A 141686-nucleotide genomic window follows, 5' to 3' on the forward strand; every position below is an offset into this window, starting at 1 on the left:
GTTAAGACCTTAGTTATTAGGCCAGAGTAAGAGTTAAGACCTTAACCAATAGGTCAGAGTAAGAGTTAAGACCTTAACCATTAGGCCAGAGTACGATTCTAAGGCCTTAGCTATTAGGCCAGAGTAAGAGTTAAGACCTTAACCATTAGGCCAGAGTACGAGTCTAAGACCTTCGCTATTAGGCCAGAGTAAGAGTTAAGACCTTAACCAGTAGGCCAGAGTACGAGTCTAAGACCTTCGCTATTAGGCCAGAGTAAGAGTTAAGACCTTAACCAGTAGGCCAGAGTAAGAGTTAAGACCTTAACCATTAGGCCAGAGTACGAGTCTAAAACCTTAGCTATTAGGCCAGAGTAAGAGTTAAGACCTTAACCAGTAGGCCAGAGTAAGAGTTAAGACCTTAACCATTAGGCCAGAGTACGAGTCTAAGACCTTAGCTATTAGGCCAGAGTAAGAGTTAAGACCTTAGCTATTAGGCAAGAGTAAGAGTTAAGACCTTAGCTATTAGGCCAGAGTAAGAGTTAAGACCTTAGCCTTTAGGCCAAAGAACAAGTATAAGACCTTAGCTATTAGGCCAGAGTAAGAGTTAAGACCTTAGCTATTAGGCCAGAGTAAGAGTTAAGACCTTAACCATTAGGCCAGAGTACGAGTCTAAGACCTTAGCTATTAGTCCAGAGTAAGAGTTAAGACCTTAACCATTAGGCCAGAGTACAAGTCTAAGACCTTAGCTATTAGGCCAGAGTAAGAGTTAATAACTTAACCATTAGGCCAGAGTACGAGTCTAAGACCTTAGCTATTAGGCCAGAGTAAGAGTTAAGACCTTAACCAATAGGCCAGAGTATGAGTATAAGACCTTAGCTATGAGGCCAGAGTAAGAGTTAAGACCTTAATCAGTATGCCGGAGTAAGAGCTAAAACCTTAACCTGTAGGCCAGAATACGAGTCTAAGACCTTAGCTATTAGGCCAGAGTAAGAATTAAGACCTTAACCATTAGGCCAGAGTACGAGTCTAAGGCCTTAGCTATTAGGCCAGAGTCAGAGTTAAGACCTTAACCAGTAGGCCAGTGTAAGAGTTAAGACCTTAACAATTAGGACAGAGTATGAGTCTAAGACCTTAGCTATTAGGCCAGAGTAAGAGTTAAGACCTTAGCTATTAGGCCAGAGTAAGAGGTAAGACCTTAACCAGTAGGCCAGAGTACGAGTCTAAGACCTTAGCTATTAGGCCAGAGTAAGAGTTAAGACCTTAACCTGTAGGCCATAGTACGAGTCTAAGACCTTAGCTATTAGGCCAGAGTAAGAGTTAAGACCTTAACCTGTAGGCCATAGTACGAGTCTAAGACCTTAGCTATTAGGCCAGAGTAATATTTAAGACCTTAGCTATTAGGCCAGAGTAAGAGTTAAGACCTTAACCAGTAGGCCAGAGTAAGAGTTAAGACCTTAACCATTAGGCCAGAGTACGAGTCTAAGACCTTAGCTATTAGGCCAGAGTAAGAGTTAAGACCTTAACCAGTAGGCCAGAGTAAGAGTTAAGACCTTAACCATTAGGCCAGAGTACGAGTCTAAGACCTTAGCTATTAGGCCAGAGTAAGAGTTAAGACCTTAGCTATTAGTCAAGAGTAAGAGTTAAGATCTTAACCAGTAGGCCAGAGTAAGAGTTAAGACCTTAACCATTAGGCCAGAGTACGAGTCTAAGACCTTAACTATTAGGCCAGGGTAAGAGTTAAGACCTTAACCATTAGGCCAGAGTACAAGTCTAAGACCTTAGCTATTAGTCCAGAGCAAGAGTTAAGACCTCAACCATTAGGCCAGAGTACAAGTCTAAGACCTTAGCTATTAGGCCAGAGTAAGAGTTAAGACCTTAGCTATTAGGCCAGAGTAAGAGTTAAGACCTTAACCTGTAGGCCATAGTACGAGTCTAAGACCTTAGCTATTAGTCCAGAGTAAGAGTTAAGACCTTAACCATTAGGCCAGAGTATGAGTCTAAGACCTTAGCTATTAGGCCAGAGTAAGATTTAAGACCTTAGCTATTAGGCCAGAGTAAGAGTTAAGACCTTAACCAGTAGGCCAGAGTAAGAGTTAAGACCTTAACCATTAGGCCAGAGTACGAGTCTAAGACCTTAGCTATTAGGCCAGAGTAAGAGTTAAGACCTTAACCAGTAGGCCAGAGTAAGAGTTAAGACCTTAACCATTAGGCCAGAGTACTAGTCTAAGACCTTAGCTATTAGGCCAGAGTAAGAGTTAAGACCTTAGCTATTAGGCCAGAGTAAAAGTTAAGACCTTAACCAGTAGGCCAGAGTAAGAGTTAAGACCTTAGCTATTAAGCCAGGGTAGGAGTTAAGACCTTAGCTATTAGGCCAGAGTGAGAGTTAAGACCTTAGTTATTAGGCCAGAGTAAGAGTTAAGACCTTAACCAATAGGTCAGAGTAAGAGTTAAGACCTTAACCATTAGGCCAGAGTACGAGTCTAAGGCCTTAGCTATTAGGCCAGAGTAAGAGTTAAGACCTTAACCATTAGGCCAGAGTACGAGTCTAAGACCTTCGCTATTAGGCCAGAGTAAGAGTTAAGACCTTAACCAGTAGGCCAGAGTACAAGTCTAAGACCTTCGCTATTAGGCCAGAGTAAGAGTTAAGACCTTAACCAGTAGGCCAGAGTAAGAGTTAAGACCTTAACCATTAGGCCAGAGTACGAGTCTAAAACCTTAGCTATTAGGCCAGAGTAAGAGTTAAGACCTTAACCAGTAGGCCAGAGTAAGAGTTAAGACCTCAACCATTAGGCCAGAGTACGAGTCTAAGACCTTAGCTATTAGGCCAGAGTAAGAGTTAAGACCTTAGCTATTAGGCAAGAGTAAGAGTTAAGACCTTAGCTATTAGGCCAGAGTAAGAGTTAAGACCTTAGCCTTTAGGCCAAAGAACAAGTATAAGACCTTAGCTATTAGGCCAGAGTAAGAGTTAAGACCTTAGCTATTAGGCCAGAGTAAGAGTTAAGACCTTAACCATTAGGCCAGAGTACGAGTCTAAGACCTTAGCTATTAGTCCAGAGTAAGAGTTAAGACCTCAACCATTAGGCCAGAGTACAAGTCTAAGACCTTAGCTATTAGGCCAGAGTAAGAGTTAATAACTTAACCATTAGGCCAGAGTACGAGTCTAAGACCTTAGCTATTAGGCCAGAGTAAGAGTTAAGACCTTAACCAATAGGCCAGAGTATGAGTATAAGACCTTAGCTATGAGGCCAGAGTAAGAGTTAAGACCTTAATCAGTATGCCGGAGTAAGAGCTAAAACCTTAACCTGTAGGCCAGAATACGAGTCTAAGACCTTAGCTATTAGGCCAGAGTAAGAATTAAGACCTTAACCATTAGGCCAGAGTACGAGTCTAAGACCTTAGCTATTAGGCCAGAGTAAGAGTTAAGACCTTAACCTGTAGGCCAGAGTAAGAGTTAATACCTTAACCTGTATGCCATAGTACGGGTCTAAGACCTTAGCTATTAGGCCAGAGTAAGAGTTAAGACCTTAGCTATTAGGCCAGAGTAAGAGTTAGGACCCTAACCATTAGGCCAGATTACGAGTCTAAGACCTTAGCTATGAGGCCAGAGTAAGAGTTAAGACCTTAATCAGTATGCCGGAGTAAGAGTTAAGACCTTAACCTGTAGGCCAGAGTATGAGTCTAAGACCTTAGCTATTAGGCCAGAGTAAGAGTTAAGACCTTAGCTATTAGGCCAGAGTACGAGTCTAAGACCTTTGCTATTACGCCAGAGTAAGAGTTAAGACCTTAGCTATTAGGCCAGAGTAAGAGGTAGGACCTTAACCAGTAGGCCAGAGTACGAGTCTAAGACCTTAGCTATTAGGCCAGAGTAAGTGTTAAGACCTTAACCAGTAGGCCAGAGTAAAAGTTAAGGCCTTAACCTGTAGGCCATAGTACGAGTCTAAGACCTTAGCTATTAGGCCAGAGTAAGAGTTAAGACCTTAACCATTAGGCCAGAGTACGAGTCTAAGACCTTCGCTATTAGGCCAGAGTAAGAGTTAAGACCTTAACCAGTAGGCCAGAGTAAGAGTTAAGACCTTAACCATTAGGCCAGAGTACGAGTCTAAGACCTTAGCTATTAGGCCAGAGTAAGAGTTAAGACCTTCACCAGTAGGCCAGAGTAAGAGTTAAGACCTTAACCATTAGGCCAGAGTACGAGTCTAAGACCTTAGCTATTGGGCCAGAGTAAGAGTTAAGACTTTAACCATTAGGCAAGAGTAAGAGTTAAGACCTTAGCTATTAGGCCAGAGTAAGAGTTAAGACCTTAGCCTTTAGGCCAAAGAACAAGTATAAGACCTTAGCTATTAGGCCAGAGTAAGAGTTAAGACCTTAGCTATTAGGCCAGAGTAAGAGTTAAGACCTTAACCATTAGGCCAGAGTACGAGTCTAAGACCTTAGCTATTAGTCCAGAGTAAGAGTTAAGACCTTAACCATTAGGCCAGAGTACGAGTCTAAGACCTTAGCTATTAGGCCAGAGTAAGAGTTAAGACCTTAACCATTAGGCCAGAGTACGAGTCTAAGACCTTAGCTATTAGGCCAGAGTAAGAGTTAAGACCTTAACCAATAGGCCAGAGTATGAGTATAAGACCTTAGCTATGAGGCCAGAGTAAGAGTTAAGACCTTAATCAGTATGCCGGAGTAAGAGTTAAGACCTTAACCTGTAGGCCAGAATACGAGTCTAAGACCTTAGCTATTAGGCCAGAGTAAGAATTAAGACCTTAACCATTAGGCCAGAGTACGAGTCTAAGACCTTAGCTATTAGGCCAGAGTAAGAGTTAAGACCTTAACCTGTAGGCCAGAGTAAGAGTTAATACCTTAACCTGTATGCCATAGTACGGGTCTAAGACCTTAGCTATTAGGCCAGAGTAAGAGTTAAGACCTTAGCTATTAGGCCAGAGTAAGAGTTAGGACCCTAACCATTAGGCCAGATTACGAGTCTAAGACCTTAGCTATTATGCCAGAGTCAGAGTTAAGACCTTAACCAGTAGGCCAGTGTAAGAGTTAAGACCTTAACAATTAGGACAAAGTATGAGTCTAAGACCTTAGCTATTAGGCCAGAGTAAGAGTTAAGACCCTAGCTATTAGGCCAGAGTAAGAGGTAAGACCTTAACCAGTAGGCCAGAGTACGAGTCTAAGACCTTAGCTATTAGGCCAGAGTAAGAGTTAAGACCTTAACCTGTAGGCCATAGTACGAGTCTAAGACCTTAGCTATTAGGCCAGAGTAAGAGTTAAGACCTTAACCTGTAGGCCATAGTACGAGTCTAAGACCTTAGCTATTAGGCCAGAGTAATATTTAAGACCTTAGCTATTAGGCCAGAGTAAGAGTTAAGACCTTAACCAGTAGGCCAGAGTAAGAGTTAAGACCTTAACCATTAGGCCAGAGTACGAGTCTAAGACCTTAGCTATTAGGCCAGAGTAAGAGTTAAGACCTTAACCAGTAGGCCAGAGTAAGAGTTAAGACCTTAACCATTAGGCCAGAGTACGAGTCTAAGACCTTAGCTATTAGGCCAGAGTAAGAGTTAAGACCTTAGCTATTAGTCAAGAGTAAGAGTTAAGATCTTAACCAGTAGGCCAGAGTAAGAGTTAAGACCTTAACCATTAGGCCAGAGTACGAGTCTAAGACCTTAACTATTAGACCAGGGTAAGAGTTAAGACCTTAACCATTAGGCCAGAGTACAAGTCTAAGACCTTAGCTATTAGTCCAGAGCAAGAGTTAAGACCTCAACCATTAGGCCAGAGTACAAGTCTAAGACCTTAGCTATTAGGCCAGAGTAAGAGTTAAGACCTTAACCATTAGGCCAGAGTATGAGTCTAAGACCTTAGCTATTAGGCCAGAGTAAGATTTAAGACCTTAGCTATTAGGCCAGAGTAAGAGTTAAGACCTTAACCAGTAGGCCAGAGTAAGAGTTAAGACCTTAACCATTAGGCCAGAGTACGAGTCTAAGACCTTAGCTATTAGGCCAGAGTAAGAGTTAAGACCTTAACCAGTAGGCCAGAGTAAGAGTTAAGACCTTAACCATTAGGCCAGAGTACGAGTCTAAGACCTTAGCTATTAGGCCAGAGTAAGAGTTAAGACCTTAGCTATTAGGCCAGAGTAAAAGTTAAGACCTTAACCAGTAGGCCAGAGTAAGAGTTAAGACCTTAGCTATTAAGCCAGGGTAGGAGTTAAGACCTTAGCTATTAGGCCAGAGTGAGAGTTAAGACCTTAGTTATTAGGCCAGAGTAAGAGTTAAGACCTTAACCAATAGGTCAGAGTAAGAGTTAAGACCTTAACCATTAGGCCAGAGTACGAGTCTAAGGCCTTAGCTATTAGGCCAGAGTAAGAGTTAAGACCTTAACCATTAGGCCAGAGTACGAGTCTAAGACCTTCGCTATTAGGCCAGAGTAAGAGTTAAGACCTTAACCAGTAGGCCAGAGTACGAGTCTAAGACCTTCGCTATTAGGCCAGAGTAAGAGTTAAGACCTTAACCAGTAGGCCAGAGTAAGAGTTAAGACCTTAACCATTAGGCCAGAGTACGAGTCTAAGACCTTAGCTATTAGGCCAGAGTAAGAGTTAAGACCTTAACCAGTAGGCCAGAGTAAGAGTTAAGACCTTAACCATTAGGCCAGAGTACGAGTCTAAGACCTTAGCTATTAGGCCAGAGTAAGAGTTAAGACCTTAGCTATTAGTCAAGAGTAAGAGTTAAGATCTTAACCAGTAGGCCAGAGTAAGAGTTAAGACCTTAACCATTAGGCCAGAGTACGAGTCTAAGACCTTAACTATTCGGCCAGGGTAAGAGTTAAGACCTTAACCATTAGGCCAGAGTACAAGTCTAAGACCTTAGCTATTAGTCCAGAGCAAGAGTTAAGACCTCAACCATTAGGCCAGAGTACAAGTCTAAGACCTTAGCTATTAGGCCAGAGTAAGAGTTAAGACCTTAGCTATTAGGCCAGAGTAAGAGTTAAGACCTTAACCTGTAGGCCATAGTACGAGTCTAAGACCTTAGCTATTAGTCCAGAGTAAGAGTTAAGACCTTAACCATTAGGCCAGAGTATGAGTCTAAGACCTTAGCTATTAGGCCAGAGTAAGATTTAAGACCTTAGCTATTAGGCCAGAGTAAGAGTTAAGACCTTAACCAGTAGGCCAGAGTAAGAGTTAAGACCTTAACCATTAGGCCAGAGTACGAGTCTAAGACCTTAGCTATTAGGCCAGAGTAAGAGTTAAGACCTTAACCAGTAGGCCAGAGTAAGAGTTAAGACCTTAACCATTAGGCCAGAGTACGAGTCTAAGACCTTAGCTATTAGGCCAGAGTAAGAGTTAAGACCTTAGCTATTAGGCCAGAGTAAAAGTTAAGACCTTAACCAGTAGGCCAGAGTAAGAGTTAAGACCTTAGCTATTAAGCCAGGGTAGGAGTTAAGACCTTAGCTATTAGGCCAGAGTGAGAGTTAAGACCTTAGTTATTAGGCCAGAGTAAGAGTTAAGACCTTAACCAATAGGTCAGAGTAAGAGTTAAGACCTTAACCATTAGGCCAGAGTACGATTCTAAGGCCTTAGCTATTAGGCCAGAGTAAGAGTTAAGACCTTAACCATTAGGCCAGAGTACGAGTCTAAGACCTTCGCTATTAGGCCAGAGTAAGAGTTAAGACCTTAACCAGTAGGCCAGAGTACGAGTCTAAGACCTTCGCTATTAGGCCAGAGTAAGAGTTAAGACCTTAACCAGTAGGCCAGAGTAAGAGTTAAGACCTTAACCATTAGGCCAGAGTACGAGTCTAAAACCTTAGCTATTAGGCCAGAGTAAGAGTTAAGACCTTAACCAGTAGGCCAGAGTAAGAGTTAAGACCTTAACCATTAGGCCAGAGTACGAGTCTAAGACCTTAGCTATTAGGCCAGAGTAAGAGTTAAGACCTTAGCTATTAGGCAAGAGTAAGAGTTAAGACCTTAGCTATTAGGCCAGAGTAAGAGTTAAGACCTTAGCCTTTAGGCCAAAGAACAAGTATAAGACCTTAGCTATTAGGCCAGAGTAAGAGTTAAGACCTTAGCTATTAGGCCAGAGTAAGAGTTAAGACCTTAACCATTAGGCCAGAGTACGAGTCTAAGACCTTAGCTATTAGTCCAGAGTAAGAGTTAAGACCTTAACCATTAGGCCAGAGTACAAGTCTAAGACCTTAGCTATTAGGCCAGAGTAAGAGTTAATAACTTAACCATTAGGCCAGAGTACGAGTCTAAGACCTTAGCTATTAGGCCAGAGTAAGAGTTAAGACCTTAACCAATAGGCCAGAGTATGAGTATAAGACCTTAGCTATGAGGCCAGAGTAAGAGTTAAGACCTTAATCAGTATGCCGGAGTAAGAGCTAAAACCTTAACCTGTAGGCCAGAATACGAGTCTAAGACCTTAGCTATTAGGCCAGAGTAAGAATTAAGACCTTAACCATTAGGCCAGAGTACGAGTCTAAGGCCTTAGCTATTAGGCCAGAGTCAGAGTTAAGACCTTAACCAGTAGGCCAGTGTAAGAGTTAAGACCTTAACAATTAGGACAGAGTATGAGTCTAAGACCTTAGCTATTAGGCCAGAGTAAGAGTTAAGACCTTAGCTATTAGGCCAGAGTAAGAGGTAAGACCTTAACCAGTAGGCCAGAGTACGAGTCTAAGACCTTAGCTATTAGGCCAGAGTAAGAGTTAAGACCTTAACCTGTAGGCCATAGTACGAGTCTAAGACCTTAGCTATTAGGCCAGAGTAAGAGTTAAGACCTTAACCTGTAGGCCATAGTACGAGTCTAAGACCTTAGCTATTAGGCCAGAGTAATATTTAAGACCTTAGCTATTAGGCCAGAGTAAGAGTTAAGACCTTAACCAGTAGGCCAGAGTAAGAGTTAAGACCTTAACCATTAGGCCAGAGTACGAGTCTAAGACCTTAGCTATTAGGCCAGAGTAAGAGTTAAGACCTTAACCAGTAGGCCAGAGTAAGAGTTAAGACCTTAACCATTAGGCCAGAGTACGAGTCTAAGACCTTAGCTATTAGGCCAGAGTAAGAGTTAAGACCTTAGCTATTAGTCAAGAGTAAGAGTTAAGATCTTAACCAGTAGGCCAGAGTAAGAGTTAAGACCTTAACCATTAGGCCAGAGTACGAGTCTAAGACCTTAACTATTAGGCCAGGGTAAGAGTTAAGACCTTAACCATTAGGCCAGAGTACAAGTCTAAGACCTTAGCTATTAGTCCAGAGCAAGAGTTAAGACCTCAACCATTAGGCCAGAGTACAAGTCTAAGACCTTAGCTATTAGGCCAGAGTAAGAGTTAAGACCTTAGCTATTAGGCCAGAGTAAGAGTTAAGACCTTAACCTGTAGGCCATAGTACGAGTCTAAGACCTTAGCTATTAGTCCAGAGTAAAAGTTAAGACCTTAACCATTAGGCCAGAGTATGAGTCTAAGACCTTAGCTATTAGGCCAGAGTAAGATTTAAGACCTTAGCTATTAGGCCAGAGTAAGAGTTAAGACCTTAACCAGTAGGCCAGAGTAAGAGTTAAGACCTTAACCATTAGGCCAGAGTACGAGTCTAAGACCTTAGCTATTAGGCCAGAGTAAGAGTTAAGACCTTAACCAGTAGGCCAGAGTAAGAGTTAAGACCTTAACCATTAGGCCAGAGTACGAGTCTAAGACCTTAGCTATTAGGCCAGAGTAAGAGTTAAGACCTTAGCTATTAGGCCAGAGTAAAAGTTAAGACCTTAACCAGTAGGCCAGAGTAAGAGTTAAGACCTTAGCTATTAAGCCAGGGTAGGAGTTAAGACCTTAGCTATTAGGCCAGAGTGAGAGTTAAGACCTTAGTTATTAGGCCAGAGTAAGAGTTAAGACCTTAACCAATAGGTCAGAGTAAGAGTTAAGACCTTAACCATTAGGCCAGAGTACGAGTCTAAGGCCTTAGCTATTAGGCCAGAGTAAGAGTTAAGACCTTAACCATTAGGCCAGAGTACGAGTCTAAGACCTTCGCTATTAGGCCAGAGTAAGAGTTAAGACCTTAACCAGTAGGCCAGAGTACGAGTCTAAGACCTTCGCTATTAGGCCAGAGTAAGAGTTAAGACCTTAACCAGTAGGCCAGAGTAAGAGTTAAGACCTTAACCATTAGGCCAGAGTACGAGTCTAAAACCTTAGCTATTAGGCCAGAGTAAGAGTTAAGACCTTAACCAGTAGGCCAGAGTAAGAGTTAAGACCTCAACCATTAGGCCAGAGTACGAGTCTAAGACCTTAGCTATTAGGCCAGAGTAAGAGTTAAGACCTTAGCTATTAGGCAAGAGTAAGAGTTAAGACCTTAGCTATTAGGCCAGAGTAAGAGTTAAGACCTTAGCCTTTAGGCCAAAGAACAAGTATAAGACCTTAGCTATTAGGCCAGAGTAAGAGTTAAGACCTTAGCTATTAGGCCAGAGTAAGAGTTAAGACCTTAACCATTAGGCCAGAGTACGAGTCTAAGACCTTAGCTATTAGTCCAGAGTAAGAGTTAAGACCTTAACCATTAGGCCAGAGTACAAGTCTAAGACCTTAGCTATTAGGCCAGAGTAAGAGTTAATAACTTAACCATTAGGCCAGAGTACGAGTCTAAGACCTTAGCTATTAGGCCAGAGTAAGAGTTAAGACCTTAACCAATAGGCCAGAGTATGAGTATAAGACCTTAGCTATGAGGCCAGAGTAAGAGTTAAGACCTTAATCAGTATGCCGGAGTAAGAGCTAAAACCTTAACCTGTAGGCCAGAATACGAGTCTAAGACCTTAGCTATTAGGCCAGAGTAAGAATTAAGACCTTAACCATTAGGCCAGAGTACGAGTCTAAGACCTTAGCTATTAGGCCAGAGTAAGAGTTAAGACCTTAACCTGTAGGCCAGAGTAAGAGTTAATACCTTAACCTGTATGCCATAGTACGGGTCTAAGACCTTAGCTATTAGGCCAGAGTAAGAGTTAAGACCTTAGCTATTAGGCCAGAGTAAGAGTTAGGACCCTAACCATTAGGCCAGATTACGAGTCTAAGACCTTAGCTATGAGGCCAGAGTAAGAGTTAAGACCTTAATCAGTATGCCGGAGTAAGAGTTAAGACCTTAACCTGTAGGCCAGAGTATGAGTCTAAGACCTTAGCTATTAGGCCAGAGTAAGAGTTAAGACCTTAGCTATTAGGCCAGAGTACGAGTCTAAGACCTTTGCTATTACGCCAGAGTAAGAGTTAAGACCTTAGCTATTAGGCCAGAGTAAGAGTTAAGACCTTAGCTATTAGGCCAGAGTAAGAGGTAGGACCTTAACCAGTAGGCCAGAGTACGAGTCTAAGACCTTAGCTATTAGGCCAGAGTAAGTGTTAAGACCTTAACCAGTAGGCCAGAGTAAAAGTTAAGGCCTTAACCTGTAGGCCATAGTACGAGTCTAAGACCTTAGCTATTAGGCCAGAGTAAGAGTTAAGACCTTAACCATTAGGCCAGAGTACGAGTCTAAGACCTTCGCTATTAGGCCAGAGTAAGAGTTAAGACCTTAACCAGTAGGCCAGAGTAAGAGTTAAGACCTTAACCATTAGGCCAGAGTACGAGTCTAAGACCTTAGCTATTAGGCCAGAGTAAGAGTTAAGACCTTCACCAGTAGGCCAGAGTAAGAGTTAAGACCTTAACCATTAGGCCAGAGTACGAGTCTAAGACCTTAGCTATTGGGCCAGAGTAAGAGTTAAGACTTTAACCATTAGGCAAGAGTAAGAGTTAAGACCTTAGCTATTAGGCCAGAGTAAGAGTTAAGACCTTAGCCTTTAGGCCAAAGAACAAGTATAAGACCTTAGCTATTAGGCCAGAGTAAGAGTTAAGACCTTAGCTATTAGGCCAGAGTAAGAGTTAAGACCTTAACCATTAGGCCAGAGTACGAGTCTAAGACCTTAGCTATTAGTCCAGAGTAAGAGTTAAGACCTTAACCATTAGGCCAGAGTACGAGTCTAAGACCTTAGCTATTAGGCCAGAGTAAGAGTTAAGACCTTAACCATTAGGCCAGAGTACGAGTCTAAGACCTTAGCTATTAGGCCAGAGTAAGAGTTAAGACCTTAACCAATAGGCCAGAGTATGAGTATAAGACCTTAGCTATGAGGCCAGAGTAAGAGTTAAGACCTTAATCAGTATGCCGGAGTAAGAGTTAAGACCTTAACCTGTAGGCCAGAATACGAGTCTAAGACCTTAGCTATTAGGCCAGAGTAAGAATTAAGACCTTAACCATTAGGCCAGAGTACGAGTCTAAGACCTTAGCTATTAGGCCAGAGTAAGAGTTAAGACCTTAACCTGTAGGCCAGAGTAAGAGTTAATACCTTAACCTGTATGCCATAGTACGGGTCTAAGACCTTAGCTATTAGGCCAGAGTAAGAGTTAAGACCTTAGCTATTAGGCCAGAGTAAGAGTTAGGACCCTAACCATTAGGCCAGATTACGAGTCTAAGACCTTAGCTATTATGCCAGAGTCAGAGTTAAGACCTTAACCAGTAGGCCAGTGTAAGAGTTAAGACCTTAACAATTAGGACAAAGTATGAGTCTAAGACCTTAGCTATTAGGCCAGAGTAAGAGTTAAGACCCTAGCTATTAGGCCAGAGTAAGAGGTAAGACCTTAACCAGTAGGCCAGAGTACGAGTCTAAGACCTTAGCTATTAGGCCAGAGTAAGAGTTAAGACCTTAACCTGTAGGCCATAGTACGAGTCTAAGACCTTAGCTATTAGGCCAGAGTAAGAGTTAAGACCTTAACCTGTAGGCCATAGTACGAGTCTAAGACCTTAGCTATTAGGCCAGAGTAATATTTAAGACCTTAGCTATTAGGCCAGAGTAAGAGTTAAGACCTTAACCAGTAGGCCAGAGTAAGAGTTAAGACCTTAACCATTAGGCCAGAGTACGAGTCTAAGACCTTAGCTATTAGGCCAGAGTAAGAGTTAAGACCTTAACCAGTAGGCCAGAGTAAGAGTTAAGACCTTAACCATTAGGCCAGAGTACGAGTCTAAGACCTTAGCTATTAGGCCAGAGTAAGAGTTAAGACCTTAGCTATTAGTCAAGAGTAAGAGTTAAGATCTTAACCAGTAGGCCAGAGTAAGAGTTAAGACCTTAACCATTAGGCCAGAGTACGAGTCTAAGACCTTAACTATTAGGCCAGGGTAAGAGTTAAGACCTTAACCATTAGGCCAGAGTACAAGTCTAAGACCTTAGCTATTAGTCCAGAGCAAGAGTTAAGACCTCAACCATTAGGCCAGAGTACAAGTCTAAGACCTTAGCTATTAGGCCAGAGTAAGAGTTAAGACCTTAGCTATTAGGCCAGAGTAAGAGTTAAGACCTTAACCTGTAGGCCATAGTACGAGTCTAAGACCTTAGCTATTAGTCCAGAGTAAGAGTTAAGACCTTAACCATTAGGCCAGAGTATGAGTCTAAGACCTTAGCTATTAGGCCAGAGTAAGATTTAAGACCTTAGCTATTAGGCCAGAGTAAGAGTTAAGACCTTAACCAGTAGGCCAGAGTAAGAGTTAAGACCTTAACCATTAGGCCAGAGTACGAGTCTAAGACCTTAGCTATTAGGCCAGAGTAAGAGTTAAGACCTTAACCAGTAGGCCAGAGTAAGAGTTAAGACCTTAACCATTAGGCCAGAGTACGAGTCTAAGACCTTAGCTATTAGGCCAGAGTAAGAGTTAAGACCTTAGCTATTAGGCCAGAGTAAAAGTTAAGACCTTAACCAGTAGGCCAGAGTAAGAGTTAAGACCTTAGCTATTAAGCCAGGGTAGGAGTTAAGACCTTAGCTATTAGGCCAGAGTGAGAGTTAAGACCTTAGTTATTAGGCCAGAGTAAGAGTTAAGACCTTAACCAATAGGTCAGAGTAAGAGTTAAGACCTTAACCATTAGGCCAGAGTACGAGTCTAAGGCCTTAGCTATTAGGCCAGAGTAAGAGTTAAGACCTTAACCATTAGGCCAGAGTACGAGTCTAAGACCTTCGCTATTAGGCCAGAGTAAGAGTTAAGACCTTAACCAGTAGGCCAGAGTACGAGTCTAAGACCTTCGCTATTAGGCCAGAGTAAGAGTTAAGACCTTAACCAGTAGGCCAGAGTAAGAGTTAAGACCTTAACCATTAGGCCAGAGTACGAGTCTAAAACCTTAGCTATTAGGCCAGAGTAAGAGTTAAGACCTTAACCAGTAGGCCAGAGTAAGAGTTAAGACCTTAACCATTAGGCCAGAGTACGAGTCTAAGACCTTAGCTATTAGGCCAGAGTAAGAGTTAAGACCTTAGCTATTAGGCCAGAGTAAAAGTTAAGACATTAACCAGTAGGCCAGAGTAAGAGTTAAGACCTTAGCTATTAAGCCAGGGTAAGAGTTAAGACCTTAGCTATTAGGCCAGAGTGAGAGTTAAGACCTTAGTTATTAGGCCAGAGTAAGAGTTAAGACCTTAACCAATAGGTCAGAGTAAGAGTTAAGACCTTAACCATTAGGCCAGAGTACGAGTCTAAGGCCTTAGCTATTAGGCCAGAGTAAGAGTTAAGACCTTAACCTGTAGGCCATAGTACGAGTCTAAGACCTTAGCTATTAGGCCAGAGTAATATTTAAGACCTTAGCTATTAGGCCAGAGTAAGAGTTAAGACCTTAACCAGTAGGCCAGAGTAAGAGTTAAGACCTTAACCATTAGGCCAGAGTACGAGTCTAAGACCTTAGCTATTAGGCCAGACTAAGAGTTAAGACCTTAACCAGTAGGCCAGAGTATAAGTTAAGACCTTAACCATTAGGCCAGAGTACGAGTCTAAGACCTTAGCTATTAGGCCAGAGTAAGAGTTAAGACCTTAGCTATTAGTCAAGAGTAAGAGTTAAGATCTTAACCAGTAGGCCAGAGTAAGAGTTAAGACCTTAACCATTAGGCCAGAGTACGAGTCTAAGACCTTAACTATTAGGCCAGGGTAAGAGTTAAGACCTTAACCATTAGGCCAGAGTACGAGTCTAAGACCTTAGCTATTAGGCCAGAGTAAGAGTTAAGACCTTAGCTATTAGGCCAGAGTAAAAGTTAAGACCTTAACCAGTAGGCCAGAGTAAGAGTTAAGACCTTAGCTATTAAGCCAGGGTAGGAGTTAAGACCTTAGCTATTAGGCCAGAGTGAGAGTTAAGACCTTAGTTATTAGGCCAGAGTAAGAGTTAAGACCTTAACCAATAGGTCAGAGTAAGAGTTAAGACCTTAACCATTAGGCCAGAGTACGAGTCTAAGGCCTTAGCTATTAGGCCAGAGTAAGAGTTAAGACCTTAACCATTAGGCCAGAGTACGAGTCTAAGACCTTCGCTATTAGGCCAGAGTAAGAGTTAAGACCTTAACCAGTAGGCCAGAGTACGAGTCTAAGACCTTCGCTATTAGGCCAGAGTAAGAGTTAAGACCTTAACCAGTAGGCCAGAGTAAGAGTTAAGACCTTAACCATTAGGCCAGAGTACGAGTCTAAAACCTTAGCTATTAGGCCAGAGTAAGAGTTAAGACCTTAACCAGTAGGCCAGAGTAAGAGTTAAGACCTTAACCATTAGGCCAGAGTACGAGTCTAAGACCTTAGCTATTAGGCCAGAGTAAGAGTTAAGACCTTAGCTATTAGGCCAGAGTAAAAGTTAAGACATTAACCAGTAGGCCAGAGTAAGAGTTAAGACCTTAGCTATTAAGCCAGGGTAAGAGTTAAGACCTTAGCTATTAGGCCAGAGTGAGAGTTAAGACCTTAGTTATTAGGCCAGAGTAAGAGTTAAGACCTTAACCAATAGGTCAGAGTAAGAGTTAAGACCTTAACCATTAGGCCAGAGTACGAGTCTAAGGCCTTAGCTATTAGGCCAGAGTAAGAGTTAAGACCTTAACCTGTAGGCCATAGTACGAGTCTAAGACCTTAGCTATTAGGCCAGAGTAATATTTAAGACCTTAGCTATTAGGCCAGAGTAAGAGTTAAGACCTTAACCAGTAGGCCAGAGTAAGAGTTAAGACCTTAACCATTAGGCCAGAGTACGAGTCTAAGACCTTAGCTATTAGGCCAGAGTAAGAGTTAAGACCTTAACCAGTAGGCCAGAGTATAAGTTAAGACCTTAACCATTAGGCCAGAGTACGAGTCTAAGACCTTAGCTATTAGGCCAGAGTAAGAGTTAAGACCTTAGCTATTAGTCAAGAGTAAGAGTTAAGATCTTAACCAGTAGGCCAGAGTAAGAGTTAAGACCTTAACCATTAGGCCAGAGTACGAGTCTAAGACCTTAACTATTAGGCCAGGGTAAGAGTTAAGACCTTAACCATTAGGCCAGAGTACAAGTCTAAGACCTTAGCTATTAGTCCAGAGCAAGAGTTAAGACCTCAACCATTAGGCCAGAGTACAAGTCTAAGACCTTAGCTATTAGGCCAGAGTAAGAGTTAAGACCTTAGCTATTAGGCCAGAGTAAGAGTTAAGACCTTAACCTGTAGGCCATAGTACGAGTCTAAGACCTTAGCTATTAGTCTAGAGTAAGAGTTAAGACCTTAACCATTAGGCCAGAGTATGAGTCTAAGACCTTAGCTATTAGGCCAGAGTAAGATTTAAGACCTTAGCTATTAGGCCAGAGTAAGAGTTAAGACCTTAACCAGTAGGCCAGAGTAAGAGTTAAGACCTTAACCATTAGGCCAGAGTACGAGTCTAAGACCTTAGCTATTAGGCCAGAGTAAGAGTTAAGACCTTAACCAGTAGGCCAGAGTAAGAGTTAAGACCTTAACCATTAGGCCAGAGTACGAGTCTAAGACCTTAGCTATTAGGCCAGAGTAAGAGTTAAGACCTTAGCTATTAGGCCAGAGTAAAAGTTAAGACCTTAACCAGTAGGCCAGAGTAAGAGTTAAGACCTTAGCTATTAAGCCAGGGTAGGAGTTAAGACCTTAGCTATTAGGCCAGAGTGAGAGTTAAGACCTTAGTTATTAGGCCAGAGTAAGAGTTATGACTTTAACCAATAGGTCAGAGTAAGAGTTAAGACCTTAACCATTAGGCCAGAGTACGAGTCTAAGGCCTTAGCTATTAGGCCAGAGTAAGAGTTAAGACCTTAACCATTAGGCCAGAGTACGAGTCTAAGACCTTCGCTATTAGGCCAGAGTAAGAGTTAAGACCTTAACCAGTAGGCCAGAGTACGAGTCTAAGACCTTCGCTATTAGGCCAGAGTAAGAGTTAAGACCTTAACCAGTAGGCCAGAGTAAGAGTTAAGACCTTAACCATTAGGCCAGAGTACGAGTCTAAGACCTTAGCTATTAGGCCAGAGTAAGAGTTAAGACCTTAACCAGTAGGCCAGAGTAAGAGTTAAGACCTTAACCATTAGGCCAGAGTACGAGTCTAAGACCTTAGCTATTAGGCCAGAGTAAGAGTTAAGACCTTAGCTATTAGGCCAGAGTAAAAGTTAAGACCTTAACCAGTAGGCCAGAGTAAGAGTTAAGACCTTAGCTATTAAGCCAGGGTAAGAGTTAAGACCTTAGCTATTAGGCCAGAGTGAGAGTTAAGACCTTAGTTATTAGGCCAGAGTAAGAGTTAAGACCTTAACCAATAGGTCAGAGTAAGAGTTAAGACCTTAACCATTAGGCCAGAGTACGAGTCTAAGGCCTTAGCTATTAGGCCAGAGTAAGAGTTAAGACCTTAACCATTAGGCCAGAGTACGAGTCTAAGACCTTCGCTATTAGGCCAGAGTAAGAGTTAAGACCTTAACCAGTAGGCCAGAGTACGAGTCTAAGACCTTCGCTATTAGGCCAGAGTAAGAGTTAAGACCTTAACCAGTAGGCCAGAGTAAGAGTTAAGACCTTAACCATTAGGCCAGAGTACGAGTCTAAGACCTTAGCTATTAGGCCAGAGTAAGAGTTAAGACCTTCACCAGTAGGCCAGAGTAAGAGTTAAGACCTTAACCAGTAGGCCAGAGTACGAGTCTAAGACCTTCGCTATTAGGCCAGAGTAAGAGTTAAGACCTTAACCAGTAGGCCAGAGTAAGAGTTAAGACCTTAACCATTAGGCCAGAGTTCGAGTCTAAGACCTTAGCTATTAGGCCAGAGTAAGAGTTAAGACCTTCACCAGTAGGCCAGAGTAAGAGTTAAGACCTTAACCATTAGGCCAGAGTACGAGTCTAAGACCTTAGCTATTAGGCCAGAGTAAGAGTTAAGACTTTAACCATTAGACAAGAGTAAGAGTTAAGACCTTAGCTATTAGGCCAGAGTAAGAGTTAAGACCTTAGCCTTTAGGACAAAGACCAAGTATAAGACCTTAGCTATTAGGCCAGAGTAAGAGTTAAGACCTTAGCTATTAGGCCAGAGTAAGAGTTAAGACCTTAACCATTAGGCCAGAGTACGAGTCTAAGACCTTAGCTATTAGTCCAGAGTAAGAGTTAAGACCTTAACCTTTAGGCCAGAGTACGAGTCTAAGACCTTAGCTATTAGGCCAGAGTAAGAGTTAAGACCTTAACCATTAGGCCAGAGTACGAGTCTAAGACCTTAGCTATTAGGCCAGAGTAAGAGTTAAGACCTTAACCTGTAGGCCAGAGTAAGAGTTAATACCTTAACCTGTATGCCATAGTACGGGTCTAGGACCTTAGCTATTAGGCCAGAGTAAGAGTTAAGACCTTAGCTATTAGGCCAGAGTAAGAGTTAAGACCTTAACCAGTAGGCCAGAGTAAGAGTTAAGACCTTAATCATTAGGCCAGAGTACGAGTCTAAGACCTTAGCTATTAGGCCAGAGTAAGAGTTAAGACCTTAACCAGTAGGCCAGAGTAAGAGTTAAGACCTTAACCATTAGGCCAGAGTACAAGACTAAGACCTTAGCTATTAGACCAGAGTAAGAGTTTAGACCTCAGCTATTAGGCTAGAGTAAGAGTTAAGACCTCAGTTATTAGGCCAGAGTAAGAGTTAAGACCTTAACCAATAGGCCAGAGTACGAGTTAAGACCTTAACCATTAGGCCAGAGTACGAGTCTAATACCTTAGCTATTAGGCCAGAGTAAGAGTTAAGACCTTAGCTATTATGCCAGAGTCAGAGTTAAGACCTTAACCAGTAGGCCAGTGTAAGAGTTAAGACCTTAACAATTAGGACAGAGTATGAGTCTAAGACCTTAGCTATTAGGCCAGAGTAAGAGTTAAGACCTTAGCTATTAGGCCAGAGTAAGAGGTAAGACCTTAACCAGTAGGCCAGAGTAAGAGTTAAGACCTTAAACATTAGGCCAGAGTACGAGTCTAAGACCTTAGCTATCAGGCCAGAGTAAGAGTTAAGACCTTAACCAGTAGGCCAGAGTAAGAGTTAAGACCTTAACCATTAGGCCAGAGTACGAGTCTAAGACCTTAGCTATTAGGCCAGAGTATGAGTCTAAGACCTTAGCTATTAGGCCAGAGTAAGAGTTAAGACCTTAACCAGTAGGCCAGAGTAAGAGTTAAGACCTTAACCAGTAGGCCAGAGTAAGAGTTAAGACCTTGACCAGTAGGCCAGAGTACGAGTCTAAGACCTTAGCTATTATGCCAGAGTATGAGTCTAAGACCTTAGCTATTAGGCCAGAGTAAGAGTTAAGACCTTAACCATTAGGCCGGAGTAAGAGTTAAGACCTTAACCATTAGGCCAGAGTACGAGTCTAAGACCTTAGCTATTAGGCCAGAGTAAGAGTTAAGACCTTAGCTATTAGGCCAGAGTAAGAGTTAAGACCTTAACCTGTAGGCCATAGTACTAGTCTAAGACCTTAGCTATTAGGCCAGAGTAAGAGTTAAGACCGTAGCTATTAGGCCAGAGTAAGAGCTAAGACGTTAACCATTAGGCCAGATTACGAGTCTAAGACCTTTGCTATTAGGCCAGAGTAAGAGTTAAGACCTTAACCAGTAGGCCAGAGTAAGATTTAAGACCTTAACCATTAGGCCAGAGTACGAGTCTAAGACTTTAGCTATTAGTCCAGAGTAAGAGTTAAGACCTTAACCAGTAGGCCAGAGTAAGAGTTAAGACCTTAACCATTAGGCCAGAGTACGAGTCTAAGACCTTAGCAATTAGGCCAGAGTAAGAGTTAAGACCTTAGCTATTAGGCCAGAGTACGAGTTAAGACCTTAGCTATTAGGCAAGAGTAAGAGTTAAGACCTTAGTTATTAGGCCAGAGTAAGAGTTAAGACCTTAACCAATAGGCCAGAGTAAGAGTTAAGACCTTAATCATTAGGCCAGAGTACGAGTCTAAGACCTTAGCTATTAGGCCAGAGTAAGAGTTAAGACCTTAACCTGTAGGCCAGAGTAAGAGTTAAGACCTTAACCTGTATGCCATAGTACGGGTCAAAGACCTTAGCTATTAGGCCAGAGTAAGAGTTAAGACCTTAGCTATTAGGCCAGAGTAAGAGTTAAGACCTTAACCATTAGGCCAGATTACGAGTCTAAGACCTTTGCTATTAGGCCAGAGTAAAAGTTAAGACCTTAGCTTTTAGGCCAGAGTAAGAGTTAAGACCTTAACCAGTAGGCCAGAGTAAGAGTTAAGACCTTAACCATTAGGCCAGAGTACGAGTCTAAGACCTTAGCTATTAGGCCAGAGTAAGAGTTAAGACCTTAACCAGTAGGCCAGAGTAAGAGTTAAGACCTTAACCAGTAGGCCAGAGTAAGAGTTAAGACCTTAACCATTAGGCCAGAGTACGAGTCTAAGACCTTAACTATTAGGCCAGGGTAAGAGTTAAGACCTTAACCATTAGGCCAGAGTACAAGTCTAAGACCTTAGCTATTAGTCCAGAGCAAGAGTTAAGACCTCAACCATTAGGCCAGAGTACAAGTCTAAGACCTTAGCTATTAGGCCAGAGTAAGAGTTAAGACCTTAGCTATTAGGCCAGAGTAAGAGTTAAGACCTTAACCTGTAGGCCATAGTACGAGTCTAAGACCTTAGCTATTAGTCCAGAGTAAGAGTTAAGACCTTAACCATTAGGCCAGAGTATGAGTCTAAGACCTTAGCTATTAGGCCAGAGTAAGATTTAAGACCTTAGCTATTAGGCCAGAGTAAGAGTTAAGACCTTAACCAGTAGGCCAGAGTAAGAGTTAAGACCTTAACCATTAGGCCAGAGTACGAGTCTAAGACCTTAGCTATTAGGCCAGAGTAAGAGTTAAGACCTTAACCAGTAGGCCAGAGTAAGAGTTAAGACCTTAACCATTAGGCCAGAGTACGAGTCTAAGACCTTAGCTATTAGGCCAGAGTAAGAGTTAAGACCTTAGCTATTAGGCCAGAGTAAAAGTTAAGACCTTAACCAGTAGGCCAGAGTAAGAGTTAAGACCTTAGCTATTAAGCCAGGGTAGGAGTTAAGACCTTAGCTATTAGGCCAGAGTGAGAGTTAAGACCTTAGTTATTAGGCCAGAGTAAGAGTTAAGACCTTAACCAATAGGTCAGAGTAAGAGTTAAGACCTTAACCATTAGGCCAGAGTACGAGTCTAAGGCCTTAGCTATTAGGCCAGAGTAAGAGTTAAGACCTTAACCATTAGGCCAGAGTACGAGTCTAAGACCTTCGCTATTAGGCCAGAGTAAGAGTTAAGACCTTAACCAGTAGGCCAGAGTACGAGTCTAAGACCTTAGCTATTAGGCCAGAGTAAGAGTTAAGACCTTAACCAGTAGGCCAGAGTAAGAGTTAAGACCTTAACCATTAGGCCAGAGTACGAGTCTAAAACCTTAGCTATTAGGCCAGAGTAAGAGTTAAGACCTTAACCAGTAGGCCAGAGTAAGAGTTAAGACCTTAACCATTAGGCCAGAGTACGAGTCTAAGACCTTAGCTATTAGGCCAGAGTAAGAGTTAAGACCTTAGCTATTAGGCCAGAGTAAAAGTTAAGACATTAACCAGTAGGCCAGAGTAAGAGTTAAGACCTTAGCTATTAAGCCAGGGTAAGAGTTAAGACCTTAGCTATTAGGCCAGAGTGAGAGTTAAGACCTTAGTTATTAGGCCAGAGTAAGAGTTAAGACCTTAACCAATAGGTCAGAGTAAGAGTTAAGACCTTAACCATTAGGCCAGAGTACGAGTCTAAGGCCTTAGCTATTAGGCCAGAGTAAGAGTTAAGACCTTAACCTGTAGGCCATAGTACGAGTCTAAGACCTTAGCTATTAGGCCAGAGTAATATTTAAGACCTTAGCTATTAGGCCAGAGTAAGAGTTAAGACCTTAACCAGTAGGCCAGAGTAAGAGTTAAGACCTTAACCATTAGGCCAGAGTACGAGTCTAAGACCTTAGCTATTAGGCCAGAGTAAGAGTTAAGACCTTAACCAGTAGGCCAGAGTATAAGTTAAGACCTTAACCATTAGGCCAGAGTACGAGTCTAAGACCTTAGCTATTAGGCCAGAGTAAGAGTTAAGACCTTAGCTATTAGTCAAGAGTAAGAGTTAAGATCTTAACCAGTAGGCCAGAGTAAGAGTTAAGACCTTAACCATTAGGCCAGAGTACGAGTCTAAGACCTTAGCTATTAGGCCAGAGTAAGAGTTAAGACCTTAACCAGTAGGCCAGAGTAAGAGTTAAGACCTTAACCATTAGGCCAGAGTACGAGTCTAAGACCTTAGCTATTAGGCCAGAGTAAGAGTTAAGACCTTAGCTATTAGGCCAGAGTAAAAGTTAAGACCTTAACCAGTAGGCCAGAGTAAGAGTTAAGACCTTAGCTATTAAGCCAGGGTAGGAGTTAAGACCTTAGCTATTAGGCCAGAGTGAGAGTTAAGACCTTAGTTATTAGGCCAGAGTAAGAGTTAAGACCTTAACCAATAGGTCAGAGTAAGAGTTAAGACCTTAACCATTAGGCCAGAGTACGAGTCTAAGGCCTTAGCTATTAGGCCAGAGTAAGAGTTAAGACCTTAACCATTAGGCCAGAGTACGAGTCTAAGACCTTCGCTATTAGGCCAGAGTAAGAGTTAAGACCTTAACCAGTAGGCCAGAGTACGAGTCTAAGACCTTAGCTATTAGGCCAGAGTAAGAGTTAAGACCTTAACCAGTAGGCCAGAGTAAGAGTTAAGACCTTAACCATTAGGCCAGAGTACGAGTCTAAAACCTTAGCTATTAGGCCAGAGTAAGAGTTAAGACCTTAACCAGTAGGCCAGAGTAAGAGTTAAGACCTTAACCATTAGGCCAGAGTACGAGTCTAAGACCTTAGCTATTAGGCCAGAGTAAGAGTTAAGACCTTAGCTATTAGGCCAGAGTAAAAGTTAAGACATTAACCAGTAGGCCAGAGTAAGAGTTAAGACCTTAGCTATTAAGCCAGGGTAAGAGTTAAGACCTTAGCTATTAGGCCAGAGTGAGAGTTAAGACCTTAGTTATTAGGCCAGAGTAAGAGTTAAGACCTTAACCAATAGGTCAGAGTAAGAGTTAAGACCTTAACCATTAGGCCAGAGTACGAGTCTAAGGCCTTAGCTATTAGGCCAGAGTAAGAGTTAAGACCTTAACCTGTAGGCCATAGTACGAGTCTAAGACCTTAGCTATTAGGCCAGAGTAATATTTAAGACCTTAGCTATTAGGCCAGAGTAAGAGTTAAGACCTTAACCAGTAGGCCAGAGTAAGAGTTAAGACCTTAACCATTAGGCCAGAGTACGAGTCTAAGACCTTAGCTATTAGGCCAGAGTAAGAGTTAAGACCTTAACCAGTAGGCCAGAGTATAAGTTAAGACCTTAACCATTAGGCCAGAGTACGAGTCTAAGACCTTAGCTATTAGGCCAGAGTAAGAGTTAAGACCTTAGCTATTAGTCAAGAGTAAGAGTTAAGATCTTAACCAGTAGGCCAGAGTAAGAGTTAAGACCTTAACCATTAGGCCAGAGTACGAGTCTAAGACCTTAACTATTAGGCCAGGGTAAGAGTTAAGACCTTAACCATTAGGCCAGAGTACAAGTCTAAGACCTTAGCTATTAGTCCAGAGCAAGAGTTAAGACCTCAACCATTAGGCCAGAGTACAAGTCTAAGACCTTAGCTATTAGGCCAGAGTAAGAGTTAAGACCTTAGCTATTAGGCCAGAGTAAGAGTTAAGACCTTAACCTGTAGGCCATAGTACGAGTCTAAGACCTTAGCTATTAGTCTAGAGTAAGAGTTAAGACCTTAACCATTAGGCCAGAGTATGAGTCTAAGACCTTAGCTATTAGGCCAGAGTAAGATTTAAGACCTTAGCTATTAGGCCAGAGTAAGAGTTAAGACCTTAACCAGTAGGCCAGAGTAAGAGTTAAGACCTTAACCATTAGGCCAGAGTACGAGTCTAAGACCTTAGCTATTAGGCCAGAGTAAGAGTTAAGACCTTAACCAGTAGGCCAGAGTAAGAGTTAAGACCTTAACCATTAGGCCAGAGTACGAGTCTAAGACCTTAGCTATTAGGCCAGAGTAAGAGTTAAGACCTTAGCTATTAGGCCAGAGTAAAAGTTAAGACCTTAACCAGTAGGCCAGAGTAAGAGTTAAGACCTTAGCTATTAAGCCAGGGTAGGAGTTAAGACCTTAGCTATTAGGCCAGAGTGAGAGTTAAGACCTTAGTTATTAGGCCAGAGTAAGAGTTATGACTTTAACCAATAGGTCAGAGTAAGAGTTAAGACCTTAACCATTAGGCCAGAGTACGAGTCTAAGGCCTTAGCTATTAGGCCAGAGTAAGAGTTAAGACCTTAACCATTAGGCCAGAGTACGAGTCTAAGACCTTCGCTATTAGGCCAGAGTAAGAGTTAAGACCTTAACCAGTAGGCCAGAGTACGAGTCTAAGACCTTCGCTATTAGGCCAGAGTAAGAGTTAAGACCTTAACCAGTAGGCCAGAGTAAGAGTTAAGACCTTAACCATTAGGCCAGAGTACGAGTCTAAGACCTTAGCTATTAGGCCAGAGTAAGAGTTAAGACCTTAACCAGTAGGCCAGAGTAAGAGTTAAGACCTTAACCATTAGGCCAGAGTACGAGTCTAAGACCTTAGCTATTAGGCCAGAGTAAGAGTTAAGACCTTAGCTATTAGGCCAGAGTAAAAGTTAAGACCTTAACCAGTAGGCCAGAGTAAGAGTTAAGACCTTAGCTATTAAGCCAGGGTAAGAGTTAAGACCTTAGCTATTAGGCCAGAGTGAGAGTTAAGACCTTAGTTATTAGGCCAGAGTAAGAGTTAAGACCTTAACTGTGAGAAGTTGGCCTGGCATATGCTGTTCCTAGTTATAGGGACACCTTGCACCAGTCCAATTCGACTCCTATTGATGATAGGTTTAAGACAACCTTTAAAGAAAGCTATCCTAGTGGTAGCTGTGGAGAGCAGCCTTCAGGCTAAGTCTTGAAGGAGTGTTAAGCTTATTGTTTTACCATAATAACCTCTTGAATAACCAAATGAAAGAGTAGCCCACACAGGTATATATATAAAATATATGTATTTATTCTAGACAGAATCCCACAGACACTTTATGTGGCTAGTGGCAAAGTTACAATTCAAACAAGCATTTCTAAACACAATAAATAGCACAGAAATCAATGGGCCCCAGGGGGGGACCAAACCATATACTAAAATAGTGGTATAAGAACCACGACAATTCTACAGGCAATGCCTAGGGCATTCAGGATCGCTGGCCCCTTAAGAATCCACCCACAGTTAAGAGGAAGGGGACCCACGGGAGGCGTGTGCAGTGCGAGAAGTTGCTGTCGGGATCGCAATGTTAGCCTATGGAGAATGTCGCGGTTGAATAATTAAGGTTTAAGGACACTTCTAACAACAGTACAAAGTTAAGGCTTGAGACTTAAGGCTTTGGAGAGCCCACCACCACGGAAGTACCGAAGTACCACTGTTACCTGCCCCAGGGAAGCCGGGTGCATAGGTCGATTCTGATGTCGGGTCGCGGGCTGATTTTCTATGGAAAAGGAGTCCAAACTGCTGCTAGCTGGAAGTGTCGCTGAAGTCGTGAAGATTAAAGTTGAAGAAAAGACAAAGATGAACCTGAAAGCAGAGGGGACAGAGTCTGGGTCACAGCACAGTGACCAGGGAGCTCACAGGAAGGAGCTCGTGGATGTCGGGTGCTTCAGGTGTGGAAGATACAGCTGGGCTCTGCAGTCACGGGCTCCGGGAGGCTTCAAGGAAGGCCAGCTTCTGGAGGGCGACTGTCCCACGTCGGCTGAGGGTCGCTGCGGTGTTAGTGTCCCGATTGGATCCACTAAGCATTGGCAACCGCAACCCACGCAAGATGAACAAAGCAGCTGCTGGTGCAGACCCACGTGGTCTGAGGGTGCTCTCTTTTGCAGGGAGCGTAGAGCAGGCCTGGAGCAACCAGGGGAACTCTTAGAAAAGAAGATTGTCCTCCGTCAGGGCCCACAAGTCGAGAGACAAGGGACCGCGGAAGGCAGCAAAATGGAGTGCGTAAAAGGGCTCCCACGGGCCACCGGAGCGGGCCAGGGAGCTGAGGGTCGGCACAAATGCTGCTTGAAGGTTGGCTCAAGAATGGGCCAAAGCACAACTTCCCCACTGGTCGGGGTCGTGTGCTGGACAAGAGGTGGCCGGTGTCTCGGGGTATGCGGGGATCTCGACACCCACGTGGTCCAGGGTGCTCAGACTTGCTGGGCACGCTCACAGGACGCTGGGATGCACTGGAGACCCACCTCGAGGTCGCTGGAAGGCGTCGAAGGTCGTGAGAGCAACGAAGTTCCAACCGGGTATCTTGTAGTCTTTTAGGTGCCTGCCAAGCAGGGGGATAACTCCTTTATCCCAAGGGAGATTTCTTCAGTCAGCTGGGCAGCAGCTCGTCGAAGGTCAGTTCTGTGAAGTCCTGTACGAATCTAAGGCTCTAGGGCAAAGTTATTCCCATATATCCCCAAGATTAGGGGATGGTCCAAAATAGAGCCTACCAATCAGAGTAGAGGCGGGAAAGGGTGGCTACACCCACTCCCCTTTGTGTGTTTCCCGCCTGGGCGAGGGGCAGGATGCCCCTGAACCGGTTCCAGGCGGTGTATGCAGAATTGGGGCTCTGCAGCTGCCTACGTGCAACTCTGAATGGACTTTTGGTGCACCCACCCTGTTCCAATCCACATATCCTGTCTGGGGAGGTGCTGGCACCTCCCTGCCACAGGAGCCCTATTGTCCAGATGGCGAGGCTGGGGTTTTCCCCAGCAACAGCCAGCCAGAGTCGTGTAGGTGGCGAACAGTAGCCATTTTGTGGTACATGTGCACTTTTAAATTGGTTTCCAAATTCTACCGCTTTTCCCATATCACCCTCCTAGCAAGGGGGAATCGTGCCCCCATGCCCATGGCTGGACTGGGGGTATGATTCCTTCATGTTTGACACCAAACACGATATGGTTCGGTGTAGCCATTCCAAAGTTACAGCGATGACGCAATAACTTATAATGCGGTTAAGAGTATATGGTATGGCTACACTACAAACAACCCAGTAACGTTTTTACGAAGGTTGCAGGGAGGCCCTACTCACGTAGGGGTCCCCCCTCACACATACCTCAGCACCCAGCCCTGTAGGATTACCAGGGCCTGCCATAGGGGTGACCTATGAGAGTATATGTGTTGTATGGTATGGGACATAGGGTACCTACGTCCCTGTAAGGGGTGCTAGCACCACCTTACCCAGGCTACAGTAGTGGCCTGGTGGTGTCAGTTTGGGTGGCTGTCCCAGGGTGGCACAATAAGTGCTGCAGCCCTGGTAGGCCTACTGGGGGACCCGTGCCCTGGGTACCTAGGGTACCATCTACAAGGGACTGGTAGGGCATGCGCAGCATCCAATTGGTCGGTACCTAGGGTACCCACATAGTTTGTCAGAGGAAGCAGATAGGCTGGGGTCCTGGATAGCAGGGCCACAGCCTGGCTAAAGTCATAAAAACAGTCAAAACATCAGCAAAAAGTTGGGGGCAACTATGCAGTCGATGCCACTCTCCTACACAACCCCCCCCAAACGCAGGGACATTAAACTAACCTTGACCAGTTGAGTCTTCATGTTCTAAGTGGAAATATCTGGAGAGGCCATCTGCATTGGCATGGTTGCTCCCAGGTCTATGTTCCACTGTATAGTCCATCCCCTGTAGGGAAATGGACCACCTGAGTAGTTTGGGGTTTTCACCCTTCATCTGTTTTAGCCATAGGAGGGGCTTATGGTCTGTCTGAACAATGAAGTGAGTACCAAACAAGTATGGCCTCAGCTTCTTCAGGGCCCAGACCACAGCAAAGGCCTCCCTCTCTATGGCTGACCAACGTTTCTCTCTGGGGGTCAACCTTCTGCTAATGAAAGCTACTGGTTGATCCTGGCCCTCCTCATTCAGTTGTGATAACACAGCACCTACCCCCACCTCTGAAGCATCAGTTTGAACTATGAATTCTTTGGAGTAGTTGGGGCTTTGGAGCACTGGAGCAGAGCACATTGCCTGTTTAAGGTCATCAAAAGCTTTCTGACAGCTGACAGTCCACTGAACCTTTTTGGGCATTCTCTTGGAGGTGAGATCATTCAAGGGGGTCACTATGGATCCATATCCTTTCACAAATCTCCTATAATAACCAGTCAGGCCCAAGAAAGCTCGAACCTGAGTCTGGGTGGTTGGAGCAACCCAGTCCATGATGGTCTGGATTTTGCTCTGTAAAGGTTGAACCTGGCCTCCTCCTACAAGGTGTCCCAGGTATACAACCTGACTCTGCCCTATCTGGCACTTAGTAGCCTTGATAGTGAGCCCAGCCTTCTGCAGGGCTTCTAAAACTTCCCTCAGGTGGATCAGGTGATCTTCCCAGGTGGAGCTAAAGACAGCAATATCATCTAGATATGCTGCACTAAAGTCTTCCAGGCCTGAGAGGACTTGGTTCACCAACCTTTGAAAAGTGGCAGGTGCATTTTTCAAACCAAAGGGCATCACAATAAATTGATAATGCCCACTAGGGGTAGAAAATGCAGTTTTGGCTTTTGCAGACTCAGCTAGCCTTATCTGCCAGTAGCCAGCTGTCAGATCAAATGTGCTCAGATATTTGGCTGAGGCCAACCTATCTATGAGCTCATCTGCTCTGGGAATTGGATGAGCATCAGTCTTAGTGACTGCATTGAGACCCCTGTAGTCTACACAAAACCTCATCTCTCTCTTACCACCCTGGGTGTGAGGTTTTGGTACTAGGACTACTGGGCTAGCCCAAGGGCTATCTGAGGGCTCAATTACTCCCAACTCCAACATCTTTTGGACTTCAGTCCGTATGCAGTCCCTGACATGGTCAGGTTGCCTGTAGATCTTATTCTTGACAGGCAGACTGTCCCCAGTGTCCACTTCGTGAGTGCACCAGGTGGTCTGACTAGGAGTCAGAGAAAACATATGTCTGTATCTTTGTAGAACCTGTCTACAATCTGCTTGCTGCTGGGCAGTGAGGCTGCCTGCCAAGGCTACTCCATCAACTGACCCATCGTCAGGGTTCTGAGAGAGCAGGTCTGGGAGAGGGTCACTCTCTTCCTCCTGTCCCTCATCTGTTGCCATGAGCAAGCCCATGTCAGCCCTGTCCACATATGCTTTCAATCTATTCACATGAAGTACCCTGTGGGGACTTCTGGGAGTGCCAAGGTCGACCAGGTAGGTAACCTCTCCCTTTTTCTCCAAAATGGTATGGGGTCCACTCCACTTATCTTGGAGAGCTGCTGGGGCCACTGGCTCCAACACCCATACCTTCTGTCCTGGCTGGTACACCACCAGGACAGCCTTTTGGTCATGCCAGGCTTTCTGTAATTCCTGACTTGCCTCCAGGTTTTTAGTTGCCTTCTTCATATACTCAGCCATCCGGGAGCGGAGACCAAGTACGTAGTCCACTATGTCCTGTTTAGGGGGTTTGAGAGGTTGCTCCCATCCCTCCTTCACTAGACAAAGTGGCCCTCTAACAGGATGGCCAAACAGAAGTTCAAAGGGGCTGTAGCCAACCCCCTTCTGTGGCACCTCTCTGTATGCAAAGAGAAGGCAGGGCAGAAGAACATCCCATTTTCGCCTAAGCTTTTCTGGTAGTCCTTTAATCATACCCTTTAGGGTCTTGTTGAACCTTTCAACAAGACCATTGCATTGAGGATGGTAAGGGGTGGTGAACTTGTAGTTAACCCCACACTCCTTCCACATTGCCTTCAGGTAACTACTCATAAAGTTTGTACCTCTGTCAGACAATACCTCCTTAGGGAACCCCACCCTGGAGAAGACTCCAAGGAGGGCCCTTGCCACCACAGGAGCTGTGATGGTCCTAAGGGGAATAGCTTCTGGGTATCTAGTGGCATGATCCACTACCACTAAAATGAACCTGTGCCCAGATGCTGTTGGGGGGTCTAAGGGACCAACGATGTCAATCCCCACCCGCTCAAAGGGCACCCCCACCACAGGTAATGGTATCAGGGGGGCCTTGGTGGATTTACCTGCCTTGCCACTTGCTTGGCAGGTAATGCAAGAGCTGCAAAAGCTCTTACAGTCTTCACTCATGTGGGGCCAATGAAAGTGTGGGACAATTCTGTCCCAAGTCTTATTTTGGCCCAGGTGTCCTGCTAAGGGGATATCATGGGCCAGTGTGAGCAGGAAGCTCCTAAACTTCTGAGGTATGACCAACCTCCTGGCTGCACCAGGCTTGGGGTCTCGACCCTCAGAGTAAAGGAGCCCTTCATCCCAATAAATCTTATGGGTCCCACTGGCATCCCCTGCAGCCTCAGCAGCAGCTTGCTGTCTGAGGGGTTCAAGAGTGGGGCAGCTCTGCTGCTCCAGGCTCAAGTCTGCCCTAGAAGGTCCCCCTGCCCCCAAGAACTCAACCTGATCAGGTTCCAGTTCCTCTGGGGCAGTTCCTTCTTCAGGAGCTAGATCCTCTTCTGCTAAAAGAGTTTCTACAGACTGATCCTGGGGGGAAGGCTCGGCCTTACCCCTGCTACTCCTCCTCTTGGAAGGCCCTTGGTCCTTTTTTCCAGGATCCAAGGCCTGTTCAGTTCCTGTCAGCTTTGCTTTTGACCTTGTCAGGGCAAATACTTCTGCTGATATACCCAACATTGCTGCATGGGTACTTAGCTCCACCTCAGCCCATGCTGAGGTCTCCAAATCATTCCCTAGTAAACATTCAACAGGTAGGTCTGCACTCACCACAACTTTCTTGAGGCCAGTTACCCCTCCCCAGGAGAAGTTCACAACAGCTAGAGCATGGTCTGTACTAACGTTGCTAGCATTGGTCACTTGGTATGTCTCTCCAAGTATGATCTGGTTAGGGTCCACAAGGTCCTTAGTCACCATAGTGACACTGGCCCCTGTATCCCTGTAAGCTAGTGACTCCCTTCCATTTATGGTTGGCTGTTGTCTGTATTTGCCCAGACCACTGGGGCTCACAAACAGGGACAAGTCCCCATCACAAACTAGCACAGCCTGAGTAGGAGTTCTGACTAGGCCAGAGTCCTCTCCAGATCCCAGGGTCAACCCTACTATGCCCTTGTTCTGTGCACCCACACCTGTAACTGTACTAGGGGGAACAGGAGCCTTAGGGGCTGGTGTGGTGCTTGTGGAGTCTTTGGCCTTATTACAGTCTGAAGTCCAATGGGTAGTCTGTTTACAGTACTTACACCAAGGCTTCCTTGGTTGTTTGGATTTGTTTTTCTTGGTAGTCTCAGAAGCTGCTTTTTGGGGGCCTGTTGAAGACTGCTGGTCTTTTCCCTTTTCCCCACCCTTGTCAGAGTTTTTGGCATCTTCTTTTTTAGTTGCACCTCCCAAGGGCTGGACCTTTTGCTTAATCCTGGTTCTGACCCATTTGTCTGCCTTCTTTCCCAATTCTTGGGGAGAGGTCAGATCAGAGTCCACCAGGTGCTGATGTAAGAGCTGGTTCTGACAATTGTTAAGGATCTGCTCCCTCATTATGAGATTGTATAATCCTGTATAATCATCTACTTTGCTGCCAGTTAACCAACCTTCCAGTGCCTTGGTTGCACAATCCACAAAGTCTACCCAATCCTGATTTTGTGCTTTCTGGGTGTCTCTGAACTTAAGTCTGTACTGATCAGTGGTTAAGCCAAACCCATCTATTAAAGCATCTTTCAGGATATAATAATCATCAGCATCCTCTTCTCTTACAGAGAGGAGCTTGTCTCTCCCTTTATCTGAAAAGGAGAGCCACAGGATTGCTGCCCACTGCTCTACTGGGACCCTCTGTACTCTACAGGCCCTTTCAAGAGCAGATATCCATTTGTGGATATCATCCCCATTCTGATAGGGGGGCACAATCTTGTGGAGGTTCCTATTGTCAGGGACTTTCTCTCTAACTCTAGGGGTTTCCTTACTGCCACCAGGGATCTCTAGACCCCACTTTCTTGAAGCTTTCTGAAGCTCCAGGGTTTCCCTGTCCAATGCTAACTGTTCTCTTTTAAGCTCAAGCTTAGCCTGCTCAAATTTGATCAGTCTGCATTTCCTCTCATGAGAGGTTTCTCTTCTCTGAGAAGAGGCAGAGGACCCTTTGGATCCCCTAGAATGGTTGGATCCCACTGAGGGGGATCTGTTCCTTCTGGGGTCCACCACTCTCCTTTTAAGGGTGGAGGGAGTGCCTCTTGGGCCATCACCTCCATGCTGTGAGTGGTTTGTGTCTTCCAGGTCAGGATTTTCATCCTCTTCCTGTTCCTCTTCAGATTCCACTCTGGGAGTGTCCTCTTCTGAGGGGTGCCCACCCACGTTGTCCGTCCCTCTGGATCCTATGGACTCCATAAAGTCTGCTATGAGCAGGATCTCTTTGAGACGTTTTGTGTTGGCACCTCTTTCTGTCTTCAGTCTCCTAAGGGTGCACATTTCCCTGAGCTCAGCAAAGGTGAAATTATCATACTTATCTACTGGGACCCTCTGGGGTCCTTCCATAGCCTTAGTGCCACTTGAAGACATGTTTAGTGTAGTGATGTATCTACCTACACTAAGTGTGGCCTACTGAACCCTCTCTTGAGTTGTAGTCAAGGTGTGCTAGACCCTCTACACACAACTCCAAGTTCAGTAGAACTTATTGTATTCTAGCTTGAATTTATATGTACCTTTGGTACCTTGTGGCTTTCACTTTAGAAATTCAATGTGTTATCTGGTAAAACAATGGCAAGCTTGAATCCAACCGCTGCACACCAATGTGAGAAGTTGGCCTGGCATATGCTGTTCCTAGTTATAGGGACACCTTGCACCAGTCCAATTCGACTCCTATTGATGATAGGTTTAAGACAACCTTTAAAGAAAGCTATCCTAGTGGTAGCTGTGGAGAGCAGCCTTCAGGCTAAGTCTTGAAGGAGTGTTAAGCTTATTGTTTTACCATAATAACCTCTTGAATAACCAAATGAAAGAGTAGCCCACACAGGTATATATATAAAATATATGTATTTATTCTAGATAGAATCCCACAGACACTTTATGTGGCTAGTGGCAAAGTTACAATTCAAACAAGCATTTCTAAACACAATAAATAGCACAGAAATCAATGGGCCCCAGGGGGGGACCAAACCATATACTAAAATAGTGGTATAAGAACCACGACAATTCTACAGGCAATGCCTAGGGCATTCAGGATCGCTGGCCCCTTAAGAATCCACCCACAGTTAAGAGGAAGGGGACCCACGGGAGGCGTGTGCAGTGCGAGAAGTTGCTGTCGGGATCGCAATGTTAGCCTATGGAGAATGTCGCGGTTGAATAATTAAGGTTTAAGGACACTTCTAACAACAGTACAAAGTTAAGGCTTGAGACTTAAGGCTTTGGAGAGCCCACCACCACGGAAGTACCGAAGTACCACTGTTACCTGCCCCAGGGAAGCCGGGTGCATAGGTCGATTCTGATGTCGGGTCGCGGGCTGATTTTCTATGGAAAAGGAGTCCAAACTGCTGCTAGCTGGAAGTGTCGCTGAAGTCGTGAAGATTAAAGTTGAAGAAAAGACAAAGATGAACCTGAAAGCAGAGGGGACAGAGTCTGGGTCACAGCACAGTGACCAGGGAGCTCACAGGAAGGAGCTCGTGGATGTCGGGTGCTTCAGGTGTGGAAGATACAGCTGGGCTCTGCAGTCACGGGCTCCGGGAGGCTTCAAGGAAGGCCAGCTTCTGGAGGGCGACTGTCCCACGTCGGCTGAGGGTCGCTGCGGTTTTAGTGTCCCGATTGGATCCACTAAGCATTGGCAACCGCAACCCATGCAAGATGAACAAAGCAGCTGCTGGTGCAGACCCACGTGGTCTGAGGGTGCTCTCTTTTGCAGGGAGCGTAGAGCAGGCCTGGAGCAACCAGGGGAACTCTTAGAAAAGAAGATTGTCCTCCGTCAGGGCCCACAAGTCGAGAGACAAGGGACCGCGGAAGGCAGCAAAATGGAGTGCGTAAAAGGGCTCCCACGGGCCACCGGAGCGGGCCAGGGAGCTGAGGGTCGGCACAAATGCTGCTTGAAGGTTGGCTCAAGAATGGGCCAAAGCACAACTTCCCCACTGGTCGGGGTCGTGTGCTGGACAAGAGGTGGCCGGTGTCTCGGGGTATGCGGGGATCTCGACACCCACGTGGTCCAGGGTGCTCAGACTTGCTGGGCACGCTCACAGGACGCTGGGATGCACTGGAGACCCACCTCGAGGTCGCTGGAAGGCGTCGAAGGTCGTGAGAGCAACGAAGTTCCAACCGGGTATCTTGTAGTCTTTTAGGTGCCTGCCAAGCAGGGGGATAACTCCTTTATCCCAAGGGAGATTTCTTCAGTCAGCTGGGCAGCAGCTCGTTGAAGGTCAGTTCTGTGAAGTCCTGTACGAATCTAAGGCTCTAGGGCAAAGTTATTCCCATATATCCCCAAGATTAGGGGATGGTCCAAAATAGAGCCTACCAATCAGAGTAGAGGCGGGAAAGGGTGGCTACACCCACTCCCCTTTGTGTGTTTCCCGCCTGGGCGAGGGGCAGGATGCCCCTGAACCGGTTCCAGGCGGTGTATGCAGAATTGGGGCTCTGCAGCTGCCTACGTGCAACTCTGAATGGACTTTTGGTGCACCCACCCTGTTCCAATCCACATATCCTGTCTGGGGAGGTGCTGGCACCTCCCTGCCACAGGAGCCCTATTGTCCAGATGGCGAGGCTGGGGTTTTCCCCAGCAACAGCCAGCCAGAGTCGTGTAGGTGGCGAACAGTAGCCATTTTGTGGTACATGTGCACTTTTAAATTGGTTTCCAAATTCTACCGCTTTTCCCATATCACCCTCCTAGCAAGGGGGAATCGTGCCCCCATGCCCATGGCTGGACTGGGGGTATGATTCCTTCATGTTTGACACCAAACACGATATGGTTCGGTGTAGCCATTCCAAAGTTACAGCGATGACGCAATAACTTATAATGCGGTTAAGAGTATATGGTATGGCTACACTACAAACAACCCAGTAACGTTTTTACGAAGGTTGCAGGGAGGCCCTACTCACGTAGGGGTCCCCCCTCACACATACCTCAGCACCCAGCCCTGTAGGATTACCAGGGCCTGCCATAGGGGTGACCTATGAGAGTATATGTGTTGTATGGTATGGGACATAGGGTACCTACGTCCCTGTAAGGGGTGCTAGCACCACCTTACCCAGGCTACAGTAGTGGCCTGGTGGTGTCAGTTTGGGTGGCTGTCCCAGGGTGGCACAATAAGTGCTGCAGCCCTGGTAGGCCTACTGGGGGACCCGTGCCCTGGGTACCTAGGGTACCATCTACAAGGGACTGGTAGGGCATGCCCAGCATCCAATTGGTCGGTACCTAGGGTACCCACATAGTTTGTCAGAGGAAGCAGATAGGCTGGGGTCCTGGATAGCAGGGCCACAGCCTGGCTAAAGTCATAAAAACAGTCAAAACATCAGCAAAAAGTTGGGGGCAACTATGCAGTCGATGCCACTCTCCTACATTAACCAATAGGTCAGAGTAAGAGTTAAGACCTTAACCATTAGGCCAGAGTACGAGTCTAAGGCCTTAGCTATTAGGCCAGAGTAAGAGTTAAGACCTTAACCATTAGGCCAGAGTACGAGTCTAAGACCTTCGCTATTAGGCCAGAGTAAGAGTTAAGACCTTAACCAGTAGGCCAGAGTACGAGTCTAAGACCTTCGCTATTAGGCCAGAGTAAGAGTTAAGACCTTAACCAGTAGGCCAGAGTAAGAGTTAAGACCTTAACCATTAGGCCAGAGTACGAGTCTAAGACCTTAGCTATTAGGCCAGAGTAAGAGTTAAGACCTTCACCAGTAGGCCAGAGTAAGAGTTAAGACCTTAACCAGTAGGCCAGAGTACGAGTCTAAGACCTTCGCTATTAGGCCAGAGTAAGAGTTAAGACCTTAACCAGTAGGCCAGAGTAAGAGTTAAGACCTTAACCATTAGGCCAGAGTACGAGTCTAAGACCTTAGCTATTAGGCCAGAGTAAGAGTTAAGACCTTCACCAGTAGGCCAGAGTAAGAGTTAAGACCTTAACCATTAGGCCAGAGTACGAGTCTAAGACCTTAGCTATTAGGCCAGAGTAAGAGTTAAGACTTTAACCATTAGACAAGAGTAAGAGTTAAGACCTTAGCTATTAGGCCAGAGTAAGAGTTAAGACCTTAGCCTTTAGGACAAAGACCAAGTATAAGACCTTAGCTATTAGGCCAGAGTAAGAGTTAAGACCTTAGCTATTAGGCCAGAGTAAGAGTTAAGACCTTAACCATTAGGCCAGAGTACGAGTCTAAGACCTTAGCTATTAGTCCAGAGTAAGAGTTAAGACCTTAACCTTTAGGCCAGAGTACGAGTCTAAGACCTTAGCTATTAGGCCAGAGTAAGAGTTAAGACCTTAACCATTAGGCCAGAGTACGAGTCTAAGACCTTAGCTATTAGGCCAGAGTAAGAGTTAAGACCTTAACCTGTAGGCCAGAGTAAGAGTTAATACCTTAACCTGTATGCCATAGTACGGGTCTAGGACCTTAGCTATTAGGCCAGAGTAAGAGTTAAGACCTTAGCTATTAGGCCAGAGTAAGAGTTAAGACCTTAACCAGTAGGCCAGAGTAAGAGTTAAGACCTTAATCATTAGGCCAGAGTACGAGTCTAAGACCTTAGCTATTAGGCCAGAGTAAGAGTTAAGACCTTAACCAGTAGGCCAGAGTAAGAGTTAAGACCTTAACCATTAGGCCAGAGTACAAGACTAAGACCTTAGCTATTAGACCAGAGTAAGAGTTTAGACCTCAGCTATTAGGCTAGAGTAAGAGTTAAGACCTCAGTTATTAGGCCAGAGTAAGAGTTAAGACCTTAACCAATAGGCCAGAGTAAGAGTTAAGACCTTAACCATTAGGCCAGAGTACGAGTCTAATACCTTAGCTATTAGGCCAGAGTAAGAGTTAAGACCTTAGCTATTATGCCAGAGTCAGAGTTAAGACCTTAACCAGTAGGCCAGTGTAAGAGTTAAGACCTTAACAATTAGGACAGAGTATGAGTCTAAGACCTTAGCTATTAGGCCAGAGTAAGAGTTAAGACCTTAGCTATTAGGCCAGAGTAAGAGGTAAGACCTTAACCAGTAGGCCAGAGTAAGAGTTAAGACCTTAAACATTAGGCCAGAGTACGAGTCTAAGACCTTAGCTATCAGGCCAGAGTAAGAGTTAAGACCTTAACCAGTAGGCCAGAGTAAGAGTTAAGACCTTAACCATTAGGCCAGAGTACGAGTCTAAGACCTTAGCTATTAGGCCAGAGTATGAGTCTAAGACCTTAGCTATTAGGCCAGAGTAAGAGTTAAGACCTTAACCAGTAGGCCAGAGTAAGAGTTAAGACCTTAACCAGTAGGCCAGAGTAAGAGTTAAGACCTTGACCAGTAGGCCAGAGTACGAGTCTAAGACCTTAGCTATTATGCCAGAGTATGAGTCTAAGACCTTAGCTATTAGGCCAGAGTAAGAGTTAAGACCTTAACCATTAGGCCGGAGTAAGAGTTAAGACCTTAACCATTAGGCCAGAGTAGGAGTCTAAGACCTTAGCTATTAGGCCAGAGTAAGAGTTAAGACCTTAGCTATTAGGCCAGAGTAAGAGTTAAGACCTTAACCTGTAGGCCATAGTACTAGTCTAAGACCTTAGCTATTAGGCCAGAGTAAGAGTTAAGACCTTAGCTATTAGGCCAGAGTAAGAGTTAAGACGTTAACCATTAGGCCAGATTACGAGTCTAAGACCTTTGCTATTAGGCCAGAGTAAGAGTTAAGACCTTAACCAGTAGGCCAGAGTAAGATTTAAGACCTTAACCATTAGGCCAGAGTACGAGTCTAAGACTTTAGCTATTAGTCCAGAGTAAGAGTTAAGACCTTAACCAGTAGGCCAGAGTAAGAGTTAAGACCTTAACCATTAGGCCAGAGTACGAGTCTAAGACCTTAGCAATTAGGCCAGAGTAAGAGTTAAGACCTTAGCTATTAGGCCAGAGTACGAGTTAAGACCTTAGCTATTAGGCAAGAGTAAGAGTTAAGACCTTAGTTATTAGGCCAGAGTAAGAGTTAAGACCTTAACCAATAGGCCAGAGTAAGAGTTAAGACCTTAATCATTAGGCCAGAGTACGAGTCTAAGACCTTAGCTATTAGGCCAGAGTAAGAGTTAAGACCTTAACCTGTAGGCCAGAGTAAGAGTTAAGACCTTAACCTGTATGCCATAGTACGGGTCAAAGACCTTAGCTATTAGGCCAGAGTAAGAGTTAAGACCTTAGCTATTAGGCCAGAGTAAGAGTTAAGACCTTAACCATTAGGCCAGATTACGAGTCTAAGACCTTTGCTATTAGGCCAGAGTAAAAGTTAAGACCTTAGCTTTTAGGCCAGAGTAAGAGTTAAGACCTTAACCAGTAGGCCAGAGTAAGAGTTAAGACCTTAACCATTAGGCCAGAGTACGAGTCTAAGACCTTAGCTATTAGTCCAGAGTAAGAGTTAAGACCTTAAGCAGTAGGCCAGAGTAAGAGTTAAGACCCTAACCATTAGGCCAGAGTACGAGTCTAAGACCTTAGCTATTAGGCCAGAGTGAGAGTTAAGACCTTAGCTATTAGGCCAGAGTAAGAGTTAAGACCTTAGCTGTTAGGCCAGAGTAAGAGTTAAGACCTTAGCTATTAGGCCAGAGTAAGAGTAAAGACCTTAGTTATTAGGCCAGAATAAGAGTTAAGACCTTAACCAATAGGCCAGAGTAAGAGTTAAGACCTTAACCATTAGGCCAGAGTACGAGTCTAAGACCTTAGCTATTAAGCCAGAGTAAGAGTTAAGACCTTAACCAGTAGGCCAGAGTAAGAGTTAAGACCTTAACCATTAGGCCAGAGTATGAGTCTAAGACCTTAGCTATTAGGCTAGAGTAAGAGTTAAGACCTTAGCTATTAGTCAAGAGTAAGAGTTAAGATCTTAACCAGTAGGCCAGAGTAAGAGTTAAGACCTTAACCATTAGGCCAGAGTACGAGTCTTAGACCTTAGCTATTAGGCCAGAGTAAGAGTTAAGACCTTAACCATTAGGCAAGAGTAAGAGTTAAGACCTTAACTATTAGGCCAGGGTAAGAGTTAAGACCTTAACCATTAGGCCAGAGTACAAGTCTAAGACCTTAGCTATTAGTCCAGAGCAAGAGTTAAGACCTCAACCATTAGGCCAGAGTACAAGTCTAAGACCTTAGCTATTAGGCCAGAGTAAGAGTTAAGACCTTAGCTATTAGGCCAGAGTAAGAGTTAAGACCTTAACCTGTAGGCCATAGTACGAGTCTAAGACCTTAGCTATTAGTCCAGAGTAAGAGTTAAGACCTTAACCATTAGGCCAGAGTATGAGTCTAAGACCTTAGCTATTAGGCCAGAGTAAGATTTAAGACCTTAGCTATTAGGCCAGAGTAAGAGTTAAGATCTTAACCAGTAGGCCAGAGTAAGAGTTAAGACCTTAACCATTAGGCCAGAGTACGAGTCTAAGACCTTAGCTATTAGGCCAGAGTAAGAGTTAAGACCTTAACCAGTAGGCCAGAGTAAGAGTTAAGACCTTAACCATTAGGCCAGAGTACGAGTCTAAGACCTTAGCTATTAGGCCAGAGTAAGAGTTAAGACCTTAGCTATTAGGCCAGAGTAAAAGTTAAGACCTTAACCAGTAGGCCAGAGTAAGAGTTAAGACCTTAGCTATTAAGCCAGGGTAGGAGTTAAGACCTTAGCTATTAGGCCAGAGTGAGAGTTAAGACCTTAGTTATTAGGCCAGAGTAAGAGTTAAGACCTTAACCAATAGGTCAGAGTAAGAGTTAAGACCTTAACCATTAGGCCAGAGTACGAGTCTAAGGCCTTAGCTATTAGGCCTGAGTAAGAGTTAAGACCTTAACCATTAGGCCAGAGTACGAGTCTAAGACCTTCGCTATTAGGCCAGAGTAAGAGTTAAGACCTTAACCAGTAGGCCAGAGTACGAGTCTAAGACCTTCGCTATTAGGCCAGAGTAAGAGTTAAGACCTTAACCAGTAGGCCAGAGTAAGAGTTAAGACCTTAACCATTAGGCCAGAGTACGAGTCTAAGACCTTAGCTATTAGGCCAGAGTATGAGTTAAGACCTTAACCAGTAGGCCAGAGTAAGAGTTAAGACCTTAACCATTAGGCCAGAGTACGAGTCTAAGACCTTAGCTATTAGGCCAGAGTAAGAGTTAAGACCTTAGCTATTAGGCCAGAGTAAAAGTTAAGACCTTAACCAGTAGGCCAGAGTAAGAGTTAAGACCTTAGCTATTAAGCCAGGGTAAGAGTTAAGACCTTAGCTATTAGGCCAGAGTGAGAGTTAAGACCTTAGTTATTAGGCCAGAGTAAGAGTTAAGACCTTAACCAATAGGTCAGAGTAAGAGTTAAGACCATAACCATTAGGCCAGAGTACGAGTCTAAGGCCTTAGCTATTAGGCCAGAGTAAGAGTTAAGACCTTAACCATTAGGTCAGAGTACGAGTCTAAGACCTTCGCTATTAGGCCAGAGTAAGAGTTAAGACCTTAACCAGTAGGCCAGAGTACGAGTCTAAGACCTTCGCTATTAGGCCAGAGTAAGAGTTAAGACCTTAACCAGTAGGCCAGAGTAAGAGTTAAGACCTTAACCATTAGGCCAGAGTACGAGTATAAGACCTTAGCTATTAGGCCAGAGTAAGAGTTAAGACTTTAACCATTAGGCAAGAGTAAGAGTTAAGACCTTAGCTATTAGGCCAGAGTAAGAGTTAAGACCTTAGCCTTTAGGCCAAAGAACAAGTATAAGACCTTAGCTATTAGGCCAGAGTAGGAGTTAAGACCTTAGCTATTAGGCCAGAGTAAGAGTTAAGACCTTAACCATTAGGCCAGAGTACGAGTCTAAGACCTTAGCTATTAGTCCAGAGTAAGAGTTAAGACCTTAACCATTAGGCCAGAGTACGAGTCTAAGACCTTAGCTATTAGGCCAGAGTAAGAGTTAAGACCTTAACCATTAGGCCAGAGTACGAGTCTAAGACCTTAGCTATTAGGCCAGAGTAAGAGTTAAGACCTTAACCAGTAGGCCAGAGTATGAGTATAAGACCTTAGCTATTAGGCCAGAGTAAGAGTTAAGACCTTAATCAGTATGCCGGAGTAAGAGTTAAGACCTTAACCTGTAGGCCAGAATACGAGTCTAAGACCTTAGCTATTAGGCCAGAGTAAGAATTAAGACCTTAACTATTAGGCCAGAGTACGAGTCTAAGACCTTAGCTATTAGGCCAGAGTAAGAGTTAAGACCTTAACCTGTAGGCCAGAGTAAGAGTTAATACCTTAACCTGTATGCCATAGTACGGGTCTAAGACCTTAGCTATTAGGCCAGAGTAAGAGTTAAGACCTTAGCTATTAGGCCAGAGTAAGAGTTAGGACCCTAACCATTAGGCCAGATTACGAGTCTAAGACCTTTGCTATTAGGCCAGAGTAAGAGTTAAGACCTTAGCTATTAGGCCAGAGTAAGAGTTAAGACCTTAACCAGTAGGCCAGAGTAAGAGTTAAGACCTTAATCATTAGGCCAGAGTACGAGTCTAAGACCTTAGCTATTAGGCCAGAGTAAGAGTTAAGACCTTAACCAGTAGGCCAGAGTAAGAGTTAAGACCTTAACCATTAGGCCAGAGTACAAGACTAAGACCTTAGCTATTAGACCAGAGTAAGAGTTTAGACCTCAGCTATTAGGCTAGAGTAAGAGTTAAGACCTCAGTTATTAGGCCAGAGTAAGAGTTAAGACCTTAACCAATAGGCCAGAGTAAGAGTTAAGACCTTAACCATTAGGCCAGAGTACGAGTCTAATACCTTAGCTATTAGGCCAGAGTAAGAGTTAAGACCTTAGCTATTATGCCAGAGTCAGAGTTAAGACCTTAACCAGTAGGCCAGTGTAAGAGTTAAGACCTTAACAATTAGGACAGAGTATGAGTCTAAGACCTTAGCTATTAGGCCAGAGTAAGAGTTAAGACCTTAGCTATTAGGCCAGAGTAAGAGTTAAGACCTTAACCAGTAGGCCAGAGTAAGAGTTAAGACCTTAACCATTAGGCCAGAGTACGAGTCTAAGACCTTAGCTATTAGGCCAGAGTAAGAGTTAAGACCTTAGCTATTAGGCCAGAGTAAAAGTTAAGACCTTAACCAGTAGGCCAGAGTAAGAGTTAAGACCTTAGCTATTAAGCCAGGGTAGGAGTTAAGACCTTAGCTATTAGGCCAGAGTGAGAGTTAAGACCTTAGTTATTAGGCCAGAGTAAGAGTTATGACTTTAACCAATAGGTCAGAGTAAGAGTTAAGACCTTAACCATTAGGCCAGAGTACGAGTCTAAGGCCTTAGCTATTAGGCCAGAGTAAGAGTTAAGACCTTAACCATTAGGCCAGAGTACGAGTCTAAGACCTTCGCTATTAGGCCAGAGTAAGAGTTAAGACCTTAACCAGTAGGCCAGAGTACGAGTCTAAGACCTTCGCTATTAGGCCAGAGTAAGAGTTAAGACCTTAACCAGTAGGCCAGAGTAAGAGTTAAGACCTTAACCATTAGGCCAGAGTACGAGTCTAAGACCTTAGCTATTAGGCCAGAGTAAGAGTTAAGACCTTAACCAGTAGGCCAGAGTAAGAGTTAAGACCTTAACCATTAGGCCAGAGTACGAGTCTAAGACCTTAGCTATTAGGCCAGAGTAAGAGTTAAGACCTTAGCTATTAGGCCAGAGTAAAAGTTAAGACCTTAACCAGTAGGCCAGAGTAAGAGTTAAGACCTTAGCTATTAAGCCAGGGTAAGAGTTAAGACCTTAGCTATTAGGCCAGAGTGAGAGTTAAGACCTTAGTTATTAGGCCAGAGTAAGAGTTAAGACCTTAACCAATAGGTCAGAGTAAGAGTTAAGACCTTAACCATTAGGCCAGAGTACGAGTCTAAGGCCTTAGCTATTAGGCCAGAGTAAGAGTTAAGACCTTAACCATTAGGCCAGAGTACGAGTCTAAGACCTTCGCTATTAGGCCAGAGTAAGAGTTAAGACCTTAACCAGTAGGCCAGAGTACGAGTCTAAGACCTTCGCTATTAGGCCAGAGTAAGAGTTAAGACCTTAACCAGTAGGCCAGAGTAAGAGTTAAGACCTTAACCATTAGGCCAGAGTACGAGTCTAAGACCTTAGCTATTAGGCCAGAGTAAGAGTTAAGACCTTCACCAGTAGGCCAGAGTAAGAGTTAAGACCTTAACCAGTAGGCCAGAGTAAGAGTTAAGACCTTAACCATTAGGCCAGAGTACGAGTCTAAGACCTTAGCTATCAGGCCAGAGTAAGAGTTAAGACCTTAACCAGTAGGCCAGAGTAAGAGTTAAGACCTTAACCATTAGGCCAGAGTACGAGTCTAAGACCTTAGCTATTAGGCCAGAGTATGAGTCTAAGACCTTAGCTATTAGGCCAGAGTAAGAGTTAAGACCTTAACCAGTAGGCCAGAGTAAGAGTTAAGACCTTAACCAGTAGGCCAGAGTAAGAGTTAAGACCTTGACCAGTAGGCCAGAGTACGAGTCTAAGACCTTAGCTATTATGCCAGAGTATGAGTCTAAGACCTTAGCTATTAGGCCAGAGTAAGAGTTAAGACCTTAACCATTAGGCCGGAGTAAGAGTTAAGACCTTAACCATTAGGCCAGAGTAGGAGTCTAAGACCTTAGCTATTAGGCCAGAGTAAGAGTTAAGACCTTAGCTATTAGGCCAGAGTAAGAGTTAAGACCTTAACCTGTAGGCCATAGTACTAGTCTAAGACCTTAGCTATTAGGCCAGAGTAAGAGTTAAGACCTTAGCTATTAGGCCAGAGTAAGAGTTAAGACGTTAACCATTAGGCCAGATTACGAGTCTAAGACCTTTGCTATTAGGCCAGAGTAAGAGTTAAGACCTTAACCAGTAGGCCAGAGTAAGATTTAAGACCTTAACCATTAGGCCAGAGTACGAGTCTAAGACTTTAGCTATTAGTCCAGAGTAAGAGTTAAGACCTTAACCAGTAGGCCAGAGTAAGAGTTAAGACCTTAACCATTAGGCCAGAGTACGAGTCTAAGACCTTAGCAATTAGGCCAGAGTAAGAGTTAAGACCTTAGCTATTAGGCCAGAGTACGAGTTAAGACCTTAGCTATTAGGCAAGAGTAAGAGTTAAGACCTTAGTTATTAGGCCAGAGTAAGAGTTAAGACCTTAACCAATAGGCCAGAGTAAGAGTTAAGACCTTAATCATTAGGCCAGAGTACGAGTCTAAGACCTTAGCTATTAGGCCAGAGTAAGAGTTAAGACCTTAACCTGTAGGCCAGAGTAAGAGTTAAGACCTTAACCTGTATGCCATAGTACGGGTCAAAGACCTTAGCTATTAGGCCAGAGTAAGAGTTAAGACCTTAGCTATTAGGCCAGAGTAAGAGTTAAGACCTTAACCATTAGGCCAGATTACGAGTCTAAGACCTTTGCTATTAGGCCAGAGTAAAAGTTAAGACCTTAGCTTTTAGGCCAGAGTAAGAGTTAAGACCTTAACCAGTAGGCCAGAGTAAGAGTTAAGACCTTAACCATTAGGCCAGAGTACGAGTCTAAGACCTTAGCTATTAGTCCAGAGTAAGAGTTAAGACCTTAAGCAGTAGGCCAGAGTAAGAGTTAAGACCCTAACCATTAGGCCAGAGTACGAGTCTAAGACCTTAGCTATTAGGCCAGAGTGAGAGTTAAGACCTTAGCTATTAGGCCAGAGTAAGAGTTAAGACCTTAGCTGTTAGGCCAGAGTAAGAGTTAAGACCTTAGCTATTAGGCCAGAGTAAGAGTAAAGACCTTAGTTATTAGGCCAGAATAAGAGTTAAGACCTTAACCAATAGGCCAGAGTAAGAGTTAAGACCTTAACCATTAGGCCAGAGTACGAGTCTAAGACCTTAGCTATTAAGCCAGAGTAAGAGTTAAGACCTTAACCAGTAGGCCAGAGTAAGAGTTAAGACCTTAACCATTAGGCCAGAGTATGAGTCTAAGACCTTAGCTATTAGGCTAGAGTAAGAGTTAAGACCTTAGCTATTAGTCAAGAGTAAGAGTTAAGATCTTAACCAGTAGGCCAGAGTAAGAGTTAAGACCTTAACCATTAGGCCAGAGTACGAGTCTTAGACCTTAGCTATTAGGCCAGAGTAAGAGTTAAGACCTTAACCATTAGGCAAGAGTAAGAGTTAAGACCTTAACTATTAGGCCAGGGTAAGAGTTAAGACCTTAACCATTAGGCCAGAGTACAAGTCTAAGACCTTAGCTATTAGTCCAGAGCAAGAGTTAAGACCTCAACCATTAGGCCAGAGTACAAGTCTAAGACCTTAGCTATTAGGCCAGAGTAAGAGTTAAGACCTTAGCTATTAGGCCAGAGTAAGAGTTAAGACCTTAACCTGTAGGCCATAGTACGAGTCTAAGACCTTAGCTATTAGTCCAGAGTAAGAGTTAAGACCTTAACCATTAGGCCAGAGTATGAGTCTAAGACCTTAGCTATTAGGCCAGAGTAAGATTTAAGACCTTAGCTATTAGGCCAGAGTAAGAGTTAAGATCTTAACCAGTAGGCCAGAGTAAGAGTTAAGACCTTAACCATTAGGCCAGAGTACGAGTCTAAGACCTTAGCTATTAGGCCAGAGTAAGAGTTAAGACCTTAACCAGTAGGCCAGAGTAAGAGTTAAGACCTTAACCATTAGGCCAGAGTACGAGTCTAAGACCTTAGCTATTAGGCCAGAGTAAGAGTTAAGACCTTAGCTATTAGGCCAGAGTAAAAGTTAAGACCTTAACCAGTAGGCCAGAGTAAGAGTTAAGACCTTAGCTATTAAGCCAGGGTAGGAGTTAAGACCTTAGCTATTAGGCCAGAGTGAGAGTTAAGACCTTAGTTATTAGGCCAGAGTAAGAGTTAAGACCTTAACCAATAGGTCAGAGTAAGAGTTAAGACCTTAACCATTAGGCCAGAGTACGAGTCTAAGGCCTTAGCTATTAGGCCTGAGTAAGAGTTAAGACCTTAACCATTAGGCCAGAGTACGAGTCTAAGACCTTCGCTATTAGGCCAGAGTAAGAGTTAAGACCTTAACCAGTAGGCCAGAGTACGAGTCTAAGACCTTCGCTATTAGGCCAGAGTAAGAGTTAAGACCTTAACCAGTAGGCCAGAGTAAGAGTTAAGACCTTAACCATTAGGCCAGAGTACGAGTCTAAGACCTTAGCTATTAGGCCAGAGTATGAGTTAAGACCTTAACCAGTAGGCCAGAGTAAGAGTTAAGACCTTAACCATTAGGCCAGAGTACGAGTCTAAGACCTTAGCTATTAGGCCAGAGTAAGAGTTAAGACCTTAGCTATTAGGCCAGAGTAAAAGTTAAGACCTTAACCAGTAGGCCAGAGTAAGAGTTAAGACCTTAGCTATTAAGCCAGGGTAAGAGTTAAGACCTTAGCTATTAGGCCAGAGTGAGAGTTAAGACCTTAGTTATTAGGCCAGAGTAAGAGTTAAGACCTTAACCAATAGGTCAGAGTAAGAGTTAAGACCATAACCATTAGGCCAGAGTACGAGTCTAAGGCCTTAGCTATTAGGCCAGAGTAAGAGTTAAGACCTTAACCATTAGGTCAGAGTACGAGTCTAAGACCTTCGCTATTAGGCCAGAGTAAGAGTTAAGACCTTAACCAGTAGGCCAGAGTACGAGTCTAAGACCTTCGCTATTAGGCCAGAGTAAGAGTTAAGACCTTAACCAGTAGGCCAGAGTAAGAGTTAAGACCTTAACCATTAGGCCAGAGTACGAGTATAAGACCTTAGCTATTAGGCCAGAGTAAGAGTTAAGACTTTAACCATTAGGCAAGAGTAAGAGTTAAGACCTTAGCTATTAGGCCAGAGTAAGAGTTAAGACCTTAGCCTTTAGGCCAAAGAACAAGTATAAGACCTTAGCTATTAGGCCAGAGTAGGAGTTAAGACCTTAGCTATTAGGCCAGAGTAAGAGTTAAGACCTTAACCATTAGGCCAGAGTACGAGTCTAAGACCTTAGCTATTAGTCCAGAGTAAGAGTTAAGACCTTAACCATTAGGCCAGAGTACGAGTCTAAGACCTTAGCTATTAGGCCAGAGTAAGAGTTAAGACCTTAACCATTAGGCCAGAGTACGAGTCTAAGACCTTAGCTATTAGGCCAGAGTAAGAGTTAAGACCTTAACCAGTAGGCCAGAGTATGAGTATAAGACCTTAGCTATTAGGCCAGAGTAAGAGTTAAGACCTTAATCAGTATGCCGGAGTAAGAGTTAAGACCTTAACCTGTAGGCCAGAATACGAGTCTAAGACCTTAGCTATTAGGCCAGAGTAAGAATTAAGACCTTAACTATTAGGCCAGAGTACGAGTCTAAGACCTTAGCTATTAGGCCAGAGTAAGAGTTAAGACCTTAACCTGTAGGCCAGAGTAAGAGTTAATACCTTAACCTGTATGCCATAGTACGGGTCTAAGACCTTAGCTATTAGGCCAGAGTAAGAGTTAAGACCTTAGCTATTAGGCCAGAGTAAGAGTTAGGACCCTAACCATTAGGCCAGATTACGAGTCTAAGACCTTTGCTATTAGGCCAGAGTAAGAGTTAAGACCTTAGCTATTAGGCCAGAGTAAGAGTTAAGACCTTAACCAGTAGGCCAGAGTAAGAGTTAAGACCTTAATCATTAGGCCAGAGTACGAGTCTAAGACCTTAGCTATTAGGCCAGAGTAAGAGTTAAGACCTTAACCAGTAGGCCAGAGTAAGAGTTAAGACCTTAACCATTAGGCCAGAGTACAAGACTAAGACCTTAGCTATTAGACCAGAGTAAGAGTTTAGACCTCAGCTATTAGGCTAGAGTAAGAGTTAAGACCTCAGTTATTAGGCCAGAGTAAGAGTTAAGACCTTAACCAATAGGCCAGAGTAAGAGTTAAGACCTTAACCATTAGGCCAGAGTACGAGTCTAATACCTTAGCTATTAGGCCAGAGTAAGAGTTAAGACCTTAGCTATTATGCCAGAGTCAGAGTTAAGACCTTAACCAGTAGGCCAGTGTAAGAGTTAAGACCTTAACAATTAGGACAGAGTATGAGTCTAAGACCTTAGCTATTAGGCCAGAGTAAGAGTTAAGACCTTAGCTATTAGGCCAGAGTAAGAGTTAAGACCTTAACCAGTAGGCCAGAGTAAGAGTTAAGACCTTAACCATTAGGCCAGAGTACGAGTCTAAGACCTTAGCTATTAGGCCAGAGTAAGAGTTAAGACCTTAGCTATTAGGCCAGAGTAAAAGTTAAGACCTTAACCAGTAGGCCAGAGTAAGAGTTAAGACCTTAGCTATTAAGCCAGGGTAGGAGTTAAGACCTTAGCTATTAGGCCAGAGTGAGAGTTAAGACCTTAGTTATTAGGCCAGAGTAAGAGTTATGACTTTAACCAATAGGTCAGAGTAAGAGTTAAGACCTTAACCATTAGGCCAGAGTACGAGTCTAAGGCCTTAGCTATTAGGCCAGAGTAAGAGTTAAGACCTTAACCATTAGGCCAGAGTACGAGTCTAAGACCTTCGCTATTAGGCCAGAGTAAGAGTTAAGACCTTAACCAGTAGGCCAGAGTACGAGTCTAAGACCTTCGCTATTAGGCCAGAGTAAGAGTTAAGACCTTAACCAGTAGGCCAGAGTAAGAGTTAAGACCTTAACCATTAGGCCAGAGTACGAGTCTAAGACCTTAGCTATTAGGCCAGAGTAAGAGTTAAGACCTTAACCAGTAGGCCAGAGTAAGAGTTAAGACCTTAACCATTAGGCCAGAGTACGAGTCTAAGACCTTAGCTATTAGGCCAGAGTAAGAGTTAAGACCTTAGCTATTAGGCCAGAGTAAAAGTTAAGACCTTAACCAGTAGGCCAGAGTAAGAGTTAAGACCTTAGCTATTAAGCCAGGGTAAGAGTTAAGACCTTAGCTATTAGGCCAGAGTGAGAGTTAAGACCTTAGTTATTAGGCCAGAGTAAGAGTTAAGACCTTAACCAATAGGTCAGAGTAAGAGTTAAGACCTTAACCATTAGGCCAGAGTACGAGTCTAAGGCCTTAGCTATTAGGCCAGAGTAAGAGTTAAGACCTTAACCATTAGGCCAGAGTACGAGTCTAAGACCTTCGCTATTAGGCCAGAGTAAGAGTTAAGACCTTAACCAGTAGGCCAGAGTACGAGTCTAAGACCTTCGCTATTAGGCCAGAGTAAGAGTTAAGACCTTAACCAGTAGGCCAGAGTAAGAGTTAAGACCTTAACCATTAGGCCAGAGTACGAGTCTAAGACCTTAGCTATTAGGCCAGAGTAAGAGTTAAGACCTTCACCAGTAGGCCAGAGTAAGAGTTAAGACCTTAACCAGTAGGCCAGAGTACGAGTCTAAGACCTTCGCTATTAGGCCAGAGTAAGAGTTAAGACCTTAACCAGTAGGCCAGAGTAAGAGTTAAGACCTTAACCATTAGGCCAGAGTACGAGTCTAAGACCTTAGCTATTAGGCCAGAGTAAGAGTTAAGACCTTCACCAGTAGGCCAGAGTAAGAGTTAAGACCTTAACCATTAGGCCAGAGTACGAGTCTAAGACCTTAGCTATTAGGCCAGAGTAAGAGTTAAGACTTTAACCATTAGACAAGAGTAAGAGTTAAGACCTTATCTATTAGGCCAGAGTAAGAGTTAAGACCTTAGCCTTTAGGACAAAGACCAAGTATAAGACCTTAGCTATTAGGCCAGAGTAAGAGTTAAGACCTTAGCTATTAGGCCAGAGTAAGAGTTAAGACCTTAACCATTAGGCCAGAGTACGAGTCTAAGACCTTAGCTATTAGTCCAGAGTAAGAGTTAAGACCTTAACCTTTAGGCCAGAGTACGAGTCTAAGACCTTAGCTATTAGGCCAGAGTAAGAGTTAAGACCTTAACCATTAGGCCAGAGTACGAGTCTAAGACCTTAGCTATTAGGCCAGAGTAAGAGTTAAGACCTTAACCTGTAGGCCAGAGTAAGAGTTAATACCTTAACCTGTATGCCATAGTACGGGTCTAGGACCTTAGCTATTAGGCCAGAGTAAGAGTTAAGACCTTAGCTATTAGGCCAGAGTAAGAGTTAAGACCTTAACCAGTAGGCCAGAGTAAGAGTTAAGACCTTAATCATTAGGCCAGAGTACGAGTCTAAGACCTTAGCTATTAGGCCAGAGTAAGAGTTAAGACCTTAACCAGTAGGCCAGAGTAAGAGTTAAGACCTTAACCATTAGGCCAGAGTACAAGACTAAGACCTTAGCTATTAGACCAGAGTAAGAGTTTAGACCTCAGCTATTAGGCTAGAGTAAGAGTTAAGACCTCAGTTATTAGGCCAGAGTAAGAGTTAAGACCTTAACCAATAGGCCAGAGTAAGAGTTAAGACCTTAACCATTAGGCCAGAGTACGAGTCTAATACCTTAGCTATTAGGCCAGAGTAAGAGTTAAGACCTTAGCTATTATGCCAGAGTCAGAGTTAAGACCTTAACCAGTAGGCCAGTGTAAGAGTTAAGACCTTAACAATTAGGACAGAGTATGAGTCTAAGACCTTAGCTATTAGGCCAGAGTAAGAGTTAAGACCTTAGCTATTAGGCCAGAGTAAGAGGTAAGACCTTAACCAGTAGGCCAGAGTAAGAGTTAAGACCTTAAACATTAGGCCAGAGTACGAGTCTAAGACCTTAGCTATCAGGCCAGAGTAAGAGTTAAGACCTTAACCAGTAGGCCAGAGTAAGAGTTAAGACCTTAACCATTAGGCCAGAGTACGAGTCTAAGACCTTAGCTATTAGGCCAGAGTATGAGTCTAAGACCTTAGCTATTAGGCCAGAGTAAGAGTTAAGACCTTAACCAGTAGGCCAGAGTAAGAGTTAAGACCTTAACCAGTAGGCCAGAGTAAGAGTTAAGACCTTGACCAGTAGGCCAGAGTACGAGTCTAAGACCTTAGCTATTATGCCAGAGTATGAGTCTAAGACCTTAGCTATTAGGCCAGAGTAAGAGTTAAGACCTTAACCATTAGGCCGGAGTAAGAGTTAAGACCTTAACCATTAGGCCAGAGTACGAGTCTAAGACCTTAGCTATTAGGCCAGAGTAAGAGTTAAGACCTTAGCTATTAGGCTAGAGTAAGAGTTAAGACCTCAGTTATTAGGCCAGAGTAAGAGTTAAGACCTTAACCAATAGGCCAGAGTAAGAGTTAAGACCTTAACCATTAGGCCAGAGTACGAGTCTAATACCTTAGCTATTAGGCCAGAGTAAGAGTTAAGACCTTAGCTATTATGCCAGAGTCAGAGTTAAGACCTTAACCAGTAGGCCAGTTTAAGAGTTAAGACCTTAACAATTAGGACAGAGTATGAGTCTAAGACCTTAGCTATTAGGCCAGAGTAAGAGTTAAGACCTTAGCTATTAGGCCAGAGTAAGAGGTAAGACCTTAACCAGTAGGCCAGAGTAAGAGTTAAGACCTTAAACATTAGGCCAGAGTACGAGTCTAAGACCTTAGCTATCAGGCCAGAGTAAGAGTTAAGACCTTAACCAGTAGGCCAGAGTAAGAGTTAAGACCTTAACCATTAGGCCAGAGTACGAGTCTAAGACCTTAGCTATTAGGCCAGAGTATGAGTCTAAGACCTTAGCTATTAGGCCAGAGTAAGAGTTAAGACCTTAACCAGTAGGCCAGAGTAAGAGTTAAGACCTTAACCAGTAGGCCAGAGTAAGAGTTAAGACCTTGACCAGTAGGCCAGAGTACGAGTCTAAGACCTTAGCTATTATGCCAGAGTATGAGTCTAAGACCTTAGCTATTAGGCCAGAGTAAGAGTTAAGACCTTAACCATTAGGCCGGAGTAAGAGTTAAGACCTTAACCATTAGGCCAGAGTACGAGTCTAAGACCTTAGCTATTAGGCCAGAGTAAGAGTTAAGACCTTAGCTATTAGGCCAGAGTAAGAGTTAAGACCTTAACCTGTAGGCCATAGTACTAGTCTAAGACCTTAGCTATTAGGCCAGAGTAAGAGTTAAGACCTTAGCTATTAGGCCAGAGTAAGAGTTAAGACGTTAACCATTAGGCCAGATTACGAGTCTAAGACCTTTGCTATTAGGCCAGAGTAAGAGTTAAGACCTTAACCAGTAGGCCAGAGTAAGATTTAAGACCTTAACCATTAGGCCAGAGTACGAGTCTAAGACTTTAGCTATTAGTCCAGAGTAAGAGTTAAGACCTTAACCAGTAGGCCAGAGTAAGAGTTAAGACCTTAACCATTAGGCCAGAGTACGAGTCTAAGACCTTAGCAATTAGGCCAGAGTAAGAGTTAAGACCTTAGCTATTAGGCCAGAGTACGAGTTAAGACCTTAGCTATTAGGCAAGAGTAAGAGTTAAGACCTTAGTTATTAGGCCAGAGTAAGAGTTAAGACCTTAACCAATAGGCCAGAGTAAGAGTTAAGACCTTAATCATTAGGCCAGAGTACGAGTCTAAGACCTTAGCTATTAGGCCAGAGTAAGAGTTAAGACCTTAACCTGTAGGCCAGAGTAAGAGTTAAGACCTTAACCTGTATGCCATAGTACGGGTCAAAGACCTTAGCTATTAGGCCAGAGTAAGAGTTAAGACCTTAGCTATTAGGCCAGAGTAAGAGTTAAGACCTTAACCATTAGGCCAGATTACGAGTCTAAGACCTTTGCTATTAGGCCAGAGTAAAAGTTAAGACCTTAGCTTTTAGGCCAGAGTAAGAGTTAAGACCTTAACCAGTAGGCCAGAGTAAGAGTTAAGACCTTAACCATTAGGCCAGAGTACGAGTCTAAGACCTTAGCTATTAGTCCAGAGTAAGAGTTAAGACCTTAAGCAGTAGGCCAGAGTAAGAGTTAAGACCCTAACCATTAGGCCAGAGTACGAGTCTAAGACCTTAGCTATTAGGCCAGAGTGAGAGTTAAGACCTTAGCTATTAGGCCAGAGTAAGAGTTAAGACCTTAGCTGTTAGGCCAGAGTAAGAGTTAAGACCTTAGCTATTAGGCCAGAGTAAGAGTAAAGACCTTAGTTATTAGGCCAGAATAAGAGTTAAGACCTTAACCAATAGGCCAGAGTAAGAGTTAAGACCTTAACCATTAGGCCAGAGTACGAGTCTAAGACCTTAGCTATTAAGCCAGAGTAAGAGTTAAGACCTTAACCAGTAGGCCAGAGTAAGAGTTAAGACCTTAACCATTAGGCCAGAGTATGAGTCTAAGACCTTAGCTATTAGGCTAGAGTAAGAGTTAAGACCTTAGCTATTAGTCAAGAGTAAGAGTTAAGATCTTAACCAGTAGGCCAGAGTAAGAGTTAAGACCTTAACCATTAGGCCAGAGTACGAGTCTTAGACCTTAGCTATTAGGCCAGAGTAAGAGTTAAGACCTTAACCATTAGGCAAGAGTAAGAGTTAAGACCTTAACTATTAGGCCAGGGTAAGAGTTAAGACCTTAACCATTAGGCCAGAGTACAAGTCTAAGACCTTAGCTATTAGTCCAGAGCAAGAGTTAAGACCTCAACCATTAGGCCAGAGTACAAGTCTAAGACCTTAGCTATTAGGCCAGAGTAAGAGTTAAGACCTTAGCTATTAGGCCAGAGTAAGAGTTAAGACCTTAACCTGTAGGCCATAGTACGAGTCTAAGACCTTAGCTATTAGTCCAGAGTAAGAGTTAAGACCTTAACCATTAGGCCAGAGTATGAGTCTAAGACCTTAGCTATTAGGCCAGAGTAAGATTTAAGACCTTAGCTATTAGGCCAGAGTAAGAGTTAAGATCTTAACCAGTAGGCCAGAGTAAGAGTTAAGACCTTAACCATTAGGCCAGAGTACGAGTCTAAGACCTTAGCTATTAGGCCAGAGTAAGAGTTAAGACCTTAACCAGTAGGCCAGAGTAAGAGTTAAGACCTTAACCATTAGGCCAGAGTACGAGTCTAAGACCTTAGCTATTAGGCCAGAGTAAGAGTTAAGACCTTAGCTATTAGGCCAGAGTAAAAGTTAAGACCTTAACCAGTAGGCCAGAGTAAGAGTTAAGACCTTAGCTATTAAGCCAGGGTAGGAGTTAAGACCTTAGCTATTAGGCCAGAGTGAGAGTTAAGACCTTAGTTATTAGGCCAGAGTAAGAGTTAAGACCTTAACCAATAGGTCAGAGTAAGAGTTAAGACCTTAACCATTAGGCCAGAGTACGAGTCTAAGGCCTTAGCTATTAGGCCTGAGTAAGAGTTAAGACCTTAACCATTAGGCCAGAGTACGAGTCTAAGACCTTCGCTATTAGGCCAGAGTAAGAGTTAAGACCTTAACCAGTAGGCCAGAGTACGAGTCTAAGACCTTCGCTATTAGGCCAGAGTAAGAGTTAAGACCTTAACCAGTAGGCCAGAGTAAGAGTTAAGACCTTAACCATTAGGCCAGAGTACGAGTCTAAGACCTTAGCTATTAGGCCAGAGTATGAGTTAAGACCTTAACCAGTAGGCCAGAGTAAGAGTTAAGACCTTAACCATTAGGCCAGAGTACGAGTCTAAGACCTTAGCTATTAGGCCAGAGTAAGAGTTAAGACCTTAGCTATTAGGCCAGAGTAAAAGTTAAGACCTTAACCAGTAGGCCAGAGTAAGAGTTAAGACCTTAGCTATTAAGCCAGGGTAAGAGTTAAGACCTTAGCTATTAGGCCAGAGTGAGAGTTAAGACCTTAGTTATTAGGCCAGAGTAAGAGTTAAGACCTTAACCAATAGGTCAGAGTAAGAGTTAAGACCATAACCATTAGGCCAGAGTACGAGTCTAAGACCTTAGCTATTAGGCCAGAGTAAGAGTTAAGACCTTAACCATTAGGTCAGAGTACGAGTCTAAGACCTTCGCTATTAGGCCAGAGTAAGAGTTAAGACCTTAACCAGTAGGCCAGAGTACGAGTCTAAGACCTTCGCTATTAGGCCAGAGTAAGAGTTAAGACCTTAACCAGTAGGCCAGAGTAAGAGTTAAGACCTTAACCATTAGGCCAGAGTACGAGTATAAGACCTTAGCTATTAGGCCAGAGTAAGAGTTAAGACCTTCACCAGTAGGCCAGAGTAAGAGTTAAGACCTTAACCATTAGGCCAGAGTACGAGTCTAAGACCTTAGCTATTAGGCCAGAGTAAGAGTTAAGACTTTAACCATTAGGCAAGAGTAAGAGTTAAGACCTTAGCTATTAGGCCAGAGTAAGAGTTAAGACCTTAACCAGTAGGCCAGAGTAAGAGTTAAGACCTTAACCATTAGGCCAGAGTACGAGTCTAAGACCTTAGCTATTAGGCCAGAGTAAGAGTTAAGACCTTAGCTATTAGGCCAGAGTAAAAGTTAAGACCTTAACCAGTAGGCCAGAGTAAGAGTTAAGACCTTAGCTATTAAGCCAGGGTAGGAGTTAAGACCTTAGCTATTAGGCCAGAGTGAGAGTTAAGACCTTAGTTATTAGGCCAGAGTAAGAGTTAAGACCTTAACCAATAGGTCAGAGTAAGAGTTAAGACCTTAACCATTAGGCCAGAGTACGAGTCTAAGGCCTTAGCTATTAGGCCTGAGTAAGAGTTAAGACCTTAACCATTAGGCCAGAGTACGAGTCTAAGACCTTCGCTATTAGGCCAGAGTAAGAGTTAAGACCTTAACCAGTAGGCCAGAGTACGAGTCTAAGACCTTCGCTATTAGGCCAGAGTAAGAGTTAAGACCTTAACCAGTAGGCCAGAGTAAGAGTTAAGACCTTAACCATTAGGCCAGAGTACGAGTCTAAGACCTTAGCTATTAGGCCAGAGTATGAGTTAAGACCTTAACCAGTAGGCCAGAGTAAGAGTTAAGACCTTAACCATTAGGCCAGAGTACGAGTCTAAGACCTTAGCTATTAGGCCAGAGTAAGAGTTAAGACCTTAGCTATTAGGCCAGAGTAAAAGTTAAGACCTTAACCAGTAGGCCAGAGTAAGAGTTAAGACCTTAGCTATTAAGCCAGGGTAAGAGTTAAGACCTTAGCTATTAGGCCAGAGTGAGAGTTAAGACCTTAGTTATTAGGCCAGAGTAAGAGTTAAGACCTTAACCAATAGGTCAGAGTAAGAGTTAAGACCATAACCATTAGGCCAGAGTACGAGTCTAAGGCCTTAGCTATTAGGCCAGAGTAAGAGTTAAGACCTTAACCATTAGGTCAGAGTACGAGTCTAAGACCTTCGCTATTAGGCCAGAGTAAGAGTTAAGACCTTAACCAGTAGGCCAGAGTACGAGTCTAAGACCTTCGCTATTAGGCCAGAGTAAGAGTTAAGACCTTAACCAGTAGGCCAGAGTAAGAGTTAAGACCTTAACCATTAGGCCAGAGTACGAGTATAAGACCTTAGCTATTAGGCCAGAGTAAGAGTTAAGACCTTCACCAGTAGGCCAGAGTAAGAGTTAAGACCTTAACCATTAGGCCAGAGTACGAGTCTAAGACCTTAGCTATTAGGCCAGAGTAAGAGTTAAGACTTTAACCATTAGGCAAGAGTAAGAGTTAAGACCTTAGCTATTAGGCCAGAGTAAGAGTTAAGACCTTAGCCTTTAGGCCAAAGAACAAGTATAAGACCTTAGCTATTAGGCCAGAGTAGGAGTTAAGACCTTAGCTATTAGGCCAGAGTAAGAGTTAAGACCTTAACCATTAGGCCAGAGTACGAGTCTAAGACCTTAGCTATTAGTCCAGAGTAAGAGTTAAGACCTTAACCATTAGGCCAGAGTACGAGTCTAAGACCTTAGCTATTAGGCCAGAGTAAGAGTTAAGACCTTAACCATTAGGCCAGAGTACGAGTCTAAGACCTTAGCTATTAGGCCAGAGTAAGAGTTAAGACCTTAACCAGTAGGCCAGAGTATGAGTATAAGACCTTAGCTATTAGGCCAGAGTAAGAGTTAAGACCTTAATCAGTATGCCGGAGTAAGAGTTAAGACCTTAACCTGTAGGCCAGAATACGAGTCTAAGACCTTAGCTATTAGGCCAGAGTAAGAATTAAGACCTTAACTATTAGGCCAGAGTACGAGTCTAAGACCTTAGCTATTAGGCCAGAGTAAGAGTTAAGACCTTAACCTGTAGGCCAGAGTAAGAGTTAATACCTTAACCTGTATGCCATAGTACGGGTCTAAGACCTTAGCTATTAGGCCAGAGTAAGAGTTAAGACCTTAGCTATTAGGCCAGAGTAAGAGTTAGGACCCTAACCATTAGGCCAGATTACGAGTCTAAGACCTTTGCTATTAGGCCAGAGTAAGAGTTAAGACCTTAGCTATTAGGCCAGAGTAAGAGTTAAGACCTTAACCAGTAGGCCAGAGTAAGAGTTAAGACCTTAATCATTAGGCCAGAGTACGAGTCTAAGACCTTAGCTATTAGGCCAGAGTAAGAGTTAAGACCTTAACCAGTAGGCCAGAGTAAGAGTTAAGACCTTAACCATTAGGCCAGAGTACAAGACTAAGACCTTAGCTATTAGACCAGAGTAAGAGTTTAGACCTCAGCTATTAGGCTAGAGTAAGAGTTAAGACCTCAGTTATTAGGCCAGAGTAAGAGTTAAGACCTTAACCAATAGGCCAGAGTAAGAGTTAAGACCTTAACCATTAGGCCAGAGTACGAGTCTAATACCTTAGCTATTAGGCCAGAGTAAGAGTTAAGACCTTAGCTATTATGCCAGAGTCAGAGTTAAGACCTTAACCAGTAGGCCAGTGTAAGAGTTAAGACCTTAACAATTAGGACAGAGTATGAGTCTAAGACCTTAGCTATTAGGCCAGAGTAAGAGTTAAGACCTTAGCTATTAGGCCAGAGTAAGAGTTAAGACCTTAACCAGTAGGCCAGAGTAAGAGTTAAGACCTTAACCATTAGGCCAGAGTACGAGTCTAAGACCTTAGCTATTAGGCCAGAGTAAGAGTTAAGACCTTAGCTATTAGGCCAGAGTAAAAGTTAAGACCTTAACCAGTAGGCCAGAGTAAGAGTTAAGACCTTAGCTATTAAGCCAGGGTAGGAGTTAAGACCTTAGCTATTAGGCCAGAGTGAGAGTTAAGACCTTAGTTATTAGGCCAGAGTAAGAGTTATGACTTTAACCAATAGGTCAGAGTAAGAGTTAAGACCTTAACCATTAGGCCAGAGTACGAGTCTAAGGCCTTAGCTATTAGGCCAGAGTAAGAGTTAAGACCTTAACCATTAGGCCAGAGTACGAGTCTAAGACCTTCGCTATTAGGCCAGAGTAAGAGTTAAGACCTTAACCAGTAGGCCAGAGTACGAGTCTAAGACCTTCGCTATTAGGCCAGAGTAAGAGTTAAGACCTTAACCAGTAGGCCAGAGTAAGAGTTAAGACCTTAACCATTAGGCCAGAGTACGAGTCTAAGACCTTAGCTATTAGGCCAGAGTAAGAGTTAAGACCTTAACCAGTAGGCCAGAGTAAGAGTTAAGACCTTAACCATTAGGCCAGAGTACGAGTCTAAGACCTTAGCTATTAGGCCAGAGTAAGAGTTAAGACCTTAGCTATTAGGCCAGAGTAAAAGTTAAGACCTTAACCAGTAGGCCAGAGTAAGAGTTAAGACCTTAGCTATTAAGCCAGGGTAAGAGTTAAGACCTTAGCTATTAGGCCAGAGTGAGAGTTAAGACCTTAGTTATTAGGCCAGAGTAAGAGTTAAGACCTTAACCAATAGGTCAGAGTAAGAGTTAAGACCTTAACCATTAGGCCAGAGTACGAGTCTAAGGCCTTAGCTATTAGGCCAGAGTAAGAGTTAAGACCTTAACCATTAGGCCAGAGTACGAGTCTAAGACCTTCGCTATTAGGCCAGAGTAAGAGTTAAGACCTTAACCAGTAGGCCAGAGTACGAGTCTAAGACCTTCGCTATTAGGCCAGAGTAAGAGTTAAGACCTTAACCAGTAGGCCAGAGTAAGAGTTAAGACCTTAACCATTAGGCCAGAGTACGAGTCTAAGACCTTAGCTATTAGGCCAGAGTAAGAGTTAAGACCTTCACCAGTAGGCCAGAGTAAGAGTTAAGACCTTAACCAGTAGGCCAGAGTACAAGTCTAAGACCTTCGCTATTAGGCCAGAGTAAGAGTTAAGACCTTAACCAGTAGGCCAGAGTAAGAGTTAAGACCTTAACCATTAGGCCAGAGTACGAGTCTAAGACCTTAGCTATTAGGCCAGAGTAAGAGTTAAGACTTTAACCATTAGACAAGAGTAAGAGTTAAGACCTTATCTATTAGGCCAGAGTAAGAGTTAAGACCTTAGCCTTTAGGACAAAGACCAAGTATAAGACCTTAGCTATTAGGCCAGAGTAAGAGTTAAGACCTTAGCTATTAGGCCAGAGTAAGAGTTAAGACCTTAACCATTAGGCCAGAGTACGAGTCTAAGACCTTAGCTATTAGTCCAGAGTAAGAGTTAAGACCTTAACCTTTAGGCCAGAGTACGAGTCTAAGACCTTAGCTATTAGGCCAGAGTAAGAGTTAAGACCTTAACCATTAGGCCAGAGTACGAGTCTAAGACCTTAGCTATTAGGCCAGAGTAAGAGTTAAGACCTTAACCTGTAGGCCAGAGTAAGAGTTAATACCTTAACCTGTATGCCATAGTACGGGTCTAGGACCTTAGCTATTAGGCCAGAGTAAGAGTTAAGACCTTAGCTATTAGGCCAGAGTAAGAGTTAAGACCTTAACCAGTAGGCCAGAGTAAGAGTTAAGACCTTAATCATTAGGCCAGAGTACGAGTCTAAGACCTTAGCTATTAGGCCAGAGTAAGAGTTAAGACCTTAACCAGTAGGCCAGAGTAAGAGTTAAGACCTTAACCATTAGGCCAGAGTACAAGACTAAGACCTTAGCTATTAGACCAGAGTAAGAGTTTAGACCTCAGCTATTAGGCTAGAGTAAGAGTTAAGACCTCAGTTATTAGGCCAGAGTAAGAGTTAAGACCTTAACCAATAGGCCAGAGTAAGAGTTAAGACCTTAACCATTAGGCCAGAGTACGAGTCTAATACCTTAGCTATTAGGCCAGAGTAAGAGTTAAGACCTTAGCTATTATGCCAGAGTCAGAGTTAAGACCTTAACCAGTAGGCCAGTGTAAGAGTTAAGACCTTAACAATTAGGACAGAGTATGAGTCTAAGACCTTAGCTATTAGGCCAGAGTAAGAGTTAAGACCTTAGCTATTAGGCCAGAGTAAGAGGTAAGACCTTAACCAGTAGGCCAGAGTAAGAGTTAAGACCTTAAACATTAGGCCAGAGTACGAGTCTAAGACCTTAGCTATCAGGCCAGAGTAAGAGTTAAGACCTTAACCAGTAGGCCAGAGTAAGAGTTAAGACCTTAACCATTAGGCCAGAGTACGAGTCTAAGACCTTAGCTATTAGGCCAGAGTATGAGTCTAAGACCTTAGCTATTAGGCCAGAGTAAGAGTTAAGACCTTAACCAGTAGGCCAGAGTAAGAGTTAAGACCTTAACCAGTAGGCCAGAGTAAGAGTTAAGACCTTGACCAGTAGGCCAGAGTACGAGTCTAAGACCTTAGCTATTATGCCAGAGTATGAGTCTAAGACCTTAGCTATTAGGCCAGAGTAAGAGTTAAGACCTTAACCATTAGGCCGGAGTAAGAGTTAAGACCTTAACCATTAGGCCAGAGTACGAGTCTAAGACCTTAGCTATTAGGCCAGAGTAAGAGTTAAGACCTTAGCTATTAGGCCAGAGTAAGAGTTAAGACCTTAACCTGTAGGCCATAGTACTAGTCTAAGACCTTAGCTATTAGGCCAGAGTAAGAGTTAAGACCTTAGCTATTAGGCCAGAGTAAGAGTTAAGACGTTAACCATTAGGCCAGATTACGAGTCTAAGACCTTTGCTATTAGGCCAGAGTAAGAGTTAAGACCTTAACCAGTAGGCCAGAGTAAGATTTAAGACCTTAACCATTAGGCCAGAGTACGAGTCTAAGACTTTAGCTATTAGTCCAGAGTAAGAGTTAAGACCTTAACCAGTAGGCCAGAGTAAGAGTTAAGACCTTAACCATTAGGCCAGAGTACGAGTCTAAGACCTTAGCAATTAGGCCAGAGTAAGAGTTAAGACCTTAGCTATTAGGCCAGAGTACGAGTTAAGACCTTAGCTATTAGGCAAGAGTAAGAGTTAAGACCTTAGTTATTAGGCCAGAGTAAGAGTTAAGACCTTAACCAATAGGCCAGAGTAAGAGTTAAGACCTTAATCATTAGGCCAGAGTACGAGTCTAAGACCTTAGCTATTAGGCCAGAGTAAGAGTTAAGACCTTAACCTGTAGGCCAGAGTAAGAGTTAAGACCTTAACCTGTATGCCATAGTACGGGTCAAAGACCTTAGCTATTAGGCCAGAGTAAGAGTTAAGACCTTAGCTATTAGGCCAGAGTAAGAGTTAAGACCTTAACCATTAGGCCAGATTACGAGTCTAAGACCTTTGCTATTAGGCCAGAGTAAAAGTTAAGACCTTAGCTTTTAGGCCAGAGTAAGAGTTAAGACCTTAACCAGTAGGCCAGAGTAAGAGTTAAGACCTTAACCATTAGGCCAGAGTACGAGTCTAAGACCTTAGCTATTAGTCCAGAGTAAGAGTTAAGACCTTAAGCAGTAGGCCAGAGTAAGAGTTAAGACCCTAACCATTAGGCCAGAGTACGAGTCTAAGACCTTAGCTATTAGGCCAGAGTGAGAGTTAAGACCTTAGCTATTAGGCCAGAGTAAGAGTTAAGACCTTAGCTGTTAGGCCAGAGTAAGAGTTAAGACCTTAGCTATTAGGCCAGAGTAAGAGTAAAGACCTTAGTTATTAGGCCAGAATAAGAGTTAAGACCTTAACCAATAGGCCAGAGTAAGAGTTAAGACCTTAACCATTAGGCCAGAGTACGAGTCTAAGACCTTAGCTATTAAGCCAGAGTAAGAGTTAAGACCTTAACCAGTAGGCCAGAGTAAGAGTTAAGACCTTAACCATTAGGCCAGAGTATGAGTCTAAGACCTTAGCTATTAGGCTAGAGTAAGAGTTAAGACCTTAGCTATTAGTCAAGAGTAAGAGTTAAGATCTTAACCAGTAGGCCAGAGTAAGAGTTAAGACCTTAACCATTAGGCCAGAGTACGAGTCTTAGACCTTAGCTATTAGGCCAGAGTAAGAGTTAAGACCTTAACCATTAGGCAAGAGTAAGAGTTAAGACCTTAACTATTAGGCCAGGGTAAGAGTTAAGACCTTAACCATTAGGCCAGAGTACAAGTCTAAGACCTTAGCTATTAGTCCAGAGCAAGAGTTAAGACCTCAACCATTAGGCCAGAGTACAAGTCTAAGACCTTAGCTATTAGGCCAGAGTAAGAGTTAAGACCTTAGCTATTAGGCCAGAGTAAGAGTTAAGACCTTAACCTGTAGGCCATAGTACGAGTCTAAGACCTTAGCTATTAGTCCAGAGTAAGAGTTAAGACCTTAACCATTAGGCCAGAGTATGAGTCTAAGACCTTAGCTATTAGGCCAGAGTAAGATTTAAGACCTTAGCTATTAGGCCAGAGTAAGAGTTAAGATCTTAACCAGTAGGCCAGAGTAAGAGTTAAGACCTTAACCATTAGGCCAGAGTACGAGTCTAAGACCTTAGCTATTAGGCCAGAGTAAGAGTTAAGACCTTAACCAGTAGGCCAGAGTAAGAGTTAAGACCTTAACCATTAGGCCAGAGTACGAGTCTAAGACCTTAGCTATTAGGCCAGAGTAAGAGTTAAGACCTTAGCTATTAGGCCAGAGTAAAAGTTAAGACCTTAACCAGTAGGCCAGAGTAAGAGTTAAGACATTAGCTATTAAGCCAGGGTAGGAGTTAAGACCTTAGCTATTAGGCCAGAGTGAGAGTTAAGACCTTAGTTATTAGGCCAGAGTAAGAGTTAAGACCTTAACCAATAGGTCAGAGTAAGAGTTAAGACCTTAACCATTAGGCCAGAGTACGAGTCTAAGGCCTTAGCTATTAGGCCTGAGTAAGAGTTAAGACCTTAACCATTAGGCCAGAGTACGAGTCTAAGACCTTCGCTATTAGGCCAGAGTAAGAGTTAAGACCTTAACCAGTAGGCCAGAGTACGAGTCTAAGACCTTCGCTATTAGGCCAGAGTAAGAGTTAAGACCTTAACCAGTAGGCCAGAGTAAGAGTTAAGACCTTAACCATTAGGCCAGAGTACGAGTCTAAGACCTTAGCTATTAGGCCAGAGTATGAGTTAAGACCTTAACCAGTAGGCCAGAGTGAGAGTTAAGACCTTAACCATTAGGCCAGAGTACGAGTCTAAGACCTTAGCTATTAGGCCAGAGTAAGAGTTAAGACCTTAGCTATTAGGCCAGAGTAAAAGTTAAGACCTTAACCAGTAGGCCAGAGTAAGAGTTAAGACCTTAGCTATTAAGCCAGGGTAAGAGTTAAGACCTTAGCTATTAGGCCAGAGTGAGAGTTAAGACCTTAGTTATTAGGCCAGAGTAAGAGTTAAGACCTTAACCAATAGGTCAGAGTAAGAGTTAAGACCATAACCATTAGGCCAGAGTACGAGTCTAAGGCCTTAGCTATTAGGCCAGAGTAAGAGTTAAGACCTTAACCATTAGGTCAGAGTACGAGTCTAAGACCTTCGCTATTAGGCCAGAGTAAGAGTTAAGACCTTAACCAGTAGGCCAGAGTACGAGTCTAAGACCTTCGCTATTAGGCCAGAGTAAGAGTTAAGACCTTAACCAGTAGGCCAGAGTAAGAGTTAAGACCTTAACCATTAGGCCAGAGTACGAGTATAAGACCTTAGCTATTAGGCCAGAGTAAGAGTTAAGACCTTCACCAGTAGGCCAGAGTAAGAGTTAAGACCTTAACCATTAGGCCAGAGTACGAGTCTAAGACCTTAGCTATTAGGCCAGAGTAAGAGTTAAGACTTTAACCATTAGGCAAGAGTAAGAGTTAAGACCTTAGCTATTAGGCCAGAGTAAGAGTTAAGACCTTAGCCTTTAGGCCAAAGAACAAGTATAAGACCTTAGCTATTAGGCCAGAGTAGGAGTTAAGACCTTAGCTATTAGGCCAGAGTAAGAGTTAAGACCTTAACCATTAGGCCAGAGTACGAGTCTAAGACCTTAGCTATTAGTCCAGAGTAAGAGTTAAGACCTTAACCATTAGGCCAGAGTACGAGTCTAAGACCTTAGCTATTAGGCCAGAGTAAGAGTTAAGACCTTAACCATTAGGCCAGAGTACGAGTCTAAGACCTTAGCTATTAGGCCAGAGTAAGAGTTAAGACCTTAACCAGTAGGCCAGAGTATGAGTATAAGACCTTAGCTATTAGGCCAGAGTAAGAGTTAAGACCTTAATCAGTATGCCGGAGTAAGAGTTAAGACCTTAACCTGTAGGCCAGAATACGAGTCTAAGACCTTAGCTATTAGGCCAGAGTAAGAATTAAGACCTTAACTATTAGGCCAGAGTACGAGTCTAAGACCTTAGCTATTAGGCCAGAGTAAGAGTTAAGACCTTAACCTGTAGGCCAGAGTAAGAGTTAATACCTTAACCTGTATGCCATAGTACTGGTTTAAGACCTTAGCTATTAGGCCAGAGTAAGAGTTAAGACCTTAGCTATTAGGCCAGAGTAAGAGTTAGGACCCTAACCATTAGGCCAGATTACGAGTCTAAGACCTTTGCTATTAGGCCAGAGTAAGAGTTAAGACCTTAGCTATTAGGCCAGAGTAAGAGTTAAGACCTTAACCAGTAGGCCAGAGTAAGAGTTAAGACCTTAATCATTAGGCCAGAGTACGAGTCTAAGACCTTAGCTATTAGGCCAGAGTAAGAGTTAAGACCTTAACCAGTAGGCCAGAGTAAGAGTTAAGACCTTAACCATTAGGCCAGAGTACAAGACTAAGACCTTAGCTATTAGACCAGAGTAAGAGTTTAGACCTCAGCTATTAGGCTAGAGTAAGAGTTAAGACCTCAGTTATTAGGCCAGAGTAAGAGTTAAGACCTTAACCAATAGGCCAGAGTAAGAGTTAAGACCTTAACCATTAGGCCAGAGTACGAGTCTAATACCTTAGCTATTAGGCCAGAGTAAGAGTTAAGACCTTAGCTATTATGCCAGAGTCAGAGTTAAGACCTTAACCAGTAGGCCAGTGTAAGAGTTAAGACCTTAACAATTAGGACAGAGTATGAGTCTAAGACCTTAGCTATTAGGCCAGAGTAAGAGTTAAGACCTTAGCTATTAGGCCAGAGTAAGAGGTAAGACCTTAACCAGTAGGCCAGAGTAAGAGTTAAGACCTTAAACATTAGGCCAGAGTACGAGTCTAAGACCTTAGCTATCAGGCCAGAGTAAGAGTTAAGACCTTAACCAGTAGGCCAGAGTAAGAGTTAAGACCTTAACCATTAGGCCAGAGTACGAGTCTAAGACCTTAGCTATTAGGCCAGAGTATGAGTCTAAGACCTTAGCTATTAGGCCAGAGTAAGAGTTAAGACCTTAACTAGTAGGCCAGAGTAAGAGTTAAGACCTTAACCAGTAGGCCAGAGTAAGAGTTAAGACCTTGACCAGTAGGCCAGAGTACGAGTCTAAGACCTTAGCTATTAGGCCAGAGTATGAGTCTAAGACCTTAGCTATTAGGCCAGAGTAAGAGTTAAGACCTTAACCATTAGGCCGGAGTAAGAGTTAAGACCTTAACCATTAGGCCAGAGTACGAGTCTAAGACCTTAGCTATTAGGCCAGAGTAAGAGTTAAGACCTTAGCTATTAGGCCAGAGTAAGAGTTAAGACCTTAACCTTTTGGCCATAGTACGAGTCTAAGACCTTAGCTATTAGGCCAGAGTAAGAGTTAAGACCTTAGCTATTAGGCCAGAGTAAGAGTTAAGACGTTAACCATTAGGCCAGATTACGAGTCTAAGACCTTTGCTATTAGGCCAGAGTAAGAGTTAAGACCTTAACCAGTAGGCCAGAGTTAGAGTTAAGACCTTAACCATTAGGCCAGAGTACGAGTCTAAGACCTTAGCTATTAGGCCAGAGTAAGAGTTAAGACCTTAGCTATTAGGCCAGAGTAAGAGTTAAGACCTTAGTTATTAGGCCAGAGTAAGAGTTAAGACCTTAACCAATAGGCCAGAGTAAGAGTTAAGACCTTAATCATTAGGCCAGAGTACGAGTCTAAGACCTTAGCTATTAGGCCAGAGTAAGAGTTAAGACCTTAACCTGTAGGCCAGAGTAAGAGTTAAGACCTTAACCTGTATGCCATAGTACGGGTCAAAGACCTTAGCTATTAGGCCAGAGTAAGAGTTAAGACCTTAGCTATTAGGCCAGAGTAAGAGTTAAGACCTTAACCATTAGGCCAGATTACGAGTCTAAGACCTTTGCTATTAGGCCAGAGTAAAAGTTAAGACCTTAGCTTTTAGGCCAGAGTAAGAGTTAAGACCTTAACCAGTAGGCCAGAGTAAGAGTTAAGACCTTAACCATTAGGCCAGAGTACGAGTCTAAGACCTTAGCTATTAGTCCAGAGTAAGATTTAAGACCTTAACCAGTAGGCCAGAGTAAGAGTTAAGACCCTAACCATTAGGCCAGAATACGAGTCTAAGACCTTAGCTATTAGGCCAGAGTAAGAGTTAAGACCTTAGCTATTAGGACAGAGTAAGAGTTAAGACCTTAGCTGTTAGGCCAGAGTAAGAGTTAAGACCTTAGCTATTAGGCCAGAGTAAGAGTTAAGACCTTAGTTATTAGGCCAGAATAAGAGTTAAGACCTTAACCAATAGGCCAGAGTAAGATTTAAGACCTTAACCATTAGGCCAGAGTACGAGTCTAAGACCTTAGCTATTAAGCCAGAGTAAGAGTTAAGACCTTAACCAGTAGGCCAGAGTAAGAGTTAAGACCTTAACCATTAGGCCAGAGTATGAGTCTAAGACCTTAGCTATTAGGCCAGAGTAAGAGTTAAGACCTTAGCTATTAGGCCAGAGTACGAGTCTAAGACCTTAGCTATTAGGCCAGAGTAAGAGTTAAGACCATAACCATTAGGCAAGAGTACGAGTCTAAGACCTTAGCTATTAGGCCAGAGTACGAGTCTAATACCTTAGCTATTAGGCCAGAGTAAGAGTTAAGACCTTAACCAGTAGGCCAGAGTAAGAGTTAAGACCTTTACTATTAGGCCAGAGTACGAGTCTAAGACCTTAGCTATTAGGCCAGAGTAAGGTTTAAGACCTTAACCAGTAGGCCAGAGTAAGACTCAAGACCTTAACCTGTAGGCCATAGTAAGAGTTAAGACCTTAACTAGTAGGCCAGAGTAAGAGTTAAGACCTTAACCTTTAGGCCATAGTATGAGTTTAAGACCTTAGCTATTAGGCCAGAGTAAGAGTTAAGACCTTAACCAGTAGGCCAGAGTAAGAGTTAAGACCTTAACCATTAGGCCAGAGTACAAGTCTAAGACCTTAGCTATTAGGCCAGAGTAAGAGTTAAGACCTTAGCTATTAGGCCAGAGTAAGAGTTAAGACCTTAACCATTAGGCCAGATTACGAGTCTAAGACCTTTGCTATTAGGCCAGAGTAAAAGTTAAGACCTTAGCTTTTAGGCCAGAGTAAGAGTTAAGACCTTAACCAGTAGGCCAGTGTAAGAGTTAAGACCTTAACCATTAGGCCAGAGTACGAGTCTAAGACCTTAGCTATTAGTCCAGAGTAAGAGTTAAGACCTTAACCAGTAGGCCAGAGTAAGAGTTAAGACCTTAACCATTAGGCCAGAGTACGAGTCTAAGACCTTAGCTATTAGGCCAGAGTAAGAGTTAAGACCTTAGCTATTAGGCCAGAGTAAGTGTTAAGACCTTAGCTATTAGGCCAGAGTACGAGTTAAGACCTTAGTTATTAGGCCAGAGTAAGAGTTAAGACCTTAACCAATAGGCCAGAGTAAGAGTTAAGACCTTAACCATTAGGCCAGAGTACGAGTCTAAGACCTTAGCTATTAGGCCAGAGTAAGAGTTAAGACCTTAGCTATTAGGCCAGAGTACGAGTCTAAGACCTTAGCTATTAGGCCAGAGTAAGAGTTAAGACCTTAACCAGTAGGCCAGAGTAAGAGTTAAGACCTTAGCTATTAGGCCAGAGTAAGAGTTAAGACCTTAACCATTAGGCAAGAGTACGAGTCTAAGACCTTAGCTATTAGGCCAGAGTACGAGTCTAAGACCTTAGCTATTAGGCCAGAGTAAGAGTTAAGACCTTAACCAGTAGGCCAGAGTAAGAGTTAAGACCTTTACTATTAGGCCAGAGTACGAGTCTAAGACCTTAGCTATTAGGCCAGAGTAAGGGTTAAGACCTTAACCATTAGGCCAGAGTATGAGTCTAAGACCTTAGCTATTAGGCCAGAGTAAGAGTTAAGACCTTAGCTATTAGGCCAGAGTACGAGTCTAAGACCTTTGCTATTACGCCAGAGTAAGAGTTAAGACCTTAGCTATTAGGCCAGAGTAAGAGTTAAGACCTTAGCTATTAGGCCAGAGTAAGAGGTAGGACCTTAACCAGTAGGCCAGAGTACGAGTCTAAGACCTTAGCTATTAGGCCAGAGTAAGAGTTAAGACCTTAACCAGTAGGCCAGAGTAAAAGTTAAGGCCTTAACCTGTAGGCCATAGTACGAGTCTAAGACCTTAGCTATTAGGCCAGAGTAAGAGTTAAGACCTTAACCATTAGGCCAGAGTACGAGTCTAAGACCTTCGCTATTAGGCCAGAGTAAGAGTTAAGACCTTAACCAGTAGGCCAGAGTAAGAGTTAAGACCTTAACCATTAGGCCAGAGTATGAGTCTAAGACCTTAGCTATTAGGCCAGAGTAAGAGTTAAGACCTTCACCAGTAGGCCAGAGTAAGAGTTAAGACCTTAACCATTAGGCCAGAGTACGAGTCTAAGACCTTAGCTATTAGGCCAGAGTAAGAGTTAAGACTTTAACCATTAGGCAAGAGTAAGAGTTAAGACCTTAGCTATTAGGCCAGAGTAAGAGTTAAGACCTTAGCCTTTAGGCCAAAGAACAAGTATAAGACCTTAGCTATTAGGCCAGAGTAAGAGTTAAGACCTTAGCTATTAGGCCAGAGTAAGAGTTAAGACCTTAACCATTAGGCCAGAGTACGAGTCTAAGACCTTAGCTATTAGTCCAGAGTAAGAGTTAAGACCTTAACCATTAGGCCAGAGTACGAGTCTAAGACCTTAGCTATTAGGCCAGAGTAAGAGTTAAGACCTTAACCATTAGGCCAGAGTACGAGTCTAAGACCTTAGCTATTAGGCCAGAGTAAGAGTTAAGACCTTAACCAGTAGGCCAGAGTATGAGTATAAGACCTTAGCTATTAGGCCAGAGTAAGAGTTAAGACCTTAATCAGTATGCCGGAGTAAGAGTTAAGACCTTAACCTGTAGGCCAGAATACGAGTCTAAGACCTTAGCTATTAGGCCAGGGTAAGAATTAAGACCTTAACCATTAGGCCAGAGTACGAGTCTAAGACCTTAGCTATTAGGCCAGAGTAAGAGTTAAGACCTTAACCTGTAGGCCAGAGTAAGAGTTAATACCTTAACCTGTATGCCATAGTACGGTTCTAAGACCTTAGATATTAGGCCAGAGTAAGAGTTAAGACCTTAGCTATTAGGCCAGAGTAAGAGTTAGGACCCTAATTATTAGGCCAGATTACGAGTCTAAGACCTTTGCTATTAGGCCAGAGTAAGAGTTAAGACCTTAGCTATTAGGCCAGAGTAAGAGTTAAGACCTTAACCAGTAGGCAAGAGTAAGAGTTAAGACCTTAACCATTAGGCCAGAGTACGAGTCTAAGACCTTAGCTATTAGGCCAGAGTAAGAGTTAAGACCTTAGCTATTAGTCAAGAGTAAGAGTTAAGATCTTAACCAGTAGGCCAGAGTAAGAGTTAAGACCTTAACCATTAGGCCAGAGTACGAGTCTTAGACCTTAGCTATTAGGCCAGAGTAAGAGTTAAGACCTTAACCATTAGGCAAGAGTAAGAGTTAAGACCTTAACTATTAGGCCAGGGTAAGAGTTAAGACCTTAACCATTAGGCCAGAGTACAAGTCTAAGACCTTAGCTATTAGTCCAGAGCAAGAGTTAAGACCTCAACCATTAGGCCAGAGTACAAGTCTAAGACCTTAGCTATTAGGCCAGAGTAAGGGTTAAGACCTTAGCTATTAGGCCAGAGTAAGAGTTAAGACCTTAACCTGTAAGCCATAGTACGAGTCTAAGACCTTACCTATTAGTCCAGAGTAAGAGTTAAGACCTTAACCATTAGGCCAGAGTATGAGTCTAAGACCTTAGCTATTAGGCCAGAGTAAGATTTAAGACCTTAGCTATTAGGCCAGAGTAAGAGTTAAGACCTTAATTAGTATGCCGGAGTAAGAGTTAAGACCTTAACCTGTAGGCCAGAATACGAGTCTAAGACCTTAGCTATTAGGCCAGGGTAAGAATTAAGACCTTAACCATTAGGCCAGAGTACGAGTCTAAGACCTTAGCTATTAGGCCAGAGTAAGAGTTAAGACCTTAACCTGTAGGCCAGAGTAAGAGTTAATACCTTAACCTGTATGCCATAGTACGGTTCTAAGACCTTAGATATTAGGCCAGAGTAAGAGTTAAGACCTTAGCTATTAGGCCAGAGTAAGAGTTAGGACCCTAATTATTAGGCCAGATTACGAGTCTAAGACCTTTGCTATTAGGCCAGAGTAAGAGTTAAGACCTTAGCTATTAGGCCAGAGTAAGAGTTAAGACCTTAACCAGTAGGCAAGAGTAAGAGTTAAGACCTTAACCATTAGGCCAGAGTACGAGTCTAAGACCTTAGCTATTAGGCCAGAGTAAGAGTTAAGACCTTAGCTATTAGTCAAGAGTAAGAGTTAAGATCTTAACCAGTAGGCCAGAGTAAGAGTTAAGACCTTAACCATTAGGCCAGAGTACGAGTCTTAGACCTTAGCTATTAGGCCAGAGTAAGAGTTAAGACCTTAACCATTAGGCAAGAGTAAGAGTTAAGACCTTAACTATTAGGCCAGGGTAAGAGTTAAGACCTTAACCATTAGGCCAGAGTACAAGTCTAAGACCTTAGCTATTAGTCCAGAGCAAGAGTTAAGACCTCAACCATTAGGCCAGAGTACAAGTCTAAGACCTTAGCTATTAGGCCAGAGTAAGGGTTAAGACCTTAGCTATTAGGCCAGAGTAAGAGTTAAGACCTTAACCTGTAGGCCATAGTACGAGTCTAAGACCTTACCTATTAGTCCAGAGTAAGAGTTAAGACCTTAACCATTAGGCCAGAGTATGAGTCTAAGACCTTAGCTATTAGGCCAGAGTAAGATTTAAGACCTTAGCTATTAGGCCAGAGTAAGAGTTAAGACCTTAACCAGTAGGCCAGAGTAAGAGTTAAGACCTTAACCATTAGGCCAGAGTACGAGTCTAAGACCTTAGCTATTAGGCCAGAGTAAGAGTTAAGACCTTAACCAGTAGGCCAGAGTAAGAGTTAAGACCTTAACCATTAGGCCAGAGCACGAGTCTAAGACCTTAGCTATTAGGCCAGAGTAAGAGTTAAGACCTTAGCTTTTAGGCCAGAGTAAAAGTTATGACCTTAACCAGTAGGCCAGAGTAAGAGTTAAGACCTTAGCTATTAAGCCAGGGTAAGAGTTAACACCTTAGCTATTAGGCCAGAGTGAGAGTTAAGACCTTAGTTATTAGGCCAGAGTAAGAGTTAAGACCTTAACCAATAGGTCAGAGTAAGAGTTAAGACCTTAACCATTAGGCCAGAGTACGAGTCTAAGGCCTTAGCTATTAGGCCAGAGTAAGAGTTAAGACCTTAACCATTAGGCCAGAGTACGAGTCTAAGACCTTCGCTATTAGGCCAGAGTAAGAGTTAAGACCTTAACCAGTAGGCCAGAGTACGAGTCTAAGACCTTCGCTATTAGGCCAGAGTAAGAGTTAAGACCTTAACCAGTAGGCCAGAGTAAGAGTTAAGACCTTAACCATTAGGCCAGAGTAAGAGTTAAGACCTTAACCTGTAGGCCATAGTACGAGTCTAAGACCTTAGCTATTAGTCCAGAGTAAGAGTTAAGACCTTAACCATTAGGCCAGAGTATGAGTCTAAGACTTTAGCTATTAGGCCAGAGTAAGATTTAAGACCTTAGCTATTAGGCTAGAGTAAGAGTTAAGACCTTAACCAGTAGGCCAGAGTAAGAGTTAAGACCTTAACCATTAGGCCAGAGTACGAGTCTAAGACCTTAGCTATTAGGCCAGAGTAAGAGTTAAGACCTTAACCAGTAGGCCAGAGTAAGAGTTAAGACCTTAACCATTAGGCCAGAGCACGAGTCTAAGACCTTAGCTATTAGGCCAGAGTAAGAGTTAAGACCTTAGCTATTAGGCCAGAGTAAAAGTTAAGACCTTAACCAGTAGGCCAGAGTAAGAGTTAAGACCTTAGCTATTAAGCCAGGGTAAGAGTTAACACCTTAGCTATTAGGCCAGAGTGAGAGTTAAGACCTTAGTTATTAGGCCAGAGTAAGAGTTAAGACCTTAACCAATAGGTCAGAGTAAGAGTTAAGACCTTAACCATTAGGCCAGAGTACGAGTCTAAGGCCTTAGCTATTAGGCCAGAGTAAGAGTTAAGACCTTAACCATTAGGCCAGAGTACGAGTCTAAGACATTCGCTATTAGGCCAGAGTAAGAGTTAAGACCTTAACCAGTAGGCCAGAGTACGAGTCTAAGACCTTCGCTATTAGGCCAGAGTTAGAGTTAAGACCTTAACCAGTAGGCCAGAGTAAGAGTTAAGACCTTAACCATTAGGCCAGAGTTCGAGTCTAAGACCTTAGCTATTAGGCCAGAGTAAGAGTTAAGACCTTCACCAGTAGGCCAGAGTAAGAGTTAAGACCTTAACCATTAGGCCAGAGTACGAGTCTAAGACCTTAGCTATTAGGCCAGAGTAAGAGTTAAGACTTTAACCATTAGGCAAGAGTAAGAGTTAAGACCTTAGCTATTAGGCCAGAGTAAGAGTTAAGACCTTAGCCTTTAGGCCAAAGAACAAGTATAAGACCTTAGCTATTAGGCCAGAGTAAGAGTTAAGACCTTAGCTATTAGGCCAGAGTAAGAGTTAAGACCTTAACCATTAGGCCAGAGTACGAGTCTAAGACCTTAGCTATTAGTCCAGAGTAAGAGTTAAGACCTTAACCATTAGGCCAGAGTACGAGTCTAAGACCTTAGCTATTAGGCCAGAGTAAGAGTTAAGACCTTAACCATTAGGCCAGAGTACGAGTCTAAGACCTTAGCTATTAGGCCAGAGTAAGAGTTAAGACCTTAACCAGTAGGCCAGAGTATGAGTATAAGACCTTAGCTATTAGGCCAGAGTAAGAGTTAAGACCTTAATCAGTATGCCGGAGTAAGAGTTAAGACCTTAACCTGTAGGCCAGAGTACGAGTTAATACCTTAACCTGTATGCCATAGTACGGGTCTAAGACCTTAGCTATTAGGCCAGAGTAAGAGTTAAGACCTTAACCTTTAGGCCAGAGTAAGAGTTAATACCTTAACCTGTATGCCATAGTACGGGTCTAAGACCTTAGCTATTAGGCCAGAGTAAGAGTTAAGACCTTAGCTATTAGGCCAGAGTAAGAGTTAGGACCCTAACCATTAGGCCAGATTACGAGTCTAAGACCTTTGCTATTAGGCCAGAGTAAGAGTTAAGACCTTAGCTATTAGGCCAGAGTAAGAGTTAAGACCTTAACCAGTAGGCCAGAGTAAGAGTTAAGACCTTAATCATTAGGCCAGAGTACGAGTCTAAGACCTTAGCTATTAGGCCAGAGTAAGAGTTAAGACCTTAACCAGTAGGCCAGAGTAAGAGTTAAGACCTTAACCATTAGGCCAGAGTACAAGACTAAGACCTTAGCTATTAGACCAGAGTAAGAGTTTAGACCTCAGGTATTAGGCTAGAGTAAGAGTTAAGACCTCAGTTATTAGGCCAGAGTAAGAGTTAAGACCTTAACCAATAGGCCAGAGTAAGAGTTAAGACCTTAACCATTAGGCCAGAGTACGAGTCTAATACCTTAGCTATTAGGCCAGAGTAAGAGTTAAGACCTTAGCTATTATGCCAGAGTCAGAGTTAAGACCTTAACCAGTAGGCCAGTGTAAGAGTTAAGACCTTAGCTATTAGGCCAGAGTAAGAGGTAAGACCTTAACCAGTAGGCCAGAGTAAGAGTTAAGACCTTAAACATTAGGCAAGAGTACGAGTCTAAGACCTTAGCTATCAGGCCATAGTAAGAGTTAAGACCTTAACCAGTAGGCCAGAGTAAGAGTTAGGACCTTAACCATTAGGCCAGAGTACGAGTCTAAGACCTTAGCTATTAGGCCAGAGTATGAGTCTAAGACCTTAGCTATTAGGCCAGAGTAAGAGTTAAGACCTTAACCAGTAGGCCAGAGTAAGAGTTAAGACCTTAACCAGTAGGCCAGAGTAAGAGTTAAGACCTTGACCAGTAGGCCAGAGTACGAGTCTAAGACCTTAGCTATTAGGCCAGAGTATGAGTCTAAGACCTTAGCTATTAGGCCAGAGTAAGAGTTAAGACCTTAACCATTAGGCCGGAGTAAGAGTTAAGACCTTAACCATTAGGCCAGAGTACGAGTCTAAGACCTTAGCTATTAGGCCAGAGTATGAGTCTAAGACCTTAGCTATTAGGCCAGAGTAAGAGTTAAGACCTTAACTAGTAGGCCAGAGTAAGAGTTAGGACCTTAACCATTAGGCCAGAGTACGAGTCTAAGACCTTAGCTATTAGGCCAGAGTAAGAGTTAAGACCTTAACCTGTAGGCCATAGTACGAGTCTAAGACCTTAGCTATTAGGCCAGAGTAAGAGATAAGACCTTAACCATTAGGCCAGAGTACGAGTCTAAGACCTTAGCTATTAGGCCAGAGTAATATTTAAGACCTTAGCTATTAGGCCAGAGTAATATTTAAGACCTTAACCAGTAGGCCAGAGTAAGAGTTAAGACCTTAACCATTAGGCCAGAGTACGAGTCTAAGACCTTAGCTATTAGGCCAGAGTAAGAGTTAAGACCTTAACCAGTAGGCCAGAGTAAGAGTTAAGACCTTAACCATTAGGCCAGAGTACGAGTCTAAGACCTTAGCTATTAGGCCAGAGTAAGAGTTAAGACCTTAGCTATTAGTCAAGAGTAAGAGTTAAGATCTTAACCAGTAGGCCAGAGTAAGAGTTAAGACCTTAACCATTAGGCCAGAGTACGAGTCTTAGACCTTAGCTATTAGGCCAGAGTAAGAGTTAAGACCTTAACCATTAGGCAAGAGTAAGAGTTAAGACCTTAACTATTAGGCCAGGGTAAGAGTTAAGACCTTAACCATTAGGCCAGAGTACAAGTCTAAGACCTTAGCTATTAGTCCAGAGCAAGAGTTAAGACCTCAACCATTAGGCCAGAGTACAAGTCTAAGACCTTAGCTATTAGGCCAGAGTAAGGGTTAAGACCTTAGCTATTAGGCCAGAGTAAGAGTTAAGACCTTAACCTGTAGGCCATAGTACGAGTCTAAGACCTTAGCTATTAGTCCAGAGTAAGAGTTAAGACCTTAACCATTAGGCCAGAGTATGAGTCTAAGACCTTAGCTATTAGGCCACCGTAAGATTTAAGACCTTAGCTATTAGGCCAGAATAAGAGTTAAGACCTTAACCAGTAGGCCAGAGTAAGAGTTAAGACCTTAACCATTAGGCCAGAGTACGAGTCTAAGACCTTAGCTATTAGGCCAGAGTAAGAGTTAAGACCTTAACCAGTAGGCCAGAGTAAGAGTTAAGACCTTAACCATTAGGCCAGAGCACGAGTCTAAGACCTTAGCTATTAGGCCAGAGTAAGAGTTAAGACCTTAGCTATTAGGCCAGAGTAAAAGTTAAGACCTTAACCAGTAGGCCAGAGTAAGAGTTAAGACCTTAGCTATTAAGCCAGGGTAAGAGTTAACACCTTAGCTATTAGGCCAGAGTGAGAGTTAAGACCTTAGTTATTAGGCCAGTGTAAGAGTTAAGACCTTAACCAATAGGTCAGAGTAAGAGTTAAGACCTTAACCATTAGGCCAGAGTACGAGTCTAAGGCCTTAGCTATTAGGCCAGAGTAAGAGTTAAGACCTTAACCATTAGGCCAGAGTACGAGTCTAAGACCTTCGCTATTAGGCCAGAGTAAGAGTTAAGACCTTAACCAGTAGGCCAGAGTACGAGTCTAAGACCTTTGCTATTAGGCCAGAGTAAGAGTTAAGACCTTAACCAGTAGGCCAGAGTAAGAGTTAAGACCTTAACCATTAGGCCAGAGTTCGAGTCTAAGACCTTAGCTATTAGGCCAGAGTAAGGGTTAAGACCTTAGCTATTAGGCCAGAGTAAGAGTTAAGACCTTAACCTGTAGGCCATAGTACGAGTCTAAGACCTTAGCTATTAGTCCAGAGTAAGAGTTAAGACCTTAACCATTAGGCCAGAGTATGAGTCTAAGACCTTAGCTATTAGGCCAGAGTAAGATTTAAGACCTTAGCTATTAGGCCAGAGTAAGAGTTAAGACCTTAACCAGTAGGCCAGAGTAAGAGTTAAGACCTTAACCATTAGGCCAGAGTACGAGTCTAAGACCTTAGCTATTAGGCCAGAGTAAGAGTTAAGACCTTAACCAGTAGGCCAGAGTAAGAGTTAAGACCTTAACCATTAGGCCAGAGCACGAGTCTAAGACCTTAGCTATTAGGCCAGAGTAAGAGTTAAGACCTTAGCTATTAGGCCAGAGTAAAAGTTAAGACCTTAACCAGTAGGCCAGAGTAAGAGTTAAGACCTTAGCTATTAAGCCAGGGTAAGAGTTAACACCTTAGCTATTAGGCCAGAGTGAGAGTTAAGACCTTAGTTATTAGGCCAGAGTAAGAGTTAAGACCTTAACCAATAGGTCAGAGTAAGAGTTAAGACCTTAACCATTAGGCCAGAGTACGAGTCTAAGGCCTTAGCTATTAGGCCAGAGTAAGAGTTAAGACCTTAACCATCAGGCCAGAGTACGAGTCTAAGACCTTCGCTATTAGGCCAGAGTAAGAGTTAAGACCTTAACCAGTAGGCCAGAGTACGAGTCTAAGACCTTCGCTATTAGGCCAGAGTAAGAGTTAAGACCTTAACCAGTAGGCCAGAGTAAGAGTTAAGACCTTAACCATTAGGCCAGAGTTCGAGTCTAAGACCTTAGCTATTAGGCCAGAGTAAGAGTTAAGACCTTCACCAGTAGGCCAGAGTAAGAGTTAAGACCTTAACCATTAGGCCAGAGTACGAGTCTAAGACCTTAGCTATTAGGCCAGAGTAAGAGTTAAGACTTTAACCATTAGGCAAGAGTAAGAGTTAAGACCTTAGCTATTAGGCCAGAGTAAGAGTTAAGACCTTAGCCTTTAGGCCAAAGAACAAGTATAAGACCTTAGCTATTAGGCCAGAGTAAGAGTTAAGACCTTAGCTATTAGGCCAGAGTAAGAGTTAAGACCTTAACCATTAGGCCAGAGTACGAGTCTAAGACCTTAGCTATTAGTCCAGAGTAAGAGTTAAGACCTTAACCATTAGGCCAGAGTACGAGTCTAAGACCTTAGCTATTAGGCCAGAGTAAGAGTTAAGACCTTAACCATTAGGCCAGAGTACGAGTCTAAGACCTTAGCTATTAGGCCAGAGTAAGAGTTAAGACCTTAACCAGTAGGCCAGAGTATGAGTATAAGACCTTAGCTATTAGGCCAGAGTAAGAGTTAAGACCTTAATCAGTATGCCGGAGTAAGAGTTAAGACCTTAACCTGTAGGCCAGAATACGAGTCTAAGACCTTAGCTATTAGGCCAGAGTAAGAATTAAGACCTTAACCATTAGGCCAGAGTACGAGTCTAAGACCTTAGCTATTAGGCCAGAGTAAGAGTTAAGACCTTAACCTGTAGGCCAGAGTAAGAGTTAATACCTTAACCTGTATGCCATAGTACGGATCTAAGACCTTAGCTATTAGGCCAGAGTAAGAGTTAAGACCTTAGCTATTAGGCCAGAGTAAGAGTTAGGACCCTAACCATTAGGCCAGATTACGAGTCTAAGACCTTTGCTATTAGGCCAGAGTAAGAGTTAAGACCTTAGCTATTAGGCCAGAGTAAGAGTTAAGACCTTAACCAGTAGGCCAGAGTAAGAGTTAAGACCTTAATCATTAGGCCAGAGTACGAGTCTAAGACCTTAGCTATTAGGCCAGAGTAAGAGTTAAGACCTTAACCAGTAGGCCAGAGTAAGAGTTAAGACCTTAACCATTAGGCCAGAGTACAAGACTAAGACCTTAGCTATTAGACCAGAGTAAGAGTTTAGACCTCAGGTATTAGGCTAGAGTAAGAGTTAAGACCTCAGTTATTAGGCCAGAGTAAGAGTTAAGACCTTAACCAATAGGCCAGAGTAAGAGTTAAGACCTTAACCATTAGGCCAGAGTACGAGTCTAATACCTTAGCTATTAGGCCAGAGTAAGAGTTAAGACCTTAGCTATTATGCCAGAGTCAGAGTTAAGACCTTAACCAGTAGGCCAGTGTAAGAGTTAAGACCTTAACAATTAGGACAGAGTATGAGTCTAAGACCTTAGCTATTAGGCCAGAGTAAGAGTTAAGACCTTAGCTATTAGGCCAGAGTAAGAGGTAAGACCTTAACCAGTAGGCCAGAGTAAGAGTTAAGACCTTAGCTATTAGGCCAGAGTAAGAGGTAAGACCTTAACCAGTAGGCCAGAGTAAGAGTTAAGACCTTAAACATTAGGCCAGAGTACGAGTCTAAGACCTTAGCTATCAGGCCAGAGTAAGAGTTAAGACCTTAACCAGTAGGCCAGAGTAAGAGTTAGGACCTTAACCATTAGGCCAGAGTACGAGTCTAAGACCTTAGCTATTAGGCCAGAGTATGAGTCTAAGACCTTAGCTATTAGGCCAGAGTAAGAGTTAAGACCTTAACCATTAGGCCGGAGTAAGAGTTAAGACCTTAACCATTAGGCCAGAGCACGAGTCTAAGACCTTAGCTATTAGGCCAGAGTAAGAGTTAAGACCTTAGCTATTAGGCCAGAGTAAAAGTTAAGACCTTAACCAGTAGGCCAGAGTAAGAGTTAAGACCTTAGCTATTAAGCCACGGTAAGAGTTAACACCTTAGCTATTAGGCCAGAGTGAGAGTTAAGACCTTAGTTATTAGGCCAGAGTAAGAGTTAAGACCTTAACCAATAGGTCAGAGTAAGAGTTAAGACCTTAACCATTAGGCCAGAGTACGAGTCTAAGTTCTTAGCTATTAGGCCAGAGTAAGAGTTAAGACCTTAACCATTAGGCCAGAGTACGAGTCTAAGACCTTCGCTATTAGGCCAGAGTAAGAGTTAAGACCTTAACCAGTAGGCCAGAGTACGAGTCTAAGACCTTCGCTATTAGGCCAGAGTAAGAGTTAAGACCTTAACCAGTAGGCCAGAGTAAGAGTTAAGACCTTAACCATTAGGCCAGAGTTCGAGTCTAAGACCTTAGCTATTAGGCCAGAGTAAGGGTTAAGACCTTAGCTATTAGGCCAGAGTAAGAGTTAAGACCTTAACCTGTAGGCCATAGTACGAGTCTAAGACCTTAGCTATTAGTACAGAGTAAGAGTTAAGACCTTAACCATTAGGCCAGAGTATGAGTCTAAGACCTTAGCTATTAGGCCAGAGTAAGATTTAAGACCTTAGCTATTAGGCCAGAGTAAGAGTTAAGACCTTAACCAGTAGGCCAGAGTAAGAGTTAAGACCTTAACCATTAGGCCAGAGTACGAGTCTAAGACCTTAGCTATTAGGCCAGAGTAAGAGTTAAGACCTTAACCAGTAGGCCAGAGTAAGAGTTAAGACCTTAACCATTAGGCCAGAGCACGAGTCTAATACCTTAGCTATTAGGCCAGAGTAAGAGTTAAGACCTTAGCTATTAGGCCAGAGTAAAAGTTAAGACCTTAACCAGTAGGCCAGAGTAAGAGTTAAGACCTTAGCTATTAAGCCAGGGTAAGAGTTAACACCTTAGCTATTAGGCCAGAGTGAGAGTTAAGACCTTAGTTATTAGGCCAGAGTAAGAGTTAAGACCTTAACCAATAGGTCAGAGTAAGAGTTAAGACCTTAACCATTAGGCCAGAGTACGAGTCTAAGGCCTTAGCTATTAGGCCAGAGTAAGAGTTAAGACCTTAACCATTAGGCCAGAGTACGAGTCTAAGACATTCGCTATTAGGCCAGAGTAAGAGTTAAGACCTTAACCAGTAGGCCAGAGTACGAGTCTAAGACCTTCGCTATTAGGCCAGAGTTAGAGTTAAGACCTTAACCAGTAGGCCAGAGTAAGAGTTAAGACCTTAACCATTAGGCCAGAGTTCGAGTCTAAGACCTTAGCTATTAGGCCAGAGTAAGAGTTAAGACCTTCACCAGTAGGCCAGAGTAAGAGTTAAGACCTTAACCATTAGGCCAGAGTACGAGTCTAAGACCTTAGCTATTAGGCCAGAGTAAGAGTTAAGACTTTAACCATTAGGCAAGAGTAAGAGTTAAGACCTTAGCTATTAGGCCAGAGTAAGAGTTAAGACCTTAGCCTTTAGGCCAAAGAACAAGTATAAGACCTTAGCTATTAGGCCAGAGTAAGAGTTAAGACCTTAGCTATTAGGCCAGAGTAAGAGTTAAGACCTTAACCATTAGGCCAGAGTACGAGTCTAAGACCTTAGCTATTAGTCCAGAGTAAGAGTTAAGACCTTAACCATTAGGCCAGAGTACGAGTCTAAGACCTTAGCTACTAGGCCAGAGTAAGAGTTAAGACCTTAACCATTAGGCCAGAGTACGAGTCTAAGACCTTAGCTATTAGGCCAGAGTAAGAGTTAAGACCTTAACCAGTAGGCCAGAGTATGAGTATAAGACCTTAGCTATTAGGCCAGAGTAAGAGTTAAGACCTTAATCAGTATGCCGGAGTAAGAGTTAAGACCTTAACCTGTAGGCCAGAGTACGAGTCTAAGACCTTAGCTATTAGGCCAGAGTAAGAGTTAAGACCTTAACCTTTAGGCCAGAGTAAGAGTTAATACCTTAACCTGTATGCCATAGTACGGGTCTAAGACCTTAGATATTAGGCCAGAGTAAGAGTTAAGACCTTAGCTATTAGGCCAGAGTAAGAGTTAGGACCCTAACCATTAGGCCAGATTACGAGTCTAAGACCTTTGCTATTAGGCCAGAGTAAGAGTTAAGACCTTAGCTATTAGGCCAGAGTAAGAGTTAAGACCTTAACCAGTAGGCCAGAGTAAGAGTTAAGACCTTAATCATTAGGCCAGAGTACGAGTCTAAGACCTTAGCTATTAGGCCAGAGTAAGAGTTAAGACCTTAACCAGTAGGCCAGAGTAAGAGTTAAGACCTTAACCATTAGGCCAGAGTACAAGACTAAGACCTTAGCTATTAGACCAGAGTAAGAGTTTAGACCTCAGGTATTAGGCTAGAGTAAGAGTTAAGACCTCAGTTATTAGGCCAGAGTAAGAGTTAAGACCTTAACCAATAGGCCAGAGTAAGAGTTAAGACCTTAACCATTAGGCCAGAGTACGAGTCTAATACCTTAGCTATTAGGCCAGAGTAAGAGTTAAGACCTTAGCTATTATGCCAGAGTCAGAGTTAAGACCTTAACCAGTAGGCCAGTGTTAGAGTTAAGACCTTAACAATTAGGACAGAGTATGAGTCTAAGACCTTAGCTATTAGGCCAGAGTAAGAGTTAAGACCTTAGCTATTAGGCCAGAGTAAGAGGTAAGACCTTAACCAGTAGGCCAGAGTAAGAGTTAAGACCTTAGCTATTAGGCCAGAGTAAGAGGTAAGACCTTAACCAGTAGGCCAGAGTAAGAGTTAAGACCTTAAACATTAGGCCAGAGTACGAGTCTAAGACCTTAGCTATCAGGCCATAGTAAGAGTTAAGACCTTAACCTGTAGGCCAGAGTAAGAGTTAGGACCTTAACCATTAGGCCAGAGTACGAGTCTAAGACCTTAGCTATTAGGCCAGAGTATGAGTCTAAGACCTTAGCTATTAGGCCAGAGTAAGAGTTAAGACCTTAACCAGTAGGCCAGAGTAAGAGTTAAGACCTTAACCAGTAGGCCAGAGTAAGAGTTAAGACCTTAACCAGTAGGCCAGAGTAAGAGTTAAGACCTTGACCAGTAGGCCAGAGTACGAGTTAGGACCTTAACCATTAGGCCAGAGTACGAGTCTAAGACCTTAGCTATTAGGCCAGAGTATGAGTCTAAGACCTTAGCTATTAGGCCAGAGTAAGAGTTAAGACCTTAACCAGTAGGCCAGAGTAAGAGTTAAGACCTTAACCATTAGGCCAGAGCACGAGTCTAAGACCTTAGCTATTAGGCCAGAGTATGAGTCTAAGACCTTATCTATTAGGCCAGAGTAAGAGTTAAGACCTTAACCAGTAGGCCAGAGTAAGAGTTAAGACCTTAACCATTAGGCCAGAGCACGAGTCTAAGACCTTAGCTATTAGGCCAGAGTAAGAGTTAAGACCTTAGCTATTAGGCCAGAGTAAAAGTTAAGACCTTAACCAGTAGGCCAGAGTAAGAGTTAAGACCTTAGCTATTAAGCCAGGGTAAGAGTTAACACCTTAGCTATTAGGCCAGAGTGAGAGTTAAGACCTTAGTTATTAGGCCAGAGTAAGAGTTAAGACCTTAACCAATAGGTCAGAGTAAGAGTTAAGACCTTAACCATTAGGCCAGAGTACGAGTCTAAGGCCTTAGCTATTAGGCCAGAGTAAGAGTTAAGACCTTAACCATCAGGCCAGAGTACGAGTCTAAGACCTTCGCTATTAGGCCAGAGTAAGAGTTAAGACCTTAACCAGTAGGCCAGAGTACGAGTCTAAGACCTTCGCTATTAGGCCAGAGTAAGAGTTAAGACCTTAACCAGTAGGCCAGAGTAAGAGTTAAGACCTTAACCATTAGGCCAGAGTTCGAGTCTAAGACCTTAGCTATTAGGCCAGAGTAAGAGTTAAGACCTTCACCAGTAGGCCAGAGTAAGAGTTAAGACCTTAACCATTAGGCCAGAGTACGAGTCTAAGACCTTAGCTATTAGGCCAGAGTAAGAGTTAAGACTTTAACCATTAGGCAAGAGTAAGAGTTAAGACCTTAGCTATTAGGCCAGAGTAAGAGTTAAGACCTTAGCCTTTAGGCCAAAGAACAAGTATAAGACCTTAGCTATTAGGCCAGAGTAAGAGTTAAGACCTTAGCTATTAGGCCAGAGTAAGAGTTAAGACCTTAACCATTAGGCCAGAGTACGAGTCTAAGACCTTAGCTATTAGTCCAGAGTAAGAGTTAAGACCTTAACCATTAGGCCAGAGTACGAGTCTAAGACCTTAGCTATTAGGCCAGAGTAAGAGTTAAGACCTTAACCATTAGGCCAGAGTACGAGTCTAAGACCTTAGCTATTAGGCCAGAGTAAGAGTTAAGACCTTAACCAGTAGGCCAGAGTATGAGTATAAGACCTTAGCTATTAGGCCAGAGTAAGAGTTAAGACCTTAATCAGTATGCCGGAGTAAGAGTTAAGACCTTAACCTGTAGGCCAGAATACGAGTCTAAGACCTTAGCTATTAGGCCAGAGTAAGAATTAAGACCTTAACCATTAGGCCAGAGTACGAGTCTAAGACCTTAGCTATTAGGCCAGAGTAAGAGTTAAGACCTTAACCTGTAGGCCAGAGTAAGAGTTAATACCTTAACCTGTATGCCATAGTACGGATCTAAGACCTTAGCTATTAGGCCAGAGTAAGAGTTAAGACCTTAGCTATTAGGCCAGAGTAAGAGTTAGGACCCTAACCATTAGGCCAGATTACGAGTCTAAGACCTTTGCTATTAGGCCAGAGTAAGAGTTAAGACCTTAGCTATTAGGCCAGAGTAAGAGTTAAGACCTTAACCAGTAGGCCAGAGTAAGAGTTAAGACCTTAATCATTAGGCCAGAGTACGAGTCTAAGACCTTAGCTATTAGGCCAGAGTAAGAGTTAAGACCTTAACCAGTAGGCCAGAGTAAGAGTTAAGACCTTAACCATTAGGCCAGAGTACAAGACTAAGACCTTAGCTATTAGACCAGAGTAAGAGTTTAGACCTCAGGTATTAGGCTAGAGTAAGAGTTAAGACCTCAGTTATTAGGCCAGAGTAAGAGTTAAGACCTTAACCAATAGGCCAGAGTAAGAGTTAAGACCTTAACCATTAGGCCAGAGTACGAGTCTAATACCTTAGCTATTAGGCCAGAGTAAGAGTTAAGACCTTAGCTATTATGCCAGAGTCAGAGTTAAGACCTTAACCAGTAGGCCAGTGTAAGAGTTAAGACCTTAACAATTAGGACAGAGTATGAGTCTAAGACCTTAGCTATTAGGCCAGAGTAAGAGTTAAGACCTTAGCTATTAGGCCAGAGTAAGAGGTAAGACCTTAACCAGTAGGCCAGAGTAAGAGTTAAGACCTTAGCTATTAGGCCAGAGTAAGAGGTAAGACCTTAACCAGTAGGCCAGAGTAAGAGTTAAGACCTTAAACATTAGGCCAGAGTACGAGTCTAAGACCTTAGCTATCAGGCCAGAGTAAGAGTTAAGACCTTAACCAGTAGGCCAGAGTAAGAGTTAGGACCTTAACCATTAGGCCAGAGTACGAGTCTAAGACCTTAGCTATTAGGCCAGAGTATGAGTCTAAGACCTTAGCTATTAGGCCAGAGTAAGAGTTAAGACCTTAACCATTAGGCCGGAGTAAGAGTTAAGACCTTAACCATTAGGCCAGAGCACGAGTCTAAGACCTTAGCTATTAGGCCAGAGTAAGAGTTAAGACCTTAGCTATTAGGCCAGAGTAAAAGTTAAGACCTTAACCAGTAGGCCCGAGTAAGAGTTAAGACCTTAGCTATTAAGCCACGGTAAGAGTTAACACCTTAGCTATTAGGCCAGAGTGAGAGTTAAGACCTTAGTTATTAGGCCAGAGTAAGAGTTAAGACCTTAACCAATAGGTCAGAGTAAGAGTTAAGACCTTAACCATTAGGCCAGAGTACGAGTCTAAGGCCTTAGCTATTAGGCCAGAGTAAGAGTTAAGACCTTAACCATTAGGCCAGAGTACGAGTCTAAGACCTTCGCTATTAGGCCAGAGTAAGAGTTAAGACCTTAACCAGTAGGCCAGAGTACGAGTCTAAGACCTTCGCTATTAGGCCAGAGTAAGAGTTAAGACCTTAACCAGTAGGCCAGAGTAAGAGTTAAGACCTTAACCATTAGGCCAGAGTTCGAGTCTAAGACCTTAGCTATTAGGCCAGAGTAAGGGTTAAGACCTTAGCTATTAGGCCAGAGTAAGAGTTAAGACCTTAACCTGTAGGCCATAGTACGAGTCTAAGACCTTAGCTATTAGTACAGAGTAAGAGTTAAGACCTTAACCATTAGGCCAGAGTATGAGTCTAAGACCTTAGCTATTAGGCCAGAGTAAGATTTAAGACCTTAGCTATTAGGCCAGAGTAAGAGTTAAGACCTTAACCAGTAGGCCAGAGTAAGAGTTAAGACCTTAACCATTAGGCCAGAGTACGAGTCTAAGACCTTAGCTATTAGGCCAGAGTAAGAGTTAAGACCTTAACCAGTAGGCCAGAGTAAGAGTTAAGACCTTAACCATTAGGCCAGAGCACGAGTCTAAGACCTTAGCTATTAGGCCAGAGTAAGAGTTAAGACCTTAGCTATTAGGCCAGAGTAAAAGTTAAGACCTTAACCAGTAGGCCAGAGTAAGAGTTAAGACCTTAGCTATTAAGCCAGGGTAAGAGTTAACACCTTAGCTATTAGGCCAGAGTGAGAGTTAAGACCTTAGTTATTAGGCCAGAGTAAGAGTTAAGACCTTAACCAATAGGTCAGAGTAAGAGTTAAGACCTTAACCATTAGGCCAGAGTACGAGTCTAAGGCCTTAGCTATTAGGCCAGAGTAAGAGTTAAGACCTTAACCATTAGGCCAGAGTACGAGTCTAAGACATTCGCTATTAGGCCAGAGTAAGAGTTAAGACCTTAACCAGTAGGCCAGAGTACGAGTCTAAGACCTTCGCTATTAGGCCAGAGTTAGAGTTAAGACCTTAACCAGTAGGCCAGAGTAAGAGTTAAGACCTTAACCATTAGGCCAGAGTTCGAGTCTAAGACCTTAGCTATTAGGCCAGAGTAAGAGTTAAGACCTTCACCAGTAGGCCAGAGTAAGAGTTAAGACCTTAACCATTAGGCCAGAGTACGAGTCTAAGACCTTAGCTATTAGGCCAGAGTAAGAGTTAAGACTTTAACCATTAGGCAAGAGTAAGAGTTAAGACCTTAGCTATTAGGCCAGAGTAAGAGTTAAGACCTTAGCCTTTAGGCCAAAGAACAAGTATAAGACCTTAGCTATTAGGCCAGAGTAAGAGTTAAGACCTTAGCTATTAGGCCAGAGTAAGAGTTAAGACCTTAACCATTAGGCCAGAGTACGAGTCTAAGACCTTAGCTATTAGTCCAGAGTAAGAGTTAAGACCTTAACCATTAGGCCAGAGTATGAGTCTAAGACCTTAGCTATTAGGCCAGAGTAAGAGTTAAGACCTTAACCATTAGGCCAGAGTACGAGTCTAAGACCTTAGCTATTAGGCCAGAGTAAGAGTTAAGACCTTAACCAGTAGGCCAGAGTATGAGTATAAGACCTTAGCTATTAGGCCAGAGTAAGAGTTAAGACCTTAATCAGTATGCCGGAGTAAGAGTTAAGACCTTAACCTGTAGGCCAGAGTACGAGTCTAAGACCTTAGCTATTAGGCCAGAGTAAGAGTTAAGACCTTAACCTTTAGGCCAGAGTAAGAGTTAATACCTTAACCTGTATGCCATAGTACGGGTCTAAGACCTTAGATATTAGGCCAGAGTAAGAGTTAAGACCTTAGCTATTAGGCCAGAGTAAGAGTTAGGACCCTAACCATTAGGCCAGATTACGAGTCTAAGACCTTTGCTATTAGGCCAGAGTAAGAGTTAAGACCTTAGCTATTAGGCCAGAGTAAGAGTTAAGACCTTAACCAGTAGGCCAGAGTAAGAGTTAAGACCTTAATCATTAGGCCAGAGTACGAGTCTAAGACCTTAGCTATTAGGCCAGAGTAAGAGTTAAGACCTTAACCAGTAGGCCAGAGTAAGAGTTAAGACCTTAACCATTAGGCCAGAGTACAAGACTAAGACCTTAGCTATTAGACCAGAGTAAGAGTTTAGACCTCAGGTATTAGGCTAGAGTAAGAGTTAAGACCTCAGTTATTAGGCCAGAGTAAGAGTTAAGACCTTAACCAATAGGCCAGAGTAAGAGTTAAGACCTTAACCATTAGGCCAGAGTACGAGTCTAATACCTTAGCTATTAGGCCAGAGTAAGAGTTAAGACCTTAGCTATTATGCCAGAGTCAGAGTTAAGACCTTAACCAGTAGGCCAGTGTTAGAGTTAAGACCTTAACAATTAGGACAGAGTATGAGTCTAAGACCTTAGCTATTAGGCCAGAGTAAGAGTTAAGACCTTAGCTATTAGGCCAGAGTAAGAGGTAAGACCTTAACCAGTAGGCCAGAGTAAGAGTTAAGACCTTAGCTATTAGGCCAGAGTAAGAGGTAAGACCTTAACCAGTAGGCCAGAGTAAGAGTTAAGACCTTAAACATTAGGCCAGAGTACGAGTCTAAGACCTTAGCTATCAGGCCATAGTAAGAGTTAAGACCTTAACCTGTAGGCCAGAGTAAGAGTTAGGACCTTAACCATTAGGCCAGAGTACGAGTCTAAGACCTTAGCTATTAGGCCAGAGTATGAGTCTAAGACCTTAGCTATTAGGCCAGAGTAAGAGTTAAGACCTTAACCAGTAGGCCAGAGTAAGAGTTAAGACCTTAACCAGTAGGCCAGAGTAAGAGTTAAGACCTTGACCAGTAGGCCAGAGTACGAGTTAGGACCTTAACCATTAGGCCAGAGTACGAGTCTAAGACCTTAGCTATTAGGCCAGAGTATGAGTCTAAGACCTTAGCTATTAGGCCAGAGTAAGAGTTAAGACCTTAACCATTAGGCCGGAGTAAGAGTTAAGACCTTAACCATTAGGCCAGAGTACGAGTCTAAGACCTTAGCTATTAGGCCAGAGTATGAGTCTAAGACCTTAGCTATTAGGCCAGAGTAAGAGTTAAGACCTTAACTAGTAGGCCAGAGTAAGAGTTAGGACCTTAACCATTAGGCCAGAGTACAAGTCTAAGACCTTAGCTATTAGGCCAGAGTAAGAGTTAAGACCTTAACCTGTAGGCCATAGTACGAGTCTAAGACCTTAGCTATTAGGCCAGAGTAAGAGATAAGACCTTAACCATTAGGCCAGAGTACGAGTCTAAGACCTTAGCTATTAGGCCAGAGTAATATTTAAGACCTTAGCTATTAGGCCAGAGTAATATTTAAGACCTTAACCAGTAGGCCAGAGTAAGAGTTAAGACCTTAACCATTAGGCCAGAGTACGAGTCTAAGACCTTAGCTATTAGGCCAGAGTAAGAGTTAAGACCTTAACCAGTAGGCCAGAGTAAGAGTTAAGACCTTAACCATTAGGCCAGAGTACGAGTCTAAGACCTTAGCTATTAGGCCAGAGTAAGAGTTAAGACCTTAGCTATTAGTCAAGAGTAAGAGTTAAGATCTTAACCAGTAGGCCAGAGTAAGAGTTAAGACCTTAACCATTAGGCCAGAGTACGAGTCTTAGACCTTAGCTATTAGGCCAGAGTAAGAGTTAAGACCTTAACCATTAGGCAAGAGTAAGAGTTAAGACCTTAACTATTAGGCCAGGGTAAGAGTTAAGACCTTAACCATTAGGCCAGAGTACAAGTCTAAGACCTTAGCTATTAGTCCAGAGCAAGAGTTAAGACCTCAACCATTAGGCCAGAGTACAAGTCTAAGACCTTAGCTATTAGGCCAGAGTAAGGGTTAAGACCTTAGCTATTAGGCCAGAGTAAGAGTTAAGACCTTAATCTGTAGGCCATAGTACGAGTCTAAGACCTTAGCTATTAGTCCAGAGTAAGAGTTAAGACCTTAACCATTAGGCCAGAGTATGAGTCTAAGACCTTAGCTATTAGGCCAGAGTAAGATTTAAGACCTTAGCTATTAGGCCAGAGTAAGAGTTAAGACCTTAACCAGTAGGCCAGAGTAAGAGTTAAGACCTTAACCATTAGGCCAGAGTATGAGTCTAAGACCTTAGCTATTAGGCCAGAGTAAGAGTTAAGACCTTAACCAGTAGGCCAGAGTAAGAGTTAAGACCTTAACCATTAGGCCAGAGCACGAGTCTAAGACCTTAGCTATTAGGCCAGAGTAAGAGTTAAGACCTTAGCTATTAGGCCAGAGTAAAAGTTAAGACCTTAACCAGTAGGCCAGAGTAAGAGTTAAGACCTTAGCTATTAAGCCAGGGTAAGAGTTAACACCTTAGCTATTAGGCCAGAGTGAGAGTTAAGACCTTAGTTATTAGGCCAGAGTAAGAGTTAAGACCTTAACCAATAGGTCAGAGTAAGAGTTAAGACCTTAACCATTAGGCCAGAGTACGAGTCTAAGGCCTTAGCTATTAGGCCAGAGTAAGAGTTAAGACCTTAACCATTAGGCCAGAGTACGAGTCCAAGACCTTCGCTATTAGGCCAGAGTAAGAGTTAAGACCTTAACCAGTAGGCCAGAGTACGAGTCTAAGACCTTCGCTATTAGGCCAGAGTAAGAGTTAAGACCTTAACCAGTAGGCCAGAGTAAGAGTTAAGACCTTAACCATTAGGCCAGAGTTCGAGTCTAAGACCTTAGCTATTAGGCCAGAGTAAGGGTTAAGACCTTAGCTATTAGGCCAGAGTAAGAGTTAAGACCTTAACCTGTAGGCCATAGTACGAGTCTAAGACCTTAGCTATTAGTCCAGAGTAAGAGTTAAGACCTTAACCATTAGGCCAGAGTATGAGTCTAAGACCTTAGCTATTAGGCCAGAGTACGATTTAAGACCTTAGCTATTAGGCCAGAGTAAGAGTTAAGACCTTAACCAGTAGGCCAGAGTAAGAGTTAAGACCTTAACCATTAGGCCAGAGTACGAGTCTAAGACCTTAGCTATTAGGCCAGAGTAAGAGTTAAGACCTTAACCAGTAGGCCAGAGTAAGAGTTAAGACCTTAACCATTAGGCCAGAGCACGAGTCTAAGACCTTAGCTATTAGGCCAGAGTAAGAGTTAAGACCTTAGCTATTAGGCCAGAGTAAAAGTTAAGACCTTAACCAGTAGGCCAGAGTAAGAGTTAAGACCTTAGCTATTAAGCCAGGGTAAGAGTTAACACCTTAGCTATTAGGCCAGAGTGAGAGTTAAGACCTTAGTTATTAGGCCAGAGTAAGAGTTAAGACCTTAGCTATTAGACCAGAGTAAGAGTTTAGACCTCAGGTATTAGGCTAGAGTAAGAGTTAAGACCTCAGTTATTAGGCCAGAGTAAGAGTTAAGACCTTAACCAATAGGCCAGAGTAAGAGTTAAGACCTTAACCATTAGGCCAGAGTACGAGTCTAATACCTTAGCTATTAGGCCAGAGTAAGAGTTAAGACCTTAGCTATTATGCCAGAGTCAGAGTTAAGACCTTAACCAGTAGGCCAGTGTAAGAGTTAAGACCTTAACAATTAGGACAGAGTATGAGTCTAAGACCTTAGCTATTAGGCCAGAGTAAGAGTTAAGACCTTAGCTATTAGGCCAGAGTAAGAGGTAAGACCTTAACCAGTAGGCCAGAGTAAGAGTTAAGACCTTAGCTATTAGGCCAGAGTAAGAGGTAAGACCTTAACCAGTAGGCCAGAGTAAGAGTTAAGACCTTAAACATTAGGCCAGAGTACGAGTCTAAGACCTTAGCTATCAGGCCAGAGTAAGAGTTAAGACCTTAACCAGTAGGCCAGAGTAAGAGTTAGGACCTTAACCATTAGGCCAGAGTACGAGTCTAAGACCTTAGCTATTAGGCCAGAGTATGAGTCTAAGACCTTAGCTATTAGGCCAGAGTAAGAGTTAAGACCTTAACCATTAGGCCGGAGTAAGAGTTAAGACCTTAACCATTAGGCCAGAGCACGAGTCTAAGACCTTAGCTATTAGGCCAGAGTAAGAGTTAAGACCTTAGCTATTAGGCCAGAGTAAAAGTTAAGACCTTAACCAGTAGGCCCGAGTAAGAGTTAAGACCTTAGCTATTAAGCCACGGTAAGAGTTAACACCTTAGCTATTAGGCCAGAGTGAGAGTTAAGACCTTAGTTATTAGGCCAGAGTAAGAGTTAAGACCTTAACCAATAGGTCAGAGTAAGAGTTAAGACCTTAACCATTAGGCCAGAGTACGAGTCTAAGGCCTTAGCTATTAGGCCAGAGTAAGAGTTAAGACCTTAACCATTAGGCCAGAGTACGAGTCTAAGACCTTCGCTATTAGGCCATAGTAAGAGTTAAGACCTTAACCAGTAGGCCAGAGTACGAGTCTAAGACCTTCGCTATTAGGCCAGAGTAAGAGTTAAGACCTTAACCAGTAGGCCAGAGTAAGAGTTAAGACCTTAACCATTAGGCCAGAGTTCGAGTCTAAGACCTTAGCTATTAGGCCAGAGTAAGGGTTAAGACCTTAGCTATTAGGCCAGAGTAAGAGTTAAGACCTTAACCTGTAGGCCATAGTACGAGTCTAAGACCTTAGCTATTAGTACAGAGTAAGAGTTAAGACCTTAACCATTAGGCCAGAGTATGAGTCTAAGACCTTAGCTATTAGGCCAGAGTAAGATTTAAGACCTTAGCTATTAGGCCAGAGTAAGAGTTAAGACCTTAACCAGTAGGCCAGAGTAAGAGTTAAGACCTTAACCATTAGGCCAGAGTACGAGTCTAAGACCTTAGCTATTAGGCCAGAGTAAGAGTTAAGACCTTAACCAGTAGGCCAGAGTAAGAGTTAAGACCTTAACCATTAGGCCAGAGCACGAGTCTAAGACCTTAGCTATTAGGCCAGAGTAAGAGTTAAGACCTTAGCTATTAGGCCAGAGTAAAAGTTAAGACCTTAACCAGTAGGCCAGAGTAAGAGTTAAGACCTTAGCTATTAAGCCAGGGTAAGAGTTAACACCTTAGCTATTAGGCCAGAGTGAGAGTTAAGACCTTAGTTATTAGGCCAGAGTAAGAGTTAAGACCTTAACCAATAGGTCAGAGTAAGAGTTAAGACCTTAACCATTAGGCCAGAGTACGAGTCTAAGGCCTTAGCTATTAGGCCAGAGTAAGAGTTAAGACCTTAACCATTAGGCCAGAGTACGAGTCTAAGACATTCGCTATTAGGCCAGAGTAAGAGTTAAGACCTTAACCAGTAGGCCAGAGTACGAGTCTAAGACCTTCGCTATTAGGCCAGAGTTAGAGTTAAGACCTTAACCAGTAGGCCAGAGTAAGAGTTAAGACCTTAACCATTAGGCCAGAGTTCGAGTCTAAGACCTTAGCTATTAGGCCAGAGTAAGAGTTAAGACCTTCACCAGTAGGCCAGAGTAAGAGTTAAGACCTTAACCATTAGGCCAGAGTACGAGTCTAAGACCTTAGCTATTAGGCCAGAGTAAGAGTTAAGACTTTAACCATTAGGCAAGAGTAAGAGTTAAGACCTTAGCTATTAGGCCAGAGTAAGAGTTAAGACCTTAGCCTTTAGGCCAAAGAACAAGTATAAGACCTTAGCTATTAGGCCAGAGTAAGAGTTAAGACCTTAGCTATTAGGCCAGAGTAAGAGTTAAGACCTTAACCATTAGGCCAGAGTACGAGTCTAAGACCTTAGCTATTAGTCCAGAGTAAGAGTTAAGACCTTAACCATTAGGCCAGAGTATGAGTCTAAGACCTTAGCTATTAGGCCAGAGTAAGAGTTAAGACCTTAACCATTAGGCCAGAGTACGAGTCTAAGACCTTAGCTATTAGGCCAGAGTAAGAGTTAAGACCTTAACCAGTAGGCCAGAGTATGAGTATAAGACCTTAGCTATTAGGCCAGAGTAAGAGTTAAGACCTTAATCAGTATGCCGGAGTAAGAGTTAAGACCTTAACCTGTAGGCCAGAGTACGAGTCTAAGACCTTAGCTATTAGGCCAGAGTAAGAGTTAAGACCTTAACCTTTAGGCCAGAGTAAGAGTTAATACCTTAACCTGTATGCCATAGTACGGGTCTAAGACCTTAGATATTAGGCCAGAGTAAGAGTTAAGACCTTAGCTATTAGGCCAGAGTAAGAGTTAGGACCCTAACCATTAGGCCAGATTACGAGTCTAAGACCTTTGCTATTAGGCCAGAGTAAGAGTTAAGACCTTAGCTATTAGGCCAGAGTAAGAGTTAAGACCTTAACCAGTAGGCCAGAGTAAGAGTTAAGACCTTAATCATTAGGCCAGAGTACGAGTCTAAGACCTTAGCTATTAGGCCAGAGTAAGAGTTAAGACCTTAACCAGTAGGCCAGAGTAAGAGTTAAGACCTTAACCATTAGGCCAGAGTACAAGACTAAGACCTTAGCTATTAGACCAGAGTAAGAGTTTAGACCTCAGGTATTAGGCTAGAGTAAGAGTTAAGACCTCAGTTATTAGGCCAGAGTAAGAGTTAAGACCTTAACCAATAGGCCAGAGTAAGAGTTAAGACCTTAACCATTAGGCCAGAGTACGAGTCTAATACCTTAGCTATTAGGCCAGAGTAAGAGTTAAGACCTTAGCTATTATGCCAGAGTCAGAGTTAAGACCTTAACCAGTAGGCCAGTGTTAGAGTTAAGACCTTAACAATTAGGACAGAGTATGAGTCTAAGACCTTAGCTATTAGGCCAGAGTAAGAGTTAAGACCTTAGCTATTAGGCCAGAGTAAGAGGTAAGACCTTAACCAGTAGGCCAGAGTAAGAGTTAAGACCTTAGCTATTAGGCCAGAGTAAGAGGTAAGACCTTAACCAGTAGGCCAGAGTAAGAGTTAAGACCTTAAACATTAGGCCAGAGTACGAGTCTAAGACCTTAGCTATCAGGCCATAGTAAGAGTTAAGACCTTAACCTGTAGGCCAGAGTAAGAGTTAGGACCTTAACCATTAGGCCAGAGTACGAGTCTAAGACCTTAGCTATTAGGCCAGAGTATGAGTCTAAGACCTTAGCTATTAGGCCAGAGTAAGAGTTAAGACCTTAACCAGTAGGCCAGAGTAAGAGTTAAGACCTTAACCAGTAGGCCAGAGTAAGAGTTAAGACCTTGACCAGTAGGCCAGAGTACGAGTTAGGACCTTAACCATTAGGCCAGAGTACGAGTCTAAGACCTTAGCTATTAGGCCAGAGTATGAGTCTAAGACCTTAGCTATTAGGCCAGAGTAAGAGTTAAGACCTTAACCATTAGGCCGGAGTAAGAGTTAAGACCTTAACCATTAGGCCAGAGTACGAGTCTAAGACCTTAGCTATTAGGCCAGAGTATGAGTCTAAGACCTTAGCTATTAGGCCAGAGTAAGAGTTAAGACCTTAACTAGTAGGCCAGAGTAAGAGTTAGGACCTTAACCATTAGGCCAGAGTACAAGTCTAAGACCTTAGCTATTAGGCCAGAGTAAGAGTTAAGACCTTAACCTGTAGGCCATAGTACGAGTCTAAGACCTTAGCTATTAGGCCAGAGTAAGAGATAAGACCTTAACCATTAGGCCAGAGTACGAGTCTAAGACCTTAGCTATTAGGCCAGAGTAATATTTAAGACCTTAGCTATTAGGCCAGAGTAATATTTAAGACCTTAACCAGTAGGCCAGAGTAAGAGTTAAGACCTTAACCATTAGGCCAGAGTACGAGTCTAAGACCTTAGCTATTAGGCCAGAGTAAGAGTTAAGACCTTAACCAGTAGGCCAGAGTAAGAGTTAAGACCTTAACCATTAGGCCAGAGTACGAGTCTAAGACCTTAGCTATTAGGCCAGAGTAAGAGTTAAGACCTTAGCTATTAGTCAAGAGTAAGAGTTAAGATCTTAACCAGTAGGCCAGAGTAAGAGTTAAGACCTTAACCATTAGGCCAGAGTACGAGTCTTAGACCTTAGCTATTAGGCCAGAGTAAGAGTTAAGACCTTAACCATTAGGCAAGAGTAAGAGTTAAGACCTTAACTATTAGGCCAGGGTAAGAGTTAAGACCTTAACCATTAGGCCAGAGTACAAGTCTAAGACCTTAGCTATTAGTCCAGAGCAAGAGTTAAGACCTCAACCATTAGGCCAGAGTACAAGTCTAAGACCTTAGCTATTAGGCCAGAGTAAGGGTTAAGACCTTAGCTATTAGGCCAGAGTAAGAGTTAAGACCTTAATCTGTAGGCCATAGTACGAGTCTAAGACCTTAGCTATTAGTCCAGAGTAAGAGTTAAGACCTTAACCATTAGGCCAGAGTATGAGTCTAAGACCTTAGCTATTAGGCCAGAGTAAGATTTAAGACCTTAGCTATTAGGCCAGAGTAAGAGTTAAGACCTTAACCAGTAGGCCAGAGTAAGAGTTAAGACCTTAACCATTAGGCCAGAGTATGAGTCTAAGACCTTAGCTATTAGGCCAGAGTAAGAGTTAAGACCTTAACCAGTAGGCCAGAGTAAGAGTTAAGACCTTAACCATTAGGCCAGAGCACGAGTCTAAGACCTTAGCTATTAGGCCAGAGTAAGAGTTAAGACCTTAGCTATTAGGCCAGAGTAAAAGTTAAGACCTTAACCAGTAGGCCAGAGTAAGAGTTAAGACCTTAGCTATTAAGCCAGGGTAAGAGTTAACACCTTAGCTATTAGGCCAGAGTGAGAGTTAAGACCTTAGTTATTAGGCCAGAGTAAGAGTTAAGACCTTAACCAATAGGTCAGAGTAAGAGTTAAGACCTTAACCATTAGGCCAGAGTACGAGTCTAAGGCCTTAGCTATTAGGCCAGAGTAAGAGTTAAGACCTTAACCATTAGGCCAGAGTACGAGTCCAAGACCTTCGCTATTAGGCCAGAGTAAGAGTTAAGACCTTAACCAGTAGGCCAGAGTACGAGTCTAAGACCTTCGCTATTAGGCCAGAGTAAGAGTTAAGACCTTAACCAGTAGGCCAGAGTAAGAGTTAAGACCTTAACCATTAGGCCAGAGTTCGAGTCTAAGACCTTAGCTATTAGGCCAGAGTAAGGGTTAAGACCTTAGCTATTAGGCCAGAGTAAGAGTTAAGACCTTAACCTGTAGGCCATAGTACGAGTCTAAGACCTTAGCTATTAGTCCAGAGTAAGAGTTAAGACCTTAACCATTAGGCCAGAGTATGAGTCTAAGACCTTAGCTATTAGGCCAGAGTACGATTTAAGACCTTAGCTATTAGGCCAGAGTAAGAGTTAAGACCTTAACCAGTAGGCCAGAGTAAGAGTTAAGACCTTAACCATTAGGCCAGAGTACGAGTCTAAGACCTTAGCTATTAGGCCAGAGTAAGAGTTAAGACCTTAACCAGTAGGCCAGAGTAAGAGTTAAGACCTTAACCATTAGGCCAGAGCACGAGTCTAAGACCTTAGCTATTAGGCCAGAGTAAGAGTTAAGACCTTAGCTATTAGGCCAGAGTAAAAGTTAAGACCTTAACCAGTAGGCCAGAGTAAGAGTTAAGACCTTAGCTATTAAGCCAGGGTAAGAGTTAACACCTTAGCTATTAGGCCAGAGTGAGAGTTAAGACCTTAGTTATTAGGCCAGAGTAAGAGTTAAGACCTTAACCAATAGGTCAGTGTAGGAGAGTGGAATCTGACTAATGGTTGCCCCCAACTTTTTGCCTGGTATTTAAGTGGTTTTTGACTAGTCTGGCTGGGATCCTGCTATCCAGGACCCCAGCCTATCTGCTTTCTCCCTAAAACTGTTGTGAGTACTCTAGGTACAAACATAATTGGATGCTGGGCATGCCCTTCCAGTCCCTTGTAGATGGTACCCTAGGTACCCAGGGCATGGGTCCCCCAGTAGGCCTACCAGGGCTGCAGCACTTATTGTGCCACCCTGGGACAGCCACCCAAACTGACACCACCAGGCCACTACTGTAGCCTGGGTAAGGTGGTGCTAGCACCCCTTACAGGGATGTAGGTACCCTATGTCCCATACCATTACAACACATATACTCTCATAGGTCACCCCTATGGCAGGCCCTGGTAATCCTACAGGGCTGGGTGCTGAGGTATGTGTGAGGGGGGACCCCTACGTGAGTAGGACCTCTCTGCAACCTTCGTAACACCGTTACTGGGTTGTTTGTAGTGTAGCCATACCATATACTCTTACCGCTGTAGGAGAGTGGAATCTGACTAATGGTTGCCCCCAACTTTTTTTGCCTGGTATTTAAGTGGTTTTTGACTAGTCTGGCTGGGATCCTGCTATCCAGGACCCCAGCCTATCTGCTTTCTCCCTAAAACTGTTGTGAGTACTCTAGGTACAAACATAATTGGATGCTGGGCATGCCCTTCCAGTCCCTTGTAGATGGTACCCTAGGTACCCAGGGCATGGGTCCCCCAGTAGGCCTACCAGGGCTGCAGCACTTATTGTGCCACCCTGGGACCGCCACCCAAACTGACACCACCAGGCCACTACTGTAGCCTGGGTAAGGTGGTGCTAGCACCCCTTACAGGGACGTAGGTACCCTATGTCCCATACCTTTACAACACATATACTCTCATAGGTCACCCCTATGGCAGGCCCTGGTAATCCTACAGGGCTGGGTGCTGAGGTATGTGTGAGGGGGGACCCCTACATGAGTAGGACCTCCCTGCAACCTTCGTAAAACCGTTACTGGGTTGTTTGTAGTGTAGCCATACCATATACTCTTACCGCATTATAAGTTATTGCGTCATCGCTGTAACTTGGGACTGGCTACACAGAACCATATCGTGTTTGGTGTCAAACATGAAGGAATCATACCCCCAGTCCAGCCATGGGCATGGGGGCACGATTCCCCCTTGCTAGGAGGGTGATATGGGAAAAGCGGTATATTTTAGACACCAATTTAAAAGTGCACGTGTACCACAAAATGGCTACTGTTCGCCACCTACACGACTCTGGCTGGCTGTTGCTGGGGAAAATCCCAGCCTCGCCAGCTGGACAATAGGGCTCCTGTGGCAGGGAGGTGCCAGCACCTCCCCAGACAGGATAATGTGGATTGGAACAGGGTGGGTGCACCAAATGTCCATTCAGAGTTGCACGTAGGCAGCTGCAGAGCCCCAATTCTGCATACACCGCCTGGAACCGGTTCAGGGGCATCCTGCCCCTCGCCCAGGTGGGAAACTCACAAAGGGGAGTGGGTGTAGCCACCCTTTCCCGCCTCTACTCTGATTGGCAGGCTCTATTTTGGACCATCCCCTAATCTTGGGGATATATGGGAATAACTTTGCCCTAGAGCCTCAGATTCGTCCAGAACTTCACAGAACTGACCTTCAACGAGCTGCTGCCCAGCTGACCGAAGAAATCTCCCTTGGGATAAAGGAGTTATCCCCCTGCTTGGCAGGCACCTAAAAGACTACAAGATACCCGGTTGGAACTTCGTTGCTCTCACGACCTTCGACGCCTTCCAGCAACCTCGAGGTGGGTCTCCAGTGCATCCCAGCGTCCTGTGAGCGTGCCCAGCAAGTCTGAGCACCCTGGACCACGTGGGTGTCGAGATCCCTGCATACCCCGAGACACCGGCCACTTCTTGTCCAGCACACGACCCCAACCAGTGGGGATGTTGTGCTTTGGCCCATTTCTGAGCCAACCATCCAGCAGCATTTGTGCCGACCCTCAGCTCCCTGGCCCGCTCCGGTGGCCCGTGGGAGCCCTTTTACGCACTCCATTTTGCTGCCTTCCACGGTCCCTTGTCCCTCGACTTGTGGGCCCTGACGGAGGACAATCTTTGCTTCCAAGAGTTCCCCTGGTTGCTCCAGGCCTGCTCTACGCTCCCTGCAAAGGAGAGCACCCTCAGACCTCGTGGGTCTGCACCAGCAGCTACTTTGTCTGTCTTGCGTGGGTTGCGGTTGCCAAGGCTTAGTGGATCCAATCGGGACACTAACACCGCAGCGACCCTCAGCCGACGTGGGACAGTTGCCTCCAGAAGCTGGCCTTCCTGGAAGCCTCCCGGAGCCCGTGACTGCAGAGCCCAGCTGTACTTCCTACACCTGAAGCACCCGACTTCCACGAGCTCCTTGCTGTGAGCTCCCTGGTCACTTGCTGTGACCCAGACTCTGTCCCCTCTGCTTTCAGGTTCATCTTTATCTTCTCTTCAACTTCAATCTTCACGACTTCAGCGACACTCGCAGCTAGCAGCAGTTTGGACTACTTTCCCATAGGAAATCAGCCCGCGACCCGACACCAGAATCGACCTATGCACCCGGCTTCCCTGGGGCAGGTAACAGTGGTACTTCGGTACTCCAGTGGTGGTGGGCTCTCCAAAGCCTTAAGTCTCAAGCCTTAACTTTGTACTGTTGCTAGAAGTGTCCTTTAACTTTGAATATTCAACCGCGACATTCTCCATAGGCTATCATAGCGATCCCGATAGCAGCTCTTTGCACTGCACGCGTCTCCCGTGGGTCCCCTTCCTCTTAACTGTGGGTGGATTCCGAAGGGGCAAGCGATCCTGAATGCCCTAGGCATTGCCTGTAGAATTGTCGTGGTTCTTATACCACTATTTTAGTATATGGTTTGGTCCCCCCCTGGGGCCCATTGATTTCTGTGCTATTTATTGTGTTTAGAAATGCTTGTTTGAATTGTAACTTTGCCACTAGCCACATAAAGTGACTGTGGGATTCTGTCTAGAATAAATACATATTTTATATATATACCTGTGTGGGCTACTCTTTCATTTGGTTATTCAAGAGGTTATTATGGTAAAACAATAAGCTTAACACTCCTTCAAGACTTAGCCTGAAGGCTGCTCTCCACAGCTACCACTAGGATAGCTTTCTTTAAAGGTTGTCTTAAACCTATCATCAATAGGAGTCGAATTGGACTGGTGCAACGTGTCCCTATAACTAGGAACAGCATATGCCAGGCCAACTTCTCACATTGGTGTGCAGCGGTGGGATTCAAGCTTGCCATTGTTTTACCAGATAACAAATTGAATTTCTAAAGTGAAAGCCACTTGGTACCAAAGGTACATATAAATTCAAGCTAGAATACAATAAGTTCTACTGAACTTAGAGTTGTGTGTAGAGGGTTTAGCACACCTTGACTACAACTCAAGAGAGGGTTCAGTAGGCCACACTTAGTGTAGGTAGATACATCACTACACTAAACATGTCTTCAAGTGGCACTAAGGCTATGGAAGGACCCCAGAGGGTCCCAGTAGATAAGTATGATAATTTCACCTTTGCTGAGCTCAGGGAAATGTGCACCCTTAGGAGACTGAAGACAGAAAGAGGTGCCAACACAAAACGTCTCAAGGAGATCCTGCTCATAGCAGACTTTATGGAGTCCATAGGATCCAGAGGGACGGACAACGTGGGTGGGCACCCCTCAGAAGAGGACACTCCCAGAGTGGAATCTGAAGAGGAACAGGAAGAGGATGAAAATCCTGACCTGGAAGACACAGACCACTCACAGCATGGAAGTGATGGCCCAAGAGGCACTCCTTCCACCCTTAAAAGGAGAGTGGTGGACCCCAGAAGGAACAGATCCCCCTCAGTGGGATCCAACCATTCTAGGGGATCCAAAGGGTCCTCTGCCTCTTCTCAGAGAAGAGAAACCTCTCATGAGAGGAAATGCAGACTGATCAAATTTGAGCAGGCTAAGCTTCAGCTTAAAAGAGAACAGTTAGCATTAGACAGGGAAACCCTGGAGCTTCAGAAAGCTTCAAAGAAATGGGGTCTAGAGATCCCTGGTGGCAGTAATGAAACCCCTAGAGTTAGAGAGAGAGTCCCTGACAATAGGAACCTCCACAAGATTGTGCCCCCCTATCAGAATGGGGATGATATCCACAAATGGATATCTGCTCTTGAAAGGGCCTGTAGAGTACAGAGGGTCCCTGTAGAGAAGTGGGCAGCAATCCTGTGGCTCTCCTTTTCAGACAAAGGGAGAGACAAGCTCCTCTCTGTAAGAGAAGAGGATGCTGATGATTATTATATCTTGAAAGCTGCTTTAATAGATGGGTTTGGCTTAACCACTGATCAATACAGACTTAAGTTCAGAGACACCCAGAAAGCACAGAATCAAGATTGGGTAGACTTTGTGGATTGTGCAACCAAGGCACTGGAAGGTTGGTTAAATGGCAGTAAAGTTAATGATTATCAAGGATTGTATAATCTCATTATGAAGGAGCAGATTCTTAATAATTGTCAGAACCAACTTTTACACCAGCACCTGGTGGACTCTGATCTGACCTCTCCCCAAGAATTGGGAAAGAAGGCAGACAAATGGGTCAGAACCAGGATCAGGCCTAAGAACCAAGTTGGTGACCAGAAGAAGGATTCCACTAAGCCCAAAGAGAAAGGTGGGGATGATAAACAAGAAAAGTCCTCTGAAGGGCCCCAACAAACCAGTGCTGGGGGTGGGTCCCAAAATACTTCCTCTAATACCAAGAAACCATATTGCCATGTGTGTAAGAAACCTGGCTACTGGAAAACTGACTCCAGCTGTCCTAAGAATGGCAATAAAGAAAATGTTCCTCCAAAACCAGCTCCAACACCTCCTGTTACTACTAGTAGTAATGCCACAGGTGGTGGGAGTGCACCCAAAAACTTAGTTGGGTTCTCTTTGGGGACACCAGTGGACTCTGGCCTAGCCAGGTCCCCTGCATTAGCAACTATGGTCTGTGATGGTGGCATGGGGTTTGCCAACTTTACCATGAGCCCCAGTATTCTGGGCAGGTACAGACAAGAACCAATAATCAATGGTCAGAAGGCTGTGGCCTATAAGGACACAGGGGCCAGTGTCACCATGGTGACCAAGAGGCTAGTGCCCCTAGATCAGCTTTTACCTGGGTTTAGCTATCAGGTGACCAACATTGATGGAATCAGGACAGATCATCCCATGGCAGTGGTAAATCTCAGCTGGGGAGGGGTCACTGGCCCCAAGAGAGTGGCAGTGTCCCCAAACTTGCCTGTAGATTGTCTACTGGGGAATGATCTAGAAATCTCAGCCTGGGCTGAGGTTGACCACAAGGCCCATTTGAAAATGGTAGGATTTCCTGAGAGAGTGGATGAGACCCTGAGGGCCTCACCTCCACCCCAGGAGAAAATAGAAAGAGTGAAGCCTGAAACTATGGATCACTCTACACAAACAGAGAGCATAGGGGAGGAGGAGCAGTCTTCCCCCCACCAGACTACAGGTAAAGGTCCAGTTTCTCAGGGAACTGACCCTGCCCCTTGTGGAGTAACTGCCCCAGAAGTGGACAGGCTTGGCCTGCCCCCCTCTCTGATGGCAGGGGACCCTTCCAAGGTGGTACCCAGTCTGGAGCAGGTATCCTGCCCCTCTCTACCCTGCCTCAGTCAGCCCAGGGCTGCAGAGGTCAGGGAGGTCAGTCGACCCTTATTGGGCCCCTGCCCAGAGGAACCCCCTCATCAACAGATTAGGGACACCCAGCAGAGTAGTTTCAGCCAGGTGAATATTCCTCTACAAACTGAGGGATCCCCCTTACCCCTAGGTATAGGCACCCCTCAAATGGATGTTGTTGAGCACAGGGAAACCTGGGGCCTAGCTGCCCCAAACCTTCCAGTGCCCTCCACTATTCCAGCCAAAGGGATCCAACCCCCAGCTGTAGGCAGCCAGAGGTTGACCCTTAGGGCCAGATAAAACACCGTCCTGGGCAGAAAGGCTTCCATAGTGGCCAGTGATCTGAGGAGGCTGAGACCAACCCAAGTAGGGTCTCACTTCCAGACTCAGACACCCCACCAGCCCACCTCTGACCCAAAAACCAATACAGGTAATTTCCCTAGACTTTGGAGAAACTCTAGAACCCCTTGGGGTAGGATTTCCCAAGTGGACCATGACACAGGGAGCAACCATGTTAGTACAGGTTCTTCCTTATATGGCCACTCAGGAAATAAAGGCTTATCTGGACAAGGTTAGCCTTATCTCCTTTCGTTTGGGGGGGGGGTTATGTAGGAGAGTGGAATCTGACTAATGGTTGCCCCCAACGTTTTGCCTGGTATTTAAGTGGTTTTTGACTAGTCTGGCTGGGATCCTGCTATCCAGGACCCCAGCCTATCTGCTTTCTCCCTAAAACTGTTGTGAGTACTCTAGGTACAAACATAATTGGATGCTGGGCATGCCCTTCCAGTCCCTTGTAGATGGTACCCTAGGTACCCAGGGCATGGGTCCCCCAGTAGGCCTACCAGGGCTGCAGCACTTATTGTGCCACCCTGGGACAGCCACCCAAACTGACACCACCAGGCCACTACTGTAGCCTGGGTAAGGTGGTGCTAGCACCCCTTACAGGGATGTAGGTACCCTATGTCCCATACCATTACAACACATATACTCTCATAGGTCACCCCTATGGCAGGCCCTGGTAATCCTACAGGGCTGGGTGCTGAGGTATGTGTGAGGGGGGACCCCTACGTGAGTAGGACCTCTCTGCAACCTTCGTAACACCGTTACTGGGTTGTTTGTAGTGTAGCCATACCATATACTCTTACCGCATTATAAGTTATTGCGTCATCGCTGTAACTTGGGACTGGCTACACAGAACCATATCGTGTTTGGTGTCAAACATGAAGGAATCATACCCCCAGTCCAGCCATGGGCATGGGGGCACGATTCCCCCTTGCTAGGAGGGTGATATGGGAAAAGCGGTAGATTTTAGACACCAATTTAAAAGTGCACGTGTACCACAAAATGGCTACTGTTCGCCACCTACACGACTCTGGCTGGCTGTTGCTGGGGAAAATCCCAGCCTCGCCAGCTGGACAATAGGGCTCCTGTGGCAGGGAGGTGCCAGCACCTCCCCAGACAGGATAATGTGGATTGGAACAGGGTGGGTGCACCAAATGTCCATTCAGAGTTGCACGTAGGCAGCTGCAGAGCCCCAATTCTGCATACACCGCCTGGAACTGGTTCAGGGGCATCCTGCCCCTCGCCCAGGCGGGAAACACACAAAGGGGAGTGGGTGTAGCCACCCTTTCCCGCCTCTACTCTGATTGGCAGGCTCTATTTTGGACCATCCCCTAATCTTGGGGATATATGGGAATAACTTTGCCCTAGAGCCTTAGATTCGTCCAGAACTTCACAGAACTGACCTTCAACGAGCTGCTGCCCAGCTGACCGAAGAAATCTCCCTTGGGATAAAGGAGTTATCCCCCTGCTTGGCAGGCACCTAAAAGACTACAAGATACCCGGTTGGAACTTCGTTGCTCTCACGACCTTCGACGCCTTCCAGCAACCTCGGGGTGGGTCTCCAGTGCATCCCAGCGTCCTGTGAGCGTGCCCAGCAAGTCTGAGCACCCTGGACCACGTGGGTGTCGAGATCCCCGCATACCCCGAGACACCGGCCACTTCTTGTCCAGCACACGACTCCGACCAGTGGGGAAGTTGTGCTTTGGCCCATTTCTGAGCCAACCATCCAGCAGCATTTGTGCCGACCCTCAGCTCCCTGGCCCGCTCCGGTGGCCCGTGGGAGCCCTTTTACGCACTCCATTTTGCTGCCTTCCGCGGTCCCTTGTCCCTCGACTTGTGGGCCCTGACGGAGGACAATCTTTGCTTCTAAGAGTTCCCCTGGTTTCTCCAGGCCTGCTCTACGCTCCCTGCAAAGGAGAGCACCCTCAGACCTCGTGGATCTGCACCAGCAGCTACTTTGTCCGTCTTGCTTGGGTTGCGGTTGCCAAGGCTTAGTGGATCCAATCGGGACACTAACACCACAGCGACCCTCAGCCGACGTGGGACAGTTGCCCTCCAGAAGCTGGCCTTCCTTGAAGCCTCCCGGAGCCCGTGACTGCAGAGCCCAGCTGTACCTCCTACACCTGAAGCACCCGACTTCCACGAGCTCCTTGCTGTGAGCTCCCTGGTCACTTGCTGTGACCCAGACTCTGTCCCCTCTGCTTTCAGGTTCATCTTTATCTTCTCTTCAACTTCAATCTTCACGACTTCAGCGACACTCGCAGCTAGCAGCAGTTTGGACTACTTTCCCATAGGAAATCAGCCCGCGACCCGACACCAGAATCGACCTATGCACCCGGCTTCCCTGGGGCAGGTAACAGTGGTACTTCGGTACTCCAGTGGTGGTGGGCTCTCCAAAGCCTTAAGTCTCAAGCCTTAACTTTGTACTGTTGCTAGAAGTGTCCTTTAACTTTGAATATTCAACCGCGACATTCTCCATAGGCTATCATAGCGATCCCGATAGCAGCTCTTTGCACTGCACGCGTCTCCCGTGGGTCCCCTTCCTCTTAACTGTGGGTGGATTCCGAAGGGGCAAGCGATCCTGAATGCCCTAGGCGTTGCCTGTAGAATTGTCGTGGTACTTATACCACTATTTTAGTATATGGTTTGGTTCCCCCCTGGGGCCCTATGATTTCTGTGCTATTTATTGTGTTTAGAAATGCTTGTTTGAATTGTAACTTTGCCACTAGCCACATAAAGTGACTGTGGGATTCTGTCTAGAATAAATACATATTTTATATATATACCTGTGTGGGCTACTCTTTCATTTGGTTATTCAAGAGGTTATTATGGTAAAACAATAAGCTTAACACTCCTTCAAGACTTAGCCTGAAGGCTGCTCTCCACAGCTACCACTAGGATAGCTTTCTTTAAAGGTTGTCTTAAACCTATCATCAATAGGAGTCGAATTGGACTGGTGCAAGGTGTCCCTATAACTAGGAACAGCATATGCCAGGCCAACTTCTCACAGTCAGAGTAAGAGTTAAGACCTTAACCATTAGGCCAGAGTACGAGTCTAAGGCCTTAGCTATTAGGCCAGAGTAAGAGTTAAGACCTTAACCATCAGGCCAGAGTACGAGTCTAAGACCTTCGCTATTAGGCCAGAGTAAGAGTTAAGACCTTAACCAGTAGGCCAGAGTACGAGTCTAAGACCTTAGCTATTAGGCCAGAGTAAGAGTTAAGACCTTCACCAGTAGGCCAGAGTAAGAGTTAAGACCTTAACCATTAGGCCAGAGTACGAGTCTAAGACCTTAGCTATTAGGCCAGAGTAAGAGTTAAGACTTTAACCATTAGGCAAGAGTAAGAGTTAAGACCTTAGCTATTAGGCCAGAGTAAGAGTTAAGACCTTAGCCTTTAGGCCAAAGAACAAGTATAAGACCTTAGCTATTAGGCCAGAGTACGAGTCTAAGACCTTAGCTATTAGTCCAGAGTAAGAGTTAAGACCTTAACCATTAGGCCAGAGTACGAGTCTAAGACTTTAGCTATTAGGCCAGAGTAAGAGTTAAGACCTTAACCATTAGGCCAGAGTACGAGTCTAAGACCTTAGCTATTAGGCCAGAGTAAGAGTTAAGACCTTAACCAGTAGGCCAGAGTATGAGTATAAGACCTTAGCTATTAGGCCAGAGTAAGAGTTAAGACCTTAATCAGTATGCCGGAGTAAGAGTTAAGACCTTAACCTGTAGGCCAGAATACGAGTCTAAGACCTTAGCTATTAGGCCAGAGTAAGAATTAAGACCTTAACCATTAGGCCAGAGTACGAGTCTAAGACCTTAGCTATTAGGCCAGAGTAAGAGTTAAGACCTTAACCAGTAGGCCAGAGTAAGAGTTAAGACCTTAACCATTAGGCCAGAGTACGAGTCTAAGACCTTAGCTATTAGGCCAGAGTAAGAGGTAAGACCTTAGCTATTAGTCAAGAGTAAGAGTTAAGATCTTAACCAGTAGGCCAGAGTAAGAGTTAAGACCTTAACCATTAGGCCAGAGTACGAGTCTTAGACCTTAGCTATTAGGCCAGAGTAAGAGTTAAGACCTTAACCATTAGGCAAGAGTAAGAGTTAAGACCTTAACTATTAGGCCAGGGTAAGAGTTAAGACCTTAACCATTAGGCCAGAGTACAAGTCTAAGACCTTAGCTATTAGTCCAGAGCAAGAGTTAAGACCTCAACCATTAGGCCAGAGTACAAGTCTAAGACCTTAGCTATTAGGCCAGAGTAAGGGTTAAGACCTTAGCTATTAGGCCAGAGTAAGAGTTAAGACCTTAACCTGTAGGCCATAGTACGAGTCTAAGACCTTAGCTATTAGTCCAGAGTAAGAGTTAAGACCTTAACCATTAGGCCAGAGTATGAGTCTAAGACCTTAGCTATTAGGCCAGAGTAAGATTTAAGACCTTAGCTATTAGGCCAGAGTAAGAGTTAAGACCTTAACCAGTAGGCCAGAGTAAGAGTTAAGACCTTAACCATTAGGCCAGAGTGCGAGTCTAAGACCTTAGCTATTAGGCCAGAGTAAGAGTTAAGACCTTAACCAGTAGGCCAGAGTAAGAGTTAAGACCTTAACCATTAGGCCAGAGCACGAGTCTAAGACCTTAGCTATTAGGCCAGAGTAAGAGTTAAGACCTTAGCTATTAGGCCAGAGTAAAAGTTAAGACCTTAACCAGTAGGCCAGAGTAAGAGTTAAGACCTTAGCTATTAAGCCAGGGTAAGAGTTAACACCTTAGCTATTAGGCCAGAGTGAGAGTTAAGACCTTAGTTATTAGGCCAGAGTAAGAGTTAAGACCTTAACCAATAGGTCAGAGTAAGAGTTAAGACCTTAACCATTAGGCCAGAGTACGAGTCTAAGGCCTTAGCTATTAGGCCAGAGTAAGAGTTAAGACCTTAACCATTAGGCCAGAGTACGAGACTAAGACCTTCGCTATTAGGCCAGAGTAAGAGTTAAGACCTTAACCAGTAGGCCAGAGTACGAGTCTAAGACCTTCGCTATTAGGCCAGAGTAAGAGTTAAGACCTTAACCAGTAGGCCAGAGTAAGAGTTAAGACCTTAACCATTAGGCCAGAGTTCGAGTCTAAGACCTTAGCTATTAGGCCAGAGTAAGGGTTAAGACCTTAGCTATTAGGCCAGAGTAAGAGTTAAGACCTTAACCTGTAGGCCATAGTACGAGTCTAAGACCTTAGCTATTAGTCCAGAGTAAGAGTTAAGACCTTAACCATTAGGCCAGAGTATGAGTCTAAGACCTTAGCTATTAGGCCAGAGTAAGATTTAAGACCTTAGCTATTAGGCCAGAGTAAGAGTTAAGACCTTAACCAGTAGGCCAGAGTAAGAGTTAAGACCTTAACCATTAGGCCAGAGTACGAGTCTAAGACCTTAGCTATTAGGCCAGAGTAAGAGTTAAGACCTTAACCAGTAGGCCAGAGTAAGAGTTAAGACCTTAACCATTAGGCCAGAGCACGAGTCTAAGACCTTAGCTATTAGGCCAGAGTAAGAGTTAAGACCTTAGCTATTAGGCCAGAGTAAAAGTTAAGACCTTAACCAGTAGGCCAGAGTAAGAGTTAAGACCTTAGCTATTAAGCCAGGGTAAGAGTTAACACCTTAGCTATTAGGCCAGAGTGAGAGTTAAGACCTTAGTTATTAGGCCAGAGTAAGAGTTAAGACCTTAACCAATAGGTCAGAGTAAGAGTTAAGACCTTAACCATTAGGCCAGAGTACGAGTCTAAGGCCTTAGCTATTAGGCCAGAGTAAGAGTTAAGACCTTAACCATCAGGCCAGAGTACGAGTCTAAGACCTTCGCTATTAGGCCAGAGTAAGAGTTAAGACCTTAACCAGTAGGCCAGAGTACGAGTCTAAGACCTTCGCTATTAGGCCAGAGTAAGAGTTAAGACCTTAACCAGTAGGCCAGAGTAAGAGTTAAGACCTTAACCATTAGGCCAGAGTACGAGTCTAAGACCTTAGCTATTAGGCCAGAGTAAGAGTTAAGACTTTAACCATTAGGCAAGAGTAAGAGTTAAGACCTTAGCTATTAGGCCAGAGTAAGAGTTAAGACCTTAGCCTTTAGGCCAAAGAACAAGTATAAGACCTTAGCTATTAGGCCAGAGTAAGAGTTAAGACCTTAGCTATTAGGCCAGAGTAAGAGTTAAGACCTTAACCATTAGGCCAGAGTACGAGTCTAAGACCTTAGCTATTAGTCCAGAGTAAGAGTTAAGACCTTAACCATTAGGCCAGAGTACGAGTCTAAGACCTTAGCTATTTGGCCAGAGTAAGAGTTAAGACCTTAACCATTAGGCCAGAGTACGAGTCTAAGACCTTAGCTATTAGGCCAGAGTAAGAGTTAAGACCTTAACCAGTAGGCCAGAGTATGAGTATAAGACCTTAGCTATTAGGCCAGAGTAAGAGTTAAGACCTTAACCAGTAGGCCAGAGTAAGAGTTAAGACCTTAACCATTAGGCCAGAGTACGAGTCTAAGACCTTAGCTATTAGGCCAGAGTAAGAGTTAAGACCTTAGCTATTAGTCAAGAGTAAGAGTTAAGATCTTAACCAGTAGGCCAGAGTAAGAGTTAAGACCTTAACCATTAGGCCAGAGTACGAGTCTTAGACCTTAGCTATTAGGCCAGAGTAAGAGTTAAGACCTTAACCATTAGGCAAGAGTAAGAGTTAAGACCTTAACTATTAGGCCAGGGTAAGAGTTAAGACCTTAACCATTAGGCCAAAGTACAAGTCTAAGACCTTAGCTATTAGTCCAGAGCAAGAGTTAAGACCTCAACCATTAGGCCAGAGTACAAGTCTAAGACCTTAGCTATTAGGCCAGAGTAAGGGTTAAGACCTTAGCTATTAGGCCAGAGTAAGAGTTAAGACCTTAACCTGTAGGCCATAGTACGAGTCTAAGACCTTAGCTATTAGTCCAGAGTAAGAGTTAAGACCTTAACCATTAGGCCAGAGTATGAGTCTAAGACCTTAGCTATTAGGCCAGAGTAAGATTTAAGACCTTAGCTCTTAGGCCAGAGTAAGAGTTAAGACCTTAACCAGTAGGCCAGAGTAAGAGTTAAGACCTTAACCATTAGGCCAGAGTACGAGTCTAAGACCTTAGCTATTAGGACAGAGTAAGAGTTAAGACCTTAACCAGTAGGCCAGAGTAAGAGTTAAGACCTTAACCATTAGGCCAGAGCACGAGTCTAAGACCTTAGCTATTAGGCCAGAGTAAGAGTTAAGACCTTAGCTATTAGGCCAGAGTAAAAGTTAAGACCTTAACCAGTAGGCCAGAGTAAGAGTTAAGACCTTAGCTATTAAGCCAGGGTAAGAGTTAACACCTTAGCTATTAGGCCAGAGTGAGAGTTAAGACCTTAGTTATTAGGCCAGAGTAAGAGTTAAGACCTTAACCAATAGGTCAGAGTAAGAGTTAAGACCTTAACCATTAGGCCAGAGTACGAGTCTAAGGCCTTAGCTATTAGGCCAGAGTAAGAGTTAAGACCTTAACCATTAGGCCAGAGTACGAGTCTAAGACCTTCGCTATTAGGCCAGAGTAAGAGTTAAGACCTTAACCAGTAGGCCAGAGTACGAGTCTAAGACCTTCGCTATTAGGCCAGAGTAAGAGTTAAGACCTTAACCAGTAGGCCAGAGTAAGAGTTAAGACCCTAACCATTAGGCCAGAGTTCGAGTCTAAGACCTTAGCTATTAGGCCAGAGTAAGGGTTAAGACCTTAGCTATTAGGCCAGAGTAAGAGTTAAGACCTTAACCTGTAGGCCATAGTACGAGTCTAAGACCTTAGCTATTAGTCCAGAGTAAGAGTTAAGACCTTAACCATTAGGCCAGAGTATGAGTCTAAGACCTTAGCTATTAGGCCAGAGTAAGATTTAAGACCTTAGCTATTAGGCCAGAGTAAGAGTTAAGACCTTAACCAGTAGGCCAGAGTAAGAGTTAAGACCTTAACCATTAGGCCAGAGTACGAGTCTAAGACCTTAGCTAGTAGGCCAGAGTAAGAGTTAAGACCTTAACCAGTAGGCCAGAGTAAGAGTTAAGACCTTAACCATTAGTCCAGAGCACGAGTCTAAGACCTTAGCTATTAGGCCAGAGTAAGAGTTAAGACCTTAGCTATTAGGCCAGAGTAAAAGTTAAGACCTTAACCAGTAGGCCAGAGTAAGAGTTAAGACCTTAGCTATTAAGCCAGGGTAAGAGTTAACACCTTAGCTATTAGGCCAGAGTGAGAGTTAAGACCTTAGTTATTAGGCCAGAGTAAGAGTTAAGACCTTAACCAATAGGTCAGAGTAAGAGTTAAGACCTTAACCATTAGGCCAGAGTACGAGTCTAAGGCCTTAGCTATTAGGCCAGAGTAAGAGTTAAGACCTTAACCATCAGGCCAGAGTACGAGTCTAAAACCTTCGCTATTAGGCCAGAGTAAGAGTTAAGACCTTAACCAGTAGGCCAGAGTACGAGTCTAAGACCTTCGCTATTAGGCCAGAGTAAGAGTTAAGACCTTACCAGTAGGCCAGAGTAAGAGTTAAGACCTTAACCATTAGGCCAGAGTTCGAGTCTAAGACCTTAGCTATTAGGCCAGAGTAAGAGTTAAGACCTTCACCAGTAGGCCAGAGTAAGAGTTAAGACCTTAACCATTAGGCCAGAGTACGAGTCTAAGACCTTAGCTATTAGGCCAGAGTAAGAGTTAAGACCTTAGCCTTTAGGCCAAAGAACAAGTATAAGACCTTAGCTATTAGGCCAGAGTAAGAGTTAAGACCTTAGCTATTAGGCCAGAGTAAGAGTTAAGACCTTAACCATTAGGCCAGAGTACGAGTCTAAGACCTTAGCTATTAGTCCAGAGTAAGAGTTAAGACCTTAACCATTAGGCCAGAGTACGAGTCTAAGACCTTAGCTATTAGGCCAGAGTAAGAGTTAAGACCTTAACCATTAGGCCAGAGTACGAGTCTAAGACCTTCGCTATTAGGCCAGAGTAAGAGTTAAGACCTTAACCAGTAGGCCAGAGTATGAGTATAAGACCTTAGCTATTAGGCCAGAGTAAGAGTTAAGACCTTAATCAGTATGCCGGAGTAAGAGTTAAGACCTTAACCTGTAGGCCAGAATACGAGTCTAAGACCTTAGCTATTAGGCCAGAGTAAGAATTAAGACCTTAACCATTAGGCCAGAGTACGAGTCTAAGACCTTAGCTATTAGGCCAGAGTAAGAGTTAAGACCTTAACCAGTAGGCCAGAGTAAGAGTTAAGACCTTAACCAGTAGGCCAGAGTAAGAGTTAAGACCTTGACCAGTAGGCCAGAGTACGAGTTAGGACCTTAACCATTAGGCCAGAGTACGAGTCTAAGACCTTAGCTATTAGGCCAGAGTATGAGTCTAAGACCTTAGCTATTAGGCCAGAGTAAGAGTTAAGACCTTAACCATTAGGCCGGAGTAAGAGTTAAGACCTTAACCATTAGGCCAGAGTACGAGTCTAAGACCTTAGCTATTAGGCCAGAGTATGAGTCTAAGACCTTAGCTATTAGGCCAGAGTAAGAGTTAAGACCTTAACCAGTAGGCCAGAGTAAGAGTTAGGACCTTAACCATTAGGCCAGAGTACGAGTCTAAGACCTTAGCTATTAGGCCAGAGTATGAGTCTAAGACCTTAGCTATTAGGCCAGAGTAAGAGTTAAGACCTTAACCATTAGGCTGGAGTAAGAGTTAAGACCTTAACCATTAGGCCAGAGTACGAGTCTAAGACCTTAGCTATTAGGCCAGAGTAAGAGTTAAGACCTTAGCTATTAGGCCAGAGTAAGAGTTAAGACCTTAACCTGTCGGCCATAGTACGAGTCTAAGACCTTAGCTATTAGGCCAGAGTAAGAGTTAAGACCTTAGCTATTAGGCCAGAGTAAGAGTTAAGACGTTAACCATTAGGCCAGATTACGAGTCTAAGACCTTTGCTATTAGGCCAGAGTAAGAGTTAAGACCTTAGCTATTAGGCCAGAGTAAGAGTTAAGACCTTAACCAGTAGGCCAGAGTAAGAGTTAAGACCTTAACCATTAGGCCAGAGTACGTGTCTAAGACCTTAGCTATTAGTCCAGAGTAAGAGTTAAGACCTTAACCAGTAGGCCAGAGTAAGATTTAAGACCTTAACCATTAGGCCAGAGTACGAGTCTAAGACCTTAGCTATTAGGCCAGAGTAAGAGTTAAGACCTTAGCTATTAGGCCAGAGTAAGAGTTAAGACCTTAGTTATTAGGCCAGAGTAAGAGTTAAGACCTTAACCAATAGGCCAGAGTAAGAGTTAAGACCTTAATCATTAGGCCAGAGTACGAGTCTAAGACCTTAGCTATTAGGCCAGAGTAAGAGTTAAGACCTTAACATGTAGGCCAGAGTAAGAGTTAAGACCTTAACCTGTATGCCATGGTACGGGTCAAAGACATTAGCTATTAGGCCAGTGTAAGAGTTAAGACCTTAGCTATTAGGCCAGAGTAAGAGTTAAGACCTTAACCATTAGGCCAGATTACGAGTCTAAGACCTTTGCTATTAGGCCAGAGTAAAAGTTAAGACCTTAGCTTTTAGGCCAGAGTAAGAGTTAAGACCTTAACCAGTAGGCCAGAGTAAGAGTTAAGACCTTAACCATTAGGCCAGAGTATGAGTCTAAGACCTTAGCTATTAGGCCAGAGTAAGATTTAAGACCTTAGCTATTAGGCCAGAGTAAGAGTTAAGACCTTAACCATTAGGCCAGAGTACAAGTCTAAGACCTTACCTATTAGTCCAGAGCAAGAGTTAAGACCTCAACCATTAGGCCAGAGTACAAGTCTAAGACCTTAGCTATTAGGCCAGAGTAAGAGTTAAGACCTTAGCTATTAGGCCAGAGTAAGAGTTAAGACCTTAACCTGTAGGCCATAGTACGAGTCTAAGACCTTAGCTATTAGTCCAGAGTAAGAGTTAAGACCTTAACCATTAGGCCAGAGTATGAGTCTAAGACCTTAGCTATTAGGCCAGAGTAAGATTTAAGACCTTAGCTATTAGGCCAGAGTAAGAGTTAAGACCTTAACCAGTAGGCCAGAGTAAGAGTTAAGACCTTAACCATTAGGCCAGAGTACGAGTCTAAGACCTTAGCTATTAGGCCAGAGTAAGAGTTAAGACCTTAACCAGTAGGCCAGAGTAAGAGTTAAGACCCTAACCATTAGGCCAGAGTACGAGTCTAAGACCTTAGCTATTAGGCCAGAGTAAGAGTTAAGACCTTAGCTATTAGGCCAGAGTAAAAGTTAAGACCTTAACCAGTAGGCCAGAGTAAGAGTTAAGACCTTAGCTATTAAGCCAGGGTAAGAGTTAAGACCTTAGCTATTAGGCCAGAGTGAGAGTTAAGACCTTAGTTATTAGGCCAGAGTAAGAGTTAAGACCTTAACCAATAGGTCAGAGTAAGAGTTAAGACCTTAACCATTAGGCCAGAGTACGAGTCTAAGACCTTAGCTATTAGGCCAGAGTAAGAGTTAAGACCTTAGCTATTAGGCCAGAGTAAAAGTTAAGACCTTAACCAGTAGGCCAGAGTAAGAGTTAAGACCTTAGCTATTAAGCCAGGGTAAGAGTTAAGACCTTAGCTATTAGGCCAGAGTGAGAGTTAAGACCTTAGTTATTAGGCCAGAGTAAGAGTTAAGACCTTAACCAATAGGTCAGAGTAAGAGTTAAGACCTTAACCATTAGGCCAGAGTACGAGTCTAAGGCCTTAGCTATTAGGCCAGAGTAAGAGTTTAGACCTTAACCATTAGGCCAGAGTACGAGTCTAAGACCTTCGCTATTAGGCCAGAGTAAGAGTTAAGACCTTAACCAGTAGGCCAGAGTACGAGTCTAAGACCTTCGCTATTAGGCCAGAGTAAGAGTTAAGACCTTAACCAGTAGGCCAGAGTATGAGTTAAGACCTTAACCATTAGGCCAGAGTACGAGTCTAAGACCTTAGCTATTAAGCCAGAGTAAGAGTTAAGACCTTCACCAGTAGGTCAGAGTAAGAGTTAAGACCTTAACCATTAGGCCAGAGTACGAGTCTAAGACCTTAGCTATTAGGCCAGAGTAAGAGTTAAGACTTTAACCATTAGGCAAGAGTAAGAGTTAAGACCTTAGCTATTAGGCCAGAGTAAGAGTTAAGACCTTAGCCTTTAGGCCAAAGAACAAGTATAAGACCTTAGCTATTAGGCCAGAGTAAGAGTTAAGAGTTTAGCTATTAGGCCAGAGTAAGAGTTAAGACCTTAACCATTAGGCCAGAGTACGAGTCTAAGACCTTAGCTATTAGTCCAGAGTAAGAGTTAAGACCTTAACCATTAGGCCAGAGTACGAGTCTAAGACCTTAGCTATTAGGCCAGAGTAAGAGTTAAGACCTTAACCATTAGGCCAGAGTACGAGTCTAAGACCTTAGCTATTAGGCCAGAGTATGAGTTAAGACCTTAACCAGTAGGCCAGAGTATGAGTATAAGACCTTAGCTATTAGGCCAAAGTAAGAGTTAAGACCTTAATCAGCATGCCGGAGTAAGAGTTAAGACCTTAACCTGTGGGCCAGAATACGAGTCTAAGACCTTAGCTATTAGGCCAGAGTAAGAATTAAGACCTTAACCATTAGGCCAGAGTACGAGTCTAAGACCTTAGCTATTAGGCCAGAGTAAGAGTTAAGACCTTAACCTGTAGGCCAGAGTAAGAGTTAATACCTTAACCTGTATGCCATAGTACGGGTCTAAGACCTTAGCTATTAGGCCAGAGTAAGAGTTAAGACCTTAGCTATTAGGCCAGAGTAAGAGTTAGGACCCTAACCATTAGGCCAGATTACGAGTCTAAGACCTTTGCTATTAGGCCAGAGTAAGAGTTAAGACCTTAGCTATTAGGCCAGAGTAAGAGTTAAGACCTTAACCAGTAGGCCAGAGTAAGAGTTAAGACCTTAATCATTAGGCCAGAGTACGAGTCTAAGACCTTAGCTATTAGGCCAGAGTAAGAGTTAAGACCTTAACCAGTAGGCCAGAGTAAGAGTTAAGACCTTAACCATTAGGCCAGAGTACAAGACTAAGACCTTAGCTATTAGACCAGAGTAAGAGTTTAGACCTCAGCTATTAGGCCAGAGTAAGAGTTAAGACCTTAGCCTTTAGGCCAAAGAACAAGTATAAGACCTTAGCTATTAGGCCAGAGTAAGAGTTAAGAGTTTAGCTATTAGGCCAGAGTAAGAGTTAAGACCTTAACCATTAGGCCAGAGTACGAGTCTAAGACCTTAGCTATTAGTCCAGAGTAAGAGTTAAGACCTTAACCATTAGGCCAGAGTACGAGTCTAAGACCTTAGCTATTAGGCCAGAGTAAGAGTTAAGACCTTAACCATTAGGCCAGAGTACGAGTCTAAGACCTTAGCTATTAGGCCAGAGTATGAGTTAAGACCTTAACCAGTAGGCCAGAGTATGAGTATAAGACCTTAGCTATTAGGCCAAAGTAAGAGTTAAGACCTTAATCAGCATGCCGGAGTAAGAGTTAAGACCTTAACCTGTGGGCCAGAATACGAGTCTAAGACCTTAGCTATTAGGCCAGAGTAAGAATTAAGACCTTAACCATTAGGCCAGAGTACGAGTCTAAGACCTTAGCTATTAGGCCAGAGTAAGAGTTAAGACCTTAACCTGTAGGCCAGAGTAAGAGTTAATACCTTAACCTGTATGCCATAGTACGGGTCTAAGACCTTAGCTATTAGGCCAGAGTAAGAGTTAAGACCTTAGCTATTAGGCCAGAGTAAGAGTTAGGACCCTAACCATTAGGCCAGATTACGAGTCTAAGACCTTTGCTATTAGGCCAGAGTAAGAGTTAAGACCTTAGCTATTAGGCCAGAGTAAGAGTTAAGACCTTAACCAGTAGGCCAGAGTAAGAGTTAAGACCTTAATCATTAGGCCAGAGTACGAGTCTAAGACCTTAGCTATTAGGCCAGAGTAAGAGTTAAGACCTTAACCAGTAGGCCAGAGTAAGAGTTAAGACCTTAACCATTAGGCCAGAGTACAAGACTAAGACCTTAGCTATTAGACCAGAGTAAGAGTTTAGACCTCAGCTATTAGGCTAGAGTAAGAGTTAAGACCTCAGTTATTAGGCCAGAGTAAGAGTTAATACCTTAACCAATAGGCCAGAGTAAGAGTTAAGACCTTAACCATTAGGCCAGAGTACGAGTCTAATACCTTAGCTATTAGGCCAGAGTAAGAGTTAAGACCTTAGCTATTATGCCAGAGTCAGAGTTAAGACTTTAACCAGTAGGCCAGTGTAAGAGTTAAGACCTTAACAGTTAGGACAGAGTATGAGTCTAAGACCTTAGCTATTAGGCCAGAGTAAGAGTTAAGACCTTAGCTATTAGGCCAGAGTAAGAGGTAAGACCTTAACCAGTAGGCCAGAGTAAGAGTTAAGACCTTAAACATTAGGCCAGAGTACGAGTCTAAGACCTTAGCTATCAGGCCAGAGTAAGAGTTAAGACCTTAACCAGTAGGCCAGAGTAAGAGTTAGGACCTTAACCATTAGGCCAGAGTACGAGTCTAAGACCTTAGCTATTAGGCCAGAGTATGAGTCTAAGACCTTAGCTATTAGGCCAGAGTAAGAGTTAAGACCTTAACCAGTAGGCCAGAGTAAGAGTTAAGACCTTAACCAGTAGTCCAGAGTAAGAGTTAAGACCTTGACCAGTAGGCCAGAGTACGAGTCTAAGACCTTAGCTATTAGGCCAGAGTAAGAGTTAAGACCTTAGCTATTCGGCCAGAGTAAGAGTTAAGACCTTAACCATTAGGCCGGAGTAAGAGTTAAGACCTTAACCATTAGGCCAGAGTACGAGTCTAAGACCTTAGCTATTAGGCCAGAGTAAGAGTTAAGACCTTAGCTATTCGGCCAGAGTAAGAGTTAAGACCTTAACCTGTAGGCCATAGTACGAGTCTAAGACCTTAGATATTAGGCCAGAGTAAGAGTTAAGACCTTAGCTATTAGGCCAGAGTAAGAGTTAAGACGTTAACCATTAGGCCAGATTACGAGTCTAAGACCTTTGCTATTAGGCCAGAGTAAGAGTTAAGACCTTAGCTATTAGGCCAGAGTAAGAGTTAAGACCTTAACCAGTAGGCCAGAGTAAGAGTTAAGACCTTAATCATTAGGCCAGAGTACGAGTCTAAGACGTTAGCTATTAGTCCAGAGTAAGAGTTAAGACCTTAACCAGTAGGCCAGAGTAAGAGTTAAGACCTTAACAATTAGGCCAGAGTACGAGTCTAAGACCTTAGCTATTAGGCCAGAGTAAGAGTTAAGACCTTAGCTATTAGGCCAGAGTAAGAGTTAAGACCTTAGCTATTAGGCCAGAGTAAGAGTTAAGACCTTAGTTATTAGGCCAGAGTAAGAGTTAAGACCTTAACCAATAGGCCAGAGTAAGAGTTAAGACCTTAATCATTAGGCCAGAGTACGAGTCTACGACCTTAGCTATTAGGCCAGAGTAAGAGTTAAGACCTTAACCTGTAGGCCAGAGTAAGAGTTAAGACCTTAACCTGTATGCCATAGTACGGGTCAAAGACCTTAGCTATTAGGACAGAGTAAGAGTTAAGACCTTAGCTATTAGGCCAGAGTAAGAGTTAAGACCTTAACCATTAGGCCAGATTACGAGTCTAAGACCTTTGCTATTAGGCCAGAGTAAAAGTTAAGACCTTAGCTTTTAGGCCAGAGTAAGAGTTAAGACCATAACCAGTAGGCCAGAGTAAGAGTTAAGACCTTAACCATTAGGCCAGAGTACGAGTCTAAGACCTTAGCTATTAGTCCAGAGTAAGAGTTAAGACCTTAACCAGTAGGCCAGAGTAAGAGTTAAGACCTTAACCATTAGGCCAGAGTACGAGTCTAAGACCTTAGCTATTAGGCCAGAGTAAGAGTTAAGACCTTAACCAGTAGGCCAGAGTAAGAGTTAAGACCTTAACCATTAGGCCAGAGCACGAGTCTAAGACCTTAGCTATTAGGCCAGAGTAAGAGTTAAGACCTTAGCTATTAGGCCAGAGTAAAAGTTAAGACCTTAACCAGTAGGCCAGAGTAAGAGTTAAAACCTTAGCTATTAAGCCAGGGTAAGAGTTAACACCTTAGCTATTAGGCCAGAGTGAGAGTTAAGACCTTAGTTATTAGGCCAGAGTAAGAGTTAAGACCTTAACCAATAGGTCAGAGTAAGAGTTAAGACCTTAACCATTAGGCCAGAGTACGAGTCTAAGGCCTTAGCTATTAGGCCAGAGTAAGAGTTAAGACCTTAACCATTAGGCCAGAGTACGAGTCTAAGACCTTCGCTATTAGGCCAGAGTAAGAGTTAAGACCTTAACCAGTAGGCCAGAGTACGAGTCTAAGACCTTCGCTATTAGGCCAGAGTAAGAGTTAAGACCTTAACCAGTAGGCCAGAGTAAGAGTTAAGACCTTGACCAGTAGGCCAGAGTACGAGTCTAAGACCTTAGCTATTAGGCCAGAGTATGAGTCTAAGACCTTAGCTATTAGGCCAGAGTAAGAGTTAAGACCTTAACCATTAGGCCGGAGTAAGAGTTAAGACCTTAACCATTAGGCCAGAGTACGAGTCTAAGACCTTAGCTATTAGGCCAGAGTAAGAGTTAAGACCTTAACCAGTAGGCCAGAGTACGAGTCTAAGACCTTCGCTATTAGGCCAGAGTAAGAGTTAAGACCTTAACCAGTAGGCCAGAGTAAGAGTTAAGACCTTGACCAGTAGGCCAGAGTACGAGTCTAAGACCTTAGCTATTAGGCCAGAGTATGAGTCTAAGACCTTAGCTATTAGGCCAGAGTAAGAGTTAAGACCTTAACCATTAGGCCGGAGTAAGAGTTAAGACCTTAACCATTAGGCCAGAGTACGAGTCTAAGACCTTAGCTATTAGGCCAGAGTAAGAGTTAAGACCTTAGCTATTAGGCCAGAGTAAGAGTTAAGACCTTAACCTGTAGGCCATAGTACGAGTCTAAGACCTTAGATATTAGGCCAGAGTAAGAGTTAAGACCTTAGCTATTAGGCCAGAGTAAGAGTTAAGACGTTAACCATTAGGCCAGATTACGAGTCTAAGACCTTTGCTATTAGGCCAGAGTAAGAGTTAAGACCTTAGCTATTAGGCCAGAGTAAGAGTTAAGACCTTAACCAGTAGGCCAGAGTAAGAGTTAAGACCTTAATCATTAGGCCAGAGTACGAGTCTAAGACGTTAGCTATTAGTCCAGAGTAAGAGTTAAGACCTTAACCAGTAGGCCAGAGTAAGAGTTAAGACCTTAACCATTAGGCCAGAGTACGAGTCTAAGACCTTAGCTATTAGGCCAGAGTAAGAGTTAAGACCTTAGCTATTAGGCCAGAGTAAGAGTTAAGACCTTAGCTATTAGGCCAGAGTAAGAGTTAAGACCTTAGTTATTAGGCCAGAGTAAGAGTTAAGACCTTAACCAATAGGCCAGAGTAAGAGTTAAGACCTTAATCATTAGGCCAGAGTACGAGTCTAAGACCTTAGCTATTAGGCCAGAGTAAGAGTTAAGACCTTAACCTGTAGGCCAGAGTAAGAGTTAAGACCTTAACCTGTATGCCATAGTACGGGTCAAAGACCTTAGCTATTAGGCCAGAGTAAGAGTTAAGACCTTAGCTATTAGGCCAGAGTAAGAGTTAAGACCTTAACCATTAGGCCAGATTACGAGTCTAAGACCTTTGCTATTAGGCCAGAGTAAAAGTTAAGACCTTAGCTTTTAGGCCAGAGTAAGAGTTAAGACCATAACCAGTAGGCCAGAGTAAGAGTTAAGACCTTAACCATTAGGCCAGAGTACGAGTCTAAGACCTTAGCTATTAGTCCAGAGTAAGAGTTAAGACCTTAACCAGTAGGCCAGAGTAAGAGTTAAGACCTTAACCATTAGGCCAGAGTACGAGTCTAAGACCTTAGCTATTAGGCCAGAGTAAGAGTTAAGACCTTAACCAGTAGGCCAGAGTAAGAGTTAAGACCTTAACCATTAGGCCAGAGCACGAGTCTAAGACCTTAGCTATTAGGCCAGAGTAAGAGTTAAGACCTTAGCTATTAGGCCAGAGTAAAAGTTAAGACCTTAACCAGTAGGCCAGAGTAAGAGTTAAAACCTTAGCTATTAAGCCAGGGTAAGAGTTAACACCTTAGCTATTAGGCCAGAGTGAGAGTTAAGACCTTAGTTATTAGGCCAGAGTAAGAGTTAAGACCTTAACCAATAGGTCAGAGTAAGAGTTAAGACCTTAACCATTAGGCCAGAGTACGAGTCTAAGGCCTTAGCTATTAGGCCAGAGTAAGAGTTAAGACCTTAACCATTAGGCCAGAGTACGAGTCTAAGACCTTCGCTATTAGGCCAGAGTAAGAGTTAAGACCTTAACCAGTAGGCCAGAGTACGAGTCTAAGACCTTCGCTATTAGGCCAGAGTAAGAGTTAAGACCTTAACCAGTAGGCCAGAGTAAGAGTTAAGACCTTAACCATTAGGCCAGAGTTCGAGTCTAAGACCTTAGCTATTAGGCCAGAGTAAGAGTTAAGACCTTCACCAGTAGACCAGAGTAAGAGTTAAGACCTTAACCATTAGGCCAGAGTACGAGTCTAAGACCTTAGCTATTAGGCCAGAGTAAGAGTTAAGACTTTAACCATTAGGCAAGAGTAAGAGTTAAGACCTTAGCTATTAGGCCAGAGTAAGAGTTAAGACCTTAGCCTTTAGGCCAAAGAACAAGTATAAGACCTTAGCTATTAGGCCAGAGTAAGAGTTAAGACCTTAGCTATTAGGCCAGAGTAAGAGTTAAGACCTTAACCATTAGGCCAGAGTACGAGTCTAAGACCTTAGCTATTAGTCCAGAGTAAGAGTTAAGACCTTAACCATTAGGCCAGAGTACGAGTCTAAGACCTTAGCTATTAGGCCAGAGTAAGAGTTAAGACCTTAACCATTAGGCCAGAGTACGAGTCTAAGACCTTAGCTATTAGGCCAGAGTAGGAGTTAAGACCTTAACCAGTAGGCCGGAGTATGAGTATAAGACCTTAGCTATTAGGCCAGAGTAAGAGTTAAGACCTTAATCAGTATGCCGGAGTAAGAGTTAAGACCTTAACCTGTAGGTTAGAATACGAGTCTAAGACCTTAGCTATTAGGCCAGAGTAAGAATTAAGACCTTAACCATTAGGCCAGAGTACGAGTCTAAGACCTTAGCTATTAGGACAGAGTAAGAGTTAAGACCTTAACCTGTAGGCCAGAGTAAGAGTTAATACCTTAACCTGTATGCCATAGTACGGGTCTAAGACCTTAGCTATTAGGCCAGAGTAAGAGTTAAGACCTTAGCTATTAGGCCAGAGTAAGAGTTAGGACCCTAACCATTAGGCCAGATTACGAGTCTAAGACCTTTGCTATTAGGCCAGAGTAAGAGTTAAGACCTTAGCTATTAGGCCAGAGTAAGAGTTAAGACCTTAACCAGTAGGCCAGAGTACGAGTCTAAGACCTTAGCTATTCGGCCAGAGTAAGAGTTAAGACCTTAGCTATTAGGCCAGAGTAAGACTTAAGACCTTAGCTATTAGGCCAGAGTAAGACTTAAGACCTTAACCAGTAGGCCTGAGTAAGAGTTAAGACCTTAACCAGTAGGCCAGAGTAAGTGTTAAGACCTAAACCATTAGGCCAGAGTACGAGTCTAAGACCTTCACTATTAGGCCAGAGTAAGAGTTAAGACCTTAACCATTAGTCCAGAGTACGAGTCTAAGACCTTAGCTATTCGGCCAGAGTAAGAGTTAAGACCTTAGCTATTAGGCCAGAGTAAGACTTAAGACCTTAGCTATTAGGCCAGAGTAAGAGTTAAGACCTTAACCAGTAGGCCAGAGTACGAGTCTAAGACCTTAGCTATTAGGCCAGAGTAAGAGTTAAGACCTTAACATGTAGGCCAGAGTAAGAGTTAAGACCTTAACCTGTATGCCATGGTACGGGTCAAAGACATTAGCTATTAGGCCAGTGTAAGAGTTAAGACCTTAGCTATTAGGCCAGAGTAAGAGTTAAGACCTTAACCATTAGGCCAGATTACGAGTCTAAGACCTTTGCTATTAGGCCAGAGTAAAAGTTAAGACCTTAGCTTTTAGTCCAGAGTAAGAGTTAAGACCTTAACCAGTAGGCCAGAGTAAGAGTTAAGACCTTAACCATTAGGCCAGAGTATGAGTCTAAGACCTTAGCTATTAGGCCAGAGTAAGATTTAAGACCTTAGCTATTAGGCCAGAGTAAGAGTTAAGACCTGAACCATTAGGCCAGAGTACAAGTCTAAGACCTTACCTATTAGTCCAGAGCAAGAGTTAAGACCTCAACCATTAGGCCAGAGTACAAGTCTAAGACCTTAGCTATTAGGCCAGAGTAAGAGTTAAGACCTTAGCTATTAGGCCAGAGTAAGAGTTAAGACCTTAACCTGTAGGCCATAGTACGAGTCTAAGACCTTAGCTATTAGTCCAGAGTAAGAGTTAAGACCTTAACCATTAGGCCAGAGTATGAGTCTAAGACCTTAGCTATTAGGCCAGAGTAAGATTTAAGACCTTAGCTATTAGGCCAGAGTAAGAGTTAAGACCTTAACCAGTAGGCCAGAGTAAGAGTTAAGACCTTAACCATTAGGCCAGAGTACGAGTCTAAGACCTTAGCTATTAGGCCAGAGTAAGAGTTAAGACCTTAACCAGTAGGCCAGAGTAAGAGTTAAGACCCTAACCATTAGGCCAGAGTACGAGTCTAAGACCTTAGCTATTAGGCCAGAGTAAGAGTTAAGACCTTAGCTATTAGGCCAGAGTAAAAGTTAAGACCTTAACCAGTAGGCCAGAGTAAGAGTTAAGACCTTAGCTATTAAGCCAGGGTAAGAGTTAAGACCTTAGCTATTAGGCCAGAGTGAGAGTTAAGACCTTAGTTATTAGGCCAGAGTAAGAGTTAAGACCTTAACCAATAGGTCAGAGTAAGAGTTAAGACCTTAACCATTAGGCCAGAGTACGAGTCTAAGACCTTAGCTATTAGGCCAGAGTAAGAGTTAAGACCTTAGCTATTAGGCCAGAGTAAAAGTTAAGACCTTAACCAGTAGGCCAGAGTAAGAGTTAAGACCTTAGCTATTAAGCCAGGGTAAGAGTTAAGACCTTAGCTATTAGGCCAGAGTGAGAGTTAAGACCTTAGTTATTAGGCCAGAGTAAGAGTTAAGACCTTAACCAATAGGTCAGAGTAAGAGTTAAGACCTTAACCATTAGGCCAGAGTACGAGTCTAAGGCCTTAGCTATTAGGCCAGAGTAAGAGTTTAGACCTTAACCATTAGGCCAGAGTACGAGTCTAAGACCTTCGCTATTAGGCCAGAGTAAGAGTTAAGACCTTAACCAGTAGGCCAGAGTACGAGTCTAAGACCTTCGCTATTAGGCCAGAGTAAGAGTTAAGACCTTAACCAGTAGGCCAGAGTATGAGTTAAGACCTTAACCATTAGGCCAGAGTACGAGTCTAAGACCTTAGCTATTAAGCCAGAGTAAGAGTTAAGACCTTCACCAGTAGATCAGAGTAAGAGTTAAGACCTTAACCAATAGGCCAGAGTACGAGTCTAAGACCTTAGCTATTAGGCCAGAGTAAGAGTTAAGACTTTAACCATTAGGCAAGAGTAAGAGTTAAGACCTTAGCTATTAGGCCAGAGTAAGAGTTAAGACCTTAGCCTTTAGGCCAAAGAACAAGTATAAGACCTTAGCTATTAGGCCAGAGTAAGAGTTAAGACCTTAGCTATTAGGCCAGAGTAAGAGTTAAGACCTTAACCATTAGGCCAGAGTACGAGTCTAAGACCTTAGCTATTAGTCCAGAGTAAGAGTTAAGACCTTAACCATTAGGCCAGAGTACGAGTCTAAGACCTTAGCTATTAGGCCAGAGTAAGAGTTAAGACCTTAACCATTAGGCCAGAGTACGAGTCTAAGACCTTAGCTATTAGGCCAGAGTAAGAGTTAAGACCTTAGCTATTAGGCCAGAGTAAAAGTTAAGACCTTAACCAGTAGGCCTGAGTAAGAGTTAAGACCTTAGCTATTAAGCCAGGGTAAGAGTTAAGACCTTAGCTATTAGGCCAGAGTGAGAGTTAAGACCTTAGTTATTAGGCCAGAGTAAGAGTTAAGACCTTAACCAATAGGCCAGAGTAAGAGTTAAGACCTTAATCATTAGGCCAGAGTACGAGTCTAAGACCTTAGCTATTAGGCCAGAGTAAGAGTTAAGACCTTAACCTGTAGGCCAGAGTAAGAGTTAAGACCTTAACCTGTATGCCATAGTACGGGTCAAAGACCTTAGCTATTAGGCCAGAGTAAGAGTCAAGACCTTAGCTATTAGGCCAGAGTAAGAGTTAAGACCTTAACCATTAGGCCAGATTACGAGTCTAAGACCTTTGCTATTAGGCCAGGGTAAAAGTTAAGACCTTAGCTTTTAGGCCAGAGTAAGAGTTAAGACCTTAACCAGTAGGCCAGAGTAAGAGTTAAGACCTTAACCATTAGGCCAGAGTACGAGTCTAAGACCTTAGCTATTAGTCCAGAGTAAGAGTTAAGACCTTAACCAGTAGGCCAGAGTAAGAGTTAAGACCTTAACCATTAGGCCAGAGTACGAGTCTAAGACCTTAGCTATTAGGCCAGAGTAAGAGTTAAGACCTTAACCAGTAGGCCAGAGTAAGAGTTAAGACCTTAACCATTAGGCCAGAGCACGAGTCTAAGACCTTAGCTATTAGGCCAGAGTAAGAGTTAAGACCTTAGCTATTAGGCCAGAGTAAAAGTTAAGACCATAACCAGTAGGCCAGAGTAAGAGTTAAAACCTTAGCTATTAAGCCAGGGTAAGAGTTAACACCTTAGCTATTAGGCCAGAGTGAGAGTTAAGACCTTAGTTATTAGGCCAGAGTAAGAGTTAAGACCTTAACCAATAGGTCAGAGTAAGAGTTAAGACCTTAACCATTAGGCCAGAGTACGAGTCTAAGGCCTTAGCTATTAGGCCAGAGTAAGAGTTAAGACCTTAACCATTAGGCCAGAGTACGAGTCTAAGACCTTCGCTATTAGGCCAGAGTAAGAGTTAAGACCTTAACCAGTAGGCCAGAGTACGAGTCTAAGACCTTCGCTATTAGGCCAGAGTAAGAGTTAAGACCTTAACCAGTAGGCCAGAGTAAGAGTTAAGACCTTAACCATTAGGCCAGAGTTCGAGTCTAAGACCTTAGCTATTAGGCCAGAGTAAGAGTTAAGACCTTCACCAGTAGGCCAGAGTAAGAGTTAAGACCTTAACCATTAGGCCAGAGTACGAGTCTAAGACCTTAGCTATTAGGCCAGAGTAAGAGTTAAGACTTTAACCATTAGGCAAGAGTAAGAGTTAAGACCTTAGCTATTAGGCCAGAGTAAGAGTTAAGACCTTAGCCTTTAGGCCAAAGAACAAGTATAAGACCTTAGCTATTAGGCCAGAGTAAGAGTTAAGACCTTAGCTATTAGGCCAGAGTAAGAGTTAAGACCTTAACCATTAGGCCAGAGTACGAGTCTAAGACCTTAGCTATTAGTCCAGAGTAAGAGTTAAGACCTTAACCATTAGGCCAGAGTACGAGTCTAAGACCTTAGCTATTAGGCCAGAGTAAGAGTTAAGACCTTAACCATTAGGCCAGAGTACGAGTCTAAGACCTTAGCTATTAGGCCAGAGTAAGAGTTAAGACCTTAACCAGTAGGCCAGAGTATGAGTATAAGACCTTAGCTATTAGGCCAGAGTAAGAGTTAAGACCTTAATCAGTATGCCGGAGTAAGAGTTAAGACCTTAACCTGTAGGCCAGAATACGAGTCTAAGACCTTAGCTATTAGGCCAGAGTAAGAATTAAGACCTTAACCATTAGGCCAGAGTACGAGTCTAAGACCTTCGCTATTAGGCCAGAGTAAGAGTTAAGACCTTAACCTGTAGGCCAGAGTAAGAGTTAATACCTTAACCTGTATGCCATAGTACGGGTCTAAGACCTTAGCTATTAGGCCAGAGTAAGAGTTAAGACCTTAGCTATTAGGCCAGAGTAAGAGTTAGGACCCTAACCATTAGGCCAGATTACGAGTCTAAGACCTTTGCTATTAGGCCAGAGTAAGAGTTAAGACCTTAGCTATTAGGCCAGAGTAAGAGTTAAGACCTTAACCAGTAGGCCAGAGTAAGAGTTAAGACCTTAATCATTAGGCCAGAGTACGAGTCTAAGACCTTAGCTATTAGGCCAGAGTAAGAGTTAAGACCTTAACCAGTAGGCCAGAGTAAGAGTTAAGACCTTAACCATTAGGCCAGAGTACAAGACTAAGACCTTAGCTATTAGACCAGAGTAAGAGTTTAGACCTCAGGTATTAGGCTAGAGTAAGAGATAAGACCTCAGTTATTAGGCCAGAGTAAGAGTTAAGACCTTAACCAATAGGCCAGAGTAAGAGTTAAGACCTTAACCATTAGGCCAGAGTACGAGTCTAATACCTTAGCTATTAGGCCAGAGTAAGAGTTAAGACCTTAGCTATTATGCCAGAGTCAGAGTTAAGACCTTAACCAGTAGGCCAGTGTAAGAGTTAAGACCTTAACAATTAGGACAGAGTATGAGTCTAAGACCTTAGCTATTAGGCCAGAGTAAGAGTTAAGACCTTAGCTATTAGGCCAGAGTAAGAGGTAAGACCTTAACCAGTAGGCCAGAGTAAGAGTTAAGACCTTAGCTATTAGGCCAGAGTAAGAGGTAAGACCTTAACCAGTAGGCCAGAGTAAGAGTTAAGACCTTAAACATTACGCCAGAGTACGAGTCTAAGACCTTAGCTATCAGGCCAGAGTAAGAGTTAAGACCTTAACCAGTAGGCCAGAGTAAGAGTTAGGACCTTAACCATTACGCCAGAGTACGAGTCTAAGACCTTAGCTATTAGGCCAGAGTATGAGTCTAAGACCTTAGCTATTAGGCCAGAGTAAGAGTTAAGACCTTAACCAGTAGGCCAGAGTAAGAGTTAAGACCTTAACCAGTAGGCCAGAGTAAGAGTTAAGACCTTGACCAGTAAGACAGAGTACGAGTTAGGACCTTAACCATTAGGCCAGAGTACGAGTCTAAGACCTTAGCTATTAGGCCAGAGTATGAGTCTAAGACCTTAGCTATTAGGCCAGAGTAAGAGTTAAGACCTTAACCATTAGGCCGGAGTAAGAGTTAAGACCTTAACCATTAGGCCAGAGTACGAGTCTAAGACCTTAGCTATTAGGCCAGAGTATGAGTCTAAGACCTTAGCTATTAGGCCAGAGTAAGAGTTAAGACCTTAACCAGTAGGCCAGAGTAAGTGTTAGGACCTTAACCATTAGGCCAGAGTACGAGTCTAAGACCTTAGCTATTAGGCCAGAGTATGAGTCTAAGACCTTAGCTATTAGGCCAGAGTAAGAGTTAAGACCTTAGCTATTAGGCCAGAGTAAGAGTTAAGACCTTAACCATTAGGCCAGAGTACGAGTCTAAGACCTTAGCTATTAGTCCAGAGTAAGAGTTAAGACCTTAACCATTAGGCCAGAGTACGAGTCTAAGACCTTAGCTATTAGGCCAGAGTAAGAGTTAAGACCTTAACCATTAGGCCAGAGTACGAGTCTAAGACCTTAGCTATTAGGCCAGAGTAAGAGTTAAGACCTTAACCAGTAGGCCAGAGTATGAGTATAAGACCTTAGCTATTAGGCCAGAGTAAGAGTTAAGACCTTAATCAGTATGCCGGAGTAAGAGTTAAGACCTTAACCTGTAGGCCAGAATACGAGTCTAAGACCTTAGCTATTAGGCCAGAGTAAGAATTAAGACCTTAACCATTAGGCCAGAGTACGAGTCTAAGACCTTCGCTATTAGGCCAGAGTAAGAGTTAAGACCTTAACCTGTAGGCCAGAGTAAGAGTTAATACCTTAACCTGTATGCCATAGTACGGGTCTAAGACCTTAGCTATTAGGCCAGAGTAAGAGTTAAGACCTTAGCTATTAGGCCAGAGTAAGAGTTAGGACCCTAACCATTAGGCCAGATTACGAGTCTAAGACCTTTGCTATTAGGCCAGAGTAAGAGTTAAGACCTTAGCTATTAGGCCAGAGTAAGAGTTAAGACCTTAACCAGTAGGCCAGAGTAAGAGTTAAGACCTTAATCATTAGGCCAGAGTACGAGTCTAAGACCTTAGCTATTAGGCCAGAGTAAGAGTTAAGACCTTAACCAGTAGGCCAGAGTAAGAGTTAAGACCTTAACCATTAGGCCAGAGTACAAGACTAAGACCTTAGCTATTAGACCAGAGTAAGAGTTTAGACCTCAGGTATTAGGCTAGAGTAAGAGATAAGACCTCAGTAATTAGGCCAGAGTAAGAGTTAAGACCTTAACCAATAGGCCAGAGTAAGAGTTAAGACCTTAACCATTAGGCCAGAGTACGAGTCTAATACCTTAGCTATTAGGCCAGAGTAAGAGTTAAGACCTTAGCTATTATGCCAGAGTCAGAGTTAAGACCTTAACCAGTAGGCCAGTGTAAGAGTTAAGACCTTAACAATTAGGACAGAGTATGAGTCTAAGACCTTAGCTATTAGGCCAGAGTAAGAGTTAAGACCTTAGCTATTAGGCCAGAGTAAGAGGTAAGACCTTAACCAGTAGGCCAGAGTAAGAGTTAAGACCTTAGCTATTAGGCCAGAGTAAGAGGTAAGACCTTTACCAGTAGGCCAGAGTAAGAGTTAAGACCTTAAACATTAGGCCAGAGTACGAGTCTAAGACCTTAGCTATCAGGCCAGAGTAAGAGTTAAGACCTTAACCAGTAGGCCAGAGTAAGAGTTAGGACCTTAACCATTACGCCAGAGTACGAGTCTAAGACCTTAGCTATTAGGCCAGAGTATGAGTCTAAGACCTTAGCTATTAGGCCAGAGTAAGAGTTAAGACCTTAACCAGTAGGCCAGAGTAAGAGTTAAGACCTTAACCAGTAGGCCAGAGTAAGAGTTAAGACCTTGACCAGTAAGCCAGAGTACGAGTTAGGACCTTAACCATTAGGCCAGAGTACGAGTCTAAGACCTTAGCTATTAGGCCAGAGTATGAGTCTAAGACCTTAGCTATTAGGCCAGAGTAAGAGTTAAGACCTTAACCATTAGGCCGGAGTAAGAGTTAAGACCTTAACCATTAGGCCAGAGTACGAGTCTAAGACCTTAGCTATTAGGCCAGAGTATGAGTCTAAGACCTTAGCTATTAGGCCAGAGTAAGAGTTAAGACCTTAACCAGTAGGCCAGAGTAAGTGTTAGGACCTTAACCATTAGGCCAGAGTACGAGTCTAAGACCTTAGCTATTAGGCCAGAGTATGAGTCTAAGACCTTAGCTATTAGGCCAGAGTAAGAGTTAAGACCCTAACCATTAGGCTGGAGTAAGAGTTAAGACCTTAACCATTAGGCCAGAGTACGAGTCTAAGACCTTGGCTATTAGGCCAGAGTAAGAGTTAAGACCTTAGCTATTAGGCCAGAGTAAGAGTTAAGACCTTAACCTGTAGGCCATAGTACGAGTCTAAGACCTTAGCTATTAGGCCAGAGTAAGAGTTAAGACCTTAGCTATTAGGCCAGAGTAAGAGTTAAGACGTTAACCATTAGGCCAGATTACGAGTCTAAGACCTTTGCTATTAGGCCAGAGTAAGAGTTAAGACCTTAGCTATTAGGCCAGAGTAAGAGTTAAGACCTTAACCAGTAGGCCAGAGTAAGAGTTAAGACCTTAACCATTAGGCCAGAGTACGAGTCTAAGACCTTAGCTATTAGTCCAGAGTAAGAGTTAAGACCTTAACCAGTAGGCCAGAGTAAGAGTTAAGACCTTAACCATTAGGCCAGAGTACGAGTCTAAGACCTTAGCTATTAGGCCAGAGTAAGAGTTAAGACCTTAGCTATTAGGCCAGAGTAAGAGTTAAGACCTTAGTTATTAGGCCAGAGTAAGAGTTAAGACCTTAACCAATAGGCCAGAGTAAGAGTTAAGACCTTAATCATTAGGCCAGAGTACGAGTCTAAGACCTTAGCTATTAGGCCAGAGTAAGAGTTAAGACCTTAACATGTAGGCCAGAGTAAGAGTTAAGACCTTAACCTGTATGCCATGGTACGGGTCAAAGACCTTAGCTATTAGGCCAGAGTAAGAGTTAAGACCTTAGCTATTAGGCCAGAGTAAGAGTTAAGACCTTAACCATTAGGCCAGATTACGAGTCTAAGACCTTTGCTATTAGGCCAGAGTAAAAGTTAAGACCTTAGCTTTTAGGCCAGAGTAAGAGTTAAGACCTTAACCAGTAGGCCAGAGTAAGAGTTAAGACCTTAACCATTAGGCCAGAGTAAGAGTTAAGACCTTAACCATTAGGCCAGAGTATGAGTCTAAGACCTTAGCTATTAGGCCAGAGTAAGATTTAAGACCTTAGCTATTAGGCCAGAGTAAGAGTTAAGACCTGAACCATTAGGCCAGAGTACAAGTCTAAGACCTTAGCTATTAGGCAAAAGTAAGAGTTAAGACCTTAGCTATTAAGCCAGAGTAAGAGTTAAGACCTTAACCATTAGGCCAGAGTAAGAGTTAAGACCTTAACCATTAGGCCAGAGTATGAGTCTAAGACCTTAACCATTAGGCCAGAGTACAAGTCTAAGACCTTAGCTATTAGTCCAGAGCAAGAGTTAAGACCTGAACCATTAGGCCAGAGTACAAGTCTAAGACCTTAGCTATTAGGCCAGAGTAAGAGTTAAGACATTAGCTATTAGGCCAGAGTAAGAGTTAAGACCTTAACCTGTAGGCCATAGTACGAGTCTAAGACCTTAGCTATTCGTCCAGAGTAAGAGTTAAGACCTTAACCATTAGGCCAGAGTATGAGTCTAAGACCTTAGCTATTAGGCCAGAGTAAGATTTAAGACCTTAGCTAGTAGGCCAGAGTAAGAGTTAAGACCTTAACCAGTAGGCCAGAGTAAGAGTTAAGACCTTAACCATTAGGCCAGAGTACGAGTCTAAGACCTTAGCTATTAGGCCAGAGTAAGAGTTAAGACCTTAACCAGTAGGCCAGAGTAAGAGTTAAGACCTTAACCATTAGGCCAGAGTACGAGTCTAAGACCTTAGCTATTAGGCCAGAGTAAGAGTTAAGACCTTAGCTATTAGGCCAGAGTAAAAGTTAAGACCTTAACCAGTAGGCCAGAGTAAGAGTTAAGACCTTAGCTATTAAGCCAGGGTAAGAGTTAAGACCTTAGCTATTAGGCCAGAGTGAGAGTTAAGACCTTAGTTATTAGGCCAGAGTAAGAGTTAAGACCTTAACCAATAGGCCAGAGTAAGAGTTAAGACCTTAACCATTAGGCCAGAGTACGAGTCTAAGGCCTTAGCTATTAGGCCAGAGTAAGAGTTTAGACCTTAACCATTAGGCCAGAGTACGAGTCTAAGACCTTCGCTATTAGGCCAGAGTAAGAGTTAAGACCTTAACCAGTAGGCCAGAGTACGAGTCTAAGACCTTCGCTATTAGGCCAGAGTAAGAGTTAAGACCTTAACCAGTAGGCCAGAGTAAGAGTTAAGACCTTAACCATTAGGCCAGAGTACGAGTCTAAGACCTTAGCTATTAGGCCAGAGTAAGAGTTAAGACCTTCACCAGTAGGCCAGAGTAAGAGTTAAGACCTTAACCATTAGGCCAGAGTACGAGTCTAAGACCTTAGCTATTAGGCCAGAGTAAGAGTTAAGACGTTAACCATTAGGCCAGATTACGAGTCTAAGACCTTTGCTATTAGGCCAGAGTAAGAGTTAAGACCTTAGCTATTAGGCCAGAGTAAGAGTTAAGACCTTAACCAGTAGGCCAGAGTAAGAGTTAAGACCTTAACCATTAGGCCAGAGTACGAGTCTAAGACCTTAGCTATTAGTCCAGAGTAAGAGTTAAGACCTTAACCAGTAGGCCAGAGTAAGAGTTAAGACCTTAACCATTAGGCCAGAGTACGAGTCTAAGACCTTAGCTATTAGGCCAGAGTAAGAGTTAAGACCTTAGCTATTAGGCCAGAGTAAGAGTTAAGACCTTAGTTATTAGGCCAGAGTAAGAGTTAAGACCTTAACCAATAGGCCAGAGTAAGAGTTAAGACCTTAATCATTAGGCCAGAGTACGAGTCTAAGACCTTAGCTATTAGGCCAGAGTAAGAGTTAAGACCTTAACATGTAGGCCAGAGTAAGAGTTAAGACCTTAACCTGTATGCCATGGTACGGGTCAAAGACCTTAGCTATTAGGCCAGAGTAAGAGTTAAGACCTTAGCTATTAGGCCAGAGTAAGAGTTAAGACCTTAACCATTAGGCCAGATTACGAGTCTAAGACCTTTGCTATTAGGCCAGAGTAAAAGTTAAGACCTTAGCTTTTAGGCCAGAGTAAGAGTTAAGACCTTAACCAGTAGGCCAGAGTAAGAGTTAAGACCTTAACCATTAGGCCAGAGTAAGAGTTAAGACCTTAACCATTAGGCCAGAGTATGAGTCTAAGACCTTAGCTATTAGGCCAGAGTAAGATTTAAGACCTTAGCTATTAGGCCAGAGTAAGAGTTAAGACCTGAACCATTAGGCCAGAGTACAAGTCTAAGACCTTAGCTATTAGGCAAAAGTAAGAGTTAAGACCTTAGCTATTAAGCCAGAGTAAGAGTTAAGACCTTAACCATTAGGCCAGAGTAAGAGTTAAGACCTTAACCATTAGGCCAGAGTATGAGTCTAAGACCTTAACCATTAGGCCAGAGTACAAGTCTAAGACCTTAGCTATTAGTCCAGAGCAAGAGTTAAGACCTGAACCATTAGGCCAGAGTACAAGTCTAAGACCTTAGCTATTAGGCCAGAGTAAGAGTTAAGACATTAGCTATTAGGCCAGAGTAAGAGTTAAGACCTTAACCTGTAGGCCATAGTACGAGTCTAAGACCTTAGCTATTCGTCCAGAGTAAGAGTTAAGACCTTAACCATTAGGCCAGAGTATGAGTCTAAGACCTTAGCTATTAGGCCAGAGTAAGATTTAAGACCTTAGCTAGTAGGCCAGAGTAAGAGTTAAGACCTTAACCAGTAGGCCAGAGTAAGAGTTAAGACCTTAACCATTAGGCCAGAGTACGAGTCTAAGACCTTAGCTATTAGGCCAGAGTAAGAGTTAAGACCTTAACCAGTAGGCCAGAGTAAGAGTTAAGACCTTAACCATTAGGCCAGAGTACGAGTCTAAGACCTTAGCTATTAGGCCAGAGTAAGAGTTAAGACCTTAGCTATTAGGCCAGAGTAAAAGTTAAGACCTTAACCAGTAGGCCAGAGTAAGAGTTAAGACCTTAGCTATTAAGCCAGGGTAAGAGTTAAGACCTTAGCTATTAGGCCAGAGTGAGAGTTAAGACCTTAGTTATTAGGCCAGAGTAAGAGTTAAGACCTTAACCAATAGGCCAGAGTAAGAGTTAAGACCTTAACCATTAGGCCAGAGTACGAGTCTAAGGCCTTAGCTATTAGGCCAGAGTAAGAGTTTAGACCTTAACCATTAGGCCAGAGTACGAGTCTAAGACCTTCGCTATTAGGCCAGAGTAAGAGTTAAGACCTTAACCAGTAGGCCAGAGTACGAGTCTAAGACCTTCGCTATTAGGCCAGAGTAAGAGTTAAGACCTTAACCAGTAGGCCAGAGTAAGAGTTAAGACCTTAACCATTAGGCCAGAGTACGAGTCTAAGACCTTAGCTATTAGGCCAGAGTAAGAGTTAAGACCTTCACCAGTAGGCCAGAGTAAGAGTTAAGACCTTAACCATTAGGCCAGAGTACGAGTCTAAGACCTTAGCTATTAGGCCAGAGTAAGAGTTAAGACTTTAACCATTAGGCAAGAGTAAGAGTTAAGACCTTAGCTATTAGGCCAGAGTAAGAGTTAAGACCTTAGCCTTTAGGCCAAAGAACAAGTATAAGACCTTAGCTATTATGCCAGAGTAAGAGTTAAGAGTTTAGCTATTAGGCCAGAGTAAGAGTTAAGACCTTAACCGTTAGGCCAGAGTACGAGTCTAAGACCTTAGCTATTAGGCCAGAGTAAGAGTTAAGACCTTAACCATTAGGCCAGAGTACGAGTCTAAGACCTTAGCTATTAGGCCAGAGTAAGAGTTAAGACCTTAACCAGTAGGCCAGAGTATGAGTATAAGACCTTAGCTATTAGGCCAGAGTAAGAGTTAAGACCTTAATCAGTATGCCGGAGTAAGAGTTAAGACCTTAACCTGTAGGCCAGAATACGAGTCTAAGACCTTAGCTATTAGGCCAGAGTAAGAATTAAGACCTTAACCATTAGGCCAGAGTACGAGTCTAAGACCTTAGCTATTAGGCCAGAGTAAGAGTTAAGACCTTAACCTGTAGGCCAGAGTAAGAGTTAATACCTTAACCTGTTTGCCATAGTACGGGTCTAAGACCTTAGCTATTAGGCCAGAGTAAGAGTTAAGACCTTAGCTATTAGGCCAGAGTAAGAGTTAGGACCCTAACCATTAGGCCAGATTACGAGTCTAAGACCTTTGCTATTAGGCCAGAGTAAGAGTTAAGACCTTAGCTGTTAGGCCAGAGTAAGAGTTAAGACCTTAACCAGTAGGCCAGAGTACAAGACTAAGACCTTAGCTATTAGACCAGAGTAAGAGTTTAGACCTCAGCTATTAGGCTAGAGTAAGAGTTAAGACCTCAGTTATTAGGCCAGAGTAAGAGTTAAGACCTTAACCAGTAGGCCAGAGTAAGAGTTAAGACCTTAACCATTAGGCCAGAGTACGAGTCTAATACCTTAGCTATTAGGCCAGAGTAAGAGTTAAGACCTTAGCTATTATGCCAGAGTCAGAGTTAAGACCTTAACCAGTAGGCCAGTGTAAGAGTTAAGACCTTAACAATTAGGACAGAGTATGAGTCTAAGACCTTAGCTATTAGGCCAGAGTAAGAGTTAAGACCTTAGCTATTAGGCCAGAGTAAGAGTTAAGACCTTAACCAGTAGGCCAGAGTAAGAGTTAAGACCTTAAACATTAGGCCAGAGTACGAGTCTAAGACCTTAGCTATTAGGCCAGAGTAAGAATTAAGACCTTAACCATTAGGCCAGAGTACGAGTCTAAGACCTTAACCATTAGGCCAGAGTACGAGTCTAAGACCTTAGCTATTAGGCCAGAGTATGAGTCTAAGACCTTAGCTATTAGGCCAGAGTAAGAGTTAAGACCTTAACCAGTAGGCCAGAGTAAGAGTTAGGACCTTAACCATTAGGCCAGAGTACGAGTCTAAGACCTTAGCTATTAGGCCAGAGTATGAGTCTAAGACCTTAGCTATTAGGCCAGAGTAAGAGTTAAGACCTTAACCATTAGGCTGGAGTAAGAGTTAAGACCTTAACCATTAGGCCAGAGTACGAGTCTAAGACCTTGGCTATTAGGCCAGAGTAAGAGTTAAGACCTTAGCTATTAGGCCAGAGTAAGAGTTAAGACCTTAACCTGTAGGCCATAGTACGAGTCTAAGACCTTAGCTATTAGGCCAGAGTAAGAGTTAAGACCTTAGCTATTAGGCCAGAGTAAGAGTTAAGACGTTAACCATTAGGCCAGATTACGAGTCTAAGACCTTTGCTATTAGGCCAGAGTAAGAGTTAAGACCTTAGCTATTAGGCCAGAGTAAGAGTTAAGACCTTAACCAGTAGGCCAGAGTAAGAGTTAAGACCTTAACCATTAGGCCAGAGTACGAGTCTAAGACCTTAGCTATTAGTCCAGAGTAAGAGTTAAGACCTTAACCAGTAGGCCAGAGTAAGAGTTAAGACCTTAACCATTAGGCCAGAGTACGAGTCTAAGACCTTAGCTATTAGGCCAGAGTAAGAGTTAAGACCTTAGCTATTAGGCCAGAGTAAGAGTTAAGACCTTAGTTATTAGGCCAGAGTAAGAGTTAAGACCTTAACCAATAGGCCAGAGTAAGAGTTAAGACCTTAATCATTAGGCCAGAGTACGAGTCTAAGACCTTAGCTATTAGGCCAGAGTAAGAGTTAAGACCTTAACATGTAGGCCAGAGTAAGAGTTAAGACCTTAACCTGTATGCCATGGTACGGGTCAAAGACCTTAGCTATTAGGCCAGAGTAAGAGTTAAGACCTTAGCTATTAGGCCAGAGTAAGAGTTAAGACCTTAACCATTAGGCCAGATTACGAGTCTAAGACCTTTGCTATTAGGCCAGAGTAAAAGTTAAGACCTTAGCTTTTAGGCCAGAGTAAGAGTTAAGACCTTAACCAGTAGGCCAGAGTAAGAGTTAAGACCTTAACCATTAGGCCAGAGTAAGAGTTAAGACCTTAACCATTAGGCCAGAGTATGAGTCTAAGACCTTAGCTATTAGGCCAGAGTAAGATTTAAGACCTTAGCTATTAGGCCAGAGTAAGAGTTAAGACCTGAACCATTAGGCCAGAGTACAAGTCTAAGACCTTAGCTATTAGGCAAAAGTAAGAGTTAAGACCTTAGCTATTAAGCCAGAGTAAGAGTTAAGACCTTAACCATTAGGCCAGAGTAAGAGTTAAGACCTTAACCATTAGGCCAGAGTATGAGTCTAAGACCTTAACCATTAGGCCAGAGTACAGGTCTAAGACCTTAGCTATTAGTCCAGAGCAAGAGTTAAGACCTGAACCATTAGGCCAGAGTACAAGTCTAAGACCTTAGCTATTAGGCCAGAGTAAGAGTTAAGACATTAGCTATTAGGCCAGAGTAAGAGTTAAGACCTTAACCTGTAGGCCATAGTACGAGTCTAAGACCTTAGCTATTCGTCCAGAGTAAGAGTTAAGACCTTAACCATTAGGCCAGAGTATGAGTCTAAGACCTTAGCTATTAGGCCAGAGTAAGATTTAAGACCTTAGCTATTAGGCCAGAGTAAGAGTTAAGACCTTAACCAGTAGGCCAGAGTAAGAGTTAAGACCTTAACCATTAGGCCAGAGTACGAGTCTAAGACCTTAGCTATTAGGCCAGAGTAAGAGTTAAGACCTTAACCAGTAGGCCAGAGTAAGAGTTAAGACCTTAACCATTAGGCCAGAGTACGAGTCTAAGACCTTAGCTATTAGGCCAGAGTAAGAGTTAAGACCTTAGCTATTAGGCCAGAGTAAAAGTTAAGACCTTAACCAGTAGGCCAGAGTAAGAGTTAAGACCTTAGCTATTAAGCCAGGGTAAGAGTTAAGACCTTAGCTATTAGGCCAGAGTGAGAGTTAAGACCTTAGTTATTAGGCCAGAGTAAGAGTTAAGACCTTAACCAATAGGCCAGAGTAAGAGTTAAGACCTTAACCATTAGGCCAGAGTACGAGTCTAAGGCCTTAGCTATTAGGCCAGAGTAAGAGTTTAGACCTTAACCATTAGGCCAGAGTACGAGTCTAAGACCTTCGCTATTAGGCCAGAGTAAGAGTTAAGACCTTAACCAGTAGGCCAGAGTACGAGTCTAAGACCTTCGCTATTAGGCCAGAGTAAGAGTTAAGACCTTAACCAGTAGGCCAGAGTAAGAGTTAAGACCTTAACCATTAGGCCAGAGTACGAGTCTAAGACCTTAGCTATTAGGCCAGAGTAAGAGTTAAGACCTTCACCAGTAGGCCAGAGTAAGAGTTAAGACCTTAACCATTAGGCCAGAGTACGAGTCTAAGACCTTAGCTATTAGGCCAGAGTAAGAGTTAAGACTTTAACCATTAGGCAAGAGTAAGAGTTAAGACCTTAGCTATTAGGCCAGAGTAAGAGTTAAGACCTTAGCCTTTAGGCCAAAGAACAAGTATAAGACCTTAGCTATTATGCCAGAGTAAGAGTTAAGAGTTTAGCTATTAGGCCAGAGTAAGAGTTAAGACCTTAACCGTTAGGCCAGAGTACGAGTCTAAGACCTTAGCTATTAGTCCAGAGTAAGAGTTAAGACCTTAACCATTAGGCCAGAGTACGAGTCTAAGACCTTAGCTATTAGGCCAGAGTAAGAGTTAAGACCTTAACCATTAGGCCAGAGTACGAGTCTAAGACCTTAGCTATTAGGCCAGAGTAAGAGTTAAGACCTTAACCAGTAGGCCAGAGTATGAGTATAAGACCTTAGCTATTAGGCCAGAGTAAGAGTTAAGACCTTAATCAGTATGCCGGAGTAAGAGTTAAGACCTTAACCTGTAGGCCAGAATACGAGTCTAAGACCTTAGCTATTAGGCCAGAGTAAGAATTAAGACCTTAACCATTAGGCCAGAGTACGAGTCTAAGACCTTAGCTATTAGGCCAGAGTAAGAGTTAAGACCTTAACCTGTAGGCCAGAGTAAGAGTTAATACCTTAACCTGTTTGCCATAGTACGGGTCTAAGACCTTAGCTATTAGGCCAGAGTAAGAGTTAAGACCTTAGCTATTAGGCCAGAGTAAGAGTTAGGACCCTAACCATTAGGCCAGATTACGAGTCTAAGACCTTTGCTATTAGGCCAGAGTAAGAGTTAAGACCTTAGCTATTAGGCCAGAGTAAGAGTTAAGACCTTAACCAGTAGGCCAGAGTACAAGACTAAGACCTTAGCTATTAGACCAGAGTAAGAGTTTAGACCTCAGCTATTAGGCTAGAGTAAGAGTTAAGACCTCAGTTATTAGGCCAGAGTAAGAGTTAAGACCTTAACCAGTAGGCCAGAGTAAGAGTTAAGACCTTAACCATTAGGCCAGAGTACGAGTCTAATACCTTAGCTATTAGGCCAGAGTAAGAGTTAAGACCTTAGCTATTATGCCAGAGTCAGAGTTAAGACCTTAACCAGTAGGCCAGTGTAAGAGTTAAGACCTTAACAATTAGGACAGAGTATGAGTCTAAGACCTTAGCTATTAGGCCAGAGTAAAAGTTAAGACCTTAGCTATTAGGCCAGAGTAAGAGGTAAGACCTTAACCAGTAGGCCAGAGTAAGAGTTAAGACCTTAAACATTAGGCCAGAGTACGAGTCTAAGACCTTAGCTATTAGGCCAGAGTAAGAATTAAGACCTTAACCATTAGGCCAGAGTACGAGTCTAAGACCTTAACCATTAGGCCAGAGTACGAGTCTAAGACCTTAGCTATTAGGCCAGAGTATGAGTCTAAGACCTTAGCTATTAGGCCAGAGTAAGAGTTAAGACCTTAACCAGTAGGCCAGAGTAAGAGTTAGGACCTTAACCATTAGGCCAGAGTACGAGTCTAAGACCTTAGCTATTAGGCCAGAGTATGAGTCTAAGACCTTAGCTATTAGGCCAGAGTAAGAGTTAAGACCTTAACCATTAGGCTGGAGTAAGAGTTAAGACCTTAACCATTAGGCCAGAGTACGAGTCTAAGACCTTGGCTATTAGGCCAGAGTAAGAGTTAAGACCTTAGCTATTAGGCCAGAGTAAGAGTTAAGACCTTAACCTGTAGGCCATAGTACGAGTCTAAGACCTTAGCTATTAGGCCAGAGTAAGAGTTAAGACCTTAGCTATTAGGCCAGAGTAAGAGTTAAGACGTTAACCATTAGGCCAGATTACGAGTCTAAGACCTTTGCTATTAGGCCAGAGTAAGAGTTAAGACCTTAGCTATTAGGCCAGAGTAAGAGTTAAGACCTTAACCAGTAGGCCAGAGTAAGAGTTAAGACCTTAACCATTAGGCCAGAGTACGAGTCTAAGACCTTAGCTATTAGTCCAGAGTAAGAGTTAAGACCTTAACCAGTAGGCCAGAGTAAGAGTTAAGACCTTAACCATTAGGCCAGAGTACGAGTCTAAGACCTTAGCTATTAGGCCAGAGTAAGAGTTAAGACCTTAGCTATTAGGCCAGAGTAAGAGTTAAGACCTTAGTTATTAGGCCAGAGTAAGAGTTAAGACCTTAACCAATAGGCCAGAGTAAGAGTTAAGACCTTAATCATTAGGCCAGAGTACGAGTCTAAGACCTTAGCTATTAGGCCAGAGTAAGAGTTAAGACCTTAACATGTAGGCCAGAGTAAGAGTTAAGACCTTAACCTGTATGCCATGGTACGGGTCAAAGACCTTAGCTATTAGGCCAGAGTAAGAGTTAAGACCTTAGCTATTAGGCCAGAGTAAGAGTTAAGACCTTAACCATTAGGCCAGATTACGAGTCTAAGACCTTTGCTATTAGGCCAGAGTAAAAGTTAAGACCTTAGCTTTTAGGCCAGAGTAAGAGTTAAGACCTTAACCAGTAGGCCAGAGTAAGAGTTAAGACCTTAACCATTAGGCCAGAGTAAGAGTTAAGACCTTAACCATTAGGCCAGAGTATGAGTCTAAGACCTTAGCTATTAGGCCAGAGTAAGATTTAAGACCTTAGCTATTAGGCCAGAGTAAGAGTTAAGACCTGAACCATTAGGCCAGAGTACAAGTCTAAGACCTTAGCTATTAGGCAAAAGTAAGAGTTAAGACCTTAGCTATTAAGCCAGAGTAAGAGTTAAGACCTTAACCATTAGGCCAGAGTAAGAGTTAAGACCTTAACCATTAGGCCAGAGTATGAGTCTAAGACCTTAACCATTAGGCCAGAGTACAGGTCTAAGACCTTAGCTATTAGTCCAGAGCAAGAGTTAAGACCTGAACCATTAGGCCAGAGTACAAGTCTAAGACCTTAGCTATTAGGCCAGAGTAAGAGTTAAGACATTAGCTATTAGGCCAGAGTAAGAGTTAAGACCTTAACCTGTAGGCCATAGTACGAGTCTAAGACCTTAGCTATTCGTCCAGAGTAAGAGTTAAGACCTTAACCATTAGGCCAGAGTATGAGTCTAAGACCTTAGCTATTAGGCCAGAGTAAGATTTAAGACCTTAGCTAGTAGGCCAGAGTAAGAGTTAAGACCTTAACCAGTAGGCCAGAGTAAGAGTTAAGACCTTAACCATTAGGCCAGAGTACGAGTCTAAGACCTTAGCTATTAGGCCAGAGTAAGAGTTAAGACCTTAACCAGTAGGCCAGAGTAAGAGTTAAGACCTTAACCATTAGGCCAGAGTACGAGTCTAAGACCTTAGCTATTAGGCCAGAGTAAGAGTTAAGACCTTAGCTATTAGGCCAGAGTAAAAGTTAAGACCTTAACCAGTAGGCCAGAGTAAGAGTTAAGACCTTAGCTATTAAGCCAGGGTAAGAGTTAAGACCTTAGCTATTAGGCCAGAGTGAGAGTTAAGACCTTAGTTATTAGGCCAGAGTAAGAGTTAAGACCTTAACCAATAGGCCAGAGTAAGAGTTAAGACCTTAACCATTAGGCCAGAGTACGAGTCTAAGGCCTTAGCTATTAGGCCAG

Source organism: Triturus cristatus, chromosome 6 (assembly GCF_964204655.1).
Source record: "Triturus cristatus chromosome 6, aTriCri1.1, whole genome shotgun sequence".
In the NCBI taxonomy this organism is placed as follows: domain Eukaryota; kingdom Metazoa; phylum Chordata; class Amphibia; order Caudata; family Salamandridae; genus Triturus; species Triturus cristatus.